Source organism: Heteronotia binoei, chromosome 14, assembly GCF_032191835.1.
Source record: "Heteronotia binoei isolate CCM8104 ecotype False Entrance Well chromosome 14, APGP_CSIRO_Hbin_v1, whole genome shotgun sequence".
Classification (NCBI taxonomy): domain Eukaryota; kingdom Metazoa; phylum Chordata; class Lepidosauria; order Squamata; family Gekkonidae; genus Heteronotia; species Heteronotia binoei.
The window spans coordinates 51,262,035-51,406,213 of NC_083236.1; positions in this window are offsets into that span (position 1 = coordinate 51,262,035).

Below are 144,179 nucleotides of genomic sequence, written 5' to 3' on the forward strand. Positions count from 1 at the left end.
TCCAAACTTAACACAGCCCTTGCATGTGGAGGTTACATTCCAGTTGGTGACCCCCTTTTCCTCCTCCATTACTCCCTCCAATCACCCCTAAGAGTATCACTCAATCTAGTGACCACCAGGATACATTTTATTTGGTTGATGTGCATATGCAGTGAAGAAAAATAAATAGAAGAAGAAGACTTCAGATTTATACCCCACCCTTCTCTCTGAATCAGAGACTCAGAACAGCTTACCATCTCCTATATCTTCTCTCCCGACAACAGACACCCTGTGAGGTGGGTGGGTCTGAGAGAGGTCCCACAGAAGCTGCCCTTTCAAGGACAACTTTGTGAGAGCTATGGCTGACCCAAGACCATTCCAGCAGTTGCAAGTGGAGGAGTGGGGAATCAAACCTGGTTCTCCCAGATAAGAATCTGCATACTTAACCACTACACCAGGGGTGAGGAACCTTTTTTCTGCCAAGGGCCATATGGATATTTATAACACCATTCGCAGGCCGTACAAAATTATCAACTTAAAAAAAACAGTGCTCTGCTGAGGGAGAATGATTCAGGCTAGCAAAATTAATGCAAATAATTGTTTTTCTGTTTGAAGTCATGTGGGGAGAACCTAATCTGGCGCACACACACAGCCTGCCCGCCACCCTATGCAAATGCCTAGGTCCAGGAACTCACCACCAGCAGGAACTTATTAGCATATTAGGGATAATCAAGTGCAAATTGAAAGGTGACAGTAACTTTCCAGGCCCCACAGCAATTCTGGCTGACCAGCCAGGGGGCTCCAGGGAGGCTGCCGCACAGTACATCTGGGCCCTGTGATCCCTGCCTGGCCCTAGGGAAGCTGCTGCACAGTGTGGCTGGGCCCCACAATCCTTGCTGGCCAGCCAGGCCCCAGAGAGGCTGCCACAAGGCTCGGTTCGGCCCAGCAATCCCCGAGGGTCACCAAGTGACCTTGAGGGCCGTATATGGCACTCGGAACCTGCACTACACCAACTGGCTACAACTAATGTATGACAAGGAAGATGTTATTTCCAGGGTCAAATGAGAGCAACAGAAAGGACAGGAGCAGCTACTGGGGAGGGCTGCCCCATGGCCTGCTTTTAGGGGCTTCGCATCCCACCCCAATCCACAGGTTGCAGAACACTGCTGCAGACCACTGATTCCTGTGAGAGCTTCTGGGAGAGCTCTCTCAGCCCCACCCACCTCACAGGGTGTCTGTTGTGGGGGGAAGAAGATATAGGATATTGTAAGCCGCTCTGTAAACTGCTCTGAGCCCCACAGGGTGCTTGTTCTGGGGGAGGAAGATAAAGATGTGACTGCTCTGAGATTCAAAGTGAAGGATGGGATATAAATCCAACTCTTCTTCTTCTTCCTCCTCCTCCTCCTCTTCTTCCTCCTCCTTCTCTTCCTCCTCCTCCTCCTCCTCCTTGTACTGTTTCTGGATGCCCCTGTTCCTAAGAGCAGCATTTTTGGGTACAGAAGACGAGAGAGAAACTCTGTTGGTGGACATTCTCTGAGGGAACCAAGTCAGAATCTCCACAGAGCTACTTTCCTGCACTCAATCATAACCCTCCATCTCAAGCAGCATGGATTCAGGGGACTGGGGGACAATAGCGCCTTCCAAGATTGACCCCTTCCCAGTGAAGATCTCCTTGAGGTAGGGCAATCTGAACCTCAGGACTAGATTTCACTGCCTCCACGCGCACACACACACACACACACACACACACACGGAATAAAAATCTTCATCAGTCCTGCCCTCCCACTCTCCGGTCCCTGCTCATTAGCAGAGCGAATGCACCTGGCAAAAGCTCTTGATGGCAAAATGATTCACCACAGGCAGGGGCGGAATTCTTGCAGGAGCTCCTTTGCATATTAGGCCACACACCCCAATGTAGCCAATCCTCCAAGAGCTTACAAAAAAGAGCCTTGTAAGCTCTTGGAGGATTGGCTACATTTGGGTGTGGGGGGGAGGCGGGGTGGCCTACTATGCAAGGGAGCTCCCACTAGAATTCCACACTTGACCACAGGTAGGGTTGCCAACTCTGGGTTGGGAAATTCCTGGGGGTTTGGAGGTGGAGTCTTGAGAGAACTCTCAGCTGGTTATAATCCCGTAGAGTCCAGTGGAAGAGCAAAAAAGCCCTTTAAAGGGCTAATGGAGGAGGAGATTGGATTTATACCCCACCCATCGCTCAGAGCTTCAGAGCAGCTCACAATCTCCTTTCCCTTCCTCTCCCCACAATAGACACTCTGCGAGGTAGGTGGGGCTGAGAGAACTTTCCTAAGAACTGCTCTTGAGAGAACAACTCTGAGTTGTGACTGACCCGAGGTGACTCCGGCAGGTGTGGGGAATCAAACTTGGTTCTCCCAAATAAGAATCCATGCACTTAACCACTACATCGTCTGGCTCCTTGGAAGACATCAGGAATGTCTAGGACAGCAAAACTGGAATCCCTGGAGATTTCTCTTCTTGGAGGGTGGGGCGATGCTTTATTCCCTCCAAACAGGGAAATCTTTAATTGTCTACGGCTGCTATTTTGAATGATGATGTCGAGGTGCCTTTCTGTTTGGATGCGCTGTTCCGTAGGCATGTAAAACATGACTGACAGGGGTGGAGGGGTGTTGCAACAGGTGGACATTAAATAACTCATTAGCATTTGCACGAGAAAGAAAAATGACGCCTCGGCTATTTAAGATAAAGCGCCTTAATATCCTCACAGAAGCAAAACAGGTGTTAAATTACTCCTGGTTTAGCATCCCATGCTGTGCCGTTAACTGAGTCCATACTTCATTCAGACTTATGAATATTCATAATTGAGAAGAGCGGGGGGGGGGGGGGATACCCGTTGCTTAACCGTTTTCATTTTCATTACTGTTTACCTTTTTTTTTTTTAAAGTCTCCAGTGCATATTTCATGCGCTATTCCGGTAGGTTTGGTGATGGAACGATGTGCGTGTCCTTTTCAGCTGGAGCCCCCCGGCTAGGACCTGCGGGAAACCACGCAAGTTCGACGGATGTCAGGATGTTGGGCCAGATGGCTTGACTTCTGAAACTCTGCAGCAACCCGGGGTGGGGGGAATTTCAGACGGTTTGAAGCCTAAGGCGAGCCAAAGGTCACGATCTGCTGGGAAGAAAGGCCGTGGCAACAAGATCCGAAGGGCCCCCCGAAATGGAACCGATCTCTGGTGCAGCCTCATTCGGAGCACTGTGTACAATTCTGGTCACTACACCTCAAAAAAGGATATTGTGGGGAAAGTGCAGAAAAGGGCAACTGGAATGATGAAAGGTTTGGAACACTTTTCCTATGAAGAAAGGTTAAAACGCTTGGGGCTCTTTAGCTTGGAGAAACGTCGAATTAGGGGTCGCCTGCTTCTTTCCTTTGGCTCAACAGGTTTGAGGGAACACAACGCCAAAGAGCACACATGCTGTGTGTGGGGAGAGGGGGTGCCGGGTGCTGCCCTCTAGGCCAGGTAGTGCCCTAGGCAGCTGCCTACTTGGCCTACTCCCACACACCGGCCATGTCCAGGGCTGATCCAACTTAGCTTCTGAGAAGTGGTGAGATCAGGCTAGCCTGGGCTGTCCAAGCAAGAGATTTCGGAGGTAGTTTGCCACTGCTGGCCTCTGCATAGCAACCCTGGAACTCCTTGGAGGTCTCCCATCCAAGTATTAACCAGGGCTGACCCTGCTTAGCTTTTGAGATCTAACAAGATTGGGCTAGCCGGAGCCATTTAGGCAGATAGACTGGAGGAAGAACAGTCCCTCACCAACCTCATCTATGTAGGATTGCCAACTGAGAGCCGGAGTGTCAAGTCCCCGGCAGTTCAATGATCAGAGAAAGTCCATTGCAAGAATAGCTATTTATTGATACATGACAGGTCAGAGCAAGAGGGTCCTTGTGAAAACTGACTTTGGCGGGCTTCTGCCCCTTATCTATAGACCGTTACAGATTCAAACTCAAGGCGTGAAGCGAGCAGTCCCTCCCCTCATAGTTCTTTCCCAGGCCCCTTGCAGTTGCAAGCATAATGAGGCAGGGACGGCCTTGGCCATCCCTAAGACTAGGCAGAAGGAATGCTTCACTCGTTACACAGAGATAGGAGCGGTGCAAAGCAGAGACAGCGGAAAGTGAAAGTACTCCTGGCTAATGGCAAGAGTTTTCTTGACCCAGAGTGGGCCTGTCTTCCTCGGCCTCACCCCTGAAACCTCCCTCCCCCCATATGCTCTAGCCATTGGGTTGCCAACCTCCAGGTGGCACCTGGAGATCTCCCACTATCGCAATGAATCCCCAACCAATAAAGATCAGCTCCTCTGGCAAAAGTAGCTGCTTTGGAGGTTAGATTCTAGGGCATTGTACCCTGCTGAGGCTTCTTCCATCCCCAAACCCTGCCCCCTCCTAGGCTGCACCCACAGAATCTCCAGGTGTTTCTTATCCCAGAGATGGCAACCTAGCCAGAAACCTTCCAATAGATCCCCCTGAGCTGTTTCTGCCTCCTTGCTCCCCTTCCTTACCCCAAGGGTGCAGCTTACCAGCCATTGACTGCCAAGCAATGCAATGAATCTGATGTGCTGGGCCATCGCCTGCCTCTGCAGAGCAACCCAAGCCTCCCTCCCTCCCTCCCTCCCTTCCTTCCTTCCTTCCTTCCTTCCTTCCTTCCTTCCTTCCTTCCTTCCTTCCTTCCTTCCTTCCTTCCTTCCTTCCTTCCTTCCTTCCTTCCTTCCTTCCTTCCTTCCTTCCTTCCTTCCTTCCTTCCTTCCTCCCTCCCTCCCTCCCTCCCTCCCTCCCTCCCTCCCTTCCTTCCTTCCTTCCTTCCTTCCTTCCTTCCTTCCTTCCTTCCTTCCTTCCTTCCTTCCTTCCCTCTCTCTCATTTATTTAATTAGATTTTTGACCACCCTTTCCCACTATCCTTGACCTATCCTTGAGAAAGCCAGTTTTGGTGTAGTAGTTAAGTGCACAGACTCCAATCTAGGAGAACAAGGTTGATTCTCCACTCCTCCACATGCAGCAAACTGGGTGACCTTGGGTCAATCACAAGTGCTCTCAGAGCTGTTCTCTCAAGAGCAGTTCTCTGAGAGAGCTCTCTCAGCCCTGCCTACCTCACAGGGTGTCTGTTGTGAGGAAGGGAAGGGAAGGGAAGGGAAGGGAAGGGAAGGGAAGGGAAGGGAAGGGAAGGGAAGGGAAGGGAAGGGAAGGGAAGGGAAGGGAAGGGAAGGGAAGGGAAGGGAAAGGAGTTGTAAGCTGCTCTGAGAATCCAAGTGAAGGGTGGGGGTATAAATCCAATCTTCTCTTCCTCCGTGAATCTTTCTTATCCCTCTTTAAAGCTGTTTATTCCTGTAGCCATCACAACATCCTCTGGCAGAGCATTCCACATGTTAATCACTCTCTCTGTGTAGTAGGGAGAGTTCTTTCCAGCCAGGGCTTTTTTTGTAGCAGGAACTCCTTTGCATACAGGGTTGTCAAGTCCAATTCAAGAAATATCTGGGGACTTTGGAGGTGGAGCCAGGAGACTTTGGGGGTGGAGCCATAAGCAAAGTTGTGACAAGCCCAATTGAACTCCAAAGGGAGTTCTGGCCATCACATTTAAAGGAACCGCACACTTTTTAAATGCCTTCCCTACATTAGAAATAATGAAGGATAGGGGCACCTTCTTTCGGGGCTCACAGAATTGAAACCCCTGGTCCAATCATTTTGAAACATGGCAAGCATTTTGAGGAGAGTCATCAGATGTTATGCTGAAAATTCAGTGCCTCTACCTCAAAAAAACAGCCCCTCCAGAGCCCCAGATACCCCCAGATCAATTCCCCATTATACCCTATGAGAATCGACCTCCATAGGGAATAATGAAGTGCCAAGCAGACGTTTCCCTCCCTCCCACCCCCTTTCTGACAACTCTGAAGTGGGGGATTGGCATCTCTACTCACAAGCTGCTGAACTTCCAACTTTTTCAAAGTAACACAGAGCAATCATCCCACGAGGAAGCCTTTCGAAGCCTCTGGAGGTGGAAAGGCACATGGTGACTGAGGGGGCGAGGCTTCCCCCCACCGGCCAGCTGACTGGGAGTGGGAAGAAGCCTGGGAAAGCGGGAGAACCCCCACTGGGACCTGGGGATTGGCAAGCCTATTTGCATATTAGGCCACACACCCCTGATGTAGCCAATCCTCCTAGAGCAGGGGTCTCAAACGTGCGGCCCAGGGGCCAGATCAGGCCCCCAGAGGGTTCCCATCAGGCCCGCAAGCAAGTCTGCTTTCTTCTCCCTCTCTCTTGCTTCCTTCTATGTCACAGCTTGCTTTGCCAGGCTTACTCAATCGGTCAGCAGAGCTACTGAGCCAAGTCTCTTTTTCTTCTATTGGTTGTGGCTTCGCACCCTATTCATCTCCTGGGGGGGGGGGGGGAGGGAAAAAGCCAGAGCTTCCTTCGCCCAGTTCCCTCTATCACATGGGAGAAATACAAAATCTTTAATTGTGTTTGTGTCTTTTATGAAGTTTATATCTCTGCTACCTGGCATTACATTTTATGACAAGGTCTCATTTATGTCAGATCTGGCCCTCATAACACATGAATTCGACATCCCTGTCCTTGAGGTTACAGGGCTCTTCTTTCAGGGCCTACTGTAAGCTCCAGCAGGATTGGCTACATCAGGGGTGTCTGGCCTAATATGCAAAGGAGTTCCTGCTACAAAGCAAGCCCTGCAAGTTCCAACCATGCCTACTTCCCGCAGATGCTGCTTTGGGTTTGCTGGAGCCGTGCGACCTCACTTTATTGTGCAAGGATCCCTTTCCCTGCTCCTCCAACTCTTTCTAGAAGCTGCTCCTGGAATGGGGGGGTGGGGTGGGGGGTGCTGTCAATCTGCAATGGCTGCTTGAAGAACTGATTTGCCTGCACAACGCAAGGTAGAATTATATAAAATAGATTAGGCCCATCCGGGCTTGTTTAACAATGCAGCCATTCCAGTCATTTCCAGACAGATAGCATCTTCCTAACAAGCCTTTGGCACTTCAAACAGCAGGTCGACTCTGAGATAAGCAGCGGGGGACCTCAGAGCATCTCCGGCAACCCGCATTTCCCTCTAGCAGTTGCTATTATTCAGAGAAGTCTCCGTGGCAGAGCTGCTGCCGAAAACCAGCAGGTCCTCGCGTGGAGCAGCCCATAATAAGCCCATTTATTTATTTAATCATCATGACTCGAAGCCCACCTTTCCTCCCAGGAGTTCAGGGTGGCGTTCTATCTCTGATTGTCCCATTATTCCATGCACCATTTGTTGCCACTGGTTTAGGAACATGGGCAGCTGCTTTATGGGAAGTCAGAACTTTGTGCTGTGGAGCTGTGTCCATAGTTGCTTGGATTGGCAGAAGCACGCTAAGGACTTTTTTTGTAGCAGGAACTCCTTTGCGTATTAAGCCACACACCCCGATGTAGCCAATCCTCCTGGAGCTTACAGTAGGCCCTGTAAGAAGAGCCCTGTAAGTTCCAGGAGGACTGGCTATATCAGGGAGGTGTGGCCTAATATGCAAAGGAGTTCCTGCTACAAAAAAAGCCCTGCGCATGCTAAGGTCTCAGGCAGCGAAAGCTCTTCTGTTGGGCCTCATTTAGGATGGCTGGACTGGTCAGGCAGCTGTCCTTCCCTTCACTTAGCAGAGTGCTCTTTCTGAGTTTCAGCGCAGCAGTGTGGCCTAGTCTTAAGGTTGCCAGATCCAATTCAAGAAATATCTGGGGACTTCGGGGGTGGAGCCAGGAGACATTGGGGTGGAGCCAGGAGCAAGGGTGTGACAAGCATAACTGAACTCCAAAGTAAGTTCTGGTCATCACATTTAAAGGGACCACACATCTTTTAAACGCCTTCCCTCAAATGGAAATAATGAAGGTTAGGGGCAGCTTCTTTTAGGGCTCATAGAATAGGGCCCCTTGGTCCAATCTATTTGAAACTTGGAGAGAATTCTGGGAAGAGACACTGAATGCTATGGTGCAAATTTGGTGCCTCTACCTCAAAGAACAGCTCCCCAGAGCCCCAGATACCCAAGGGTCAATTCGCCATGATACCCTATGGGAATCGGTCTCCACAGAGAATAATGCAGTGCCCAGCAGACATTTCCCTCCCCTCCCCTCCCCACGCTCTCTGATGACCCTGAAGCAGGGGGAGGGCCTCCAAACTGGGGGATCTTCTGCCCCCACCTGGGGATTGGAAAAACCAAAGGTTTCCGTGTACCAGCCTCAATAAAGAAACAAACCTTTAGAAAATCATAATGTAATAAAGTAGAAAATTAAGCCTCATATAATATGAAATAAAGCCACATATTAACATTGGAAATTAAGCCACAGATAATGAAACGCAAACCACATCAAACGCATCACAAAGGGAACTTCACATAGTGGGAAAAACCACCTTTCAATACAGTCCGTATAAGTCCAATGAAGGATGTAAATCCAAAATTTCCAGTTCGTTAACAGTAGTAACGAATCTTCCAATGAAATTTCCAAATGCAGTGAAGCATAAGATTTCACGCAGCTATACACAGGAGATATTTAGTGGACGGAATAGTACTCCATTGTCCTCATTTCACAATTGCTTCTTTTCTATGTGAATTTTTCATGTTCAAGACATGGCAAGACTTTACCTGTCGCACTATAATGCTTTGAAGCTTTCTGCAACTCGCTTCACCTTTTTTGCATGGCAAACAGAAACTGGGTTTTAGAGGATCTTGTTTTCTGCGCGAAAAAAGCCAAGCAAGTTGCAGCCCCGGGGCAGATAGTGTGAAATCAAATGGAAACCCTATGGAGGAGAGTGAGAGCGGCATAAGGCTAGTGGGGAATCGGTCACAGTAAAAATCCAGTTGCAAAATGCATTATTTAGTATAGTGTGAATGCACCCAGTGTTTCTCAGTGTTTTCCAAGCCATCCTTTTAACTGAAGCAACTGAGCGGCTGGCTCGATCAAGGGTTACCTACTTCTGATTAGTACATAAACTGCTTCGGGGGTGGAGGCAGAGGCGGGTTTTTGATGGGTCGGAATTTGGGGGGGTATTTTTAAAAATGTGTGTGTGCGCACCTGGAAGTCATGGAGACCAAAGATGACTGACCCATACTGGGGACCTGGAAGATATTCAGGCTAAATAAAGCCTGCCTCCACCTCCCAACTGCTGGTATTCCTAAGAGGCCAGAGTCCGTCCTTCTTAGCTTCTGAGATCTGATGAGATCAGGCTTGCCTGGGCTATCCAGATCAGGGCTGATTGGTCAGGATCAGGGGTGGAATTCTAGCAGGAACTCCTTTGCATATTTGGCCACACACTCCTGATGTAGCCAATCCTCCAAGAGCTTACAGGGCTCTTCTTACAGGGTCTACTGTAAGGGCCTTACAGGGAATACCAGGATCACTACACAAAGGGGGGCAATGGCAAGCCACCTCTGAACACCTCTTGCCTTGAAAACCCTTTGGGGTCAGCATAATTTAGCAGCCGAAAGGAATCTGGCCTGGCAAATCAGATCAAGGAGTCAATGGAAAATATCTCCTGCTGCCCATTCCGAATGTATCTGATTAAACAAAGTACTGGACAGTGACCCGGAGACAAAGATACTGGACAGGCAAGCAAGGCTGAGAATTAGCAATCTTCCCCACCTGCCACAATGATGAGTACCTTACAATTAAAGACAAAAGGACATTTGGCTCCAAACCCCATTACAATAGAGGACCTTAGGACCCCTCTCATCTGCTTGTCCGAGCCGACCACGTTTCTCTCCTTTCTCGCTGTGCAAATAATCCCCCGAAGAAATGACAAGCTCCGGCTCCCCCTAACAGCCCACATAATCTTCCCAGCTGTCATCCCGCTTTGCTGTCGCCGCTTACCCCAGATCTTCCCTTCCCCTGGCCTGACTAATGTTTGGCATCGTTCAGAGGCAATAATTTATGTAAGTCCAACAGCAAATCACACTTCTGTTAAGTTGGCGCGGGTTCAGACCGGCTTTTCCTTTCCTCTCATTGATTTGTCTGTTTAAAGCTGTGTCGGGATTTGGATATTAATATTTTATTGGTATTTCTGAAAGCTTTACAAGAAGTCATAACAACCCACGGAGGCCCTTTCGAATGCGTTACTGTAAAGCATCGTAACGGCATTATCTTCCACCGCAAGGGATAGCGGCCAGCGCTGGCCACAGCATCCTAAATCCACCCTATAGGGTTTGAGTGCTGTAATACATTAGCCATGAGGATCAGTTCTGGGGGCAGGGCTGCTGAAGCACTCAAGTGGCAGGAAACATGTTTTCTTTTCTTTTCTTTTTTGCTTTCTTTTTGTTACCAGAGATGGTCCCAGTTTCCTGGTACATGTCAACCACTGTCTACATTTCTGACCTTTGTGGGTGCCTTATGAACTGTACTGCTCTAAACAGGTCTACTCAAAAATCCTACAAATCATTGAATGTTCACGAGTTCTCGTTTCTCCCTTTCTCACAATATGAGAAGTCGTAGACATTCAATGAAATCGCTGGGCAGTTGGGTTAGAACGGATAAAAGGAAGTACTTCTTCACCCAAAGGGTGATTAACACATGGAATTCACTGCCACAGGAGGTGGTGGCAGCTGCAAGCATAGACAGCTTCAAGAGGGGATTGGATAAACATATGGAGCAGAGGTCCATCAGTGGCTATTAGCCACAGTGTATTGTTGGAACTCTCTGTCTGGGGCAGTGATGCTCTGTGCTAGGGGGGGCAACAGTGGGAGGGCATCTAGTGTCCCAGCCCCACTGATGGACCTCCTGATGGCACCTTGTTTTTGGCCACTGTGTGACACAGAGTGGTGGACTGGATGGTCCATTGACCTGATTCAACATGGCTTCTCTTATGTTCTTATGTTCTACTGAGAGCCAGTTTAGTGTATTGGTTAAGAACAGCAGATTCTAATCAGGAGAACCTAGTTTGATACCCCACTCTTCCTCCACATGCAGCCAACTGGGTGACCTTGGGTCATTCACAGTTTTCTCAGAGCTGTTCTCTCTCAGCCCCACCTACCTTGCAGGGTGTTTGTTGTAGGGATGGAAAGATTGGAAGCCGCTCTGAGACTCCAAATGAAGGGTGGGGTATAAATTCAGCTCCTCTTCTTCTCAGGTATATTCAGTGGGGCTTGCTTTAAAGAAGATGGTCTTTCTGTGTTGCTAACGTTGTTTGTGTGAGCAGTTCAGCTTTTCCTTTTTCAGAGCTCTGCTTCATTCCCCCGGTCTTTGGAAGTCACGCTTCTGATGTGGTGGGAGATTTAGTATGCCAGAAGTGTACATGCTTATTAAATGCTTGCACATGGATACTAAGGCACTAAATAGAAAATAAGGTACATAATAACATAAGAAGAGCCCTGCTGGATCAGACCGGTAGTCCATCTAGTCTAGTAACCTTTATCGCACAGTGGTCAAGCAGTTCCTCTAGAGGGCCAACAATAGGGCACAAAGGCAGATCTTCTCTAACGTTGCCTGTTGTCACTTGGAGGTTTACTGTCCTTAAATGTGAAGGTTTCCTTTCATCACCATGCCTATTAGCCCTTGATAGTTATCCAACGCAGAGTCTTTCTTCAGGCAAGGGGTGACGCATTTCCCTCTAGATTGCTCTATGGCAGATACCATCAGATCCCAAGACAAGAACGGCTATGTCCTTGTAGTCTTAACTGTCTGGACACAATAGAGTACATAATTGTGGAATGTCCTCTGTATGAGTTACCCCATGAAAAACTGCTCTTAACTTGGCTCCATCTCAAAAGGTATCTGGATACTAAGTCGAAATGTCAATTTCTTTTAAATGATTTGGTCCCTGAGATCACTAATGCTGTTGCCAAACTTCTTATAGAAGTTGGTAAAATTCAAAATGTTTAGCTAGCAATGTTCTTTATTATACTTATCTGTATGAAATCCTAGATCTGATTCCCTTGGCTCAATGAAATCCTAGATCTGATTCCCTTGGTTTTATATGATGCCAATTTTCTGAGGAGTTCTTTAAATTTCCAACCGTACTGCTTTTAAATGCACTTAATCTTCCCTAGACCTTATTGCTATGTTATAATGCTTTATTTGCTTTTGACTGTAGATATGCCAATAGAGGTCTTTGAATTGAATTGAATTGAATTGATAGAGCTATCCTCCATGACTGTGTCTAGATCTTGAACTACATTTTTTTCTCCTTTAGAGATATCCTCTTTTGCTTTTACCTTAATGCAAGGCAAACTCTGAGAGAGGAAATGACTTTCAGCAGGTAAAGTAGAGCCTTCAGCAATGTGTAATATTGGAGACAGTAGGCATGTATAATAGGGTATGAGAGCAGGGGTGTTCTATCTATTGCAGAATAAAGGTAACCTGGGAGAAAAAAAGAGGAAATCTCAGAGCAGCTTACAATTTCCTTTCCTTTCCTCTCCCCACAACAGACACCCTGTGAGCAGTGTTCCCTCTAAACTGAGTTAGCGTGAGTTAGCTTACAGATTTTTAGCCTCCAGCTCACATTTTTTGTCTTAGCTCAGGAAGGATGGCCCCAGAGGACACTAATTGATGCAGCAGCTCACAACTTTAATGCCAGTAGCTCACAAAGCAGAGTTATTGCTCACAAGACTCTGCAGCTTAGAGGGAACATTGCCTGTGAGGTAGGTGGGGCTGAGAGAGCTCTGAGAGAACTGCTCTTGAAAGAACAGCTCTGAGAGAACTGTGACTGACTGAAGGTCACTTGGCAGGCACATGTGGAAGAGTGGGGAATCAAACCCAGTCCTCTCAGATTAGAAACCGTGCACTTACCCCAAACAAAAAAGGCAATCTGACTTTCTTCCAGCACCCTCCACCCCAGCAACTATGATTTGTAAGCAATGGAAGCTGTAGGCCTGAAAACACTTTCTCAAGAGCAAGCCTCATAGAATAAATAGAGCTTACTTTCCAGTAGACCTGCTTAAGATTGGTCGCTTAGGGTATTAGAGTATCGACATAATGAATGTATTATACAGTTTACTGTGTGGCATTTAACAGCGATAAATTCATTAATAACTATGAATGTCGATTCACTAGACATGCCGGTAGGCATCCTATTCGCTTGGTGTGCCACTGCCCTGAAGGTCAAAGGTGAAAGTTCAGGCAGGGACAATCTTGCTTGTCCAATTAGAATTGCCAGCTCTATGCTGGAAAGTTCCAGGAGATTTTGGGAGGGGAGCCTGGGAAGGGCAAAGTTTGGGGAGATGAGGAGCCTCAGTGGGTTATAATGCCACAGAGGCCACTCTGCAAAACAGCCGCTTTCTGCAGGTGAACAAATCTCTGTAGCCTGAAGATTCGTTAAAATTCTGGGAAATCTCCAGGCACTACCTGGAGGTTGGTAACCCACAGGGTGGAATTCTAGCAGGAGCTCCTTTGCATATTAAGCCACACCCCCTGATGTAGCCAATCCTCCAAGAGCTTACAAGGCTCTTTTTTGTAAGCTCTTGGGGGATTGGCTACATCAATGGGGTGTAGCCTAATATGCAAAGGAGCTCCTGCTAGAATTCCACCCCGGGGTAACCCTATGTCTAATAAATATGAGCCAATGCATCAGGCTGGGATATTTTGCCCTCCTTGCCCACCCACCCCCAATTCCTGGTTGTATCACATTTCACCTTTGGAAAGTATACAACAATTTTCAAGGAATCCAAGCTTGACACTCGGAGTAATTGACCCAGCAAACTTAATGCTGCCTTTAAAGCTGTGGATGATCCACCCAAAGTTGAATCAGTCTTCTTATTTTGTTGCCTGAGAACGAAAGCAGCAGATGCCAAGACTGGCAGCTGCAGCTGACATTGGATCAGTGTGTGTGTGTGTGTGTGTAAAGCACCATCAAACAACAGTCGATTTACGGTGGCCTCATAGAGTTTTTAAACCAAGAGACATTCAGAAATGGTTTGCCATTGCCTGCCTCTGCCTCCACCTGGACTTCCTTGGTAGTCTCCCATCAAAGATTAACGGGGGCCAACCCTGTTTAGCGTCTGAGATCCAGTGAGATCAGGCTAGCCGGATCAGGTCTGGCAGGTTACACTTAGATCACACTTGCTCTACATTCTGTGGCCCTTATACTTGAAAGTCTATCCTGGCAACACACATGTTCCATTGAAAACCAGTGGGATAACTGAGGGAAAAGTCTTCTTCTTGTTCTTGTTCTTCTCCTCCTCTTCCTCCTCCTTCTTCTCCTTCTCCTCCTTCTTCTTCTCCTTCTTCTCCTCCTCCTTCTCCTACTCCTCCTTCTCTTCCTCCTTCTCCTCCTCTTCCTCCTCCTTCTTCTCCTTCTCCTCCTTCTTCTTCTCCTCCTTCTCCTCCTCCTCCTCCTTCTCCTCCTCCTCCTCCTCCTCTTCGTCTCATCAATTTATTGATCACCCTATTCCAGCTTGTCCCAGGCTCGGGGCAATGTACAAAGGAGGCACAATGCCACAAAACAAATGTACAGAACATTAAAATTCAGTATAAAAAGGCTGATAAAACCTGCAGAAAACCAGATTAAAAGAAGTCTAAGATGTCATCCTGTAAGTTTTTCATCCTAGTTCTGGATCACCTGGCCACTTTCTGGGCAAGGGGAGAGGGAGCACAAAATCAGAAATTATGGGAGGGGAAAAGGCAAGGGTGTGCCAGCCAGTAGAAAACCTTTGCTGACCTCAACCAGAAGCCTGGCAGAACATCTCAGCCTTACAGACCCTGAGCAATCACATAACATGGAAGTCCCATTAAATTATTTATCTATGTGCTGGCAAGCTGCAACTAATTTATGGTAACCCCAGCAAGGGGTTTTCAAGGCAAGTGAGAAGCATACATGGTTGGCCATTGCCTTCCTCTGCAGAGTCTTCCTTGGTGGTCTCCCATCCAATAATTGACCCCAGCAAGGGGCTTTCCAGGCCAGTGAAAAGCAGAGGAGGTTGATTATTTCCTTCCTTTGCAGAGTCTTCCTTGATGGTCTCCTGTTCAAGAATGGACCCCAGCAAGGGGCTTTCAAGGCAAGTGAGAAGCAGTGGTGGTTGGCCATTGCCTTCCTCTGCAGAGTCTTCCTTGGTGATCTCCCATCCAAGAACTGACCCCAGCAAGGGACTTTCAAGGCAAGTGAAAAGCAAAGGTGGCTGGCTCTTGCCTTCCTCTGTAGAGTCTTCCTTGGTGGTCTTCCATCCAAGAACTGATCTAATGGCTACACCATGCCACCTTCCCATCCCCATTAAATTTAATGGGATCTAAATATGACTTTCTCCATAGTGCTCTGCCTTTCTTACCACACAGCCCTCCAAATACATAATGATAAAACACCACAAATACTATCAGGACAAGAGTGCGTGCAATTGTTTCCCTGCCCTCACTTTCATTGCAAAAGCTAGGTTCATTTTCATTTAATTTGTCGTCGATGTCTTGTGTTTGTTTCTGTTTGTTTGTGCTGCAGTGGGAAACACATCTGACTATAACGTCTTTGTTCCCCGTCCAACATGGATGAAGGTTTTTGAGAATATACCCTACATCAAAGGGATCCTCAGTGCCAAATTTCAGGCAGACTGAATAACAGAACCCAGTATGATAAGTAATTAAATGCCTAACAGTCTCAAAGACTAACCCAGACAAAGAAAAAAATTGGGAGACAACTAAGGTTTCCAGATCTGGGTTGGAAAGATTTGGAGTGTGAAACCTGGAGATCTGGGATGTGGAATTTGGAGAGAAGGGTTGCCAAATCTGTGTTGGAAAATACCTGGAGATTTTGGATCCAGGAAAGGGCATGGGCTCCTAGAAGGCCCCCCAGCAACTGGCTGCTGTCTACTTCTCTCTCTCTCTTGCTTCTGCATCACAGTTTGCCTTGGCAGGCTTGCTCTACAGCACAAGAACTACAGAGCAAAGTCTCAATTTTCTCAATTGGCTGAGGCTCCTCCCTTGGGGAGGAAGGGGGGGAGAGCTGGCTTTGTCAGGTTCTCTCAGTCGCACAGCAGAGCTACTGAGCCAAACCTCTCTTCCTTCTATTGGCTGAGGCTCCTCCCCTTCCTGGTTCCCTGGGGAAGAAAGGAAAGAACCAGAGCTTCCTTTGCCCAGTTCCTGGATTCCATGGGAGAAATGCAAAAAAAGCACCTTTAAGACCGAGTGCTAATGTTTTAAGTATATTTTATTTTAAGGGTTTTTTTTTTAAAAAAATCTTTAATTGCGTTTGTCTGTGTCCTTTATAAAGTTTCTATCTCCACTACCTGCCATTACATTTTATGATTCTCATGGCTAGGCCTGACAAGGTCACATTTATGTCAGATCCAGCCCTCGTAACAAATTTATTCAACACCCCTGCATAGAGTCCGCCCTTCAAAGTAGCCATTTTCTCCAAGGGAGCAGATCTCTGCCAGCTGGAGATCAGTGGTAAAAGTGGGACATCTCCAGGCCCACCTAGAGGCTGGCAACCTTAATGGGAAGTGTTGGGTTTGGGAGGAGAAGGACCTCTGCTTAATAGAAAGCCAGGAAGCCCAGCCTCTGAAGCAGTCATTTTCTCCAAGGAAATGGAATTTGATCACCTAGATACCAATTATAATAGTGGAAGATCATTCTCTAGGTGCCACCTAGGGCCGGCAACACTGTTGCTTATATACAATTGAGAAACCCCTTCCTGAGCCACTGATTGGTCAAAAGACTGTGGGATGAAACACCTATCAGCATAGCGAGATTCAAGTCCAGTAGCACCTTAAAGACCAGAAGTCAAACTCTCTTTGTCAGACATGAGTCGAAAGGAGCTTGTATATGACAAAGGACGATACATCCCTTGGAAGCGTATCCCCCCCAAAAAATCTTGCTGGTCTCTAAGGTGCTACTGGACTCAAATCTATCTGTGCAGACTAACATGGTTGCAGACTAACATGGTTACCCTCTGAAACTATTTATCAGCTCAATTCTCTTTCATTGCAAGGACTTTTTGACAATGATGACTGGAAAGCTTCAATGTCAGTTTCATATCTCCTGACCTCATTAAACTCTGAAAACCAGGTTGTGAGGTACCAGTAAAACTGTGAAACAGTGAAACTAATAAGATGTATTTTGTCATTTCCAGTCCCATTTGTTTTTGTCACTCTAATGCATAGGCCTCCAACAGTTAGCTCTTGAGATACCGGTAGATTGCAGAGTAGCTATGCATCCCTTAGAAAGCACAGAAAAAGCCTGTAAAAAATGAAGAAAAAAACCACCCTGTCCTACTTCTTTTGTAAGCTTGTATTTAATAGACTTTTTGTGTGACTGCCGAGCTGATAGCTTCATTTCTGGTGCTCTTCCTAGTCCATGTTCTGTTTTTAAAACAGAACAAAACTTGGTGAGGTATGGAGGAAGAGGGGAAGAGCTCAGAATATTTTTCTCGACTCACAAGTATCTCCCATAAAAGAAATGGTTGTGAATGTCTGCTCTAATGAATGTAATACTTTGAGCTTTTAACATTTTTTTCCCTATTCATTTGAAAACAAATACATATCCCTTTGTAGGACATACATACATGGATATTTATGTGAGTCTCTATGACTTATAACCGGCACATTTTTTTTTTAGCAGGAATACACAGGAACGCAGTTCTCATTGGCTTGGCATCAGGGGGTGTGACCTAATATGCAAATGAGTTCCTGCTGGGCTTCTTCTACCAAAAAAGCCCTGCTGATATGATTTGTCTCTGTTTGGAGTTTATATAGTAACCATGAGCCATGCTAACACCATTTTGTTTCTAAAGCTGCTGCAGTTAACATTAGGCCTGCTCGGGGTGAAATTCTATCAGGAGCTCCTTTGCATATTAGGCCACACACCCCTGATGTAGCTAATCCTCCAAGAGCTTACAAGGCTCTTTTTTGTGAGCTCTTGGACTGGATACATCGGGGATGTGTGGCTTAATATGCAAAGGAGCTCCGGCTAGAATTCCAACCCTGGGCCTACTGACACATAAGAAGGCTGTAGATGGAAACATACTGCGAAAACCAAAGTCATTTTTCTGCAGTAGCCATCCCAGATAGGCTTGCCAATCCCCAGGTCCCAGTGGGGGTTCTTCCACTTTCCCAAGTCCTTCCCACCCCCAGTCAGCTGGCCAGCATGGGGAAGCCCCGCCCACAAAGCCACCATGTGACTTTCCACCTCCGAAGGCTTCAGTCTCTGATTGGGAAGGCTTCCTCTTGGGATGGTGTGTCTGTGTTACTTTGAAGAAGCTGGCAGCAACTTGTGAGTAGAGATGCCAATCCCTTATTTCAGAGTCACCAGAAACGGGTGGGTGGAGGGGTGGGAGGGAAGGAAATGTCTGCTGGGCACTTCATTACTCCCTATGTGGAGATCGATTTTCATAGGGTATAATAGGGAATTGATCTGGAGGTATCAGGGGCTCTGAGGGGCCTGTTTTTTGAGGTAGAGGCACCAAATTTTCAGTATAGCATCTAGTGCCTCTCCCCAAAATACCCCCCCCAAGTTTCAAAATGATTGGATCAGGGGGTCCAATTCTATGAGCCCCAAAAGAAGGTTGCCCCTATCCTTCATTATTCCCTATGGAAGGAAGGCATTTTAAAAGGTGTGCTGTCCCTTTAAATGTGATGGCCAGAACTCCCTTGGAGTTCAATCGTGCTTGTCACAACCTTGCTCCTGGCTCCGCCGCCAATGTCTCCTGGCTCCACCCCCAAAGTCTCCTGGCTCCACCCCCAAAGTCCCCAGATATTTCTTGAATTGGACTTGGCAACCCTAATCCCAGAGGACACTGGAGACCACAGTAACATCTGCTGGCGAAAGCAGAGGGGTAGATAAGCAAACCATAAGAGCTTGAGAAAAACCTAAATAAAGGGTGAGAAACTGCATATGTGACAGTCTTGTCACTATGGAGTCAGAGCTGTAATACGTACGCTTGAAAGGAATTGTTTATTGCATACTGTAAAAGGAAACACCACGATTATTTGGATGAACTGCTTGGCTGTTTTGGCTAGCATTCACTTTCTTCTGAATAAAGCTAGCTCCTGCTACTTTTTTTTTAAAGAAACCTCAAATGTCTTCCTGGACCAGAAGCACACAACAACCCATATTTGAGTCCTGACCGGGATAGCCCAGGCAAGCCTGATCTCATCAGATCTCTGGAAGCTAAGCAGGGTGAACTCTGGCGAATACTTGGATGGGAGATCTTCTTGGAATGCCAGCAGTCAGGAGGTATGGGCAGGCTTTATTCAGCCATCTCTCTGAATATCCTCCAGGCCCCCAGTAGGAATCAGTCACCAGAGGTCACCATGACTTTCAGGTACACATGAACACAAAGGATTATACCTTCAAACAGAATCCCATAATTTCCCAGTTTGGTATAGTGGTTAAGTGTGCAGACTCTTATCTGGGAGAACCAGGTTTGATTCCCCACTCCTCCACTTGCACCTTCTAGCATGGCTTGGGTCAGCCATAGCTCTGGCAGAGGTTGTCCTTGAAAGGGCAGCTGCTGTGAGAGCCCTCTCCAGCCCCACCCACCTCACAGGGTGTCTGTTGTGGGGGAGGGAGATAAAGAAGATTGTGAGCCGCTCTGAGACTCTTTGGAGTGGAGGGCGGGATATAAATCCAATTTCTTCTTCTTCTTCTTCTTCTTCTTCTTCTTCTTCTTCTTCTTCTTCTTCTTCTTCTTCTTCTTCTTCTTCTTCTTCTTCTTCTTCTTCTTCACCCTTCCAAAAGTGCCCCATTATTTTGGCCTCCTCTGCCTCACCCCTCTTCTGACTTAGCTATTTAATTTCTGTGGGATGTATGCGTTGTCCACTGCCCTTTTGATCCTGGCCGTTCTTATAGACTTCTGAGCTATCTGGATTTATTCATTATCATATTATAAAATTGTTTTATCATATTTATTATGTTTTAAAAATGTGAGGGACCCTGAGCCCTGCGTGCAGGGAAGGGTGGGATATAAACTTTAACAATAAATAAATGAATACAGTACTGCTTGAAAGTCCTAAAGAGGTTCCCAATATACATCTTTATTTAAAAAGCCTGTTAGAATATGTCCATTTTTGACGAACTGCCCAAAGACACCAGTGGAAAAGAACAGTGGCAGCACAATATGTAAAATACAAAAATACAAAATATAAAATATTGTGCAAAAACAAACACTCTTGACTGGTGTATACAAAATTCTATTGTCATGAAATGAACAGCCTACAACAGTGGGCATGCATTCATACAGTATAAATAAACAACAAACAAAAGTCTCAAAACAATATTCCAAGGAGGACCCCACACAGTCTCTGAGTTTTCCAAACTGAGTACTAAGACTCAATAATAAAGTTCCACAGGAGTCCCTCCATTGCTTGTTGACTTCTGAAGGAAAAATTCTAGCCTTCACACAAACCCCGGCTTTGATTGCGTTCCGCTGCTCCTGCAGCTTCCTCGTAAGTCAACTGAAACCTCCAGCCAAGTTCTCTCTCAAACACCCATTTTGGTAGTCAAGAGTGTTTGTTTTTGCACAATATTTTGTATTTTTGCAAAGACACCAGTGGAGCAGGTTTTGTGGCTCAGTCATCAGGAGTTCCACCAGGGCTTTTTTTGTAGCAGGAATTCCTTAGCCTATTAGGCCACACACCCCTGATGTATCCAATCCTCCAAAAGCTTACAGGTCTCTTAGTACAGGGCCTACTGTAAGCTCCAGGAGGACTGGCTACATCAGGGATGTGTGGCCTAATATTCAAAGGAGCTCCTGATACAACAAAAAGCCCTGAGTTCCGCTAAGCAAATATTGTAGGACTGTCAGCCTCTAAGTGGTGGGTGGAGATCTCCTGTAATCACAACTGATCTCCAGGCTATGCAGAGGCAGGCAATGACAAATAGGCTTGCCAATCCCCAGGTCCCAGCGGGGGCTCTTCTGCTTTCCCAGACTCCTTCCCGCCCTCAGTCAGCTGGCCGGCGGCGGGGGAAGCCCCACTCCCAGAGGACCATGTGCCTTTCTACCTCTGGAGGCTTCAGTCTGCGATTGAAAGGCTTCCTCTTGGGATGGCATGTCTGTGTTACTTGGAAGAAGTTGGCAGCAACTTGTGAGTAGAGGGGCCAATCCCTCGCTTCAGAGTCGCCAGAAACGGCGGGCGGGAAACGTCTGCTGAGCACTTCATTATTCCCTATGTGGAGATCGATTCTCATAGGGTATAATGGGGAATTGATCTGGAGGTTTTGGGGGCTCTGGGGAAGCTGTATTTTGAGGTAGAGGCACCAAATTTTCAATATCGCATTTAGTGTCTCTCCTCAAAGTACCCCCCAAGTTTCAAAACGATTGGACCAGGAGGTCCAATTCTATGAGCCCCCAAAGAAGGTGCCCCTATCCTTCATTATTTCCTATGGAAGGAAGACATTTAAAAAGGTGTGCTGTCCCTTTAAATGTGATGGCCAGAACTCCCTTGGAGTTCTATTATGCTTGTCACACCCTTGTTCATGGCTCCACCCCCAAAATCTCCTGGCTCTACCCTCAAAGTCCCCAGATATTTCTTGAATTGGACTTGGCAACCCTAATGGCAAACCACATCTGTTCACCTCTTGCCTTGAAAACCCCATGAGGTCACTAGAAGTCAGGCATGACTTGACAGCACTTTTGACCACCACCAGACTGAGGGTTGTCAATCTTGGGGCCTGGGGATATCCTGGAATTAAAACTCATCTCCAGGCAACAGAGATCATGTCCCCTGAAGAAAATGGCTACTTTGGAAAGTGGACTTCATGGTGTTATACCCTTAGGGTTGACAGGTCTAACTCAGAAAATACCTAGGGACTTTGAGGGTGAGGCCAGGAGACTTTCCCATTCCCTAAAATAAATAAAAACACAACAGAGCAGTTCCCCTGAATACAGCCTTCATTTCCTCGTCCCCCAGCAGCTGGATGTACTTCCACTAAATGAAAGTGAACACAACCCCACACACTCACAAAGCAGTCAACATAAAGTTTGCACGCACACACTTTTGTGATCTCACTAGGGCATTTTACTCATGAGAGTTGCTGAATGTAACCATCTGCTGTATTTCCACCAACTTCTTCAGACTAACACAGGAAAGGAAAGATTCTAGTTTACTCTTTACTATGCAAATGACTTCTGAAAGGGATGTAAAACTGGTGGAGGGAATGGGCTTTCTTCCTTTCTCACAGCTTCACAGACTCACTGGGAATAGCCAGGTGGTTCTACTGGCTCCCCCCCCCCCATTTGCTCCTACTGAGATTTAAAGGCACACACACCTTCAAAGTTTCCAAGCTTCTTCTAAGCCTTCCAAAGTGGAAAGGCACATTTTAGCTGTTGGGGTGGGGAAAGAGCTTGCAAAACTAGGGGATATGGCAAGCCTATCTAAGACCCTGCTGAGGTTCCTCCCTCCTAGGGTTGCCAGGTCCAACTCAGGAAATACCAGGAGACTTTGGGGGTGGAGCCAGGAGCAAGGTTGTGACAAGCACAATTGAACTCCAAAGGCAGTTCTGGCTATCATATTTAAAGGGACCGCAAACCTTTTAAATGCCTTCTCTTTATTGGGAATAATGAAGGATGGGGGCACCTTCTTTGGGGGCTCATAGAATTGGACCCCCCTGATCTAATCTTTTTGAAACTTGAGGAGGTTTTTGAGGAGAGACACCAGATGCTATGGGTTGATTCTTCATTATACCCTAGAGGGTTTGATCTCCATAGGGTATAACAGAGTGCCCTGTGGACATTCAAACGCCCCCCCCCCCACTTTCTAATAACTCTAAATCAGGGGAGATCTTCCAGATCAGGGGATCATCTGCCCCCAGCTGGGGGCTGACAGCCCTAGACCCTGCCTTACCATTCCTTTCCCAGTGTCCTCCCCCAAAATCTTTAGGAATTTCCCAACCCAGCACTGGCAAGCTAAGTACCCACCCCCTGCCACGAAACATCCTATTCTGAGCATCAGACCATCATATCTGAAGCAGAGTCCTGGCCTACTAATCTTCCTTGCTGCTATTAGCCATATTGCCCCCCACCCCCATAGTGAATTTTAATTTTAACAAAAGTACATACCAAACAACGAAAAGAGGGGCAAAAAGGATTTGCAGAACTCAATAAAACTCGAAGAACTTCCACGCACAGTCTGGCTAAATAAAAACGACTGGTGTTCATAAAGGCGTGGAGCTTTTAAAGAAATTGCTAATTAAAAATGGAGAGAGAGGGTATGTGAGAGAGCAAGAGAGAGAGAGTAGGAGAGAACGGTTTCAATCTGGCAGAAATAAGTTCTAAACGGGAGCGGAGGGAGCCTTGAATGGCAGGGACATACGCCGAAGAAAAGGTGACAGCAATTAGTTTGTATTCCATCTGGACAACCTGAGAGTGTCAGGGAGGTGATGTCCTTCAATATTAATGGTAAGAAAATATCATCAATGTATGCATACTGTCATGGATCCTGGAGCCCAAGACAGAAAGGCTTTCGAAAACGGTTCTGGGAAGAGTTTGTCCTTTCAACTGCCAACCCAGAATCTATTTCCTGCCTCTCTGTTTCCTTCTGGGCACATGAAGGCAGATTCTTCCATTATTTACGGCTGTGAATTCTGGCTGCCGCAAATCTAGGGTTTGGATTTATGCCGGCATAATTCAGGGCAGAAAATTTGGCTCTCTTTATGCAGAATAATAGGTTTAGGAATGTTTATTGCAGCCGATTGGCCTGCTTGACTGAACATTTATCATTTATTTAAAGTTCCCTGTTTAAAATTGCAAGGTGGGGGAGGGAAAATGGCTCATCATTACAGTTTTTATAAGGAGGAAATGCTTGTAACGACTCCACGCAAAGTCAAAATTGCAGCTGAAAAGTTGGATTTTGAGCATCTCAGAGGCTGGCTAGCCACCCTTCGTAATTATCACAGATGGATGGCATTTTGGAAATTCTTGTCCCTAATCATTCAGAAATGTCCATCTGGATCTTAACAAATGAAATAACTGAATGAAAAAGACATTTTCATTCATATTTGTTATTATATCAAGTCCAGGCCGGAGAAACAGCACTGTTTGGCTATACTGGGGATCTTTCAGTTCTTCTGTCACCAGGGTTCGTAACGTTATATGTGCCATAATATTTAAAAGTTATATGTGCCATAATATTTTTTTAAAAAATATTTAAAATACTTTCATAACGACAACAGAAAGTGCCATCAGGTGGCAGCTGCTATAGTGCCCTGTAAAGTTTTCAGCACAAGATATTTTAGGGCTGCCAATCCTCAGAGAAGCAATTACCAGCCAGAAAATAACACAACTTTTGTCCTAAACAGGAAGGACTACTGCTTCAAATAGCAAGTTATCTTTTCTTTATGTGGCTTAAAACCATGATGTACTAAACTGCAAAGCTAAAGCCTTAGTTGATGAAGGTTTTTGAAACTGAAACCGGTCCCTTGAATTGACTTGATTCTTCTAATTGGTTTATTTACATCACGATGGAAGAAGACGACCTTTGTAGTGACAAAACGTATTTCTAATTGGATAGGGACGTTTCCCTTTAACGGCTTGTTGTTATATTATAAATTGCTAGTATAGTGCTACACAGTTTGCTATTTTTTTCCTTTCCAATCCCCAGTTGGGGGCAGGGGATCTCTGGTTTGGAGGCCCTCCCCCTGCTTCAGGGTCATCAGAAAGTGTGGGGGAGGTAAATGTCTGCTGGGCACTCCATTATTTCCTATGGAGACCAATTCCCATAGAGTATAATGGTGAATTGATCCGCTGGTATCTGGGGCCCTGAGGAAGCTGTTTTTTGAGGCAGAGGCACCAAATCTTCAGCGTAGCATCCAGTGCCTCTTCTCAAACACTTTTCGAGTTGCAAAAATATGTGACTGTGGGTCCAATTCTATGAGCTCAAAATGAAAGTGCCCCTATCCTTCATTATTTCCAATGGAGGGAAAGCGTGAAGAAAAAGCATGTGGTCCCTTTAAATGTGATGGCCAGAACTTTGTTACACCCTAGCTCCTGGCTCCACCCCCAATGTTTCCTGGCTCCAACCCCAACATCCCCAGATATTTCTTGAGTCGGACCTGGCAACCCAAAGATATTTGTGGAGGTGGTTTACTACTGCTGGCTTTCGTGTTGCAACCCTGGTCTTCCTAGGTGGCCTCCCATTCAAGTACTAACCGGGGCTGACCCTGTTGAGTTTCCAAGAGAAGACAAGATCAGGCTAGCCTGGGCCATCCTGAGCCATTGTAACACAGGGTTGCCAAGTCCAGCTCAATAAATATCTGGGGACTTTGGGGGTGGAGCCAGGAGCAAGAGTGTGACAAGGATGATTGAACTCCAACAGGAATTCTGGCCGTCACATTTAAAGGGACCATGGAGGATAGGGTCACCTTCTTTGGGGGCTCATAGAATTGGACCCCCTAGTCCCATGATGGCGAACCTATGACACGCGTGTCACTGGTGACACGCGAGGCAATTTGGCTGACACACCGGAAACCAAGGAGCGTGGCGAGCCGCGAGCCGCGAGTCCTTCGGAGGCTGCTGAGCCCATCTCGGAGGAGCAGCAGCTGCTAAGGTGAAGGCGAGAAGACGCGGCAGCAGCGCAGCGGGCCGCCGCCTCTTTCCCCGGCTCCAGGCCGGGGGTGGGGGTGGGAGGGAAGGTTGGGGGTGGGAGGGAAGGTTGGCTGATGCTGCCAGCGCCTCGCCTTGACCTGGGGGTGGGAGGAGACAGCCTCCTGGCGCAACCCGTCCCCCACCCAAAGCAGAGGCAGCCAAACGCGCCTCCTCCTCCTCGCAACAGGGCCGAGCTTTGCAACCCCCTTTTCCCGCCCTCCCCGGGGCCTGAGGAAATAGGTGGGTACAGCAAGAAAGAAAAAAAAAGAGCATTGCAAAAAAAGAGGCGGGGGGGGGAAGAAGTGCCCTCCTCGGCGGGTCGCGCCTTTGCAATGCCGGGGCTTTGCAAATGCAGGAGCAAGGCAGGCGTGTTTTTTTCCGTTTGTTTGCACGGAGCGGCTGGGGGGGGGAGGCAGAGATGGCATTGCAGCAGTGTGTGTGGGGTGCAATGCCCGAGGGGGCGTCGCTCTTGGGCCTGTTGTGGGGCTGCCCCCCCTCCTCCTCCACCCGGTCCTGGTTTTTTTTTTTGCAACCAACATGATCTTTCTCACTTTGCTCTCTCGCTCTTTCTCATGGCCGCCTGCTGGAGGCGGGGTTTCAGATTTAAAGGACAAGCTGCCCTTTTCAGCTTGGAAGAGGAGGAAGGGGGTGGGCGATGGGGGCTGTGTGTGGGTTGCAAAAGAGCAAGGGGAGAGGAGCATTGGGTCGCCCCCCTTGGCTTTCCTTGGCAAGCGCTGGAGGAGAAAAGGCGGGAAGAAAAAAAGATACACCCTTTCCGGCAGGGTTACCAATCCCCAGGTGGGGGCAGGGGATCCCCCTCTTCCCAAAATACCCCCCCCCCAAGTTTCAAAACGATTGGACCAGGGGGTCCAATTCTATAAGCCCCAAAAGATGGTGCCCCTATCCTTCATTATTTCCTATGGAAGAAAGGCATTTTAAAAGGTGTGCTGTCCCTTTAAATGTGATGGCCAGAACTCCCTTGGAGTTCAATTATGCTTGTCACACCCTTGTTCCTGGCTCCACCCCAATGTCTCCTGGCTCCACCCCCAAAGTCTCCTGGCTCTGCCCCCAAAGCCCCCAGATATTTCTTGAATTGGACTTGGCAACCCTAGTCTGACCTAGGCTGCAAATATCATCAAATTATTGATATTTCTTGAAGTGACACGGTGAAGTGACACGCGACCCGAGGAAGACTACACTTTTTCCCGATTTTTGACACACCAAGCTGAAAAGGTTAGCCATCACTGCCCTAGTCCAATCTTTTTGAAATTTGGGGGCTTTTTTGAGGATGGGCACCGGGTGCTATACTGAATTTCTGGTGCATCTACTGCAAAGAACAACCCCTCTGGAGCCTCAGATACCCACAGATCAATTCTCCATTATACTCTATGGGAATCGGTCTCCAGCAGACATGACTTTTTAAAGGGACGTGAACACACACTCACAACGCAGCCAAAATAAACAGAGTTTGCAAGCCCACACTTTTGTGATCTCACTGGGGCAATTTACTCCCAGGAGTTGTGGAATGCTTTGTTTCAACCAGCTTCTTCAGACAGGAACAGGAAAGGAAAGCAACCTAGGGGGTGGAGTTTTCCTCCATTCCATAGTCAAGTTCTAGCTGTCTCTTTCCTACCATTTTACTACAGAAAGGACTTCTGAAGTGAATGCAAAACAGAAGGACTCTGCTCTCTGCATTTCTCACAGCTTCACACACTGGTGGCTCTGTCGGCTCGCCCTGCCCCCTACTTTCCTGCTGCTGAGATTTAAAGGCACACACACATTCCAAAAGACAAACAGTTGCAAGCATCTTCTAAACCTGCTGAGATTTAAAAGCACATGATGGCTGTTGAGACAGGGTTTTCCCTCACCAGCTGGTGATGGGGAGGAGCCTGCAAGACCAGGGGATTCCTCCTCTGGGACCTGAGGATTGGCAAACCTATTGTCCCTTTCAGTGCTTTCAGTCACACCAAATCTTCCCTTGTCTTCGATTTGACTGATGATTTCCTATGTTTAAAGACTCTTTTTGGGCAGCTGTCCCGTGTTCTGTGATCTGACAACATATTAGGGTTGCCAAGTTTCCTGTGTCCTCTGGTGTGGGACTTTCACACGTGTGCAAGTGATGTCACACACGGCAGCTCTAGGCATTTCCAGGAAAAATCTATGGTTTTCCCGGATGCTGTAGCAATTTGGGAGGGAAAACTCTTATGGTACAATAGGTACTATAGAGTTTTGCCCTCCCAAATTGCTAGAATGCCCAGGAAAACCATAAAGTTTTCCCAGAAATGCCTAGAGCAGCCACGTGCGCCATCGCCAAAGTAATGACATCACCCACACGTGACGTCATTGTGCCAGCGACATCAGAGAGGTTTCTCTCATCGGCCCAAGGGGGGCCAGCGGGTTAGGAATCTCCAGGGTGGGAGAACCCCCACCCAGCCCAGGGGCTTGGCAGCCCTACAACATATACAATATTGCTTAAATCGGCACTGTTAGAGACCAATCCTAAGCAGGTCTACTCACAGATCTTCTTTGCTCTATTCAGCACTAAGAAACTGTTCTTGGGATTGCACTCTTGGAGTTGCCATCTCTGGGTTGAGAAATTCCAGGGGATTCTGGGGGTGAAGCAAGGGGAGGCAGGGTTTGGGAAGGAGAAGGATCTCAGGGGGGTAGAATGCCATGCACTCACCCTCCAAAGCAATCCTTTTCTCCAGGAGACTTGACATCACTTGCTTGGAGAACAGCTATATTTCCAGATCTCCAGGTCCCACCTGGCGATTGGCAACCTTCACTCTGGTGGTGGGTGGAAAGGCCAAGTCACAACTGATTTAATATGACCCTGTGGGGTTTCTAGGCACAAGACGAAAAGAGGTGGGTTTGCCATTGCCTGCCTCTGTGGAGCAACCCTGGCTTTCCTTGGTGGTCTCCCATCCAAGTACTAACCAGGATGATATCGAGCTAACAGCAGAGAGCATTCTCGAGTGTCCTTTAAAATTGCTTACCCAGAGAATGTGCAATTCACCTTGAAGTCGGCTTCACACACACAAAAAGGTGGTAATTTAAGAATATATGGAGAAATAAGCTCAGAGAAATGTCTTATTGTTTGCTTTCAGCACTAAGAAAGTGTTCTTGAGATTGCACTCTTGGAGTTGCCATCTCTGGGTTGAGAAATTCCAGGGGATTCTGGGGGTGAAGCAAGGGGAGGCAGGGTTTGGGAAGGAGAAGGATCTCAGGGGGGTAGAATGCCATGCACTTACCCTCCAAAGCAATCCTTTTCTCCAGGAGACCTGACATCAGGAGAGCCAGTTTGGTGTAGTGGTTAAGTGTGCGGACTCTTATCTGGGAGAACCGGGTTTGATTCCCCACTCCTCCACTTGCACCTGCTAGCATGGCCTTGGGTCAGCCATAGCCCTGGCAGAGGTTGTCCTTGAAAGGGCAGCTGCTGTGAGAGCCCTCTCCAGCCCCACCCACCTCACAGGGTGCCTGTTGTGGGGGAGGAAGGTAAAGGAGATTGTGAGCCGCTCTGAGACTCTTCGGAGTGGAGGGCGGGATATAAATCCAATATCTTCATCTTCATCACTTGCTTGGAGAACAGCTATATTTCCAGATCTCCAGGTCCCACCTGGCGATTGGCAACCTTCACTCTGGTGGTGGGTGGAAAAGCCACGTCACAACTGATGTAACATGACCCTGTGGGGTTTCAAGGCACAAGACGAAAAGAGGTGGGTTTGCCATTGCCTGCCTCTGTGTAGCAACCCTGGCTTTCCTTGGTGGTCTCCCATCCAAGTACTAACCAGGATGACATCGAGCTAACAGCAGAGAGCACTCTCGAGTGTCCTTTAAAATTGCTTACCCAGAGAATGTCCAATGCACCTCGAATTCGGCTTCACAAAAAAAAAAAAGGTGGTAATTTAAGAATATATGGAGAAATAAGCCCAGAGAAATATCTTATTGTTTGCTTTCCCTCAGAATCTCTTCAGTGCTATGCCCAAGTCAAGTCCTTCGGGTTCACCTTGAATTTTGTTTTAGTCTGTGGTAGAAAAGAATCATTCACTGCAGGAAGGAAATACTTTTTTTATATAAGCCGGGGGTGGCGGAGAGGAGATGTGGAGAAGGGAGAAGTGGGACAAAAGGCTCCAAGTTGAAGTCCCACTGAGGACTTTAAGCTAGACCTTCTCTGCAAAACAAATTAAAGTGCACAGAATCTTTTTTTTTTTCAGAGTCCAAAATGAGTTCAAAATGGCGTGGGAGGATAAAACAGCCCCAGCAGCCCATTAGCAACCAATCCACATTAATGACCCAGAGGCAAATTCGAGCTGCCAATGCAACCGCCTGAGGAATTTGCAAACACGCCAGATGCCTTTGCTTGGAAAGTATCTCCCTCAGCTTGACATCTGAAACTTCTGATTGTCATCCAAAGACAGTGTGCTTGACTGCGCTGAGAAAATGGCTCTAGAACTTCAGGGCTGTGTTATGAAAAACATATGGGAGGAGTGTTTTGAGGAAGAATCGCTGGCTTCATTAAAGGAGAGAAGAAATAGGGCTCCCTGACAGAACTCCCACAGAATCAGTCTTTCATTTCTCTTGATGAGATGAGTGGGGCGGGATGTTGTTTATGACATTGTTTTGTTCAGGGCAGTTTAAGAGAAGAAGAAGCGTCAGTTTTTATATCCTGTTTTTCTCTATCTTAAGGAGTCTCAAAGTGGCGTACTTTGAGTAAGTGGCCTTTCCTTTCTCTCCCCACAACAAGCATCTATTACAGCTGCCAGCCTCTAGGTGGGGCTTAGAGATCTCCCCCTTTTACAACTGATCTCCAGCTGGCAGAGATCAGCTCCACTGGTGAAAATGGCTGCTTTGAAAGGTGGACTCTATGGCATTGGACCATGCTGAGGCCCCTTCCCAAACCTGCCCTCTCCTTTATCCACCCCCAAAGTCTCCAGGTATTTTTGAACCCAGACCTGGCAATCCTAACCTTGTGAGGTAGTTGGAACTGAGTAGGGTTGCCAGGTGTGACTCAAGAAATATCTGGGGACTTTGGGGTTGGAGCCAGGAGACTTTGGGGGTGGATCTGAGCCAGGGTGTGACAAGCACGATTGAACTCTGAAGGGAGTTCTGGCAATCACATTTAAATGGACCGCATGCTTTTTAAATGCCCTCCCTCCATTTGGAAATAATGAAGGATGACGCACCTTCTTTTGGGGCTCATAGAATTGGACCCCCTGGTCCAATGTTTTTGAAACTTGGGGGGGGGGGTGTTTTGAGGAGAGGCACCAGATGCTATGCTAAAAATTTGGTGTCCCTATCTAAAAAAAACAGTCCTCCCTAGAGCCCCAGATACCCATGGATCCATTCTTCATTATACCCTCCAGGAATTGGTCACCATAGAGTATAATGGAGTGCACAGCAGACATTTCCCTCACTCCTGCCCGAGGGTCTCCAAATTGGGGGATCCCCTGCCTCCAACTGGAGATTGGCCACCCTGGGGCTGAGAGAGCTCTGACAGAATTGTGGATGGCCCAAGGTCACCCACCAGGCTTCATGTGGAGGATCAAACCCAGTTCTCCAGATTAGAGTCCTTTGCTCTTAACCACTACACCACACCGGCTCTCCATTCTTTCTTTTTGTCCTCACACCAATCCTGTGAGTCAGGCTAGGCTGAGAGAGTGTGACTGCCCCCTGGCCATTCAGAGTGAGTGCCCTAAAGCCATCCAGCCTCATGGCAGAGTGAAAATTTGAACCTAGGTATCTCATATTCAAGCTATCATGCTTTTAAAAACTCATCCACCCCTGCCCCTGTCAATTTAGATCAGCAGGGATGGAATTCTAGCAGGAGCTCCTTTGCATATTAGGCCACGCACTCAGGGAGGTGTGGCCTAATATGCAAAGCAGCTCTTCCTAGAATTCCACCCGTGCAGAGCAGTATACGTGGTTCTCCCCTCCTCCACTTATCCTCTTACCAATCTTGTGAGGTAAGGTAGGCAGAGACAAAATGACTGGTCCAAAGTCACCCAGTGTACTTCAGTGAAAATGGGGATTTGAACCCTGGGTGCCCCAGATCATAGTCCATTGCTTTAACTCCTATACCACACCGGCTCACAGATTTGTTGTATATGGCATGGGCAGCCAAACTGTGGCTCAGGAGCCACATGTAGCTCTTTCACACATATTGTGTGGCTCTCAAAGCCCCCACCATCCTATTGGCCAGCTTGGAGAAGACATTTGTCTCTTCTTTCCCTGTGTAGACAACTATCGGACTACAATAAAGGCAAGGTTCTGGTTTGCATAAAGGAATTAGCTACCTCAGGAGCTCCCCCCCGCTGATAGTCTTTAAGCAGTGGTTGGACAAACACTTGTTGTGGATTGTCGAGGCTGATCCTGCTTTGAAGAGGGGGTTGGACTACATGGCCTGTGTGGACCCTTCCAACTCCGTGATTCTAAATCCATGCATTGCCTAGTTCACATGAGACAGTGATGTGCATGTCATTACCCCAGTATGGGGGTGGTGGGGCTTCACATTTGCCTTCTTGTGGTGGGGAATTACCTGCCCTCAACTCAAATTTTCCACCCCCAAAGAACTGTGGAACTGGAGAAAAAATTGCCTCCCCAGATATTCTAGGAATTTCTCAGTCTTTAAGGTAAAGTTCATAGAGTTTAGGAGACATGGTACCACACAGAAGGGACATTACAATCCTCCCCAAACTCCACACTTTCTGGGCACTGTCCCCCCCAAATCCCTTGGCATTTGAAGAGGCCATACTGGGAAATCTACAGTAAGCACAGCTGGTGGATCCTAGTTCACTTTCACACATGCTAAATAGAGAAGAAGAAGAAGAAGATGATGATGATGATGATGATGATGATATTGGATTTATATCCTGCCCTCCACTCCAAATCTCAGTATCTCAGAACGGCTTACAATCTCCTTTATCTTCCTCCCCACAACCCAGTTCTCCCAGATAAGAGTCCATGCACCTAACCACTACACCAAACTGTCTTTCATTCCACTTTTAGTGCACTTTGCAGCTGTATTTTACTGACTAGAAATGGCAAAACCCACTTGCAAACAGTGTGTTGAAATGGGATTATTTAGCATGAGAAAAAGCGCCTGTTCTGCAGAGTGCTTTGTTTTTAATTGCCAGCAGTTCCACCTTCTGACAAAGCAGCTTCGGCGGCACAAGAAGCAGAGATTTGGTACTTGACCCGCAGAATCCCCCATCTCGAACCTCTCCATGCTTGCTGATTAAGGGATCCAGTGCGTACAACATCCTAACCCCAAGCGGCCACATTGATTCCATTTTGTTGTTGTTTTAAAATCCCAAGAGCTCGAAAGCATCCTTTGGCGTGAGGGCTTTCTTTCCCTCGCTTGAAGCCTCTCCAGGCGCCGCGCGGAGAGCCACCCTTACAAAACTGATAACGCTCGAACAAAACGTGTTTAATAAAATATTATTTGGCATCCGGCGAGGCCCTCAAGATTGCCTCGTTACCGTGTTTACATTAGTACTCAGCAGTTCTAACATGAATGGAAAACCAGCTTGGGCTTCTTAATTGCGATATTAAAGACTTCGGAGTATATTTTCCTGTCACCGTATAGGGACTAACATGTGGCCATAAGCCTCCATTATGGCTGAATATATTCATGACTGTTTAATGATTCATTCGTGCACTAATGAAGCTTTTATATATTTGTAATTATTATGCCGAAGTGGGCTTAAGTATAATTAATGCCTATAGAATCTGTTAAGAGGCGCGAAGGAAAGTGGCTTTTTTCTCTCTTCTTCCCTCCCCCAGTGTTCTAGTGATCCTTCAGGTAATTCTCAGATGGCTGTCTTAATTCAGTCGAAATTTTCATTTTATGAGGTTTTATATGCATGGATGATGATTATTATCATTATTTAGTACTGGGGTTTTTTTCTTCAAGCAGCTCTTGGGTGGTCCTTATGTGATGTACCTTTTGGGCAGTTTAGATGGGCAGATCCAAGGCTTTTTTTGTGGCAGGAACGCCTTTGCATATTAGGCCACACACCCCTGAAGTAGCCAATCCTCCTGGAGCTTACAGGTCTCTTAGTTTGGCGTAGTGGTCTGGTGTCGCCAGTTTGGTGCAGTGGTTAAGTGTGCAGACTCTTATCTAAGAGAACCGGGTTTGATCCCCCACTCCCCTACTTGCACCTGCTGGAATGCCCTTGGGTCAGCCATAGCTTTTATAGGAGTTGTCCTTGAAAGGGTAGCTTCTGTCAGAGCTCTCTCAGCCCCACCCACCTCATGTGTCTGTTGTGGTGGGGGGAAAGTAAAGGAGATTGTGACTGCTCTGAGACTCTGAGATTCAGAGTATAGGGAGACATATAAATCCAGTATCTTCACCAAGGGTGTGTGGCTCAGGGGTGGGATTCTAGCAGGAGTTCCTTTGCCTATTAGGGCACACCCCTCTGATGTAGCCAATCCTCCAAAAGCTTGCAAAAAAGAGCCATGTAAGGATTGGCTACATCAGGGATATGTGGCCTAATAAGTAAAGGAGCTCCTGCTAGAATTCCACCCCTGGTGAGGCCTAGTATGCAAAGGAGTTCCTGCTACAAAAAAAGCCCTGGGCAGATTTGAGGATCCTATACTCATAGTACTGCCTTTCCTCGTATCTGCCCCCTATGGTTGTGAGGTGGGGGATCTCATGTCACCAGGCTCTGCCCTCTGCCTAGGGTTGCCAAATCCAACCCCAGAAATATCTGGGGACTTTGGGGGTGGAACCAGGAGACTTTGGGGGTGGAGCCAGGAGACACTGGGGTGGAGCTAGGGGGGAGGGGGGAAACGGCGCCGGGGAGCGTGGCGAGCTGCCCCGCAGCTGCCGCCTCTGTCCGCTCGCCGTGGCTGCTCCTCTGAGATGGGCTCAGCCTGAGCCCATTGGAGGAGCAGCCATGGTGAGCAGAGTAGAGGCGGCAGCGGCGCGGCGGCCTCTTCTCCGCTCGCTGTGGCTGCTCCTCCGAGATGGGCTCAGCCTGAGCCCATCTTGGAGGAGCAGCCACGGCGAGCAGAGTAGAGGCGGCAGCGGCGCTGCAGCCTCGCCCGCTCCGCCTCTGGGATGGAAGCGGGGGGGGGGGTGGTGGAAGGCGGGCCGGGAGCATGGCGAGCCGCAAGTCTGGGTCCTAGAAGGGCCCGGATTCGCGGCTCGCCATGCTCCTGGCCTGCCTCGCCCTCCCCTGCACTGCTGCCGCCTCTTGGCTGCTCTTCCGAGATGGGCTCAGCTTGGGCCCATCTCGAGGAGAAACTGTGGTGGGCGGGGAGGGGGCGGCAGTGGCGCAGCGCGGCAGCCTCACCGGCTCCAGGATCCGGCGGCTCGGCGCCGTTTCCCCCCTCTCCCCCCGCTTCCATTTTTTGGGGGAGCGGGGGAAGAGGGTGGAAATCCTGGGGCCCCCGCCAGGGCGGGAGGGTTGGGAAGCCTACCTCTGCCACAGATCAGCTGACTAGTGGGGGCGGGAACTTTCCAGGAGCAGGAGAGAGGTCCAGGCAGTGCTGACAATGTGGTGATGCAACTTCTAGCATGCACCAGAAATGACATCATCATGCTGGCAATGCCATTGTGACACTCCAGCATTTGGGCAAAAACTCTATGGTAGGAGCCATTTTACCACAGAGGCTTTTGCTCAAAGGCTAGATTGTTACCGCAACAGCATAGCATGATGAGATCACTTCCAGTACATGGCTGCCACCATGTTGCAGCCAATGTAGCCTGCAGAGTACTTTGTTTTAATTGCCAGCAGTTTCGTCTTCTGACAAAGCAGCTTTGGTAGTGCAAGAAGCAGAGATTTGTTACTTTACCTGCAAAATCCCACAGAATCCTGCTCCTGGTAAGTCCCTTCCTCCATCTCTTGCCAGTGGCCAGGAGGGACCTGACAATCTTAATGCCCCATTTGGTAAATTTTAGGGCCCACCTGATATTTTCTCGGTTGTCAGGTCAGCCATCTTGGGGGGAGCAGGTCCTCATCCTGTGGAATAGCCAGGGCTTCTTTTGTAGCAGGAACTCCTTTGCATATTAGGCCACACCTCCACAATTTAGCCAATCCTCCAAGAGCTTACAGGGCTCTTAGTACAGGGCCTATTGTAAGCTCTAGGAGGATTGGCTACATCAGGGGTGTGTGGCCTAATATGCAAAGGAGTTCCTGCTACAAAAGAGCCCTGAGAATAGCCTTCTGTGTTGGGAAGGGCAGCCACCTTGTTGATATTTGCAATATAAAACAGAACTGTCCAGGGGGGGGGGAGTTGCAGTGGATGACAAATATCTCCTATGGTTGCACATAATCTTATACAACCTGCAAACCTATTTCTACAGATGGCTCTATCTGCCCCCCCCCCCCATGCAAGGAACACTCCAGACCACAATCCTGAGCAACTCATCATTTGTCTTCCTCCATTTTCTTCCTCTCAGCACTCAAAGGAAACCATACCTGGTATGTGATATTATTTGATTGTTGAACATATGTGAGCATATGGAGGAGCCTTATACCAAATGGAATTATTGGTGCGTTTAGCTCAGTATTGTCTGCTTTGATGGGCAACAGGCCTTCAGGTGTTCAGGCAGAAAGCTGAGGGGCCATCGCTCTGCAGTTGAACACACATTCTGTCCTTGGCAGCTCCAGCTAAAAAGAATTTTAAGCAACAGGTGCTGAGCATATGCTGGACTGGACTGTTAGTCCATCTTATCCAGTATTGCACATTCTGACAGTTCCTCAAGCAGAAAAAAGTCATGTCCAACACCTGCTGCCAAAATCCTTGAGGAGGGGCCGTGGTTCCCTAGTAGAATACCTTCTTTGCATGAAGAAAGTCCCAGGTTTAATCCTTAGCGCAGGGGCATCCAACTCATTTGTTATAAGTGCTGGATCTGACATAAATGAGACCTCGTCAGGCCGGGCCATATGCATGATGAAATGTAATGCCAGGTAGCAGAGATATAAAGTTGATGAAGGACACAGACAAACACGATTTAAAAAAAAAAACGTAAAATAAAACATGCTTAAAAGATTGGCACCCTTGCAATATTTTACTTCTGATAACTGACACCTCTTGTTCTGAATTATTGCATCAAAATCTAGCGACGATGTCCGTGCTGTAGCAATCTTGAGTATGCTGTCCAGGTGTATATCTGTAAGTTGCAAACCTACTTTTGATTTATTGGCATTCATTACAGAAATCTCATGGCCAATGCTTTGAGCATAAGAACCAGGGGGAAACATAAAATGGCTGGGCATTGTGAGCTTTTATACATAAGTAGCTTCATTTGCTGGTCAGTCAATGGAGAAAACAAAGGCTTTGCTCTGAAGCTCCTGTGTGATTGAGCAAGCCTGAAAAAGCAAGCGGTGATACAGAAGGAAGCAAGAGAGAGAGAGAAAGAAGCAGATGACAGTGAGTTGCCCACGGGCCTGATAGAAGCCCTCTAGGAGCCTGTTCCATCCCTGGGCCGCATTTTTGACACCACTGCCCTCGTGTCTTCAGATAAAACAATTGCCCAAGGTTCTGGAGAGTCCCTGACTTTCAACTCAAACAGTAGTGACTTGGATAGATCAAGGCAGCTTCATTTGTTCCTGTTAGGGTTACCATCTTCCAGGTGGGTCATGGCGTTCCCTTGGAATTACAACTCATCTCCAGTCTACTTAGATACGTTTGCCTGGAAGAACTGGCAGTCTTGGAAGTTGGAGTCTATGGCATCACATAAGAACATAAGAGAAGCCATGTTGGATCAGGCCAATGACCCATCCAGTCCAACACTCTGTGTCACACAGTGGCCAAAAAACCCCAAGTGCCATCAGGAGGTCCACCAGTGGGGCCAAAGCTTTGAGCATAAGAACCAGGGGGAAACATAAAATGGCTGGGCATTGTGAGCTTTTATACATAAGTTGCTTCATGTGCTGGTCAGCCAATGGAGAAAACAGAGGTTTTGCTCTGTAGCTCCTGTGTGATTGAGCAAGCCTGAAAAAGCAAGTGGTGATACAGAAGGAAGCAAGAGAGAGAGAAAAAAGCAGATGACAGTGAGTTCCCTGCGGGCCTGATAGGAGCCCTAGAATCCCATACACATAGGACTGCCTCTCCTCATATCACATCCCCCCTAAGCTTTCCCCCTTTCACCAGGAATTTCCCAAGCCAGAATCAGCAACTCTATATATGTTCCTTTAACTGGAGATACCAAGACTGAATCTGCCACACATGCATTCTGCGACTGAATCACAACCCCTTTTGCATAAGCAAATGTATGAAACTGCCTTAAATCATCGATCCATCAAGCTCAGTATTGTCTCCTCTGTTGGAATAATCTCTCCAGGATCTCAGGCAAAAAAGCTCTCTCCTAACATCTCTTCTCTGAGATCCTTTTGCAGGAATGGCTAGGAACTGACCTCCAGCAAGAAAAGCATGGATATTCTGTCACCTCTTCACATTCGATGTATACTGAAAAAGATCAAAACAATGCAGAGATGCCAGCCAGTTTACCAGGGCCAGATCTAGGGAGGAGCAGAGGGGGCGCTTGCCCTGGGCGTTGCTGGAGAGGGGGACGCCAAATTGGGTATGGAGTCCATTTTATTCTATGGACTCATAAAATAGAATGGGCCCATAAGGGGGCGTCATTCTTTAATTTTGCCTCCCCCTCAAAAACACGGAGATTCCGTCCTGCAGTTTACTTTTTGAATGTACAGCATGGCTTTCCATGTGCATCCAGTGTGCCCAGTTTTGAGCACAGGCAGATACTCATTTCTAGGAACCAGGGCTTGAATTCAGCAGGAGCTCACAGGAGCAGAGCTCCTGAATTTCCAGCCAAGGTCTGCATGCAGTGGGGAGTTCTCTCCCTGCTGCACACAGATCCCAGGGCATATGCAAATGAGATATGCTACTGCGCTCCTGCACCTTTTTTTTCCTACAAAACAACCCCTGGTAGGAGCTCTTCTACACACAAGGATGCGTTTGCCATGGTGGATAGAATAATGAGCTTCAGGGTGTCTCTTAATCGATTCTGGTAAGTCATAAGTGGTCCACTGATGATACTCTTTAAGATCTTTGTTTATTCAATACGCAGAGCGCTTTGAAAGACTCTGACATGTCTTTTTTTTCCCCCACAGTAATAAAAGCTACTTGAAGCCTAATTTATGAAAAATCAAATAGAGCAACAATTTTTTTTTTTTAAAAAAAATCTAGTTATCACAGCTGATTAAAAAGAGTGTGGGTAATTTATTGCTATCCAACAGTGGCGTTGATTGCTGGGTAAGCGGGCACAAAATATATAGCAGATAGTGTCATTTAGGAGAACCGATTAGGACAGGCTGAAACAACAAAGACTTTTGCCAAAAACTTAGGGCTTGAAGAAACTACAGACATCTGGGAGGTACAAAGCTTAGGTTCTGGAACCAATGGATTGGACCTATGACCTACAGGTGCAAGACACTCATAGGAATGGATTTATCCCTGTCCTCCCCAGCAACCCCTGAGGAACCTTGAGATACCAGTTCTTATCAGTCTGTTACCTCTGCTATCAGTTTCCTGCCACTTTCCATGGGAAGCTTTAAGCCATTTAAACCCCTGCTTTCCGCTCCCTGAGAAAAGTAGTGGGGAGCAGAAAGCAGGGGTTTAAATAGGCTTCCCAATCCCCAGGTCCCAGCGGGGGATCCCCCGGTTTTACAGGCTTCCCCCCTCCCCCAGCCAGCTGGCCGGCGGGGAAAGCCCCACCCCCACAGCCATTATGCACCTCCATGAACAATTCCCATAGGGAATGATGGGGAATTGATCTGCAGGTATCGGGGGCTCTGGGGGGGCTGTTTTTTGAGGTAGAGGCGCCAAATTTTCAGTATAGCATCTAGTGCCTCTCCCCAAAGTACCCCCCCAAGTTTCAAAAGGATTGGACCAGGGGGGTCCAATTCTACAAGCCCCAAAAGAAGGTGCCCCTATCTTTCATTATTTCCTATGGAAGGAAGGCATTTAAAAAGGTGTGCTGTCCCTTTAAATGTGATGGCCAGAACTCCCTTTGGAGTTCAATTCTGCTTGCCACACCCTTGCTCCTGGCTCCGCCCCCAATGTCTCCTGGCTCCACCCCCCAAAGTCTCCTGGATCCACCCCCAAAGTCTCCAGATATTTCTTGAATTGGACTTGGCAACCCTAGGTATAAATGACTTTGAGCCATTTAATCCCCTGATTTCTGCTCCCCATGAAAAACAGTGCAGCCTTTTTACAAACAGCCATGAACTGCCTTAAAATATATGGAAGTTTGCGGTGGCTCCTCAGTAACCATGAACCAGCCAAAATTCATCATGAACTTTTGTTCATGACTTAGTTCTTGCCCATCCCCAGAAATCCCCTGCCTCTTTCTTTTCCTTTTCAGAGGAAATGCAGCAGAGAATGCTTGGCATTTGGCCCAGTAAAAGGAAGGAATGATTTTGCCAGATTCCCTCTTTCACCCAGCCCTGGGGGTCATGGCATTTTTGCCCACAGCCTTCAGAAATAGCTTGTTATGAATCTTAAGGGGCTTCTGGGAGAAGGAGAAGGTAAGGGATGTTTTGCACCCCGAGCACTTTTCACTTGCTATTGATATGGTTGAACCTTATGTAACCAGAGGTGTGTTCTAGAATTTATTGTGAAAAAACAACCTAATTGGTTTGAAGGACATTTATTGCACCCCAACAAGCTTGATTCACCCCCCCCTGCCCCTCCCCACAGTAGTTGGATTTGCACAAAATGCTCTTTAGGAATTTTGCTATTTTTATCAACAGCTATTTGATATCCTTTGATATTGTTCAGATGTTTCACCTAAGGACATTTTGATCTGTCCTTTCTTATTGTTGTGCTGTATTTCTACCTCCAGTAACAGAGCACTACATATTTGGTGCTGCAAATGAGAAGACCCCATTTGACCAGAGGAGCAGTTTCAGAAGCTCTGCTGTTTCGGGCCATGGAGAGTAAGAACCAGAGGCAGGGCATCATTCTTTATTGTATGTAAAGTGCAATCATATCACGGCCAACTTAAGGTGACCCCATAGAGCAGGGGTGTCAAACTCATTTGTTTTGAGGGCCGGATCTTACATAAATGAGACCTTGTCAGGCCAGGCCATGTGTGTCATAAAATGGAATGCCATTAACAGACAAACTTAACAGACAAACACAATTTAAAAAAAAAAAAAAAAAAACCTTAACAACATGTTTAAAACATTAGCACTTGTTGGTCTTAAAGGTGCTTTAAAGGAGAGCCAGTTTGGTGTAGTGGTTAAGTGTGCAGACTCTTATCTGGGAGAACCGGGTTTGATTCCCCACTCCTCCACTTGCACCTGCTAGCATGGCCTTGGGTCAGCCATAGCTCTGGCAGAGGTTGTCCTTGAAAGGGCAGCTGCTGTGCAAGCCCTCTCCAGCCCCACCCACCTCACAGGGTGTCTGTTGTGGGGGAGGAAGGTAAAGGTGATTGTGAGCCACTCTGAGACTCTTTGGAGTGGAGCGTGGGATATAAATCCAATGTCTTCTTCTTTCTTTGTATCTCTCCTGTGCAATCCAGGCTCTTTCAATTGCACAGCAGAGCTACTGAGCCAACCCTCTCTTCCTTCTATTGGCTGAGCTTCCTCCCCCTCCTGGTCCCCTGGGGAAGGAAGGAAAGAGCCAGAGCTTCCTTTGAAGCAAGCTATCCCTCCCCCACTTCCTCCTTAAGGCCTCATCCAATGGAGAAAATAGAAGTTTTGCTCTGTAGCTCCTGTGTAATTGAGCAAGCCTGGCAAAGCAAGCTGTGAGGCAGAAGGAAGCAAGAGAGAGGGAGAAGGAAGCAGACAACAGCCAGTTGCTTGAGGGCCTGATAGGAGCCATTTGGGGGCCCCAGGGTACATGTTTGACTCCCCTGCCATAAGGTTTTCAAGGCAATAAATTAACAGATGTGGTTTGCCATTGCCTGCCTCCACCCAGTGACCCTGGACTTCTCCAGTGGTCTCCCATCCTAGCACTAACAAGGGCTAACCCTACTTAGCTTCTGACATCTGATGCTATCAGGCTAGCCTGGGCCATTCAGGTCAGGCGCTCATGTAGGGAGTGAGCATATTTATGGGTGGTGGTGGTGGAAAGTGTCTTCAAGTCACAGCTCACTTATGGTTCCCATTCATGGGGTTGTCAAGGGAAGAAGAAGAAGGAGGAGGATGATGAGGACAGCTCTGCGAGAACTATGGCTGACCCAAGGCCATTCCAGCAGCTGCAAGTGGAGGAGTGGGGAATCAAACCCAGTTCTCCCAGATAAGAGTCCGCACACTTAACCACTACACCAAACTGGATGATTCTGAATTTCTCATCCTGGCATTTCCCCAACATTGTGCATCATTTTGCGTCAACATCATCTGAATATTCGAGTATCAATTACTCTGTATCAATTAGATATGAATGCTGTACGGGATGCATCAATACAAAGGACTCTACAAAAGCAACAGTACAAAGCAGATACCTCAGGCAACACTATAAACAAATATGAAAAGAAAAATGTGGAACATTAGCCCATATCTACTCTCTTTGAAATTCAATGGCGTTCCTCTTGAGGGATGCACTAGCTGGCCACATTGCATCTGAATTTTACACAAATGAGCGGAGGAAAGACTGGTAGTTTTATTCTTTTTTTATTTTTAATGACAGGGTTTTTTTAAAAAAAAGTCAAGATAAGAGTGTTAGCACATTAATAAAAGGCTTGCTTTTGTCAAAATCTATTCAGTGGGGAGAAAGAGAGGGTTAGAAGACACCTTTGTTGTGTTGTGATACTTCAGGGCCAAAGAAAAACCGCAAGGAACGAAGCTTAAGAGATTCTTTTGTAGTTAATATGAAAGGCAGCATCTGTTGGAGGGGAAAAAAAAAAATTCCTTCGCAGGACAGCAGGGGAAACGCCTTTTGACAATTCTAATCAAGGAGAGCTGTATTAGTATTCAAGATGGCATGATGATAAATTATGTGAATAATTTGGGTCCACTGCGAAGACTTGGATAGTATCTGCCTAAAACACATCAGTATCCATGCAGACTTAATTACCAACTAAAGGACAGATACCAGAAAAAAAACCCCACATTTTTTCCCCTGCTGTTTCTTTTACAGGCTGCAAAAAAGAAAAAAAATACAAATTCATGTAAATCAGAGCAGATATTAGAGTAACAAAAGAAAAGCTACATGTTTCCATTGCTCTTCAGTCAGCTGGGGGGGGGTGACTTTTGACTCTACATATCTTCATAAAAGAGGAAATGAGCAAAATGTAGCAATCTTTGCACCAAGTATAAAATAATTTCAGTACCAATACTATTTGGAGAATATTTCATAAAAGCATGCGATACAGACCGATTTCCCGCTAGCCTTACGACGCTCTCAAGCTCCTCTTCTCTGCTGAGCTTCTGTCGGATTTCACACTGTCTGCCCCGGGGCTGCAACTAGCTTTGTCTTTTCCATGCGACAAACAGAAACTGGTTTTTGGAGGATCTTGTTTGCTGCGGGAAAGAGGCAGAGCTAGTTGCAGCCCCAGGGCAGATAGTGTGAAATCTGACGGAAGCTCCGCAGAGAAGAGGAGAGTGAGAGCGGCATAAGGCTAGTGGGAAATTGGTCATAGTCTTTCCAAGACTCTCCTAAATCAAGACTTAGGTCCTCACCAGAGCTTCTTTTGTAGCAGGAACTCCTTTGCATGTTTGGCCACACACCCCTGATGTAGTGAATCCTCTTGGAGCTTGCAGTAGGCCCTGTAAGAAGAACCCTGTAAGCTCCTGGAGGAACAGCTACATCAGGGGTGTGCGGCCTAATATGCAAAGGAGTTCCTGCTGCAAAAAAGCCCTGGTCCACACCATATACCTCCCAAACTTTTTTTTTTTTTAAAAAAGCTGCCTACGACAAAAAGGGAGCAATCCTAAGCAGGTCTACTCAGAAGTAAGTTCAATGTTATTCAGTGGGGGTTACTCTCAGGAAAGTGTTCTAAGACTGCAACCTAAGAATGTTTTCTGAATTCTCCCAGTCATCCCACAGCATTTGGCATTCTAATTGATTGGATTTGAAATTTCAGGTTACTGTTTTCCAAGCAGAAATCATGGGATTGAGGAATTCTCTATGGGTTGGCTTTATATCTCCAAATTTTGTATGTAGCAATGTGCATGCACAGCTTGCCACAACTTTCTGTTCATCTAGTACCAATGTGCATATGTACATTGAAGAGAAAAATCATGACAAAAAGGTAGGGCTTTTTTTGTAGCAGGACCTCCTTTGCATATTAGGCCACACACCCCTGATATAGCCAATCCTCTAAGAGCTTACAGTAGGCGCTGTAAAAAGAGCCTTGTAAGCTCTCGGAGGATTGGCTACATCAGAGGGGTGTGGCCTAATATGCAAAGGAGGTCCTGCTACAAAAAAAGCCCTGCAAAAAAGGTATTTGGATAAGATTGAGATTCTTTAAGTGTGGTGTTTTACCAACATGTTGGGAACTTGTGCGTCAATAGATCACCACTGAAAATATTTTTTTAGTGTAGCGTTTTACCAGTGTGTTGAGACACTTTGTGCATCAATGGATCACCAATGGGGGGGAAAATATTTTAATTTGGTGTTCTTATGTTCTTGTAGTGATTAAAACGTGAAATTCACCGTTAGGGGATGTAGTGATGGCCACAGGAATAAACGAATCTAAAAGATAGATTCATGGAGATTCTATTAGTAGATCATATGACATTATCCCCCACTGAGGTCCCTTGGCAGGCTCCACCCTCAAATCTCCAGGAATTTCTCAACCCAGAGTTGGCAACTCTAGAGTCACCAGATGCTTAATACATCCTGCTGTCTTAAAAAGGTAAAGGTAGTCCCCTGTGCAAGCACCAGTCGTTTCCGACTCTGGAGTGACATCACATTATGACATTTTCACGGCAGACGTTTTACGGGGTGGTTTGCCATTGCCTTCCCTAGTCATCTACCCTTCCCCCTCAGCAAGCTGGGTACTCATTTTACTGACCTCGGAAGGATAGAAGGCTGTGTCAACCTTGAACCAGCTACCTGAACCCAGCTTCCGCCGAGATGGAACTCAAAGGTACTGCAGCTTTACCACTCTGTGCCACGGGGCTAGTACTGTCTTAGGAAGATAAAAATGGGGGGGGGGGGTCTGATTTGGGGTCCTCTAGATGGTGTTTCACAGCTAATACCAGTCTGGCCACCAGCTTCCTCCCAGAGTTCAGCCTCTACTTCAGCATTATGCATCGTGAATAGATTGCACAGCTCTTGCATTTTAGTATTCTCCGACAGTGCTAGGTTCTTGGAGCAGAAATTTATCTTGCAAGCTTTCAGCCATGAAGGTAAACTTAAGTACACCTTTTATAACGGCCGGCATCTGTGAATGAATTTTTCTCAAGGCAGACGGCAGCACTTCACATCTTGTTTCCTCAGCGGTGGATCATTCAAGTGACCATCCTGTCAAGCTAAAGATAGATAGGGCATTAGGAGGTTCATGGTGGGCAGGTCAGGACTGCTGTCCCGAAAGACTTAAGACTGAACCCCCCTTTTTTTTAAAAAAAAAGAATATGTTTAGAATTTGCAATCTGAAATGTGTTTTTTTTTCCCTGGAGGCAACCATTGCAAAACAAACGAGTCTGCCACTATTAATGTCAAGTGTTTTATTAAGAGAGAAGCCAATGCTAATTTTCTTCAGAGATACCTGAAAAGACTCAAGAAATGCCAGGATGTCATGTCCTCAGTGAAGGCAGTCGCACTGTGACAAGCAGATAAATAGAATTTGCCAGGCATGTGTTGCTGCTGAACAAAAGGCACTCTGCATATATTTAGAGTAGGGTTGCTATGTCCCCCCTGACCACCAGTGGTGTGGTGGCCAGAGGGGTAGGGTGGCCCGATCTAGTTTAATAGTAAAGAGTCCCGTAGCACTATGTATTGGACTTTATACATGGCAGGAAACTTTCACGGGTGTTGTGTCTTGAAATACGATCCCGGAATTCACAACACAGCGCGTGTGCGCACGCGCTGAGGTGACCAGTGGGAGACTGGATGTAAGGGCAGAAACCCACTTCACCTATGAAAATCTGTAGCGGGAAGTTTAACTGGCCAGGATTGGACCTGGCCAGGTAGAGGGTTGTTCCGGGAGATGTATATAATCGGGGACCCGACCCCGCCATCTTCCCTTTGTGATGTACTTGCCAATAAAGCATGTTGCCTTCTACAAGTCTCGTAACTCAGTACATTACAATGGGCTACCATGGGAACGCTAGCAATGCAATATTTCTGTCTGAGATCTGACTCTTTTAAAGAAACCAATCAGCAGTCAGGGCACGAAACGTGACTGCCGTGATTTGGTATGGGAAGTTGCGGAGTGGTCAGGGCTGGCGCGTGGGGTTCTGCCGCCTGAGGCAGAACCCCAATGCACATCCACCCCCCTCCCATGAAGGAAAATTTTCACACACATGCTTTGTGCCTGCAGGGTATTTTAACATCATCCTGAGGTGATGTCATCATGTCAGTGACTAAAGTGCCCTTGTTTCTCAACGCTGAGAGGCGGGGGAATCCTTCCAACCCTCAGCCCCAAGAAAAAACAAGCGGCACTTTCAGGCTTTGGTGTTCTCCAAGTTCAGAGAACGCTGAAGCATGAAAGTGCCCTTGTTTCTCGGTGCTGAGGGGAGGGGAATCCTTCCGACCCTCAGCACTGAGAAACAACAAGTGGCACTTTCAGGCTTCAGCGTTCTTCAAGTTTGGAGAACGCTGAAGCTTGAAAGCACTGTTAGAGTCTCAGGGACAGCGGGGAGGGGGTGCCTGCCCTGTGACCGTGTTGGAAGCTGGTGCCCTAGGCAATTGCCTAGGTTGGCTACTCCCATACGTCAGCCCTGGGGGTTGTCCTTTTTGCACACATATAAGCGGGAGCCCCACCATGTTATCTTAGACTGAAGTTACCAATAAAGCCAGTTCTGTGTGAACTCCAAATGCATCGAACCCAGTATTCAACAAGCACCTTTAAGGCTGGGGCCAGACCAGCAGCTTCACGTGTATCGGAGGCATCTCAAATTGGGCCAGCTCAAACTGGAGTGGCTGAATCCTGATCAGATGCTACCACACAAATCGCCCGTTCCCCGCACCGAAGGCACTTTGGTGCAGTCAGATGGTTGCTGCACATCGTCTTCTTGGTGTGGTTTGGGTTTCTTTTTTTCATACATTTTATTGGTCATGCACACATGTGCTTATGTGCTCTGGGCATTTAAAAAAAAAAATACTGGCAAAAGCCTAGAGTGGATTGGTGGGTTCACACCACCTATCCACCTCACTTGTGCATCCCTGCATTCATATGCCAGAAAGGTGGATGGCCTTTGCTACTAAAATTTGCTACCACATAGAAAGTGGTAGCTTTTTGAGCCACGGCTAAGACACCGACGGATGGGGTGAGTACGGAAGCAGGGTAAGAGGCAGATGTGTATGCTTGGATTTGAGTTTTTGATCTGTCTGCAAGCCATCCCTGTGTCAGCTTAAAGTGCTGGTCTGGACCCAGTCTAAGAGTAACAAATTTTATCATAGCATAAGCGTTCAAGAAACACAGCTCTTTGTGTCAGGTGCAGCAACAGACTAACATGGCTAACTCCTCTGGATCTCAGATCTAGTTTGGGAAACCTCTAGAGATTTGGGGATGGAGCTTGGGGAGGACAGAAACCTCGGTGGTATACAATGCCATAGGGTCCACTCTCCAAAACATCCCTTTTCTCCAGGGGAACTGGTAGTCTGAAGCAATGTTCCCTCTAAGCTGCAGAGTCTTGTGAGCAAAAAATCTACTTTGTGAGCTACTGGCATTAAAGTTGTGTGCTACTGGCATTAACGTTGTGAGCTACGGCATAAATTATTGTGTTCTGGGGTCATCCTTCCTGAGTCAGTCTGGTGTAGTGGTTAAGTGTGCGGACTCTTATCTGGGAGAACTGGGTTTGATTCCCCACTCCTCCACTTGCACCTGCTGGAATGGCCTTGGGTCAGCCATAGCTCTCGCAGGAGTTGTCCTTGAAAGGACAGCTGCTGTGAGAGTCCTCTCAGTCCCACCCACCTCACAGGGTGTCTGTTGTGGAGGAGGAAGATAATGGAGATTGTGAGCTGCTCTGAGACTCTGAGATTCAAAGTGGAGGGTGGGATATAAATCCAATATCGTCTTCTAAGACAAAAATGTGTGAGCTGGAGGCTAAAAATCTGTGAGCTAGCTCATGCTAACTCAGCTTAGAGGAAACACTGGTCTGAAGATGAGCTGTAATTCTGGGGGATCCCCAGGTCCTACCTGGAGGCTGGCATTGCTAGTTTAAACAGATCATTTGTACACTTTTCAGTGTATGTTTTGAAACCTGCAGATGTCTGATTCAAATTAAGGTCTGTCTCAAGAGCCTTTTTCGGTTCTGTATTTTGAGTCAAAACTGGAATGGATTTGAATTTTTCATCCTTGCTATTTTGACTATGGAATCTTCATTTCTGTTTCACTTTTTCCTTGCACCAATCAAGCCCATGGTTTTTCATTAAGTCACCTTGAAAAATATTGGCAGGGCTAAGAATTCTATGTAATTGGCCTTTGGTATGACCTTGAGAAAAACGATAGAACTTGTTAGTTTAACTATACAAGTGTCTATTCCAAAATAATATCAGTCTCTTGTTTTATATTTAGTGACAACAGTGAGGATGGTTATTGCCAAAATTTGGAAATCCAAATTAAGACCACAAAAAAATGGTGAAATGAAGTAAAAGAAATGTATACGTTATTAAAATTAACTATTGTGAAAATCTCAAGATATAGTGGGGGGATACAAACAGGGATGAGCACAAACCGGAACAATGTAGTTCATGGTTTGTGACCTGTGGTTCATGGCCAAGAGGTTTGTTCACGAACCAAACAGGTTCACGATATGTGGCCCTGCAAACCCTGCAGTAAGTTGGCTCAGAGTCCCTTCAAACCCCTGCTTTCTGATCTATCCGCAAACCACTGCAAACTGCTTTAAAAGTTCACAGAAGTTCTTGAATCATATGAACATATGAAGCTGCCTTATATTGGATCAGATCCTCAGTCCATCAAAGTCAGCATTGTCTACTCAGACTGGCAGTGGCTCTCCAGGGTCTCAAGCTGAGGTTTTTCATGCCTATTTGCCTGGACCCTTTTTAGTTGGAGATGCCGGGGATTGAACCTGGGACCTTCTGCTTACCAAGCAGATGCTCTACCACTGAGCCACCGTCCCTCCCCAACTTTGGTTCATGAACCACAATTGAACAAATTTGAGATGAATTGTGCTTTGTGGTCCAGTTCATGCGTAAGAATTCAGAATTCTTTTATATTGAGAAGTGAAGCAGGTTCTTAAATTACAGTAATTAGGTAGAGAGTATTAAATTACCATAGCTAGTTGTAAATTAAGATCTATAGAGACTGAGATGTTTTAAGTTGTATTTTTAAGTATCCATGATTCGGATTATTCTGATTCTGATTATTCTCTATAATGAGAATGTGTATGTAAATATGTGTATATTTTTATAATTTGATTTTATTGCCTAAGTAAATAAAAAATAAACATGTAGGGAGAAATGAGTTTGAGAGAGCACAAAATGGAGCAGAAAAGAAACACCCCAAAACAGATGAAGCAGGTTCTCTAGAAAACCTGTATCAAAATGTTACAAAAAGGACCCTGAACGACAAATGTGAAAATAGCATATACACTCCATCAATCAAAAATGATGCATAAAAAATAACATATTAATAATAGACAATTGCATATTGATATAAACATGTCAAACACACATAAATATACAAGAACTGTACAGAAAATATAATGTTCCCTGAGCTTGATATTTGTTTTAAATTCCCTGAATTTGTTTTTAAATTCTTCGTCAGAAAATAAAGAATCCTGGATTCCATTTTCCCAGAATGATAAAACAGGAAAGACAGAGAAACTGGAACTCATTTCTAGCAAAATGGAATGTTCATTTGGTCAGAGAAAGTAGGACTGGGGCTTATGGAATCACACCAGGAACACACATGTGAAATTGCCTTCTACTTCGTCAGACCATTGGTCAATCTGTTTCTAACCACCAGCACTTTTTTTTTGTAGCAGGAATTCCTTTGCATATTAGGCCATACACCCCTGATGTAGCCAATCTTCCTGTAGCTTAGAGTTGGCCCTATAATAAGAGCCCTGTAAGCTCCTGGAGGATTGGCTACATCAGGAATGTGTGGCCTAATATGCAAAGGAGTTCCTGCTACAAAAAAAGCCCTGCTAGCCACAGTCAATGAAGAAGATGATGATGATATTGGATGTAAATCCTGCCCTCCACTCTGAATCTCAATCTCAGAGCGGCTCACAATCTCCTTTGTCTTCCTCCCCCACAATAGACACCCTGTGAGATAGGTGGGGCTGAGAGGGCTCTCACAGCAGCTGCCCTTCCAAGGACAACCTCTGCCAGAGCTATGGCTGACCCAAGGCCATTCCAGCAGCTGCAAGTGGAAGAGTGGGGAAACCCGGTTCTCCCAGATAAGTGTTCACACAGTTAACCACTATACCAAAATGGCCAAATACTAACAACTGGAACGACTGGAAGGACACCATGGAAAACCTTCATGGATCAAGTCAAAGGTCCATTTAATCCTGTAGTAGCCAGCCAGGTGCTGCTGTGAAGCCCAGGAAAAAGAAAATGTCTTCATCCATTGTTTGTGTTCTGGATCTGATATTCATAGGCGCACACTGTGTCACTTCTGAGTAACACTAGATGTAAAGTTAAATACTAACAGTACTGTCCATTTGAAGCAGAGAAACTACAAATCTGCAGAACTTTACCGAGTTGGATGACTGTAGCTGGGGGAAGCCCAGGAAATTGTTCCATAAAATGAAAGCCTAGCGAAGAAAGTGGAAAATGGCACCTGCCATTTTTTTCCTTCTGCCACATCCATCAAGACTTTGCTGAGCAGAAAGAGATGTGTATGTACAACTGATGGATGACTTAATGGGGGGGAACATGGCCCATTCATTCCTGGGATCAGGGAACAGTTGGTAATGAGACTATCCGTCACCTAAGCCATGCTGCTAAAGTAAACATATCCCTCATGTCTTTGATAAACCCGATGATTCCCAGACATCCCCAGATGATAAAGCTCAAAGAAAACCTTCATATGGAAGTCAGACACAGATACTTTGGCCAAATTGGTATCGATCATACAAGCATATGGGCTACAGTGCTCCACAAGCATGTGGAATGCAGTACGGCTGTCATCTAGAGCAGGGGTGGTCAACGGTAGCTCTCCAGATGTTTTTTGCCTACAATTCCCATCAACCCCAGCCATTGGCTGTTCTGGCTGGGGCTGATGGGAGTTGTAGGCAAAAAACATCGGGAGAGCTACCATTGGCCACCCCTGATCTAGAGGATGGTGTGGAATTGTGGGACCAGAACCAATGGATTGAAATTAAATCAGAAGAGTTTCCAGCTCAATATTAGGAAGAACTCCCTGACTATTAGAGCAGTTCCTTAGTGGAACAGGCTTCCTCAGGAGGTGGTGGGCTCTCCTTCCTTGGAGGTTTTTAAACAGAGGCTAGATGGCCATCTGACAGCAATGAAGATCCTGTGAATTTAGGGGGAGGTATTTGTGAGTTTCCTGAATTGTGTGGTGGGTTGGACTAAATGACCCTGGAGATCCCTTCCAGCTCTGTGACTCTATGATTCTAAGTATATATTTGGTGACCAGCCCAACCCAGTGCAGTGTTCCACTAACTGTATATTTGAGGACCAGCTGAACCCAGCCTCATAGGATGCACCTCCCCATTGGGTACATACTTGAACAAATTCAGCCTAAGAAACCCATCAATCCCATATGAACCTTCTGTCCTCAGAGGCCTTTCTTCACAAGTCCACATCTTGGGGCAAACAAGAAATAAGGCCTTGCCAACAGCAGCACCTGGACTATGGAATTCCCTCCCTCCTTCATTGTATGTTTCCTACCTGGGTATTAATATCACAGGGAGAGGCCCACCTGACTGTCTCACCAATCCAAGAAGATCATTTGGTGGGGACATGAGACAGGGCCTTTTCAGTGGCAGCCTCATGATTATGGAACAACATCCCCAGAGAGATGGGCTTGGCCCCTTCACTTTCAGCCTTTAGGTTCCATTTAGGAGCACTTTTGATTAATATAATAGCATTTGGCGGCGGCGGTGGGAGGGGGGGGGGTTAAATGGTTTTTATATGTCTTTTACTAATATTTTAAGCAGCCTTGGGCTCCATATGAAGGAAAGGTAGTTAATAAATGTTTCAAATAAATAAATTAAAATAAGTATTCTGATGCCAGGTCAAAGTTTTGCTTTTCAGAAGTATCTTTGAAATCCCAGATACCTTTATCCAAATTTCTAACTATTGTTCTGCTTATCTGACTGGTTATTTCTGTGGATTTTGATTATTTATGCAGAAATGAATACTGACACTTTTAACTTTTTGTAGCTTTTTATCTTTGGGTTTCATGGTTATTACTGATTATTTGCCATGGCCCAGTTTGTTAGGCATCATGGAGTGCCTCAGTGGTAGAGCATCGGCTTGGCATACATAAGGTCTCAGGTTCAACCCCCGGCATCTCCATATGAAAGGAACAGGCAGTAGGTGATGTGTAAAATCTCTCGCTGAGACTTTGGAAAGCTGCTGCCAGCCTGAGTAGACAATACTGACCTTGATGGACCAAAGGCCTGATTCAGTCTAAGACAGCTATGTGTGAGAATTCCAGGGCTTTTTTTGTAGCAGGAACTCCTTTGCATATTAGGCCACACCCCTCTTATGTAGCCAATCCTCCAAGAACTTACAGGGCTCTCAGTACAGGGCCTGCTGTAAGCTCCAGGAGGATTGGCTACATCGGGGGTGCGGCCTAATATGCAAGAATTCCTGCTACAAAAAAGCCCTGGAGAGTTCCATTCAGAGGAGGGTCCGTGGCTCAGCGATACAACATCTGCTTGGCATGCAGAAGGTCCCAGGTTCAGTCCCTGGTACCTCCAGTTGAAAGGAGCAGATAATAGGTGATGTGCAAGACCTCTGTTTGGAGAGCTGTTGCCAGTCTGAGTAGACAATACTGACCTTGGGGGCTGACTCAGTATTAGTCAGCTTCATGATTGCCTGTGGATTCTTTCCAGAAAAAGGCAGGTTATTAATATTTTACAATGCCGTGAGATGGTTCCAAGTTCTTAACTTCCTTTGAGTTCTGGTTATGTGCACTTTTGGCCATCCTGGGCTCATTTTGCATACAAACCCAATGACTGTTTATTATCGTTTCATCACTTAGGAATGTGCAGCAAGATATATTCTCCCGCGCCTACGTTTTGTTTTTTTTTACAACATTTTAATTTAGCTATAGTTAGTGTTTAGACACATGCATATTAGCTTCAACTTTTTGACCCCATTTGCATTTAAAAATTGTGGTGCTTCACTTTTGGTTCCCCAGATGTCTTCTCTCTTAATTAATCCTTGCAACCTCCTCTACAGTTGTAAAATAAATTCTATTATCGCCATTCAAAGTTGGGAGAAGAATTTGTAATTGATCTCAACTGCATATTCAGATTCATCTTATTATGAACTGTAATTAACATCCCCGCCAAACTTCATTTGATGCCCCCCCCCACACTAAATTCTCAACTTAAGTAGGTAATTTAATTGCTCAACAATGTATGGATCGATATCATTACAAGATAAAAAATGATGACACGATAATGGATTTCTGCTATTGATTTCCCCATCAAATCTGTCATCTGCTTTTATGCATTCTTTAAAAATTAAATGTTAGATAAATTTTTGCCATAAAGGTTTCGCCAAAGGCATGCGATTGGAGACAGAGGCTTCTCGGGTGGAGTGCATGACTTCTAGGCAACCTTGAAGCACAATAACAACATAAGAACATAAGAGAAGCCATGTTGGATCAAGCAAATGGCCCATCCAGTCCAACACTCTGTGTCATACAATGGCCAAAAAAACCAAGTGCCATCAAGAGGTCCACCAGTGGGGCTAGAAGCCCTTCCACTACGCCCCCCAAGCATAAGAATACAGAGCATCACTGCCCCAGACACAGAGTTCCAACAATAAACTGTGGCTAATAGCCACTGATGGACCTCTGCTCCATATGCTTATCCATTCCCATAAATGATTCCTTCCATTCCCATAACGATTCCTTCCATTTTGGAAATGAAGCAATCTCCATGGTTGTCCTAATGGAGTGATTCCTTCAATACCAAGGAGCTCTAACAGGGCGATCCTAAACGCCCATTGACTTCAGTGGGAATAAAAGGGTGTAACTCTTCTTGGAATTGCACAGGAAATCAGGTATTGTTCTCCTTGATCCCTTCAACTGAATTCCAGTAAGACAAGTGAGTTATGTAGCAAATCCAGAGGAAGAAGAGATTGGATTTATACCCTGCCCTTCACTCAGAGTCTCAAAGAGGCTTACAATCTCCTTCCCTTCCTCTCCTCACAACAGACACCTTGTCAGGTAGGTGGGCCTGAGAATGCTCTTGAGAGAACAGCTCTGAGAGAACTGAGATTGACCCAAGATCACACCAGCAGCTGCATGCAGAGGAGTGGGGAATCAAATCTGGTCCTCCATATTAGAGTCGATGCTCTTAACCACTACACCAAACTCTCATTTTAAACGGCGACTGAGGGGTGACATGATAGAGGTTTACAAGATTATGCATGGGATAGAGAAGACAGAGAAAGAAGTACTTTTCTCCCTTTCTCACAATACAAGAACTCGTGGACATTCAATGAAATGCTGAGCAGTCGGGTTAGAACTGATAAAAGGAAGTGCTTTTAAAAAGGATCTTTTTGGCCTTGGGCCCAACCTGGTGGAATCAGCTCCCTGTGGAGATCCGGGCCCTACCTGGTTTGTTGGCCTTTTGTAGGGCCTGTAAAATGGAGCTGTTCCGCCAGGCTTTCGGATGAGGTGGCGGGTGTCTATCCATTAGATCGGTTGGCCTCCCCTACTGTAGTATCCTACTGTGCTGATCTGCTGTACTGTCCTGCTATACCATCTTATTATACCATCTTGCTGGACCATCCAGTCGTGCTGTTACAGAATATTGTAATTGTAATGGTAATTGGTTTTTATTGTAATGTTATTGTGATTTTATTATGATGTACTCCACCCTGTGCTCCCGTGGGGGAATGGGCAGAATAATAATAATGATGATAATGATGATGATGATATACTACAAGAACATTTACTACAAGAAAACACAACCATTGAAAACACACAGAAAACCATATCTTGCACATTTCCCAGTGCTTATCCAGTTTATCCAATTTAGCCCAAGCCCATACTGTTGATGTAAATCCTTCTAATGTTCTAGTTCCTTGCAGGGCAACTAGTCAATATGTTTCTTATTATCCTTGCAGGCTGCACCAATACTGTCAGATATGAGGTTACAAATATTTTTTATAAATATAAAAACTGGAAGTGGCTGGTCAACGAGATTACAAAGTTACATGAGCTCTCCTTAAAGACAAATAGACTTCCAAAAGCTTCCAAAGCTCTTACTTACAGATGTGGATAGGGTTGCCAGGTCTGACCCAGGAAATAACCTTTCTGAGAGTTCCACCTACTCCTTCCCACCTTGCCCATTGAATAGCAGGAGCAGCCGCATAACAATCCCTGGATGAGCTCCACCACCTATTTTTCTACAAAACAACCCCTGGGAATAATGGAGGATAGCACCTTATTTAGGGACTCATATAAATGGACCCCACCCCCCCGGTCAGATCTTTTTGAAACTTGGGGAGTTTTTTGGAAGAGAGGCACTAGATGCCATGCTGAAAACTTGGCGCTTGTACCACAAAAAACAGCCCTCTGAGAGCCCCAGATACTCACAGATCAATTTTCTATTATATTCTATGGGAACTGGTCTCCATAGGGTATAATGGAGTGCCCAGCAGCTATTCAACCCTCCTCCCCCCCCACTTTCTGATAACCCTGAAGGAGGGGAAGGGCCTCCAAATGAGGACATCCCCTTCCCTCTAGATGTGGAACCAGAGGTCTCAATTAAGGTCCCCCTTTTTGCTTTAGTGGCAAAGAAAATTCGGGCCATGCTAGCATCAGCATAGGTTGGTTGCTTATGGGAGTCGTTCCTTTCCCTTATGAAGGTTGGTTGCTTATGCGAGTTGTTCCTTTCTCTTATGAAACAAGTTTTAAAATGTAATGTTTTATAGTATTTTAACTTAGTATTTAACTCAGTACTGTATTTCATTGTATATGAATTTTTTAAAAAGTGTTAACCTTTTATAATGGCCGTTGGCCGCATGCAATAAAATTGAACTGCATGACTGTTCATCCTGTTTTGCAACTGGGGAGCTAAATTTGGGAGAGACCGAGAGGCCAAAGATCACTGAACCCACGTCTTCAAGACAGGGCTTTTTTTGAAGCAAGAACTCCTTTGCATATTAGGCCACACACCCTCGATGTAGCCAATCCTCCAAAAGCTTACAGGGCTCTTAGTACAGGTCCTACTGTAAGCTCCAGGAGGATTGGCTACATCAGGGCGGGGGGGGGGGGATGTCCTAATATGCAAAGAAGGTCCTGCTACAAAAAAAAAAGCCCTACTCCAAGACGTGGGGTGCATGAGCTGTCAGACTGAAAGGAGAAGCCCTAGTTGGTGAAGTTCTCTTAACTTTCCACTTCATGGAGAAACTTTTGACTTCTGCTTCCTGCGCACAGGAATCTCAAGGTGTATAGGAGGGCTAAAACCAGGAGAATCACATCTTTATGTACAGCTGCTTTGCTGCAGGGCCTATTAAAATATAATTAGAATTTTAAGTAATTTATTGCACTGGGGTGGGAAACCTACAGAGTTCGCTTGAGAAGAGACAAGAATAATTAAGGACTCCGATAAGCATCTAAGCAACCTGGTTTCTGTTAATTTAAACCCATGGTAGGTCATTCTTACATCCTGTTCTTTTCTGCCTTTTAATTTTTTTTAAAGAGTAAGAGCCTACAGAAACAGCTAATCTCCATGGTGCAGGGAAACATGATTAAGGCTGCTCCGGTTGAGAAGTTGTTTTCAGAAGTCTTCACTGCTGCACGTTTACGGGAAGGAAAACATTTGCAATCCATGGCGTGCGAGGTGGGAGCCTGTACCCACTAACTGGCCTCTTGCCCTCAATTTAAAAGTATTTCCTTCAGATCTGTTATAGCGCCTTGGCTCAAATACATATCAAGTCAACCATTAGACACTGGAATGACTCATTTCAAGGAGGAGGAGGTTTAGCAAGAAATGGGCATGTGCCATTGCTTTAAAAACATGCCATGGAAACAGAAAGGATGGGTCCATGTTCACTATCAAATCCTTTAATGATGATGATGATAATGATGATATTGGATTTATATCCCGCCCTCCACTTCAAAGAGTCTCAGAGCGGCTCACAATCTCCTTTACCTTCCTCCCCCACAACAGACACCCTGTGAAGTAGATGAAGATATTGGATTTATATCCCGCCCTCCACTCCAAAGAGTCTCAGAGCGGCTCACAATCTCCTTTACCTTCCTCCCCCACAACAGACACCCTGTGAGGTGGGTGGGGCTGGAGAGGGCTCTCACAGCAGCTGCCCTTTCAAGGACAACCTCTGCCAGAGCTATGGCTGACCCAAGGCCATGCTAGCAGGTGCAAGTGGAGGAGTGGGGAATGAAACCCGGTTCTCCCAGATAAGAGTCTGCACACTTAACCACTACACCAAACTGGCTCTCCTTTGCAGATATGAGAGCATTGTGATCCCAAATCATTCTCTAAGCCAGGGGAGTCAAACTTATTTGTTATGAGGGTCGGATCTAATACAAATGTGACCTTGTCGGGCCGGTCCATGTGTGTCATAAAATCAGTGGCGGACTGGGTCTAAAAATATTGGTTTCCAGGAGACATAGGGAACTCACCCGCAGCTATCAGGCTATCATTTCATTTTTGTAAGAAATAGATCATAGAATCACAGAATCATAGAGTTGGAAGGAGCCTCTAGGGTCATCTAGTCCAACCCCCTGCACAATGCCGGAAACTCACAAACACCTCCCCCTAAATTCACAGGATCTTCATTGCTGTCAGATGATCTAGCCTCCGTTTAAAAACCTCCAAGGAAGGAGAGCCCACCACCTCCCAAGGAAGCCTGTTCCACTGAGGAATCGTTCTAACGGTCAGGAAGTTCTTCCTAATGTTGAGCTGGAAACTCTTGATTTAATTTCAACCCATTGGTTCTGGTCCTACCATCCGGGGCCACAGAAAACAATTCCTCACCATCCTCTTTATGACAGCCCTTCAAGTACTTGAAGATGGTGATGATATCACCTCTCAGCCCCCTCCTCTCCAGGCTAAACATCCCCAGCTCCTTCAATCTTTCCTCATAGGACTTGTTCTCCAGACCCCTCACCATCTTCGTTGCCCTCCTTTGGACCCGTTCCAGCTTGCCTATAACCTTCTTAAAATGTGGTGCCCAAAACTGAACACAATACTCCAGATAAGGTCTTACCAGAGCAGAGTAAAGCGATACCATCACATCACTTGATCTGGACACTATACAGATTATGTGATGTGATGGTATCGCTTTACTCTGCTCTGGTAAGACCTCATCTGGTAAGACCTCTGGTATGACCTCTGCATCACACTGTTGACTCATGTTCAGCATATGATCCACTAAGACCCCTAGATCCTTTTCGCACATACTACTGCTAAGGCAAGTCTTCCCCATTCTATAACCATGCATTGGATTTTTCCTACCTAAATGCAGAACTTTACATTTATCTCTGTTAAAATTCATTGTATTGATTTTAGCCCAGTTTTCCAGCTTGTCAAGGTCATCCTGTATCCTGTTTCTGTCTTCTTCTGTGTTTGCAACCTCTCCCAATTTAGTATCATCTGCAAATTGAATAAGCATTCCCTCTATTCCTTCATCCAAATCATTGATAAAGATGTTGAACAAAACAGATCCCAGGACAGATCCCTGAGGCACTCTACTTGTCACTCCTCACCAAGAGGATGAGGAACCATTCACAAGCACTCTTTGGGTGTGATCAGTCAACCAGTTACAGATCCACCTAATGGTAACAGGATCCAAGCCACATTTTACCAACTTGTCAACAAGGATAGTATGTGGAACCTTATCAGAAGCCTTACTGAAATCAAGATAAACGATGTCTACAGCATTCCCCTGATCCCACAAGGTAGTCACTTTCTCAAAAAAAAAAAAGAGAGAGATCAGGTTAGTCTGATATGACTTGTTCTTGAGAAAACCATGCTGGCTCTTAGAAATCACATCCAGTTGGTTTTATATATAAAAAAGTTTTAATAACATTTAAATTGTAAAAAAAAAAAAAGAAATCATATCCATCCTTTCTAAATGTTCCAGGACCGACTGCTTGATGATTTGTTCTAAAACTTTTCCAGGTATAGACGTCAAGCTGACAAATCCTCTTTCCCCCCCTTCTTGAAGATGGGGACAACATTCGCCCACCTCCAATCTTCCGGCACCTCTCCTGTTCTCCAAGAATTTTCAAAAATAATAGCCGGAGGCTCAGAAATTACATCCGCAAGCTCTTTTAGAACCCTTGGATGCAATTCATCTGGCCCTGAGAACTTAGTTTCATTTAAAGAAACTAGGTGTTTATGTTCTACCCCTACGCTGATCCTAGGTTCATACCCTCCTTATATGTTCTGTTTTTGCCATGTTGAGCACTGTTTCCCTCAGAAGAGAAGACTGAGGAAAAGTAGGAATTGAGCAGTTCTGCCCTCTCTTCATTACCTGTTACAATTTCACTTTCCTGCCCTCGCAGTGGGCCTACAATGTCCTTGCTCTTTTTCTTACTCTGAACGTTAGAAAAGAACCCTTTTTTGTTGTTTTTAGCATCTTTGGTCAGCCTAAGCTCATACTGAGCTTTAGCTTTCCTAACTTTTTCTCTACAAGCACTGGTGATTTGTTTATATTCATCCATGGTTATAAGGCCCTCCTTCCAGTTCCTAAAGGAGTCTTTTTTTATTTCTCAAGTCTTTAGAGAGCTGTTTATGGAGCCACTTTGGCTTCTTTAGGCTTTTTTCATTTTTTCTTCTCATAGGAATCGTCTGTGATTGCACTTTCAGTATTTCGCTTTTAAGAAACTCTCATCCCTCCTGAACCCCCTTCCTCCTAAGTATTTCTGACCATGAGATTTTACCCAGCATAGTTCTAAGTTTATCAAAGTTTGCCTTTCTGAAGTCCAACCTATAAGTCTGATTACGTATAGCTTTTCCCTTCCCCAAGACTGTAAATTCCAAAATCACATGGTCACTACTGCCCATGGTGCCCACTATTTCCACTTCTTTGATCATTAAGATTTTTTAAAAAATATATGTAAGTGGGAAAAAGGTGCAATTAAAACTTTTGCTATATATATATATATATATATATATATTGGTAATTACAATGTACATATATTGTACATATTACTGGCAGTATACAGTAGATACTAAATGTAAATGCAGATTGCATTTTCTCCAGGGAAGCTGATCTCTGCCAGGTGGAGATCAGTTGTAAAAATGGAAGATCCCCAGGCCCCACCTGGAGGCTGGCAACCCTAAATGCAACATAAATTTTAGTTGCATTACAGTAATAATATTGGGACTTCTATTATATTTTCAAGCTACTAAAAGTTCATTAACATTTTAAACATATTGTCTAATGTTTAAGGGGTCCACAGGGCCCACAGGTTCCAAGGGGTCCACAGGGCCCACTTGCCATTGGGTAAGCTGACACCCTGGCCAGTCTGCCACTGCATAATATGTAATGCCAGGTAGTGGAGATATAAGAACATAAGAGAAGCCATGTTGGATCAGGCCAATGGCCCATCCAGTCCAACACTCTGTGTCACACAGTGGCCAATACACACACACACACACACACACACACATATATATATATATATATACACACACACTGTGGCTAATAGCCACTGATGGACCTCTGCTCCATATTTTTATCCAATTCCCTCTTAAAGCTGGTTATGCTTGTAGCCACCACCACCTCCTTTGGCAGTGAATTCCACATGTTAATCACCCTTTGGGTGAAGAAGTACTTCCTTTTATCCGTTTTAACCTGACTGCTCAGCAATTTCATCGAATGCCCACGAGTTCTTGTATTGTGAGAAAGGGAGAAAAGTACTTCTTTCTCTACTTTCTCCATCTCATGCATAATCTTGTAAACCTCTATCATGTCACCCTGCAGTCAACGTTTCTCCAAGCTAAAGAGCCCCAAGTGTTTTAACCTTTCCTCATAGGGAAAGTGTTCCAAACTTTTAAGCCTTCTAGTTGCCCTTTTCTGCACTTTTCCCATTATATCCTTTTTTTCAAATGCTATATCCTTTTTGAGGTGCGGTGACCAGAACTGTACATAGTATTCCAAATGAGACCGCACCATCACTTTATACAGGGGCATTATGACACTGGCTGATTTGTTTTCAGTTCTCTTCCTAATAATTCCCAGCATGGTGTTGGCCTTTTTTATTGCAATCACACACTGTCTTGACAACTATATAAAAGATTAGCACTCTTTTATATAAACTTTATAAAGGACACAAACACACATACATAAAAGATTAGCACTCTTGCAATATTTTATTTATCAATCTCTGACAACTGACACCTCTAGCTCTGAATCATTGCATCAAAATCTGGAGAAAATGTCTGTGCTGTAGCAATCTTTTAAAAAAAGCTTTTTAAAGATTTTATTGATTAACTATATTGACAATACAGAATAGATATATGAAGAAGCATTTTAGCAACCTCCAATAGAAATTACTGAGCATAAAAGCACAATAAATCCTGTATAATATGGCTAGAAAATTCAACATAATGATATTATCAAGAGTAAAAGACTACTTTGTGTAACCAAAATAATACACAAAATATTTTTCAAAAACTGATTCTGAGGTACTGTCTGACCGCACCCCGTATCTGATGATGATAAGAAATATGAAAGAAGAAAGAAAGTGAAATAAGAATAACATAAAATCATTTAAAAGTAAGTAAGATATAAATAGAATTAATAATAAGCTATTCAAAGATTCAGAGAGAAAGAATTTGTCTCTAAGGAGTTGCCTGGTAGGATATCATGAGCTGAAATATACTCCATAAATGGGAACCTGTAGCAATCTTGAGTATGCTACCTTTCTGCCTAATTTCCCAATCCTTTCCAATTCTCAAGACATCAACTGTTGCTCAGGCTGTGAATGAGGGAGACGTGTTTGTGAGAAGACAGCCTGCAAGTAGAAAAAAGTTCATTCAAAGAATGCAAAGGAGGCCAACTTGTCAGTGCCATGTGACTACATGACATGGTCTATCCAGTTCAGAACCATCTATGTTGACTGGCTATAGTTCTCCATGATGTTAGGTTTAGGTTTAAGTTTGCTGGACTTATATCCTGCCCTCCCTGCTGAAGCAAGCCCAGAGCAGCTCACAACCCACAAAATCACAATACATATAAATTAACACATGATTACATCATATTTAAAATTACAATTAAAACATTAAAACAGGTGCTAATATCATTTGGTGTTATTTCATTTCCGATGGTGTACAGTATTTATTAATCAGTTGAAGGCTAGCCAGAATAGTGTCGTCTTACAGGCCTTGAGGAACTGGGCAAGGTCCCACAAGGCTCTAACTTCCTCCAGCAGCTGGTTCCACCAATAGGGGGCAGCAATCGAGAAGGCCCTCTCTCTGATAGATGTCAATCTTGCCTCCTTCAGCCCAGGGATCACTAATAGATTTTGCGTTCTGGATCTAAGCACCCCATGGGGAACATGTGGGGAGAGACGGTCCCTAAGTGCTGAGAGTGCTGAAACGGTGCTGAAAGAGCTGCATTGTCTGCCTATTGTGTATCGAATCCACTTCAAAGTGTTGGTATTGACCTTTAAAGCCCTATATGGCCAAGGACCTGTCTAAGGGACTGCCTTTCCCCATATATACCCCAGAGAGCACTGCGTTCAGGAAGCCAAGATCTGTTATCCATCCCTGGACCAAGGGAGGCCAGATAATGCTCTACACGGGCGAGGGCTTTCTCTGTGGCAGCCCCTAACTTATGGAACGCACTTCCAGAGGTCATGAGAGCCCTGCGAGATCTCTCCCAATTCCTCAGGGCTTGTAAAACCGATTTTTTCTGGCAGGCCTACAGTAACTAATGCGTGAGGAGCTGCCACGAGTATGTCATTGAATACTACCATCCATCTATAAGACACCTAATAGAGCAATACAGAGAATTAAGAACTGTAATGAAGCTGGACCGCCTATGTAAGAAATTTTATAGCACCATTTTAAAGTTTTAAATTATAAATTGTTTATATGGGTTTTGATTTTATAATCATAAGGTATTGTTATCGTGGTATTATGACTGTGACCCTCCCAGAGTCCATATGGAGTGGGAAGCATAAAGTAAATAAGTTTAAAGTAAATAAAATAAATAAGGTAAACAGGTCTTCAGCCATATAGGGCTTTAAACGTAATAACCAGCACCTTGCAGAGAATCCGGTATACTATTGGCAACTAGTGCAGCTCCCGCAGTAGAGAAAGACCTTTCCCAAGATGCTTGTTACTTGAACTCCTTTAATTAGAGATGGCGGAGACGGAACCTGGGACCTTCTGTGTGCAACGCTGATGCTCCTGCATCATGATCATTAAAATGTGGAATTCGCTGCCAGAGGATGTAGTGATGGCCACAAGCACAGACAGCTTGAAAAGGGGATTAGACACAGTCATGAAGGATAAGTCTCTCAGTGGCTACGAGCCATGGCGACGAAAGGAAACCTCTATCTTTGGCAGTAAACCCCTTAATTACCAATGCCAGGAGGCACCATCAGGGGAAAGCTTTAGCTTCTATGCCCTGCTGTTGGCCCTCCAGAGGAATGGGTTGGCCACTGTGTGAGACAGGATGCTGACCTAGATGGACCACCGGTGTGATCCAGCAGGGCTCTTCTAACGTTCTTATCATCATAAAGGTTCCTGGTGTTTTTTAATAGTTAAGATAATTTTTACTTCACAGATGTAACTTATCAAAGCCATGTAGCACTCTGCAAACTCTGTAAATCTCTCATCTGTGTAACAATTAGTTACCTTGAACATTAACACCGAAAAGCTGACCATTCTTAACATAATACTTTTTCCATGCTATGCAAAAGTATTTCACTTAATGGAACACAGGACTCCCATTGGGGTGGTAAATAAAGACTTGTTATAGTGTGTCTTCACCAGAAAATGAAACTCCTTGGTTTGGTACAGACGGGCAGCTTTGGGTGCACCAGAGGTGTCCCAAACTGTACCTCCCCAAACTGGAGCATACGAGGAGTGACCAGATGCTCCTGTGCAAGGCGCTTGTATCTCGAATGAGGGGCACTTCAGCGCAGATGGCTGTTGCACACTATACCCTAAGCAGTGGTGGAATTCTAGCAGGAGCTCCTTTGCATATTAGGCCACACACCTCTGTTTTTAGCCAATCCTTCAAGAGTTTACAAGGCTTTTTTTTTTGTAAGCTCTTGGAGGATTGGCTACATAGGGTGTGTGGCCTAATATGCAAAAAAGCTCCTGCTGGAATTCCACCCCTGCCCCTTCTAGCCCCACTGGTGGACCTCCTGATGGCACCTGCGGTTTTTGGCCACTGTGTGACACAGAGTGTTGGACTGACTGGGTCATTGGCCTGATCCAACATGGCTTCTCTTATGTTCTTATGTTCTGTGGTTTTAGTGGTCATACACTCACGCCCTATGTGCCTAGAGCAGTTTAAAAAGAAGAAGAAGAAGAATACTGTTGAGCAATGTTCCCTCTAAGCTGCAGTGTCTTGTGAGCAAAAATTCAACTTTGTGAGCTACTGGTATTAAAGTTGTGAACTACTGGCATTCATAAATCAGCGCGCTCTGGGGCCGTTTTTTCTGAGCTAAGACAAAAATGTGTCAGTTGGAGGCTTAAAATCTGTGAGCTCGTTCACGCTAACTCATCATAGAGGGAACACTGCTGGGGAGCACTTACCCACCAATCACACCACCAATCAGCCTTGCTTCCACTCTCTGGCATTCAGACGCCCAGAAAGGCAGATGGCGTGCAGTAAAAGAATTCGCTACCACTTTGGAAGTGGTAGCTTTCTGAGCCACCTCAGAGCCGCCGGAGAATGGGGGTGAGTATGGGAGCCAGACAGAAGGCAGATGTGCACACTTGGACTTGATTTTTTAATCCATCCATAAGACCTCCCTGTGCCAGTTTAAACTGCCAGTCCAGACCCAGCCCTTCAGTAGTAGAGTTGTCAGATCCTTTCTGACAACCAGCAGGGGATTAGGGATACACTTGAAGTTGGGAAACTCCTAGAGATTTGGGGATGGAGCCCGGGAAGGACATCAGCCTCAGTGGGGTTCAGTGCCTTAGAGTCAGGGCGGCCCTGCCACTGGGCAAACTAGGCAATTCCCTAGGGTGCTGGCCTTCTGGGGGCACTAAATTGGGTGCGTCACTTGATGATGTTATCAGTGAGGGGCGGGGGGAGGGTGCCAGAAGTTAGCCTTGCCTAGGGTGCCAGACAGTCTCGGGCCAGCCCTGCTTGAAGTCTACCCTCCAAAGCACCCATTTTCTCCAGGGGAACTGATCTCTGTAGTCTGGAGTTTAACTGTAATTCCAGGGGATACCCAGGTCCCACATGGAGGCTAGTAACCCGAGAGTTCCACAGAAACTGTTGCACTGGCTTCTCTATGAAATCACTAGGCTTTATTTGCAGTTGTTGAAACACAGTATCTTGAAAAATCCTCAGAGGGAGAGTGCAGTAGAACCTTTTAAAGTCCATAATACAGACCTTCGTTTATAGTATCAAAAAGGAAGGCCACCCTGCAACAAGCCCTTGTATTTCAAATAAATCTTCCTTCAAGGAAACCATTTGAAGTTCCTATCACAGTCTGAGTTCTGAGGCTGTGATTGAGAAGACAAACAAGACTCGGTGTACTTTCCCACTTGGGCTATTACCAGATCGTAAGAGAGAAAAATGGAGCTGCGTTGACCACACATCAACCCGGCTTGGGACTGAAAAGATGGGAGAAAAGAAATACAATTCAAGAAATGTACACAAGGCTGTGGAAATATGCCAAGAATGGGCCGTAGAATGCGAGAGCCAGTTTGGTGTAGTGGTTAAGTGTGCGGACTCTTATCAGGGAGAAACGGACTTGATTCCCCACTCCACTTGCAGCTGATGATGTGACTTTGAGTCAGTCACAAGTTCTTGCAGAGCTGTTCCTCTCAAGAGCAGTTTCTGTTAGAGCTCTCTCAGCTCCACTTACCTCACAGGTTGTTGGTTGTGGGGAAGGGAAGGGAAAGGAGATTGTAAGCCGCTCTGAGACTCCTTCGGATAGTGAAGGGCAGGGTATAAATCCAATCTCTTTTCTCTTCCACCAGGATTGTACACAGACGTGTAAAAGTACATAAGCATACCGAACACATCTCTCTCGGCTTGGCTTCGCGAACGAAGATTTAAGAAGGGTGCAATAGTCCATGTTTGCTGCAGGCTCGCTGGTGGCTGACAAGACCAATGTGGGACAGGCAGGTCCGGCCACAGCGGCTGCAGGGAAAAGTCTGATTTAGGGTTGGTCCTGTAGCAGTGCGATTCTTCCTCAATCTCCTTTTGTCCTCAAGACCAGCTATGCGTGTGTTCTCAAAGGAAGAGACAGCCTGGTGGATGGTGTGCCTCCATGCTTTGCGATCTGAGGCTAGGTCAGACCACTGGTGATGGTTGATGTGACAGGTGCTAAGGGATTTCTTCAAGGAGTCCTTGTACCTCTTCTTTGGTGCCCCTCTATTTCGATGGCCGGTGGAGAGTTCGCCATACAGGGCAATCTTGGGAAGGCGGTGGTTTTCCATCCTAGAAATATGCCCTGCCCAGCGCAGCTGCGTCTTCAACAGCAGTGCCTCGATGCTGGTAACCTCTGCCCGCTTGAGGACTTCAGTGTTGGTGTTGGTCACAAAGTCACTCCAGTGGATGTTGAGGATGGTGCGAACACATAGTATCCCTGTAGTAAAGGCAGCTCAAAATTCAAGTCCAGGAACTATTTGGATAAACTCATACTGAGCCTCAAAGACTACGGAATGACACATACTGAGCATTGAACTTTGTTACCTTGACAAATAAAGGACTAAAACCCCCTATATTTTAAAGGTAATAATTTATTTATTTTATTTTATTTTATTTATATCCTGTCCTCCCTGACGAAGCAGGCTCAGGGCGGCTTACAGCATAAAATAATGGGAATTCATAGAAGGTAATCCATGGGAAACAAGACAGAATGCTCCATCCACGGATGCACCATTTCCCATGCAAATGGGTGCAGGCTACCTTTATCCTTCAGACCCAGGGATGCCAATCTCCAGGTGGAACCAGGGAGTCCTCTGAATTACAGCTCAATTCCAGACTACAGAGATCAATTCCCCTGGAGAAAACAAACGCTTTTGGACATTGTACCCCACTGAGACCCTTATCCTCCCCAGGCTCCATCCCTCCTAATCTCCAAGAGTTTCCCAACCTAGATCTGGCAACCCTATCCCACCCACCCCCTTCCAGGAGCAGGGGGCACATGGGAACCCTATTCAGACCCCAGCTGATGGAGGGGAGGGGACAGCTTGCCTGAAAAGTCTTGGTGGATGAATTCTTCCATTCACATGCCTCTTCCCCAATAAAACATTGAAGGAAATGGACAGTCCTGCCTTGATCTGTTTTAGGGACTATCAGTTCTGGATTGAGAAGTTCCTGGAAAATTTAGGGGTGGAGCCTGTGGAAGATGGACTTTGGAGAAGGGAGGGGCTTCAGTAGGAAATAATATCATGAAGTTCGCCACCCACAGAGGCCATTTTCTCTGGGGAAACTGACCTTTGCAGTCTGGAGATCAGTTGTAATTCCTCCAGGACCCACCTGTAGGTTGGTAGTGTGGTAAAAAGGTGTGATAGATATGGTAATCTGTAACAATGGAATGCCCCAGTAAATACTGGAGATGATCGCAATATTTTTTTACCTCAGAGGTTTCAACCACACTTCGCTTTTGCTTTTGTGAACAGAACTGCTGATTCTTTACTTTCTTGTCACTTTCCTTTGTCACATTTCCACACACCAGTTTTGTTCCCCTCATAAAATATGTGCATTTTTCAAGATGATTTTGGTGTCTGTATTCTAAGTCATTATTGTACCTTATATACACATAAGTGGCATATATTGTACATACAAACACTATATAAATGGAATGTAAAAAGCCATACAACATATGCACACAATGCAAACAGATCTACGAAAGAAGCACAAAACGGAGAACCAAAACCAAGGATGATATTTAAAAAATGAAATAAGGGGGGGGGGGGAGTAATTTCTTTTACGCTGTAAACATATGATGCTGCCATTGTTCCACCTGAGAACCTGTGGTGTAGTGGTTAAGAGCAGTGGACTCTAATCTGGAGAACCAGGTTTGAGTCCCTGCTCCTCCAGATAAAGCCTGATGGGTGACCTTAGGCTAGTCACAAGTTCTCTCAGCATTCTCTCAGCCCCACCTATCTCCAGGGCTTTTTTGCAGAAAAAGCCCAACAGGAACTCATTTGCATATTAGGCCACACACCCCAATGCCACCATAGTTTTACACAGGGCTTTTTGTAGAAAAAGCCCAGCAGGAATTCATTTGCATGTTAGGCCATACCCCCTGACACCAAGCTAGCTGGAACTGCATTCCTGTGCATTCCTGCTCAAAAAAAGCCCTACCTATCTCACAAGGTACCTGTTGTGGAGAGAGGAAGGGAAGGCAATTGTAAGCCTCTTCTTCTTCTTCTCCTCCTCCTTCTCCTCCTGTAGCTGGCAGCAGCTATCTGAGCTCTCAGGCACTTTCCAATACTGGTTACCCAAAACACTGAGCCTGCTTCGGTGGGGAGAGCGGGATATAAGTTATTATTATTATTATTTAACTGGAGATGTCAAGGAGCAAAGTTGGGACCTTCCATGTGCAAACATGTTCTTAACTTCTAAACCTTGATTCCATCGGCCCTTCTAAATCTTTCACACTCAGTTGCTCACATATGCCATTATTCAGTGCTATCATGTGCAGTGTTCCCTTTAAGCTGAGTTAGTGTGAGCTAGCTCACAGACGTTTAGCCTCCAGCTCACACATTTCTGTCTTAGCTCAGGAAGGATGACCCCACAGCACCCTAATTGATGCAGTAGCTCACAACTTTAATGCCAGTAGCTCACAAGGTAGAATTTTTACTCTGAAGACTCTGCAGTTTAGAGGAAACACTGTTCATGTGGTACTTTTTTCCTTTGAGGGAAAAAGATGAAAAAAACTGACAACACAGTCCAGTTTAAATATATGAATATTCAGTATTCTTAGCATTAAAAATAATATTATTATCTAGACCAGTCAACCCCACCATCCTTAAGGGTAAATAATGTTAATTAAAGAGCAAATGAATGTAAACAAAGCACCTAAAGGGAGAGGGGGGGGAACCCTAATAATTTGAACTTCACTGAAAATAATTACCTGCAAGGTGTGCTTTATTTTCCTCAATTTGCAAGGTTGTCTGGCCAGTGTTGTTTATCAATCCAATTAGGCCTAAAGCTACCTGAAGAAAATCTGTAGGGGAAAAAAAAAAAAAACTTTGAACAGGGAATCAAATTCATGTCTGGAACATAATTTTTAACAAGAATCTCAAACGTTTAAATTAAAACCAACTTTTTGTGTCAAATTCCCTGGAGCTCAGAAGTTCCACCTCTCTTCTTGAAAAACAAATAAACAGACACTCATATAAACAGGAATGAGAATGAAGCCACTAACTCAGTTCATTTAGGATCTGACAGTTTTGATATTTCTGTCTCTCCCGCAGAGTGAAGTAAGTAAATACAAAGGGAATTCTGGATCAAAGCCAATTAGATTCATGAGTTGAGGGGAAAAATCCTATTCAGGCCCAGAAGGTGACCAGTATGATCCACACTACCTACTGTGTGTGTGTGTGGGGGGGGGGGGTGTTTCCTGTGTCTGGGGAAAGAGGCCAGAGCTGCCTTATATAGCTACCTCTAGCTTGCTCCTTTTTTGTTAGGGTTGCCAGCCTCCAGGTGGGGCCTGGAGATCTCCTGCTTTTACAACTGATCTCTAGCTGGCAGAGATCCACTCCTCTGGAGAAAATGGCTGCTTTGGAGGGTGGACTCTATGGCATTGTACCCTGCTGAGGCCCTTCCCCTTCCCAAACCCCGACCTCTCCCGGATCAACCCCCAAAGTCTCCAGGTATTTTCCAACACAGACCTGGGCAACCCTGCAATTTGCTACTTCAAATATAGCCTCATATAGGATTATCCTTTGCATGGACCTCTCAAAATCCATCCCCAGATGTTTAGGAGGAGAGGTCAAGAGTGGCTTTGGAGACATGATCTAGATCAGTTGTCCCCAACCTTTTTGGCACCAGGGACCGGTTTTCTGGAAGATAATTTTTCAGCGGACTGGGGGGGGGCAATGATTTTGGGATGAAAAGAACATAAGAGAAGCCATGTTGGATCAGGCCAACGGCCCATCCAGTCCAACACTCTGTATCACACAGCGGCCAATAATTTTATATATATATATATATAAATATATATAAATATATATATACACACACACACACACACACTGAGGCTAATAGCCACTGATGAACCTCTGCTCCATATTTTTATCTAACCCCCTCTTGAAGCTGTCTATGCTTGTAGCCGCCACCATCTCCTGTGGCAGTGAATTCCACGTTAATCACCCTTTGGGTGAAGAAGTACCTCCTTTTATCCATTCTAACCCGACTGCTCAGCAATTTCATTGAATGCCCATGAGTTCTTGTATTGTGAGAAAGGGAGAAAAGTACTTCTTTCTCTACCTTCTCCATCCCATGCATAATCTTGTAAACCTCTATCATGTCACCCCGCAGTCGACATTTCTCCAAGCTAAAGAGCCCAAGTGTTTTAACCTTTCTTCATAGGGAAAGTGTTCCAAGCCTGTAATCATTCTAGTTGCCCTTTTCTGCACTTTTTCCAATGCTATAATATCCTTTTTGAGGTGCGGTGACCAGAATTGCACACAGCATTCCAAATGAGACCGCACCATCGATTTATACAGGGGCATTATGATACTGGCTGATTTGTTTTCAATTCCCTTCCTAATAATGGCTAGAACAAATTTTATTAGGTGGAGTGGGTGAAGGAACAGAATACGTTTATGTTGTTGCTGATTTGAGATAAGTGACCCGGACTTTGGAAGATCTTTGGTAAGTGATGTCGGGTCAGGGGACTCCAGTGCTCCTGGGGAGGGGAAAGTACAGCGGTGGGAGCAGGCAAAGTTTGAACGGAAGGAGTCTGAGACACAAGAGGGCTCGTTCCCCTTCCAGCCTGTGTCCCATCCCAAGGATAGCAGGTAGGAGGGCCAAGTGGAAATACTCGCCTCCATCCCTGGTTATGTGCAATGCCAGGTCTATAAATAATAAAACCTCAGTCCTACACGAATTTTTTATTAGGCAGGACATGGACCTGGCTTGCGTGACGGAGACCTGGGTGCGGGATAGGGAGACAGTCGTTCTCTCTCAAGTAGCCCCGCCTGGGTTCTCCATCCTTCACCAGGCCCGGACTAGGTGGCGGGGGGGGGAGGAGTGGCTTTTTTCATACAGGAGGATTGCTTCTTCAGGATACTTCCGCCGCCAGAGATCAAGGGCTTGGAGTGTGTGGGCTTGGTGTGAGACGTTGGGGAAAGTTTGGCAATCTGGCTGGTGTACCGTCCGCCTAACGCACCGGCCAGTGCCTTACCGTCTCTGATGGAGGCTGTAGCAGGCTGGGCATTGGTGCACCCTCGATGTCCATGCCAAGGACGTGGCTTACACTCGTGCGACGGACCTAGTGCTTTCCATGGCAGCACTGGGACTTACCCAATATATAACAGCATCCACGCACCAGGCTGGGCACACACTAGACCTGATCTTTGCGGCAGGAGTAGTAGTGGATCAGATATCTGCCGAGGCAGTGCCATGGTCTGACCACCAGGCCTTGAAGGCTCGTGTGGACATGCCACCCCTATCCCGTTTAGGCGGTGAGCAGGTTTTAGCTCGCCCGCATAGCCAGATGGACCCGTTGCGGCTTCAAATGGCCATGCGGGATCCCTGGCCCTCTGGCGACTCGTTGGATGAGCTAGTGGAGATCTGGAATGACCAGCTCTCCACGGCCATTGACGAAATCGCTCCCCGATGTCCTCTTCATCCTCGATCACGATCTGCTCCGTGGTATACCCCGGAGTTGCGATCAATGAAACGACGATTAAGACGACTAGAGAGACAATGGTGCCACACTCGTGACAAAGCTACGAGAACATCATATAGGTCATTTATGCGGACCTATGAGATGGCAGTTCAGGCCACAAAGAAGGCCCACTTTGCATCCAGAATTGCATCTGCGACCTTGCGCCCAGCACAACTGTTTAGTATAATTCGGTCATTAACAAATTTGCCGCAGGGCAAACAAAATATTAGAGAATTGGAAATAGGCTGTGAGGCTTTTGCGAGTTTTTTCGCAGATTAGTTCTCGTTGCTCCGACGCTATAATTGATGCAGTAGAAGAACTTGGGGCACCAAGTGCGTCTTCTGGTCCAATTCTGGATTCTTTCAATCCACTCAGTCTGGAGGAAGTCAACAGGATCCTTGTAGCTGCATGCCCTACGACTTGTAGGATGGACCTGTGCCCGTCCTGGCTTATAAAAGCGAGCCAGATGTGGATGTGTGAACCACTACAAGGTATTGTCAACAGGTCCCTGGTAGAAGGGATCTTTCCCACACCTCTTAAAGAGGCAGTGGTCCGTCCTCTCTTAAAAAACCATCAGCAGACCCGGCCGTATTGGCGAACTATCGGCCGGTGTCAAACCTTCCCTTTTTGGGTAAGGTTATAGAGCGGGCGGTGGCAATTCAGCTACAGGGATTCCTGGAGGACACTTTCACACTGGATCCATTTCAGTCCGGCTTTCGGCCAGGTCACGGGACGGAGGCGCTTCTGGTCGCTGTCATAGATGACCTCATGCGACATCTGGATCGGGGCGGCTCAGTGGTGCTGTTGTTATTAGATCTGTCAGCCGCTTTTGATACTGTTGACCATCAGCTACTGACTAGCCGCCTTGCCGATGTGGGCATCCAGGGATCTGCCTTACAGTGGCTGACCTCTTTTCTCCAAGATCGGGGACAAAGGGTGGTGATAGGGGAGGAAGCATCCCAGAGGCACACTCTTAGCTGTGGGGTGCCACAGGGAGCGGTCCTATCCCCGATGCTATTTAATATCTACATGTGCCCCCTTGCCCAGATTGTCAGGAGATATGCACTGGGTTGTCATCAATATGCGGATGACACCCAGCTCTATCTATTGATGGGCAGCCAGTCCGACTGTACCCCGGAAAATCTAGACCTGGCTCTACCAGCCGTGGCATCTTGGCTCAGACTGAGTCAGCTGAAACTGAATCCGACGAAGACGGAGGTTCTCTATCTGAGTCGGGGTGGTCCAAGGGGAGAGATCCATCTGCTGACTCTTGACGAGGTGCCACTAATACCGGCCTCTAAGGTCAAGAGCTTAGGCATGCTCCTTGAGTCTTCCCTTACAATGGTGGCCCAGGTAGCAGCCACTGCTAGATCTGCCTTTTTTCATCTTCAGCGGGTGCAGCAGCTGGCTCCTTTCCTGGAGCACAACGATTTAGCGATGGTAATCCATGCTATGGTCACCTCAAGAATAGATCACTAATGCTCTCTACATGGGGCTTCCCTTGATGCTAACCCAGAGACTACAGCTAGTGCAGAATGCTGCGGCACGGCTGTTAATGAGGCTGCCACGTTGGGAGCACATTCAGCCAGTGCTGAAAGAGCTGCACTGGCTATCTGTTGTGTTCCGAGTTCACTTCAAGGTGTTGGTATTGACCTTTAAAGCCCTTTATGGTCAGGGACCTGCCTATCTACGGGACCGCCTTTCTCCATATATCCCCCAGAGAGCACTGCGTTCAGGGGCAAAAAACTTACTGTCTGCCCCCGGACCAAAAGAAGCCAGGTTATGTGTGACAAGATCTAGGGCTTTTTCGGTGGCAGCACCAGAACTTTGGAACACCCTTCCGGAGGCCATAAGGGCCCTGCGGGATCTGTCTGCCTTCCGCAGGGCCTGTAAGACCGAATTGTTTAAGCAGGCCTTCGATGCTTAACTGAAAGAGGGCTGCCGCCGGACATCATATAGAATGCTGGTGATCGCTGTTCGAAAATTCAATGCTGCCTATATTGTACTGATGCAGCACCACAGAATTGGTTTTAAAAATCGAAAATGTAAATTATGGTTTTATATGTTTTATTGGTTTAATTGTATTGACATGATGTTGTGAGCCGCCCTGAGTCCGCTTGCGGAGAGGGCGGGATATAAGTCAAACGTAATAAATAAATAAATAATAATACCCAGCATGGCATTGGCCTTTTTTATTGCAATCGCACACTGTCTTGACATTTTCAGTGAGTTATCTACCACGACCCCAAGATCTCTCTCTTGGTCAGTCTCTGCCAGTTCACACCCCATCAACTTGTATTTGTAGCTGGGATTCTTGACCCCAATGTGCATTACTTTGCACTTGGCCACATTGAACCTCATCTGCCACGTTGACGCCCACTCACCCAGCCTCAACAGATCCCTTTGGAGTTCCTCACAATCCTCTCTGGTTCTTACCACCCTGAACAATTTAGTGTCATCCACAAACTTGGCCACTTCACTGCTTACTCTCAACTCCAAATTATTTATGAACAAGTTAAAGAGCATGGGACCCAGTACTGAGCCCTGCGGCATTCCACTGCTTACCGTCCTTCACTGTGAAGACTGCCCATTTATACTCACTCTCTGCTTCCTATTAATTAGCCAGTTTTTGATCCACAAGAGGACCTGTCCTTTTATTCCATGACTCTCGAGCTTATTAAGGAGCCTTTGATGAGGAACTTTATCAAAAGCTTTCTGGAAGTCAAGGTAAACAATATCTATCGGGTCTCCTTTGTCCACATGTTTGTTCACCCCCTCAAAAAAATGTAACAGGTTAGTGAGGCAAGATCTTCCCTTACAGAACCCATGCTGAGTCTTCCTCAATAACTCATGTTCATCAATGTACCAACTCATTCTGTCCTTGATAATGGTTTCTACCAACTTTCCCGGTATTGAAGTCAGACTGACTGGCCTGTAGTTACCCGGATCTCCTCTGGAACCCTTTTTAAAGATGGGGGTGACATTTGCTACCTTCCAGTCCTCAGGAATGGAGGCAGATGTCAATGAAAGATTATATATTTTTGTCAGAAGATCCACAAGTTCAACTTTGAGTTCTTTCAGAACTCTTGGATGTATGCCATCCGGACCTGGTGACTTATTGGTTATATGATACAATTGTTATTGTTATATGATATGTTATTTTTATATGATACAATTATTGGTTATATGATACAATTGTGCACTTTATTTTGGTGTGGTGGTTAAGTGTGTAGGCTCTTATCTGGGAGAACTGGGTTTGATTCCCCACTCCTCCACTTGCAGTTGCTGGAATGGCCTTGGGTTAGTCATAGCTCTCGCAGAGTTGTCCAGCTTCTGGAAGAGCCCTCTCAGCCCCACTCCCCTCACAGGGTGTCTGTTGCGGGTGAGGAGGATAAAGGAGATCATGAGCGACTCTGAGATTCGGAGTAGAGAGCAGGATATAAATCAAATGTCGTCATCTTATTATTATTATTAGTACTACATTGTAATATATAATGAAATAATTATACAACTCACGGCCCAGTTGCTAGCAGGCCACGGACCAGTACTGGTCCATGGACCAGGGGTTGAAGACCCCTGATCTAGATGGACCTTTTGACCTGAACCACCAAAGTAATGATGCTTAGGTTCTTAGGTCAAGAGCTCAAATGGACCACCATATTTTGTCCGCAAAGGAAGGCTACTGGGTGTTCTAGCAGTCCTCGGTAGGCAGAGACTTAAGCCCTCCTGAGAAATCTGATTAAAATTTTATTCACCCAGATCTCAAAACTGGAGGCTGCATCAAATCCTCACCCGTTTCAAGCTTCATTACAAAAGTAAGGGACCTTTTAGGGTCGAGGAGCACAATGGTTCACAACTACTTAGAAGTTTTAGTAAGTTTTATGTCTGTTCTAAGCCATTGCTTCCTGAGCAGCTGCTGCCCCTGCCCCAGCTTTCCCTATGTCATTCTAGCTAATCAGTTAATGTGATGATGTAATCAGGAAGCTAGCTCATCATTTGATTGTGTGCTGATATCACTTAGGGCAAGCAAAAGTTACTGAGAGGTCACTCTTTCCTGGGCTGGTTATGGGGGTATTACAAGTGAGGTTAAAGAAGTCCTATTGAGAGCAGTGCTTCTGGAATCAATTTAATCCACTTTCACAGCAATTGCCGAAAGATTCCTGAAAGCGTGCCAGTTGCCACTGATGACAGTGTTTGTGAATATTGCTCCTTCCTTTCATTCTGTCCTCCTCATTCAGGCACATGATCATCTCAAAAGATGTGCATTATACATAACACCCATATATTGGCTCCAAACACTGATGCTGGTGCAGCCTTGTTCAACGTTGCACTGTAGTATGGAACTTTTAGTATTTAAACTGTGCAAGGTCTGGCTCATTCTTGCGGACGTGTATTAGGTTGGCTTATTTATTTAGAAAATGTGTATCCTACCTCCCTATAGACCTACTTTTTGACTGAATTCAGAGTGCAATATGGGCTGTCAGGAATGCAGACACGCAGTTCTGGTTGGCTTGGCATCAGGGGATGTGGCCTAATATGCAGATGAGTTCTTGTTGGGCTTTTTCTTTTAAAAGCCCTATGTGTAACAATGGTGACATCATGGGGTGTGGCCTAATATGCAAATGAGTTCGTGCTGGGGATTTTCTACAACCCCCTCCCAGACTTTGTAGTATTCAAATGGTATAAATATGTTGCCCATGCGGTTTGAAGTTGGATTACAGATTGTTATACATGTCCCACAATCCTAAGAAAAAAATGCAGAATGTTTCCTTAAGCAATGTGTAAATTAGTTGTTATAAACAGTAAATCCACTTACGATCAATGTTCCCTCTAGGCAGCAGAGTCTTGTGAGCAAAAATTCTACTTTGTGAACTACTGGCATTAAAGTTGAGAGCTACTCCATAAATTATTGTGCTCTGGAGTCATCCTTCCTGAGCTGGAGGCTAAAAATCTGTGAGCTAGCTCACGCTAACTCAGCTTAGAGGGAGCACTGCTTACGACCTTTGTAAACTGTGATTCTGTCCTCTGGATCCGTAGAATAAGCAATACACATATATACCCAAACACGTTAATACACTCATATTTCAGATCTCCAATTATGATTAATAAGAGGTGATTATTTTGCTCCTTTCACTAAAAAAAGATTTAATTTAGATTAACAGGAAGAAAAGGAAGTTAATTCTTTTTTGCGGGAGTTAATTTTTTTTTTCATCTCACACCTGTGACAATTAAAGGGGGATGGGGGAGAACGATTCATTTTCACTAAGCGCTATCCAAGATAGATTTCCCCAGTAATGAATTTGAAAGGTAGGCAAGGCATAAGATAAATTGAATTCTAAAGACTCAAAAGAGAGAGCTAGTTAAGTATGCATTACCACAAAAAAAAAGTTACAGACAAATTATACAGCATTTTCTTTCAATGTCTCTTTTACAAGTAAGATGTTCATTAATGCAACGATGACACTGGAGGGATATTCAACCCACTTATGTATACATTTGCCCCAAATTCCCCAAGGTTCCCATATACCTGCAGGCCAAATATGCTCCCTTTTTGTTAAGGTGATATTTAAAAAAAAACAGTGAGTCATGATAAGGAGGAAAGGAATACAGGACAGTGCCTGTATCAGTCATATGTAAGCCCGCTCAAAGAGGGATTCAATCAAGATCTACTTCCCCCAAGGACCTCAGAGCCTCCTCCCAGATAATTTGAACCAAACTAATGGCCTCGGTTTCAAAAACCAGGGCTTTTTTTTTTTAGCAGGAATGCACAGGAACACAGTTCTGGCTGGCTTGGTGCCAGGGGGTGTGGCCTGATATGCAAATGAGTTTCTGCTGGGCTTTTCCTACGAAAAAAGTCCTATGTGAAACAATGGTAATGTCAGAAGGTGTGGCCTAACATGCAAATGAGTTCCTGCTGGGCTTTTTCTACCAAAAAAGCCCTGTCAAAACCAATAAGCAATGGGCCGATTCCAGGAATTTCCTTCATCTCTCAATGACTGGACAGGAAGATTCATGCCCTTTTTCAATCAGGACAAGTACTTGGCCCCATCTGACTTTTGAATCTCCCCACGGGAACGCTTAGAAACCCTCCATGAGAACGAAGGAACCTCTGTTCTACCACATAGGCAAAGGATTTCTTTTCAGGCTAGCCCATTTTTGAAAGATTGCAGTTTTACGATTCCCACATTCCACTGCCAACCCTCCTCCTCCTCTTCTCAGGCAAAAAGGTATAAAAATTTAGCCCTCAGCCCCAATTGTTGCAACTGCTTTGGACTTAATCTGTTGCCCCAGCCTAGCGGTTGGCTCTTCATCTCTTCGATCTGGAATCTCTGCTCCATACACCCGCCTCTGGGTCTCCTTCTCCTCAGTTTCAGCTTCATTGCTGCTGAGGACAACCCCGCTTCTTTCTCTCCAGAAGCAAGCTCATTTCTCATTTCATTCTCTCCATGTCTTTCATGAGTTTATTATTCTCGTAGGTTGGCAGTTTCCTAGGGAAAAGCTTTGTGTTTTTTTACCATATTCAGGGCCAGCCCTGCCACTAGGCAAACTAGGCAATTGCCTAGGGCACTGGCCTTTTGGGGCACCGAATTGGCTGCCCCCATGTGACACGGTGATGTTATCAGTGTGTGTGTGGGAGGTAGGGTTGCCAAGTCCAATTCAAGAAATATCTGGGGATTTTGGAGGTGGAGCCAGGAGACATTGGGGGTGGAGCCAGGAGACATTAGGGGTGGAGCCAGGATCAAGGCTGTGACAAGCATAATTGAACTCCAAAGGGAGTTCTGGCCATCACATTTAAAGGGACGGCACACCTTTTCAATTCCTTCCTTCCATAGGAAATCATGAAGGATAGGGGCACCTTCTTTTGGGGCTTATAGAACTGGACCCCCTCGTCCAATCTTTTTGAAACTTGGGGGGTATTTTGGAAAGAGGCACTAGATGCTATACTGAAAATTTGGTGCCTCTACCCCAAAAAACAGCCCCCTCAGAGCCCCAGATACCCGCAGATCAATTCTCCATGATTTTCTATGGGAATAAATCTCCATAGGAATAATAGAGTTCCCAGCAGACATTTCCCTCCCCTCCCCACATTTCACAGACGTTCTCTGTACGTCTTGTCAGGTAAAGAAGGAGTACAAAGGAGATGATCCCAGGTGCAGAAGCAGCAAGAGGAGTGATGCCTATATTGGCTTTCTTCTCCTTCTAATAGAACCATTTCCTGTCCTCGTTCTTTGAGAACTGAAGGCCAAAGAGGGAATATTCTCTTTCAGATGCACCCCCAGTTGCCACTTCAACATAGTAAGTCTTTTCAAGAGTTGATAGATCTTCAGAAAGATTAAGGCTTGTCATTCAGTGCTTTCCATTTAGATTTCTGGGGAAACAAAATGGTATTTAATTTTTTTCCCCCTTTCGCATTAAGGATGTTCCAGCTATGGTTGTGATCTTGGAATGGAAGAGGTACAAGAATAGGCAATCCACTTTGAATTCGCCATGGGGAGAGATGTAAGAATAATGAATTGTATAGCAAAAGAAGTAACAAAGGGAAAACCATATCTGCTCGACGGAGAACTGTTGAATCTTACTGACGGATTTGGCAGCCGATTTACATAGAAACCGATGCAACTCCGTGTATCCCAGATAATAAGCCTTATAGTTCAAAAGAGCACGAATGACAAGGAAGGATTTAAACTTCAGAGGCGAAGACACAATATTAGATCTTAGACAAAACATGCTAATGACAGTATAAATATCAAGTAGCAGGGCCTTATTAGAAAACATTTTGCAGAAACAAGGGGGGGGGGATGATCTCTGAGAGTCCTACAAGAGGCACTTAAGGTGGTTTTCCAAAAAAAGATAAGAAATCAAAGGAAAGGAGAAGGAGGTATAAATAAGCACACAATGCTTAATTGACTGGCCATTTGGACTTTGTGAGAAATGGTGCTGTTCAAAATAACGGAGGGGGAAACTATAATCTGGTCCACATTTAGAAGAAGAAGATATTGGATTTATATCCCGCCCTCCACTCCAAAGAGTCTCAGAGCAGCTCACAATCTCCTTTACCTTCCTCCCCCACAACAGACACCCTGTGAGGTGGGTGGGGCTGAGAGGGCTCTCACAGCAGCTGCCCTTTCAAGGACAACCTCTGCCAGAGCTATGACTGACCCAAGGCCATTCCAGCAGGTGCAAGTGGAGGAGCGGGGAATTAAACCCGGTTCTCCCAGATAAGAGTCCACACACTTAACCGCTACACCAAATTGGCTCTCCCCTAATTTACCCCCCTAAGGCTTTACCATATCTGTAAATATCGAGGGCTGGGAAGTGAAATTTCAGAGATTATCCACAAGGCAGGGAGGACAAAAATGTGATGGGAAAGGAACTGTCTGGGCGTCTCAGTCTATTGACCATAAAAGAAAACAAGAACGTCTAACTGCATCGATGAAATTGAATGAAAACGAAATTGATTGGCAGTAGACTGAGGACAGACAAAAGAAAATGCTGCTCCTCGCAAGGCGCAATTAATGTATGGGATTTAACTGCCTTGGGGCATAGCAACAGACACAGGTGATTTTAGAAAGGAATTCACAGAGGATGTGCCTTTTCTCCATGATACCTAAGGAGAGAGTCCTTGTTCAGAGAAGGTATTTTACATGATTGATAGGTCTTGCCACTATCCCATGGGCTCAGAATGACTGGCAGTGGCTTTTCATTAAAAAGAAGTTCTGTCCCCAAAGAGCTTACAATCCAAATACTTTATAATACTTTATAATGGTTGAATATACAATAAATCTAGGGATGTGAACTCAGTCCCAGGTATTGCGGGGAAGACACCTCTGAAGTGCTTCTCAAGAGGTAGATGGCTCTTCTCTCTCAGATCCTGTATGGTACCTCTCTCATCTCCAGCAGCAACGTGAATTGATTATTAAACCCACTGATAAAGATGCTGAAGCGTAAGATGGGTTTGATAGGGACTAGGGCTCAGTCCCAGGTGTGGTAGGGATGGTGTGAAGCTCTGCCCAACTAGACCTTTGCTCTGGGACAGGAGTCACCTGTCAGACCTTCTCCTGGGGCATGCCAAGTGCTTTTAGAAAGTGGGTGGGACTAAGAACCCAGCAAGGTTTCTGATTGGCCATTGGAAATTTGGCTGTGCAGATTTTTAAAAATATTGATTTGGCAGCAGCTGCCGCAGCAGCACAAGGATCTTCCTAGTGTGACTGAAAGTAAGCTGTAGCAGCCGCTTTATGGTTGGTTCTGCCTCCTGAGCAGCCATTTTGTCAGTCATTTTGTGGTTGCATTCACCACACTGTGTCAGAATTCCAAATGTGCCTGTGTTGGACTGTCCAGGTTTAATGCCTAATTGAATGCGAGTACCTTTGAGTGACAGGCTGTTCAAATGGAATTATGTTGAGCAAGTTAGTTATGGAATGACAGCTGGAGAGTGACAGTTGAAGAAGAAACAGTTAAGCACTGACTGTGGATTAGGAATGGCTAAGAGAGTGAGTGGAACAAGGAGGATCCTCATTCAAGCAAAAAAATAAAAGGAAATAACTTCTACTAAAGAAAAGTGATCCCTGCCCAGTTAAGAAGGGAAATAGCTTTTAGAAAAGTAGAGTGATCCCTGTTCAGTGTATAAAGAAGGATTTGGAGAACTTAGTTATATATTCTTGCCTTCTAAACTTTACATGTTGGTGAAATTCAGAAACCTATGCTTAAGTGTTTAAGCCAAATCTGAAAAGAAAGCCTCTCTCTTCCAAAGTTTTAAAAACCTCATTGACTAGCAGAAACAGTAACTTGTTGGCAACAAATTATCTGATGTTTGTGTGACTACCTCTGTGCGTGTGTGTGTGTGAGAGAGAGAGATACTGGGACAGCCTTAGACAAATAGATAAGCTCGTAATAAAATGTGAGGAAGGGAAGAGAGCGAGATTGCTATAGTGCCACAGGCTCAAAATGGCTGAAGACCTCTGTTCCAGGATATTCCTCTGAACAAGACTTTGCAGAGACACCTGGCTGGCCACTGTGAGAAATAAGATACTGGACTAGATACTAGGGATGGGCACAAAGCAGCTGATGAACTGAAGTTTATCATGAATTTTGGCTGGTTCATGGTTCACAAAGTGATGTCTGCGAACTGAAGAACCATCATGAACTCCCATGAATTTCGTGGTGGTTTTTTGTGCACAAAAAACAGCTGTTTGGTTTAAATGGCTCAGAGCCCTTTAAACCATTGCTTTCTTTTCCCCACAAAAAGCCACAGGAGCAGAAAGCAAAGGGTTCCCAGCTGCTCAGAGCCATTTAAAACACTACTTTAGGCTGCCCATGAAAAAGCCACAGGCAGCAAAAGGTGGGGTTTTCTATACAGCTGAGCAATGGGGATCACCACTTAGATGATTATTTTAAACGGCTCTGTGCCATTTAAACCCTGCTTTCATCCACAAAAAGCAATGAGAAGCAGAAAGCAGGGGTTTAAATCTTAAATGGCTCAAGAACAGATACAAATCATATCAGTTTGTGGTTCAGTTCATGGTTCAGCCACAAACCACAAACTGAACAGCAAATGGGGAGGGGCAGTGGCTCAGTGGTAGAACATCTGCTTTGTTAGCAGAAGGTCCCAGGTTCAATCCCCAGCACCTTCAACTAAAAAGGGTCCAGGCAAGTAGGCAGGAAAAACCTCAGCTTGAGACCCTGGAGAGCTACTGCCAGTCTGAGTAGACAATACTGACTTTGATGGACCGAGGGTCTGATTCAATATAAGGCAGCTTCGTATGTTCATATGTATGTTCACATTTTCAAAAATAAAGTTCATGCACATTCTTATTAGATACTTCTTTGGCTTAATCTAGCAGTTTATGTGTGGGCCTAGGCTATTTACAGTCCAAGGAATTTAACAATCTAAAGAACTTCATCAACAAATAAATATCTGAATCAATGTGATTTAAGTTTCACACAATAAGATAAACCAACAACTCTCTCTACAGATTATTGAACCAGAATATTCAGTCACATTGTACATTTGAATCTGAAAAATAGATGCTTCCCAGCCACTACTGCAAAAGCAACCGGGAGTCTCATTCCAGCCCACTCCCTTTGAGAAAGATGTTTGTGTTCCCCATGAATTGAAGAAAACGGGCTTTTTGCAACTGTGAAGCATCTTTGGCTTCTCCTATAAAGCTGTATTTCCAAAAAGTAATTTAGGTCTTAATGTTTTCTAGTTAATTCAGAGCATGCAGTTAATAGCTGCTAAGCTGAAAAAAACAATCTGCTCTATCCAATTCAAGAATCAAACTCAAAGATAGGTTTCCATTAACGACGCTTCAGATTTGCAGTAATAGCTTCAGAACGTTCACATGAACTTTGACTCCGGTGAGTTTGGTTGGTTTGATGTTTTTAACAAAGTTGGACATTGATTAATTTGACTCTTTAATGAATCTGAAACCCACATCAATTAATCTGGTAAACGATACTGTCAACCTCCGTGTCAGATGCTGCATTTGAGAGAAAGCATCAGTAAATTGTCTTTTGGTGTTCGAAGACCTCTTCATCCATTCCTGGGTGGGATCCTGCAGGGTGTTTCATTCCGGTGACAAAATCGTTATGGTTTATGATGAGAAGCATTTTATACAAACTTACATGAAGCTACCTTCTACTGAATTAGATCATTGGTCCATCAAGATCAATGTTGCTTCAGGGTTACAGCAGTCCTTTAGGGTCTCAGGTAGAGGTCTTACTCATCTCCTACTGGTGACTAACCCAAAGCAAGAGGGGAAATTTTAAAGTTCATTGAACATGCCTTGGTACTAGGAGCATGAACCCATTAACACTCTCCTTGGATTTGTTACCCACGATCAGGGGTCATTTTGTAGAAAAATAGGTGGCGGAGCTCATTAGTATAACTCATTAGTATATTCTGCCCCCCCCCCCAGCCAAAAGCAACCTGATGCAAGAAAGGAGAGCCCCGGGTGAGCGAGGCCTGCTTGGGCTGGCTAGAGATCCAGCCAGCCCAAGTAGGCCTAGCTTGCCTTGGGCTCTCCTGGGCCAGCAAGCCACCTGCCACCCAAAATCACATAAGAAGTGGAGAAAGGGTGGTGTGGGCTTCTCTAGGGGTTGATGAGGGCTACTGAGGGTGTGGCAAAGCCCCTGGTGGGTGGCTGGCTGGCTGCTCTCGTAATCCAGGGATTGTTATTCAGCTGCACCTTACTATTCCATAGACCAGGTAGGTGGGGAGGAAGAGGGGGAACCCTCAGAAAGTTTCAGGAGCTGTGCTCCTGTGAGCTCCTGCTGAATCTGAGGCCTGATTACACTAAACACAATACTCTAGGTGAGGTCTAACCAGAACAGAGTAATGTGATACTATCACTTTGTGTGATCTGGATGCTATACTTTTGAAGCAGAAAGCATTAAATGGGATCACAATGTGAATAGCATAACTATGACGTATGGGTTACTATACTTTTTAAAAATAAACTACTTATGACATGCACAAATATTGTTTACACAGAGAATTAACAATAACAACCATAAAATAATATTATATAACCATTTTCAACAGAGTTCATTCTTGTGTAACTAGTTGTAAACTCGTTTCATGTTACAACTTTGGGTTGCCAAGTCCAATTCAAGATATATCTGGGGACTTTGGGGGTGGAGCCAGGAGACTTTGAGGGTGGAGCCAGGAGACATTGAGGGTGGAGCCAGGAGCAAGGGTGTGACAAGCATAATTGAACTCCAAAGGGAGTTCTGGCCATCACTTTTCAAAGGACCACACACCTTTTTAAATGCATTCCTTCCATAGGAAATAATGAAAGATAAGGGCACCTTCTTTTGGGGCTCATAGAATTGGCCCCCCTGGCCCAATCTTTCTGAAACTTGGGGGGTACTTTGGGGAGAGGCGGTGGATGGTATACTGAAAAGTTGGTGCCTCTAACTCAAAAAGCAGCTCATCCAGAGCCCCAGATACCCGAGGATCAATTCTCCATTATTTCCTATGGGAATAAGTCTCCATAGGGAACAATGAAGTGCCCAGCAGACATTTCCCTCCCCCTCCCCCTCCCCCCACCTTCTGATGACCCTGAAGTGGGGGGAGGGCCTCCAAACCGGGGGTCACTGCTCCCACCTGGGGACTGGCAACTCTAACACACACTTACTTGCTCTGAAACAAAAGCAAAACAAACGGAAGGGCTCTGCTTTGACGAAACCAACTGTAAAACTGGGGTATCCCCTGCTGAGACCTCGGGATTGGGAAGCCTATTATCAGAAGTCTTAATATCTTCATCTTGTTGGGGTGTGCTAAGGAGCAAGCCAGAATCTTTTAATGAAACCTTCTGTTTCATTGCTGGCTAAACATTCTCTACAGGTACAAACTCTGAGACTTCATGAAGGGATCACTTTAAAGATACAGATAACAATACACTCATAAGGGTTGTTATTGAACTGATGCAGCACATATATTTGGGTTGAACTAGAACTTTTCCTCCAAATTATTAAAGGTCACTGTTATTGGGAACATATACTCTTGAGACACCCATCATTGCAATTCACTTCTATGTAAGGAGCAGGGCTTTTTTTGTAGCAGGAACTCCTTTGCATATTAGGCCACACACCCCTGATGCAGCCAATCCTCCAAGAGCTTGCAGGGCTCTTAGTACAGGGCCTCCTGTAAGCTCCAGGAAGACTGACTACATTGTGGGGGGTGCGTGTGGCCTAATATATAAAGGATATCCTGCTACCAAAAAAAAAAAAAAAAAAAAAAACCGGTAAGGAACAAGCTGATCATTTTTCATTAGCAGGTTCCAACCCTTCTATTCCAGTGGTTCCCAACCTTTTTGGCACCAGGGACCGGTTTTTTGGAAGACAATTCTTCCATGGACTGATGGGGGGTATGCTGGGGGTTTTGCAACCCCAGGCTGCCCACCTCACCCTGTCCCTGCTCCCCATGGGGGTCTTTAAATTAGGGGTAGGCAAAGGTTGCTGCTGCAATACCCCTTCCACCCACCTGGGATCCGAGCAGATGAAAGAGGCGGTGTTTCGGAGCTAGGCCGCTCTGCCTCTTTAGTCCGCCCAGGTTCCAGGCGGGCGAAATGCGTGGTGAGGTTGCTCTGTTTCTTTTGTGGAAAGGGTTGGCGGGGCTGCTCTGCCTCACTCTGCAACCCAGTTGCTAACAGGCCATGGACCGGGTCTGGTCAATGGACTAGGGGTTGAGGACTCCTATTCAATAGCTGATACGTTCTCCAAAGCTACAACTACTGAGTCCTCATGATAGGCTTCCCAAACCTCCCGCTCTGGCGGGAGACTTCTGGGTTCCCAGCTTCATCTCCCGCTCTCCAAAAATTGGGAAGCGGGGGGTGGAGGGGGGGAGAACATACCTGTAGGCTTCATGCTGTTAGCTCCTGAGCAGTTTGTAAAATGCCTGCTCCTTTAACGCTGGGCAGGAAGGAGGAAACAGGAAGGGCTTCGCTTAGGAGAACGGCCCCTCCCTTTCTTTGCTTTAGTTTTCACAGCAGGCAGAGGGAAGAAGACCCGGTAAGTATTTGTGTGTGAGAGAGAGGGAGGGGGGATTCCCTGGTATGGAGGCCCTTCCCCCCCTTTAGAAAGCGTGGGGGGGGGGAGGGAAATGTCTACTAGGCACTCTATTATTCCCTATGGAGAACAATTCCCATAGGGAATAATAGGGAATTGATCTGTGGGTATTGGGGGCTCTGGGGGGGCAATTTTTTGAGGTAGAGGCACCAGATTTTTAGTATAGCATCTAGTGCCTCTCCCCAAAATACCCCCCAAGTTTCAAAACGATTGGACCAGAGGGTCCAATTATATGAGCCCCAAAAGACAGTGCCCCTATCCTTAATTATTTCCTATGGAAGAAAGGCATTTAAAAAGGTGAGCTGTCCCTTTAAATGTGATGGCCAGAACTCCCTTGGAGTTCAATTATGCTTGTCACATCCTTGTTCCTGGCTCCACCCCCAATGTCTCCTGGCCCCACCCCAAAGTCTCCTGGCTCCGCCCCCAAAGTCCCCAGATTTTTCTTTAATTGGACTTGGCAACCCTACCTCATGAAGGAAAATATTTGTATAATTTTGATATAAAGAGCACGACATTCTTCATTTTTAAGCAGGAACAAAGCCTTTTCTTCTATGGCTGGCAAAAGAGCTGGCTCTAAAGATCCATACTAACAGCTAGTTCTTCTTAAGAGAATGTTCCTCATAATTTCAAGCTGCTGGTTGTACACTTTCGTTTCCTGCTTAAAAACAGTCCTGCTTAAAAATGAAGAACAATGCAGTACACCATGATGGACTGCAATCCAGTTAACATAAAAATAATGTTGAATAGCAGATGACAGCTGCAGAACAGCGACCAGGTTGTTGGGGAGATAGTTAGGGTGGCCAGCCTCCAGGCGGGGCCTTGAAATGTCCGTATTTTATAATTGATTTCCTCATGACCAAGATCAGTTCCCCTGGAGAAAATGGCTGTTTTAGAGGGTGGTCTCTAAGGCACGGGTGTCAAACATGCAGTTGGGGGGGGCCAAAGCAGGCCTCCAGAGGGTTCCTATCAGGCCCCCGAGCCACTGGCTGTCATCTGCTTTCTTCTCCCTATATCTTATGTCCTTCTGCGTCACAGTTTGCTTTGTAAGGCTTGCTCAGTTACTACAGAGCAAAACCTCTATTTTCTCTATTGGCTGAGGCTCCTCCCTTGGGGAGGAAGGGGGGGGAGGCAGAGCTTGTTTCCCAGGCTCACTCAATCGCACAGCAGAGCTACTGAGCCAAGCCTCTCTTCCTTCTATTGGCTGAGGTTCTCCCACTCTCATCCCCTCGGGAAGGAAGGAAAGAGCCACAGCTTTCTTTGCCCAGTTCCTTGGATCCCATGGGAGAAATACAAAGAAAACACCTTTAAGACCAACAAGTGCTAACATTCTAACTATGGTTTAAGTTTTTAAAAAATTAATAGTGTTTATTTGTGTCCTTTATAAGGATTATATCTTTGCTACCTAATCTTAAATAGGTACACACATGGCCCGGCCCAACATGGCTTGGCCCAACCCGACAGGGCCCGGACCAACAAGGTCTCATTTAAGTCAGATCCATCCCTCATAACAAATGAGTTCGACACCCCTGATCTAAGGCATTATACCCTGCTGAGGTCCCTTTCCTCCTTAAATCCCACCCTCTCTAGGCTCCACCCCCCCAAAATACCCAGGTATTTCCTAACCTAGAGCTGGCAACCGTACCTGGAATAGGCCCAGATTCGAAACTCCACTAGGCCATTATAATGCTGGATGACCTTGAACCAGGGACATCCTCAGACTAACCTATTGAAGGAAAGACAATATATATATATAAAAGCAGCAGTTGTATTCATCTGGTGGCAAGCTAATCATCCCGAATTTGCTTTGAGTTTCCTGTTTGCTTTCTGGCAGAGTTTGGCAATCTCGCTGCAGTTTATTTCTCTGTTTCTGGGTGCTAAATTCCCTTCAGCCATGTTAATAAATATAGTGTTCTTAACACTGCAGATTAATGTCACACCTTCATGAAGCAGAACGTGTTAGTTTGCTAAAGCAATTGGTGTATGTACGTGTTTGAGAGAGATGGATATATAAATAATCTTGCACACAAAGGCAGAAAGACGCAAGTGTTTGAAGCTTTGACAGCTGATCGTTGCTGAGATGTCTGGAAGGCTCTGGAGACCCAAGAGAAGTTTTTCATTTGGCAGCTGGTCAGAAAGGCGAAGCAAGAGGCAGAGAGGAAAGCAGTAGATTCGATTTAGGTATAGCGGGTCTTGGAGACCCAAAAGACAGATTCTGGCTTGCTACAACTGGACTTTTTCTTTTTTCACAAAAAATGAGCCTCTACCTAATATACTCTAATTTCAGTGTTCATGTTGAAGGAAATCGATATGAGAAAGCCATACAGATTACTGTGGGGAAAAAAAATAACTGATGAACATACCGTTTCACTTCTCCACGTTTTTTAGTGTGCTTTTTTTCTCTGCCCTGTTCAGTCGCATAGATTCTACCAAGTAGGGAGCCCCAAACGAAGAAATGTGAGGGGAGAAACCATTTGGAAATCATTATTTCAAAAATTAAGCTCACCCTCACCTGTGAGCTCTTAGAGACATGTGACTGGTTTATTCCAGTTGTTTTTCATCAGTTTTCAACATTCTATTTTTTTTTTTGTTTTGAGAATACTGAATTCTCCTAAGGATTTCTGTTAATTCAGGCATGTTGAGAAGCTGGTAAAAAGTGCTGTCAACATTCAGACGTTCAGATTTTGAGTCAAACTTACTTTATTCACAACTGCTGTTTTCTGAACATCTCATATTGATTGCCTCAGCGATGCTTTCGCTCACAATTCATAATCAACAGTCTCTTAAGTAGTTTAGACTGCCAGGGAAGGCCTCTCCACATGGATCAAGACAACTGAGGAGATCACTTTTTTTAGACATTGAGTATTTTTTCCCTCTGAAGGTTGTTTTGAATGAACGCATGAGGAAGAGGGACAGTAATGGCTAAATATTCATGGTTAGCTACACAAAATACTCTTGGCTACAGTGGAAAGGTAAGCCAAGCAAATTCTCTTCTCTTCCAACACCCACCCCAGTAAAGTGGGATTGAAATGTGTCTTTTTTCTAATTGTTTAAAAAAATATGTAGCAAAAAATGAAGGTTGAGGATGGACAAAAGCTGTGTGGAAATATACACAGGCAGAACATTTTCAATCCAATTTCAAATTCCCCCCAAAACAAGGGAACCTGCCCCCCTCACACCAATAGAGGATTCTTGACAGAGCCAGTTTGGTGTAGTGGTGAAGTGTGCGGACTCTTATCTGGGAGAACCGGGTTTGATTCCCCACTCCTCCACTTGCAGCTGCTGGAATGGCCTTGCGCGTGTTGTGGGGGAAGAAGATAAAGGAGACTGTAAGCCGCTCTGAGACTCTGATTCAGAGAGAAGGGTGGGGTGTAAATTGACGGCCTTCTTTTTCTTCGTTGGTCTTCTTATAATTTGAGATCAGGTTGTAGCTCAGACAGAGGGTTGATTAAATGTCTCTGGCCAATTTACAAAGTCATAAATATTCTTTTTAATTTATTAAAGCAAACCAACCATGAAAGGAAATACAGAATATGAAGATATAGAAAATACGTAACCATCCCATTCCCCTTTACAACCAGGGACATAGACATCATTTAACAGCATAGGACAATTAAGGTATTAATTCAGTCTATTCTATTTCCAGTTCTGCTTTCTGCCCAATCCCTGCCCATAGTAGGTCTTAATCTGAGTGCCTCTCTGCTTTTCTGGTCTGATGTCAAATTCACAAGGTTGTAGATATCTTACATTTTCAACAACCAGTTTTGTAATTTAGGAGCAGTTTTTTTTGTGTGTGTATTTCCATTGCTTTGAAAAGACCAACCTGGCAGCAGCAATCATGTGTAAGGTATCCATTAGCAGGTCACTAGGGATCTAGGTCATATTTTTCTGCCTGACTGGGGAGTCCCCCAAGTATGTGAATGCCCGTCTGATATCTATGGGTGGCACCGTTGTGCTGCTTTCATGATTGGTACAAGCCTTCTCAGTTGTTATCGTAATGATTGATTGTATTGATTGACAGTATGGTTTTTTTTCTCTTTTTCTTCCTCTTCTTTTCACCCTTCCATTGTTTAGATGTTTTGTTTTGGGTTGCTGTGAATTTTGCAATGAATATGTTCACCAGTCGAACTTCGACTGAAACCATCAGCCGTGAGCTGATCTGTTTGGTTCTTACATTTGGTCTGTTCGGTTCTTTTCGGTTCCTGCCAAACAGGTTGGCATCAGGCATTTCTACAACTGTGCACATGTAAGAAAGGAAAGGTCCCCTGTGCAAGCACCAGTCGTTTCCGACTCTGGGGTGACATTGCTTTCACAACGTTTTCACGGCAGACTTTTTACGGGGTGGTTTTGCCATTGCCTTCCCCAGTCTTTTACACTTTCCCTCCAGCAAGCTGGGTACTCATTTTACCGACCTCAGAAGGATGGAAGGTTGAGTCAACCTTGGGCCAGCTACCTGAATCAGCTTTCGCTGGGATCGAACTCAGGTCATGAGCAGAGAGTTCAGATCACAGTACTGCAGTACTGCTGCTTTACCACTCTGCACCACGGGGCCGCTACACATGTAAACAAGCTGCTAATCCAAAAAGATCAGCAGCCATTAATTTTGCTAAGGACTACTTAGATGAACGCCAAATGGCAGAAGAGCATCAAATGTGGTGTTTTTTTAATGCAATGCTTGATTGTGATTGATGTATGCAATTTGTGACTCATTTAACTGTCAATTTAACCAATTGCCTGTCGATTGGAACAGAGGTTCAGCAAGGAAGTGGGGGGGGGGGGTTAGAACTCAATCAGGCTCTGTGAGTTAGTGCTTGTGCAAAAAGTCAATTGCACTGTCTTGCATTATTAGGAAAGAATAGGGCAGGAATATGTCTTGCTTAACTTAAGAGCCACATAGAATACATGCCAGATGTTTGAGAGCCACAAGACATGAACGTCAGAAGTTGGAGAGCCATAAATAAATGGGAGAGGTGGAAAGAAAGCAACTTTAACTTTAAATGCATTCTCCGAGCTGCCAGCTGGCTTGGCTTGGAGACGTGATTTAAAAACAGGAATGCCTTCTCTGAGCCAGCTGACAGGATGATGGAGGCTTCTAGAACCACATAATATGTGTGAAAGAGCCACAGTTCGGCTGCCCCTGGAATAGGGTAAATCAAGCTTCTAAAGATCCACAAAACCCTTCTGTTTTTAATTTTAATCTATCCTTGCAGAGGAATCCCTTTAGTTCCCAAAACGTATCTGGAAGTTATGTGTGTAAAATTGTAGCTTTTTCATTTTGGCAATTCATACAAACAGAATATCCAGCATAATCACAGATTGCCATAAGAAAGAAAGAGATTATGCTTTTGGTCTATCATACTCTGATTTTCAAGAAATGGTGGGATAGACCTCTTGTATCTCTGGTGACCAACATCAAGATAATTCATACCATAGTGATCTTCATTACTATGTGTGGGTGTGAAAACTGGACAGTGGAGAAAGCTATCAAGAAGAAAGTTGATAAACTTTGAAATGTAGTGTTGGAGAAGAGTTTTGTAGATACCATGGGCCACCAAAAAGACAAATAAGGGGGTCCAAGATCAAATCAAGCCTGAACTCTCCCTAGAAGTTCAAATGACAGAAGGATGATGATGATGATGATGATGATGATGATGATGATGATATTGGATTTATAACCTGCCTTATATTCTGAATCTCATAGTCTCAGAGTGGTCACAATCTCCTTTACCTCCCCCCCCCCCAACAGAACCCCGTGAGATAGGTGGAGCTGAGAGTACTCTTACAGCAGCTGCCTTTTCAAGGACAACTCCTACTAGAGCTATGGCTGACCCAAGGCCATTCCAGCAAATGCAAGTGAAGGAGTGGAAAATCAAACCCAGTTCTCCCTGATAAGAGAAGTTCCAGGAAAAGGCAATAACCATAGGAAATGTTGAAGGTAGCAGGAAAAGAGGAAGGCCTAAGACGAGTTGGATTGACTCAATCAATTTCAGTTTGCAGGACCTGAGCAAGGCTGTTAAGGACAGAATGTTTTGGTGGTCATTAATTCATAGGGTCGCCATAGGTCTGCCCATACACATTACAGTATGCTTTGGAATGTGTGGCCCCTCATGTACCATTCAGTGCAAAAGAGAAAATATCCACTGCAGCAACAAAGAAATTGTTTGACTTTCGCTTCATTGAAGACATCGCTATGAAGAAGCTGCTTCTCTCAAGATGGTTCAGGGTAAGTATAGTTAAACTTTTAGGACAAACCATTGGACCATATCATTAAAACAATTTTTGTTACCTTACACCTGGTTTTCTTGGCAAGGGGTCACATTAGCCCAACAAATAAAAACTGTCCCTAATATATTCCAGATTTCTCTCTGCACAAAATATGTTTTCTCTCACAAAGTCTGCTTTCAGGCAAAATTCTGTTTTGTAGCCTGATAGTTCAATACACTTTAGGAGAAAGCACTTTTATCTCTCCTGGCTTTATTTTGGCGAATGGCCCAGATGCAGACTCAAGCCTTGTGGGCAATCCAGCATAGAAAAAAGTAGCAGAACCGAAAGAAATCTGCTCAGCAGAAATCATTACTGTAACCAATGCAAATGAAATCTCTTTAAGACTCCGATTATAATTGGGGGTATCAGAAAGAAGAGATGAAGATTACCCACTCTATTGAATGGGATAATAATCTTGGCAGGAGACTGAAAACTTTTATGATGTGATTCAAAAACCCTTTCTGTAATCCCCCCTTATCTGGCATTATCATCATTATGAATTTGCACATGCAGATATTTGACTGGTAGATGGTATTCTGCAATTCAAGATCTAAGCAAGATCTTGAGAAGTGCAGATGTCGCTTAACAGGATTCTTGCTTTTTCAAGCAAAACTGTCTTTTGAAGCTGGGCTGGTGTCATTTGCTATATGCCCAGAATCTCCAGGTGTCTCTTGAGACTTTTAGACACTGCTCCAGGGGCTCCAATGACAACTGGCATGATGGTCACTTTTAGGGTGGCCAGACCGTCCCGGTCTCCCGGGACTTTCCCGGTTCTGGCCACCAATTCCCGGCTCCCGGGCTGCCTATACCGGGACCATTACAAAGTCCCGGTATAGCCAGCGGGGAGCCGGCGGGCCGCGCGCGCGGGCCGGGAAGGCGGGGAGTGAGGCAGCCAGCATCCCTGCGCGTGCGCACAGCGGTGTGCGCACGCGCAGGGACGCTGGCTGCCTCACTCGCTGCCTTCCCCGCCCGCGCGCGGGGTCCGGAGAGGCCGGCGCTGGTCCCTGGAGGCCTCCAGAGGCCAGCGCCGGCAGCATGGAGAGGCCGGCGCTGGTCCCTGGAGGCCTCCAGAGGCCAGCGGAGGCATCGTGGAGAGGCCGGCGCTGGTCCCTGGAGGCCTCCAGAGGCCAGCGGAGGCTTCGTGGAGAGGCTCCGCTGGTCCCTGGAGGCCTCCAGAGGCCAGCGGAGGCATCGTGGAGAGGCCTCCGCTGGTCCCTGGAGGCCTCCAGAGACCAGCGGAGGCATCGTGGAGAGGCCTGCGCTGGTCCCTGGAGGCCTCCAGAGACCAGCAGAGGCAGCGTGGAGAGGCCAGCGCTGGTCCCTGGAGGCCTCCAGAGACCAGCGCCAGCCTCTCCGGCCTCCACAGCCGCCGCCAGCCCCGCCAGCAGCCCGGAGGAGAGGCCGCCACCCGCCCTGGATCCAGGTAAGCCAAAAGGGGGGGGGGCGGCTGGCGGGGGGGGGCGGCTGGCCTTCCTTCCTTCTTTCCTTCCCTCCCTCCCTCCTTCCTCCCTCCCTCCTTCCTTTCTTCCTTCCTTCCCTCCCTCCTCCCTTCCTTCCTTTCTTCCTTCCCTCCCTCCTCCCTTCCTTCCCTCCCTCCCTCCCTCCTCCCTTCCTTCCTTCCTTCCTTCCTTCCTTCCCTCCCTCCTCCCTCCCTTCCTTCCCTCCTTCCCTCCTTCCTTCCTTCCTTCCTTCCTTCCTTCCTTCCTTCCTTCCTTCCTTCCTTCCTTCCTTCCTTCCTTCCCTCCCTCCTTCCCTCCCTCCTCCCTTCCTTCCTTCCTTCCTTCCCTCCCTTCCTTCCTTCCTTCCTTCCTTCCCTCCCTCCCTCCCTCATAGAGTGTTTCGAGCCCGTCCCTGTGGCATCGGTCCCATCATTGTGGGGCCCAGGGGGCCGGCGCAGCGGCACGCTGAAGCAGCCTGTCGGTCACTTCCGGGTTCCTGTCCTGCATCTCGACCTGTGACAGGCTGCTTCGGCATGCTGCTGCGCCGGCCCCCTGGGTCCCACAACGATGGGACCAATGCCACAGGGACGGGCTCGAAACACTCTATAACCCCTCAAAAGAACAGCAGTCTAGCTCGCTTCCCCCGAGCCCTGCCGCCATAAGCCTCAAGGGGGCTCATTTTGCGGCATCTCCTGGCGGGAGGGTGGCACCCGCACGGGACACATATCAAATGAAAGAGGGGGCGCAGGGCTATCAGAAACAGCCGGCGGAGGGAGTCGCGAGACCACTCCACTGGGGGATCCACACCCTGAAAGTGATGAAGGTGGCGCAGATAGAGCCAACAGAGCAAACAGGACAAAATAAATAGGCTGCATTATGCAGCACAGTTGAGAAAGTGCCTTATCCCATATACTGATGAAGTATATACAGGATTTGAGAACAAAATTGTTTCCGGCGGTGATATTTGGGGGATTTTTGGGGACGTCACAGGAAGTGCTGTGAAGTCACTTCCTGTTTCCGGCAGTGGCATTTGGGGGAAATGATGTCATTTGGGGGAAGTGATGTCACAGGAAGTGATGTCACTTCCCGTTTCCGGCAGGTGACGCGGGGAAATGATGTCACAGGAAGTGGTGTCACTTCCTGTTTCCGGCGGTGGCATGACGTCACCGGAAGTGACGTCACCGGAAGTGACGTCACTTCCTGTTTCCGGTGAAGCGCGCGCGCACCCCTACCTTCCACCACCCCCCCCCCCAAGGTGTCCCTGGCTGGCCTTCAGACATTATGGTCACCCTAGTCACTTTCTTCTCCCACAGGTGCTCTAACTCTGTTAGTAGGTCTTGGTATTCATGGTCTTCTCTTGTTCTTTCTTTTGTATTCTGCTGTCTCCTGGGATTGCAGTGTCAATGATCCAACTCTTATTTTTCATTTTTCCAACAATTTTTGTTGTTATTCTAAACACCACCAAATATTTGCACTATTTATATCATCAAATATATATCTTTGGCCTCCAGATGGGGAAGATACCAGCACAATTTCAGAATTCGGAATGATTTTCAAGACATTACAGAGGAAAGCATGCAGGGAGAAAGAAAGGAGATTTCAAAATACCATTCAATCAGCTAGGACCACTTGAACCATGACACTAACTAAGGGCACAAAGCATCTAAAGTCAAGCACTTTTTCCATTCCCTTGATTTTAATGGGAATTGTTTAAGTGTTTAACTTAAATGTTTAAGTGTTTAACTTAACTCTCCCATTGAAATCAATGGGGCATTTTAAAAAAAACTAGAAAAAGTGCTTTCACCAGGCCATACCGTAAATGTTAGTGCATTTTGTTACGTTACAGAGTTACAAAATATTTCCCCACCACCATCACCACCACTCAGGATTTGAACTCAAGTGAGAAATTCGGGCTTCTACTATCCAAAGGAAGGCAAAACAAATGTCAAAGAATAGCATTTCCCCCCCCCACCCCCATGCTGCTATTCACTATTCACTGGCAGGAACTCCTTTGCATATTAGGCCACACGTGTCTGATGCAGCCAGTCTTCCAAGAGCTTACAGTAGACCCTGTTATATGAGCCTTGTAAGCTCTTGGAGGATTGGCTACATAATAAGAATTGGCTAGATAAGAGATTGGCTACATAATATGCAAAGGAGTTCCTGAGACAAAAAAAGCCCTGGACACCACATCTAAAGGAACAGGTGCTCCAATCTGCCTGCCACACTGGTGCATGGGAGTTTTTCTGTTTCCTTTTCAAGCAGAGGTTCCAGAGTTCACCCCAAAGTCTTCTCCACATGTTGGTAGTAGGGTTGCCAAGTCCAATTCAAGAAATATCTGGGGACTTTGGGTGTGGAGCCAGGAGACTTTGGGTGTGGAGCCAGGAGACTTTGGGTGTGGAGCCAGGAGACTTTGGGGGTGGAGCCAGGAGACATTAGGGGTGGAGCCAAGATCAAGGCTGTGACAAGCATAATTGAACTCCAAAGGGAGTTTTGGCCATCACATTTAAAGGGACGGCACACCTTTTCAATTCCTTCCTTCCATAGGAAATAATGAAGGATAGGGGCACCTTATTTTGGGGCTCATAGAATTGGACCCCCTGGTCCAATCATTTTGAAACTTGGGGGAGGGGGTATTTTGGGGAGAGGTACTAGATGCTATACTGAAAATTTGGTGCCTCTACCCCCAAAAAACAGCCCCCTCAGAGCCCCAGATACCCGCGGATCAATTCTCCATGATTTTCTATGGGAATAAATCTCCATAGGGAATAACAGAGTTCCAAGCAGACATTTTCCTCCCCTCCCCCTGCTTTCTGAGGACCCTGAAGCGGGGGGAGGGCCTCCAAACCGGGGGATCCCCTGCCCCCACCTGGGGATTGGCAACCCTATTGCCAAGATCAATTCAAGAAATACCTAGGGACTTTGGGGGTGGAGCCAGGAGACTGTGGGGGTGGAGCCAGGAGACTGTGGGGGTGGAACCAGGAGACATTGAGGGTGGAGCCAGGAGCAAGGTTGTGACAAGCATAATTGAACTCCAAAGGGAGTTCTGGCCATCACACTTAAAGGGACCACACTCCTTTTAAATGTCTTCCCTCAATTGGAAATAATGAAGGATAAGGGCACCTTCTTTGGGGGCTCATAGAATTGGACCCCCTGGTCCAATCTTATTGAAATTTGGAGGGTATTTTGGGGAGAGGCACTGGACGCTATGCTGAAAATTTGGTGCCTCTACATAAAAACAGCCCCCCCAAAGCCCCAGATACCTGCAGATCAATTATCTATTATATCCTATAGGAATCAGTCTCCATAACGAATAATGGAGTTCCTAGCAGACATTTCCCTCCCCCCTCCCACACACACACTTTCTGATTGCCTGGAAGCGGGGAGAGGGCCTCCAAACTGGGGATCCCCTGCCCCCAACTGGGGATTGGCAACCCTAGTTGGTAGTCTTTCAGATCAAAACTCAGTAAACCTCGAGGGGAAACTATTGGAAGGAAACTGCCCCAGGAAGCTCTATCTCTTTGTGTGTGAGAAGAATCAGGGTCCAGCAGGCAAATATAGAATCATAGAGTTGGAAGAGACCTCCAGGGCCATCTAGTCCAACCCCCTGCACAATGCAGGAAACTCACAAATACCTCCCCCTAAATTCACAGGATCTTCATTGCTGTCAGATGGCCATCTAGCCTCTGTTTAAAAACCTCCAAGGAAGGAGAGCCCACCACCTCCCGAGAAAACCTGTTCCACTGAGGAATCACTCTAATGGTCAGGAAGTTCTTCCTAATGTTGAGCCAGAAACTCTTCTGATTTCATTTCAACCCATTGGTTCTGGTCCTACCTTCTGGGGCCACAGAAAACAATTCTACACCATCTTCTATATGTCCCTTTTCCTGTTTGTCTTTTCCCATATATTGACATTGTAAGCAGTTTTAGTTCATCAATTCCCTGCAGCCACTGTGGCCGGACCTGCCTGTCCCGCATTGGTCTTGTCAGCCACCAGTGAGCCTGCAGCAGACGTGGACTATTGCACCCTTCTTAAATCTTCGTTCGCGAAGCCAAGCCGAGAGAGAGAGATAGATAGGGTTGCCAAGTCCAATTCAAGAAATATCTGGGGACTTTGGGGGTGGAGCCAGGAGACACTGGGGGCGGAGCCAGGAGCAAGGGTGTGACAAGCATGATTGAACTCCAAGGGAGTTCTGGCCATCACACTTAAAGGGAAGCACACCTTTTAGAATGCCTTCCTTCCATAGAAAATAATGAAGGATAGGGGCACCTTCTTTTGGGGCTCATAGAATTGGACCCCCTGGTCCAATCTTTTTGAAACTTGGGAGGTATTTTGGGGAGAGGCACTAGATGCTATACTGAAAATCTGGCGCCTCTACCTAAAAAAAACAGCCCCCCCCCAGAGCCCCTGACACCCGCGGATCAATTCCCCATCATTCCCTATGGGAATCGTTCCTGGAGGTGCATAATGGCTATGGGGATGGAGCTTCCCCCGCCGGCCAGCTGGCTGGGGGAGGGGGGAAGCCTGTAAAACCAGGGGATCCCCCGCTGGGACCTGGGTATTGGGAAGCCTAGGTATAGATGAGTAGAGTGATGGCGGCTGAGAGGGAATTACAGCCCTGGAAGAGTGCCCTGCCCCCCCCAGCCCCCCCAGCCCACCTCAGATCTGTCCCTAAATCTATCTCACCCTGCCCACCCAGAGGAGAAGATAAGTTGGATTTATACCCCATCCTTCACTCAGAGCCTCAGAGCGGCCTACAATCTCCTTCCCTTCCTCTCCCCACAACAGACACCCTGTGAGGTAGGTGGGGCTGAGAAAGCTCTGACTGAGAACGGTGACTGGCCGAAGGTCACCCAGCTGGCTCCATGTGGAGGAGTGGGGAACTGAACCTGGTTCTCCAGATTAGAATCCACCACTCTAACCACTACACTAAACTGGATAGAGGAAGGGAAAGTCTCCCCTTGCCTCTTGAGGCTCAGTGGGCCATGCCCCACATGAGGGGAGGCCATTGGTCCACCAGAAAAAGTCCCAGTGGCCATGATGGCCAATCTAACACTGATGAGGGGTTTATATATAGGCTTTTTTTGTAGTAGGAACTCCTTTGCATATTAGGCCCCACACCCCTGATGTAGCCAATCCTCCAAGAGCTTACAGTAGGCTCTGTAATAAGAACTCTGTAAGCTCTTGGAAAATTGGCTACATCAGGAGGTGTGGCCTAATATGCAAAGAAGTTCCTGCTACACCCCCTCCATGTATATATTAATGTATACACACACATATATTTGCGCTTTTTCTAATAGTTTCTTATGCAGCATTTCTACTCACAATGTGTCAAATGTATAATGCATAATGCTGATTCAGTGATGCACAAATATTGAAAATGGCATTCCTTTTACAGAGCAAAAAAAAAAAAAAAGGTGATGAAGCAAAATAAAGGGTTTTGATTTGCTCAAGGCAGAAGGCAACAGATGAACAGGAGGGATTTAAACCAAACTAGCCACCTTGCAAAATTCTGTTACATCCCTACCAAATATGCACAGTGATTAGAATTTCATTGCAGAGTGGGAATGTTGTTTTGCCAAGAATTCTAAAATGTGAGAGTTTTTAAAGCTCCGAGGAACTTGACGAGGGACTCCTTTAGTGTCACTGCACAGTCTTCCTTTGCCCTTCTTTGGTTTGCAAATTTATTTTGCAGGTGCTTGAGGACAGGGTTCCTTTTTACAAAAGCAGTTTGTCTCCAAAAACACCTTGGAGCCTTGATACATACACACTACAAATGAGAGCTCATGCAGAGATTCCTCTATTGTGCAGGAGATAAGTGTTCCGTCACTCATTCTGGGAGTCTGACATGAGTCAAACTTGCTGGCGGAATCACATTTGGAAAGGTTGAGACAAGCTCACGTGTTCCGCACCCCCTGCAGTGAGAAACCTTCCTCATCAATGTACGTCTACAAATTGGGTCCTTAAGAAGAAAACATGCAAGGCAAGCAATTAATAAACGTTTTCTCAGCCTCTTTCATCCAAACATACCCCCCATTTAAAATAAATGCTTTTGTTTTGCCAGCCATGGCACCATACACTATTCAATTACTGCTTATCTGTTTGGTATCTGCCTGCCCTCCCTCCCTCCCTCCCTCCCTCCCTCCCTTCCTTCCTTCCTTCCTTCCTTCCTTCCTTCCTTCCTTCCTTCCTTCCTTCCTTCCTTCCTTCCTTCCTTCCTTCCTTCCTTCCTTCCTTCCTTCCTTCCTTCCTAAAATAACACAAGTTAACCTGCTTCATAAAAACAGTGGGTTATTTCCAAATCCGGGGATTAGATCCAGAGATCCCCTTCGGCTTCTAGAAGAAATTTAGTGGGTGAGCATCTTCCATGGGTGGAAGGCCATTGGTCCACCAGAAAAAGTCCCAGTGGCCATAATGGTCAATCTCAGCCTGATGAGTAGTTTATATAGTATATAGTAGTGTCCAGGGCTTTTTTTGTAGCAGAAACTCCTTTGCATATTAGGCACTCCCCCCTGATGTAGCCAATCCTCCTGGAGCTTACAGTAGGCCCTGTACCAAGAGCCCTGTAAGCTCTTGGAGAATTGGCTACATCAGGGGTGTGTGACCTAATATGCAAAGGAGTTCCTGCTACAAAAAAAAGTCCTGGTAGTGTCAGATCACTGCAAGGGTATTAGCCATCCCCAGAGACTCTGCTCTTGTGGTACAGCTGTAATTGAAAATTTACCTAATTTTGTATTTAGTTATTATTTGTATTCAGCTATAAGAGCTAAATATATACCGGGCCGGCTCACCAACTAGGCAAACTAGGCGGTTGCGTAGGGTGCTGAGAGTCAGTGGGTGATGAATTGGACTCCCCCTCCCCAGTACCCAAGACAACCGGCTAGTTTGCCTCTAACTCCCCCCCACACTGCTGCTGTGGCGACCGCCAGCCTCCTCGGGTCCACCACCATGCTCCACTCGCCCCCCACTGCCGCTGTGCTCTGCTCACTCGCCCCGCTCACCATGACTACAGTGGCTTCTAACAGCACGTGCCTGTGCATTTGGTTAAATGCACAGGCACGGACTGCAAGAAGCCTGTAGGACTGTTTTAGTTGCGGCAAATGGGGGGCAGACGAGTGAGCGGAGTGTGGTGGTGAGGGTGTGAGCAGAGTGTGGTGGCGGCAGTGGACCGGAGGAGGCTGGCGACGGCCACAGCAGTGGCAGCGGGGGGGAGAGGAGTGCGGAGGGGGGCGAGTGGAGAACAGTGGTGGGCTAGAGGAGGCTCGCAGTGACAGGGGGCAAGAAGAGCACGCCCCAGGGGTTGCTGGTGGGGGGTGCCTGCCGAAGATGCTATTTGCCCACGAGCCGGCACTGAATATATATTACCTTTATTGAGCAGGTTCCCTCACTGTTCATATGATTTTCACCTGTTGTATCATTTGGCTGGTAATGTTAGGCATAGAATCATAGAATCACAGAGTTGGAAGGGACCTCTAAGGTCATCTAGTCCAACCCCCTGCACAATGCAGGAAACTCACAAACACCTCCCCCTAAATTCACAGGATCTTCATTGCTGTCAGATGGCCATCTAGCCTCTGTTTAAAAACCTCCAAGGAAGAAGAGCCCACCACCTCTCGAGAAAACCACTGAGGAATCGCTCTAACGGTCAGGAAATTCTTCCTAATGTTGAGCCGGAAACACTTTTGGTTTAATTTCAACTCATTGATTTAATTTCAACAATCCCACACCATCCTCTATATGACAGTTTTTAGAAACTATAATTGGCTCATCTTCAGCTTTTACAATTGGTTAATTTATCCCCACCAGGCTTCGAGGAGTCATAGAATCATAGAATCGTAAATCAAATTTTATTATTTTTGCAATATATTGAAAAGTATACTTCTAACATAACCCAAATATAATCCGCCAATATATTACAAATTTTCCTCCCCCCACAACCTCTAATTCATGACATCCGCCGGTACTTAAAATATATAAAAAACATTCTAAAGGTAAGATTCATAATTATAGAATCTTCACTAAAAATTACCATTATTTTAACTCCAAGATAGTTATTATGCTTTATCCTCTACTTAATTCTCAATTATCTAATTTGCATATTAAATCATATATCAATAATCACAGTTCTTCTCTTCTCTTTAAGAGTTCAATTATTGTTGTCAAAGACCACTAAATGGCTCCTCACTTTCCATTGTTTCTCTACATAGTTTTGAAACTTTTCCCAGTCTTCTTTGAATTTCTCCAAATTACAGTCTTTCAAGATTCTAGTAAGTTTGTCCATTTCACTCCAGTTTAGTACTTTTAAGACCCAGTCCCATTTTTCTAGTATTTTATCTTGCTTCCACATTTGCGCATACAGTGTACTTGCAGCTGAAAGCAAATACCAAAACAATGTCCTGTCTTGCTTCGGAAAGCTTTCCATTTGTAATCCCACCAGAAAGACATCCAGTGCGCTCTTAATATTATATCCCAGGATTTTCGAAATCTCTTGTTGAATCATAAGCCAAAATTGTTTTGCCTTTTCGCAAGTCCACCACATATGGTAGAAAGAACCTTCATGTTTTTTGCATTTCCAACACCTATCTGAAGCTTGATTGTTCATTTTTGCTAATTTTTTAGGTGTCATATACCACTTATACAGCATTTTAAAACAATTCTCTTTTATATTATAGCACGTCGATATTCTCATAGAGTTCTTCCATAGGTGTTCCCACGTCTCCATTTGTATTTCCTTGTTAAAGTTTATTGCCCATTTAATCATTTGAGGTTTTACCACCTCCTCTTCTGTAGACCATTTCAGTAACAGCTTATAAGTCCTTGAAATCAGTTTTTCATTTTCACCCAACAGCATTTTTTCCATTTCTGTTTGTTCATGTCTTATACCTGTATTCCTAATATCATTCTCTACCAAGCTTTTAATTTGTTGCAGTTGAAACCAATTAAATTTATCTTGTAATCCTTCAGCCGATTTCAGTTCTACTTTGCTTCAGTTCTACTTTGCCTCTTAGCAGTTAGAAAAATGATACACATTTTTCCTCCTGTGAACTTGAAGACAACTTTATAACTTCTGTTGGCACTATCCAAAGTGGTTTTCTGTCATCACCATATTTACTGTATTTTTTCTAAGTATTCAACAAGTTTCTCCTTATATAATGGTGTGAGAAAAATCCATCCATCTTCTCCTTCCCATAATACATATAAGCATGCCTACCAAAAACATTTCCATGGCCTTCTAGTGGCAATAATTTTCTATTAAGTTAAGTTATCCATTCCTTAATCCATACCAAACAAACTGCATCATGGTATAACCTTAAATCAGGTAGTTGGAAGCCACCATAGAACCATAGAGTTGGAAGGGACCTCTAGGGTCATCTAGTCCAACCCCCTGCACAATGCAGGAAACTCACAAACACCTCCCCCTAAAGTCACAGGATCTTCATTGCTGTCAGATGGCTATCTAGCCTCTATTTAAAAACCTCCAAGGAAGGAGAGCCCACCACCTCCCAAGAAAGCTACTGAGGAATCGCTCTAACAGTCAGGAAGTTCTTCCTAATGTTGAGCCGGAAACACTTCTGATTTAATTTCAACCCATTGGTTCTGGTCCTACCTTCCGGGGCCACAGAAAACAATTCCACACCATCCTTTATATGACAGCCCTTCAAGTACTTGCAGATGGTGATCCTATCACCTCTCAGCCGCCTCCTCTCCAGGCTAAACATCCCCAGCTCCTTCATCCTTTCCTCATAGGACTTGGTCTCCAGACCCCTCACCATTTTCGTCACCCTCCTCTGGACCCGTTCCAGCTTGTCTATATCCTTCTTAAAATGTGGTGCCCAAAACTAAACACAATACTCCGGATGAGGTCTTACCAGAGCAGAGTAAAGCGATACCATCACATCACGTGATCTGGACACTATACTTCTGTTGATACAGCCCCAGATTGCATTTGCCTTTTTAGCCATCGAATCACACTGTTGACTCATGTTCAGCGTATGATCCACTAAGACCCCTAGATCCTTTTCACACATACTACTGCTAAGACAAGTCTCCCCCATTCTATAACTATGCGTTGGATTTTTCCTACCTAAATGCAGAACTTTACATTTATCCCTGTTAAAATTCATTGTATTAGTTTTAGCCCAGTTTTCCAGCCTGTCAAGGTCATCCTGTATCCAGTTTCTGTCTTCTTCTGTGTTTGCAACCCCTCCCAATTTAGTATCATCTGCAAATTTAATAAGCATCCCGTCTATTCCTTCATCCAAATCATTGATAAAGATGTCAAACAAAACAGATCCCAGGACAGATCCCTGAGGCACTCCACTTGTCACTCCTCTTCAAGAGGATGAGGAACCATTCACAAGCACTCTTTGGGTACAATCAGTCAACCAGTTACAGATCCACCTAACGGTAAAAGGATCCATACCACATTTTACCAACTTGTCAACAAGGATAGTATGTGGAACCTTATCAGAATCCTTACTGAAATCAAGATAAATTACGTCTACAGCATTCCCCTGATCCCCCAAGGTAGTCACTTTCTCAAGAAAAAGAGATCAGGTCAGTCTGATATGACTTGTTCTTGAGAAAACCATGCTGGCTCTTAGAAATCACATCCAGTTGGTTTTATATATACAAATGTTTTAATAAAATTTAAATTGTAAAAAAAAAAAAAAGAAATCACATCCATTCTTTCTAAATGTTCCAGGACCGACTGCTTGATGATTTGGTCTAAAACTTTTCCAGGTATAGACGTCAAGCTGACAAATCCTCTTTCCCCCCTAATGGTAACAGGATCCAAGCCACATTTTACCAACATTTTGTCAACAAGGATAGTATGTGGGACCTTATCAAAAGCTTTACTGAAATCAAGATAAACGATGTCTACAGCATTCCTCCAATCCAGCAAGGTAGTCACTTTATCAAAAAAAGAGATCAGGTTAGTCTGACATGACTTGTACTTAAGAAAACCATGCTGGCTCTTAGTAATCACATCCATTTTTTCTAAATGTTCCAGGACCGACTGCTTGATGATTTGTTCTAAAACTTTTCCAGGTATAGACAGCAAGCTGATGAATCCTCTTTTTTCCCCTTCTTGAAGATGGGGACAACATTCGCCCACCTTCAATCTTCTGGCACCGCTCCTCTTCTCCAAGAATTTTCAAAAATAATAGCCGGAGGCTCAGAAATTACATCCGCAAGCTCTTTTAGAACCCTTGGATGCAATTAATTTGGCCCTGAGGACTTAGTTTCATTTAAAGAAACTAGGTGTTTATGTTTTACCCCTATGCTGATCCTAGGTTCATGCCCTCCTTATATGTTCTGTTTTTACCATGTTGAGCACTGTTCCTTGGAAGAGAAGACTGAGGAAAAGTAGGAATTGAGCAGTTCCACCCTCTCTTCATTACCTGCTACAGTTTCACTTTCCTGCCCTGCAATGGACCTACCATGTCCTTGCTCTTTTTCTTACTCTGAAGGGGTACAGTGAAAATAATTAGAAAAGAATCCTTTTTTGTTGTTTTTAGCATCTTTGGCCAGCCTAAGCTCATACTGAGCTTTAGTTAACTTTTTCTCTACAAGCACTGGTGATTTGTTTATATTCAGCCTTGGTTATAAGACCCTCCTTTCAATTCCTAAAGGAGTCTTTTTTATTTCTCAAGTCTTTAGATAGCTGTTTATGGAGCCACTTCGGCTTCTTTAGGCTTTTTCCATTTTTTCTACTCATAGGAATCGTCTGTGATTGTGCTTTCAGTATTTCGCTTTTAAGAAACTCCCACCCCTCCTGAACCCCCTTCCTCCTAAGTATTTCTGACCATGAGATTTTACCCAGCATAGTTCTAATTTTATCAAAATTTGCCTTTCTGAAGTCCAACCTATAAGTCTGACTACATATAGCTTTCCCCTTCCCTAAGACTGTGAATTCCAAAATCACATGGACACTACTGCCCAGGGTGCCCACTATTTCCACTTCTTCAGTCAATTCTTCCTTGTTGGTGAGAATCAAATCCAAGATAGCAGATCTCCTTGTTTCCTTCTTCACTTTCTAGAAAAGGAAGTTGTCAGCAAGACAAGTCAGGAATCTATTTGACTTTTCATTTTTAGCAGTGTTGGACTTCCAACAGATGTCTGGGTAATTGAAATCTCTCGTGATCACTGTATCCCTTCACTTTGTCACTTTGTCTATTGTAAAGTTTATATTTTGTCCCCTATGGGACTGTTGTTTTATTAGTTTTGCCAAAGTGCTTTGGGATATGTAGGCACTCTGATTTTGAAACAGGAACAGGCATAGAAAAGTGATTTTGGATTAAGTTTCATCAAGGTTGGGTTTTTTTGTAAAAAAAGCCCAGCAGGAGATCATTTGCATGTTAGGCCACACCCCCTTATGCCAGAACTGTGTTCCTGTGCATTCCTGCTCAAAAAAAGCCCTGAATTTCATACTTTGGATCCAAGCCACTGTGGTTAGATCTACCCTATTCAAGGTCAATTTACCCTGTTTGGATAAAGAACATAAAGGATTTTAAGCAAGCTTTAATATAAGTAACCAGGGCTTTGGGGGTAGGAAAGGCCCAGCAGGAACTCATTTGCATATTAAACCACACCCACTGATGGCAAGCCAGCCGGAACTGTGTTCATGTGCGTTTCTGCTCAAAAAAAGCCCTATAACTAACAAAATATCTCATGATATAAGTTAAACTAACACTAAATTTCATCCACCATGAATTCCAAGGCAAATGTTGATATGTTGGAAATTTGAGGAGAGTCAAAGCAAGCTTTATGAGACAAGCAACATGCATTGGGGTGGGGGGGAGGGAGAAATCACACATTCTTACTGATGAGGATAGGTAGTATAAACCATATTCCGAGGTCTGCTGGGGGAAAGCTGAGGAAGATGAAAAAGAAATGAGAATTTTAGACAGACAGACAGACAAACAGATAGAGATAAGTAGAATAATGTAGTCTATGAAGAAAAGTCAACATATTGTAGTAGATAAAAGCCTTGGGACATCTGTGTTCAGATCCCTACTCTGCCATGGAGGCTTGCTGGGTGACCCTTGGTTCATTACAACCTCTCAGCCTAGCCTACCTCACAGTGTTGTGAGGATAAAGGGGAGGAGTGCAAACAGTTTGACAAGGTGCTTCAGAGAGGGCTTGTGGATCAGTAGAAGAGCATCTGCTTTGCATGCAGAAGGTTCCAGTTTCAGTTCTCAGCATCTCCAGTTTAAAAGGACCCCATCATTCTGCCCTCTGTTTTACCTTAACAACAATCTTATAAGGTAGGTTAGGGAGGGAGGACGGAGAGGGAGAGAGAGAGAAGAAGAGGAGGAGGAGGTTGGAGTCCTTCACTTGGAGTCTCAGAGCATCTTACAATCTCCTTTCCTTTCCCTTCCCCTCCCCACAACAGACACCCTGTGAGGTAGGTGGGCTGAGAGAGCTCTTTTGAGAACTGCTCTTGAGAAAGCAGCTCGTTCAAGAACTGTGACAGGCCCAAGGTCACCCAGCTGGCTGCATGTGGAAGAGGAGTGGGTAATAAAACCTAGTTCTCTCAGATTAGAGTCCACCACTCTATTTATTTATTTATTTACATCTGTACCCCGCCCTCCCCTGACGGGCTCAGGGCGGCTTAACCACAACGCCAGACTTAACCACGACACCAGACTGTCTCTCCCTACTGAGTGTGAGAGGAATTATGATAATGAACAGAAATAAATTATGATTACAAACAAGAAGATTATAAACAAAAAGAAGTGACTCCAAGGAGCACTAACTTTGGTCCTTCACCCTCCCTAACCCCCTGATAGCTTATATCACCACTTTCCATTTCTCCTAATCTGTCATTCCCCCTTTTGTTTCTTATAAGCACTGTTTGTTTGTCTGCTTAATGTCGACTGTAAAATGAAAACCCTCCGTAAAAGGTTACCACAATACAGAAGGTAGTCAAGGTGAACAAAACAGACGCAGCGCGTTCTCCTCACGTCCTCACTGCTCTGCACGGCTCTCAAGGCCTGAGAGGCTGCAGTGCTGAATAGCCTGGCGGATCATTTTCAACTTCCTCACTCACCGTCCTGTTTTATTTATTTCCTGCTCATTGCTCCTTTTTGTGCTGTTGTGGGGTGGGGGGGGGGGGAAGAGAGCTAGAGGCTATAAATCTATTTAATCTAAAGAGACTAAGGCAGTATTTGTCATTAAGCACGTCAAAGGCGGTAAAGGAGAATTCCCTCAATAAGCTTAATGCTCCAATGCGAGCGAGCCCAGCGAATGGCACCGAAGCAGAAGGGAAAGCGAAATGCGTCAAGCAAATTGCTTTGTTTTATCAGTCCGAGTTGTTGTTTTTCAGGGTTTTTTTTGTTTTGCTGAGGACTGTCTGAAAAGAGACAATGATAAACCCCATAGGTGAACCAGTATTTATAATTTGGGAAGCTATACATAGTGCAATGTAATGCATTACCTGGTAGTTGAGGGTTATGTGGGAAAATGCAGAGGGCTTTATCATACAGTTTTTAAACACACACCCCATGAATCTGTAATACAGCAAGCCATTCTTGACACTACTGCAGTGGTGAGGTGCAGGAGTGGAATTCTAGCAGGAGCTCCTTTGCATATTAGGCCACACACCCCCTGATGTATCCAATCCTCCAAGACCTTACAAAAAGGAGCCTTGTAAGCTCTTGGAGAATTGGCTACATAAGGGGTGTGTGGCCTAATATGCAAAGGAGCTCCTGCTAGAATTCCACCCTTGGTGAGGCGTCCCAACCCAAGTAATTAAGACTGGATGAATGTTGCTTGATACGTTCCATACTTGCTCTATTGTTTTGTTTGTTTGTTTTATTGGATTTATATCTCTCCTTCCCCACCAAAGCAGGCTCAGGGTGGTTTAAAAACATTTACATTAAATCATTAAACAGTTTAAAACAATTTGGTGCTAGTTTCGATACAGATTTGAGATGGCGTTCAGTGATCTTAAGCACCCATTGGATCTAGTGGGAGGGTCTGTGGCTCAGTGGTAGAGCTTCTACTTGGGAAGCAGAAGGTCCCAGGTTCAATCCCCGACATCTCCAACTAAAAAGGGTCCAGGCAAATAGGCATGAAAAACCTCAGCTTGAGACCCTGGAGAGCCGCTGCCAGTCTGAGTAGACAATACTGACTTTGATGGACCAAGGGTCTCATTCAGTAGAAGGCAGCTTCATATGTTTGTATGTTCATAGTGTCTCGGTGGTGGCGGTCAGCATTTCAGTTAAATGCCAACTGAAACAGTGTCGTTTTATAAGCTAGGCATTTAACATGTAAATATAGTTTTGTGAGCTCAAGGATCCATTTGTAAATCTCATTTGCATGTGTGCACATTCATTCCATGTTCCAATACAAAGGTGTTTTTTTTTTTTCTCAACCTGTTGAAATAAAGTGAATTCAGCCAACTCTGAATCAACCAAGAACATTTTATTGCAAGAAGAAACAGTCACAGAGGAACACAGGCAAAACTGCAACTATATGCAATCTGGCCATAGTTAACCATGCTCCCCTAGCAGGCAACAGTTACTCCTATTGGCTCACTTCAGAATCCTTCATTTGCATCTCTGTTATATGCCTAGCATCCTAATTGGCCAGTTCTTTCAGGATCCTGGTTTGCAAGGAATGCTTTTCTCAAGCTCAGGCAACGAGAACCCAATGATACCTGGGACAATAATAGGGTTTTATCCCAATGGCCTTCAATGGATGGGTCAGGACTCATGCAAGTGGGGTCCATAGAGAAGAGGAGGAGGAGATTGTATTTCTATCCTTCCCTTCATTACCCAAAGGAGTCTCATAGCATCTTACAATCTCCTTTCCCTTCCCCTCCCCACAACAGACAGCCTGTGTGAAGTAGGTGGAGCTGAGAGAGCTCTAACAGAAACTGCTTTTGAAAGGAATAGCTCTGTGAGAACTTGTGACTGACTCAAGGTCACATCAGTAGGAGCATGTGGAAGAGTGGGGAATCAAACCCGGTTCTCCCAGATAAGAGTCTGCACACTTAACCACTACACCAAACTGGCTCTCATTCTACATGACCTACATTCTAGGTTAGGAGTCCTCAGAGTGGTGCCTGTGACCTGACACCTTTCTTGGCACCCACCAAGTGTTTCTAGAAAGTGGGTGTGGTGAGCTGGAGCTCTACCCCAACCAGGGCTGCCAGCCTCCAGGTCCCAGGAAGGGATCCACCAGTTTCAGGGACTTCTCCCCGCTGTGGACCAGCTGACCAGTGGGGGGAAACCCCTCCCCTAAACAGGGACATCACTGTGCAATGTCCCCAATGTGATAATGTCACCCAGAAGTGACATCATCATGTCAGGGACTCTCTGGTTTTGGGGCAAACTCTATGGTTTAAGCCCAAGTTAGCCATAGAGTGAATCCACAACTTCACCTGCAGTATGACAATCCCAGAATACCCTAGGCTGGGCACTTCTAGGACCCACTTGATAAAATGTAGATAAATCATTGCATTCTCCACTACACTGACTTCTTCATTTTCTTGCTGCAAGTTTTAAAAACTAACTTATAAAGGTACACTGAAAGGTTTATAATTGCTTAGATAACTAGGTTGACATAGTCTGTGGGTATCCTTAAAATGGCAATGAATTCTGCTCTCTTTGGAATTATGCTAATCTACAAATGGGTTTTCTACCATATTTATATTCAAGATTTTACTATGATCAGTCAATCTAATTTGCATCTCAGGCCTTCCAAAATCTAATCCTATGGTGTGTGTGTGTTTCTAACTTCCGAAACCTAATTCTGTGATTTCAAAACTTTAATTCCCCTTTTCTTTCCAGTGCTTGATTTAGTAACTTTGACTTAACTGTGAGAAAACAACTGAACAACTTGCTCTCTTTGAACAGTTAGTTATAGATTATTAATCTCTACCCCGTTAGTTTTTTTTTTAAAACCCTGAATGCCAAGCTCCTTTCTTAACTTTTTTAGGATGGATTAAGAACATAAGAGAAGCCATGTTGGATCAGACCAATGGCCCATCCAGTTCAACACTCTGTGTCACACAGTGGCCATAAAAATCAGCTGCCATCAGGAGGTCCATCAGTGGGGCCAGGACGCTAGAAGCCCTTCCACTGATGACCCCCAAGCATCAAGAATACAGAACATCACTGCCCTAGACAGCAAGTTCCATCGATAGTGCTGTGGCTAATAGCCAATGATGTACTTCTGTTCCATATGTTTATCCAATCCCCTCTTGAAGCGGTCTATGTTAGTAGCTGCCACCACTTCCTGTGGCAGTGAATTCCATGTGTTACTCACCCTTTGGGTGAAGAAGTACTTCCTTTAGGATTGCCAGGTCCTAGCTTTCTTCTGGCAGTTGGGGACTGATGAGCCTTTCTGAAAGTTAGGCAAAGCTTTATAGTTTAAGCCCAATGATGGGTGGCCAGTCTGACTGTACCCTGGAAAATCTAGACCTGGCATTACAAGCCGTGGCCTCCTGGCTCAGACTGAGTCGGCTGAAATTGAATCCGACGAAGACGGAGGTTCTCTACCTGGGTCGGGGCGGTCCGGGGAGAGAGATCCAGCTGCCGGCCCTTGACGGGGTGCCACTAATACCGGTCCCCAAGGTCAAGAGCTTAGGCGTGCTCCTTGAGTCCTCCCTTACAATGGAGGCTCAGGTGGCAGCCACTGTTAGATCTGCCTTTTTCCATCTTCGGCAAGCATGGCAGCTGGCCCCTTACCTGGACCGCAGCGACCTAGCGACGGTAATCCATGCTACGGTCACCTCAAGAATAGATCACTGTAATGCTCTCTACATGGGGCTACCCCTGACGCTAACCCGGAGACTACAACTAGTGCAGAACGCTGCGGCACGGCTGTTAATGGGGCTACCACGACGGGGGCACATTCAGCCAGTGCTGAGAGAGCTGCACTGGTTGCCTGTTGTGTTCCGAGTTCGCTTCAAGGTGTTGGTATTAACCTTTAAAGCCCTTTATGGCCAGGGACCTGCCTATCTACGGGACCGCCTTTCCCCATATATCCCCCAGAGAGCACTGCGATCAGGGACAAAAAATCTGCTGTCTGCCCCTGGCCCTAAAGAAGCCAGGCTATGCGCAACAAGATCTAGGGCCTTCTCGGTGGCGGCACCAGAACTCTGGAACACCCTCCCAGAAGCTATAAGGGCCCTGCGGGATCTGTCGGCGTTCCGCAGGGCCTGTAAGACCGAACTGTTTAGACAGGCATTTCTGGTTGACTGAAAATGGGCTGCCACCGGACATCCTACAGAAGCTGGTGGTCATAGTCAAAACCCAATGCCGCCAGACTGGATCGAGATAGCGTAATAGTTTTAAACTGATAAATGTATTATGGTTTTATATGTTTTATGGAATTGATTGTTTTTATGATACTGTAAGCCGCCCTGAGTCCGCTTGCGGAGAGGGCGGGATATAAATGCAAAGTAATAAATAAATAAATAAATTTTACCATAGTTTCCCCCAAAACGAGAGTGTTGCTGTGCAGTGTTGGCAGTGTGATGATCTCACTTCCAGGTGATGTCATCATGCCATGTTTCAGAGCATTTGCAGTGGGTGGGTGGAGAGGAGGCTCTTCCACTGAGCCACAGCCCAAATCCAAGGCACAGTTCTGCTTAGGCAATGGTTTGGTAGCTGCATGTCTAAATTCTGGAAACCACCAACCGTCCACCACCAGGATGTTTTCTTTTCATGTTGGGGCTCTCCTTCTGTGGAGGTTTTTAAACAGACTAGATGGTCATCTGACAGCAATGAAGATCCTGTGAATGTCAGGGGAGGTATTTGTGAGTTTCCTGCATTGTGCAGGGGGTTGGACTAGATGACCCTGGAGGTCCCTTCCAACTCTATGATTCTATGATTCTATGACATGGCTGTACCTCCTCAGAACTGGGAACCTGGGACACCTCTGTGCTGGTTCCAGTCTGTGATGTTGTGCTAAATAACCACAAAACAAAAGCAGATCATTGAAACTAAAAGCGCAGACCTGTAATTTAAAACTGCTTGAGGGCAGTGATTATTTCCCACCTAACAATTTGCTGCATGACGTTCTTTCCAAAAATACAAGCCGCCAGTCTACCACAGTTTTTTATTCCCCTGACCAACCTCACCAAATTAGCTCAGCACACTTATTTAGGCCTTAATTCTCATCCTGATAAAATTCAGGTAGGCCAGTAACTAATGGCAGTAGGCTGACAGTGGGTGATCCCCTACCCTGGCCCTCAATCCCACAACCTTGATAAATTGCAGAGAGGGGGAAAGGAGGGGAAATGGAATTCTTGGTGATGTTCTAGCAATTTCCCCAAGTCTTTATAGTATTTCAACAGAGATGAGGGAAAATTCCTAAACTGCCATTCAGAGAAGAAGAAGAAGAAATTGGATTTATATCCCACCCTCCACTCCGAAGAGTCTCAGAGCGGCTCACAATCTCCTTTACCTTCCTCCCCCACAACAGACACCCTGTGAGGTGGGTGGGGCTGGAGAGGGCTCTCACAGCAGCTGCCCTTTCAAGGACAACCTCTGCCAGAGCTATGGCTGACCCAAGGCCCTGCTAGCAGGTGCAAGTGGAGGAGTGGGGAATCAAACCCGGTTCTCCCAGATAAGAGTCCACACACTTAACCACTACACCAAACTGGCTCTCCATCACATCTCTGGAAACTTGACTCTCCTCAGGCACCAACCCCCAAAACTCCCAGCATTTCCCAGAGCAGGGCTGGGAACCCTAAATGGTGGTGCCAGTTTGGTGTAGTGGTTAAGTGTGCGGACTCTTATCTGAGAGAACCGGGTTTGATTCCCCACTCCTCCACTTGCACCTGCTAGCATGGCCTTGGGTCAGCCATAGCTCTCGCAGGAGTTGTCCTTGATAGGGCAGCTGCTGTGAGAGCCCTCTCAGTCCCACCCACCTCACAGGGTGTCTGTTGTGGAGGAAGAAGATATAGGAGATTGTAAGCCGCTTTGAGTCTCTGATTCAGAGAGAAGGGTGGGGTATAAATCTGCAGTCTTTTTCTTCTTCATGTGGCATACCACAGAGCTATGCTGGGTGCTAAGTATGTAGAGAGATGTAGTGTGGGAAATTCTTACTGGGAATGTATATGGGTATTTATATGGTTATATTTTTCTGATTAGTGCTGGGTTAATCCAGAGATTATGTCAAAATGAAAGGAAGGGGGAGAAATCACTATATTATAGCTGTAGTGAAATGGTTAGTAAAGAGTTTAACTGGGACCTGATTATGGGCTAGAGGAAAACTCCACCCCCTGGACTGTTCTCATTTCTTGCTTTCATTTTCTGAGTTAGTCTGAAGTTGGTTACAATAAACTGTTGTGTTACTGTAAGTAACTCACGTGAGTACCAAGTTTTATTTATTTACCACAGTGAGATCACAAAATTGGCAGCCAAGGTACAAAGTGTGGCCTCATATGGAAAGAGTGAGTAATTTAATCTAGACGAGGATTGGCAGCAATATATTGAAAGACTGGGCCACTATTTTCTCACTAATGAGATCAGAGATGCCACTGAAAACAGAAAGCAATATGTCTCACTGTCTGTGGCAGCAAAATCTATGCCCTCTTGTGAGACCTAGTGCATCCTGAGAAGCCTGTAGAACAAAAGTTTAACAGATTTGCAAAAGGTTTTGAGTGATCATTACACTCCAAAACCTGCTGTCATTGTGGAACATTTTTAATCCTATAATTGAATAAGGAAAGAAGGAGACTCTATATTAGACTACATAGCAGAGCTCAAACAACGTACTAAGTACTAAATGCTAAATGTTTTGGAGGATATTTTAAGAGGTAGATCTGTGTGTGGAGTGTGGGATGAGAAAATCCATAGGCAATTATTGTCAGAAGGGAACCTGATTTGGACCAGAACTGTAGAACTGGCAACAGCCATGGAGGCAGCAATGAAAAAAGTTAAGAATTTACACCTAGACAACAAGGACATTCAGGTGAACCTTTTAAATAAAATACAAAAACAGAAGCAAACAACTCCAGCCTTAGAGAGATGTTTCAGATGTGATAGGACTGCCAATCTCCAGTTGGGTACTTTACAATGAGTAGTCACACAAGGTCAGTACCCACAAAACAGTCACTGTGACTATAATTACTATGAAATATGAAGACATTCATGCAAATTTATTACAATATTATTAAAATCTATAACCTCAAGCAGTATGATGAGTTCCAAATATACAAACCCCACTTTTAGAAAACTCCCAGTAGTGGGTACACTAATAGTGAGTTAGAAAACACTAATAATGAGTTAGAAAACTCTAATAGTGAGTTAGAAAACTCTCCAGTTGGAGGCAGAGGATCCCTTGGTTTGGAGGCCATCCCCCCACTTCAGGATTATCAGAAAGCGGGGCGGGGGGGAAATGGAGACTGGTTCCTATAGGGTATAATGGGGAATCAATCCATGGGAATCTGGGGTTCTGAGGGGGCCTGTTTTTTAGGTAGATGCACCAGATTTTCAGCATAGCATCTGGTGCCTCTCCTCAAGAAACCTCCCAGGTTTCAAAAAGTTTGGATCAGGGGGTCCAATTCTATGAACCCCCAAAGAAGGTGCCACCATCTATTATTTCCAATAAGAGGAAGGCATTTAAAAGGAATGTGATAGTTAGAACTCCCTTCGGAGTTCAATTGTGCTTGTCCCAACCTTGCTCCTGACTCCACCCCTAAAGTCTCCTGGCTCCACCCCCAAAGTCCCTAGATGTTTCCTGAGTTGGACCTGGCAACCCTATGTGTCCATGTGAAGGAAGTCACCTTGGCCTTGGTTTGTCAACATAGAGGACCCCAGTGCCATAAAAGTTTAAAAGTGGGACATCGAGCCAGAAAATGTGGAGGCAGTTCCCAAAGAGTGAAACGTGGCCCAGGGAGACACACATACTCCTAAAGACAAAGGAAAGAAGCTGGAAACTTGCTATTTGGAAGAGGCAGAAAAGGAAGAAAACCTTGTCCACACAATGTAATCTATAAAGACCCAAAGAGTAGAACCTGTAAGGCAGGGATGTTCCTCCGCACTTTTAGTTGAGGGCAACAGTTTATTATCTTTAGGGTTTGTAGAATCTTTCGGGCTCAAGTGCCGTGTTCTACTGGAGAAAGTTTTCCTTCCAGACGTTTCGTTCTCAGCTGCGGAGAACATCCTCAGTGGCGTTGCAGCCGGAGCAGGCGCTCAGACCTTCTTGGCTGCTGTGCATTGAGTGGGGCCAGGGCTGCTGGAGAGCTGCTATTTCTAGGCTGGAGGGGGTGTGATAAAGGGCAATTGGTTTGTGGATGTGCCCATGGTTTGGTGGGGCTTCCTGGAAGGGTAGTGATAAGGAAACTGGCTGTTGAATGTGACCATTGTTCTGTGTTAATTGCTGGGAAGGATGGGAGGGGTTTGAAGATAAGGAAGATGGTTGTTGACTGTGCTGATTGTTCTGTGGAATTTGCTGGTTGTTCTGAGACTTTCTGCAATTTATAGTCTGTAGGGTGTTTTGCAGAGCTGGGTACCAAGATTGGTGGATGAAAATGCCTTCTTCCTTTCTGTTAAAATTGTGCTGGTGTTTGTAAATCTCAATAGCTTCAAGAAGGAGACCACGTCATCCACTTTGAAAGAACTGAAGTCCTTTCTACGGTCTCACATTATCATACCCGCCTGAACAGAGAAGCTATTGAGATTTACAAACACCAGCACAATTTTAACAGAAAGGAAGAAGGCATTTTCATCCACCAATCTTGGTACCCAGCTCTGCAAAACACCCTACAGACTATAAATTGAGCAGCCAAGAAGTTCTGAGCGCCTGCTCCGGCTGCAACGCCACTGAGGATGTTCTCCGCAGCTGAGAACGAAACGTCTGGAAGGAAAACTTTCTCCAGTAGAACACGGCACTTGATCCCGAAAGATTCTACAAACCCTAATGATGTTACCAGCCGTGAAAACCTGAAATCATAGTTTATTATCTGGTTGGCACCAATACTCCCTCTAAACTGTGGAGTCTTATGAGCAAAAAAATTTGCTTTGTGAGCTGCTGGCATTAAAGTTGTGAGCTACTGCATCAATTAGTTTGCTCTGGGGCCATTTTTTCCTGAGCTGAGACAAAAAAGTGTGAGCCAGAGGCTAAAAAACTGTGAGCTAGCTCACACTTACTCAGTTTAGAGGGAACACTGGTCGGCACCTAATTTCCTATCTCCCAGATGTTTTGCAAGTCCCCCCCTCCCCCCCCCCCAAGCAGGATGCCTCGTAGTCCAGGATAGAGAAAGAAACAGCCTAAAGGGTGCCAAATTTTATAATATTAACTAAGTTTTATGCTATTTTATGTTGTTATGCTGTATATTATTCTATGATTATTTATGTTGCAAATTGCGCAGAGCCTGGCAGGAGCTGGGATACGCAATTAATTAAATAAAAATATTCAGGGCTTTTTTTGTAGCAGGAACTCCATTGCATATTAGGCCACCCCTGATGTAGCCAATCCTCCAAGAGCTTACAGGGCTCTTAGTACAGGGCCTTAGTAAGCTCCAGGAGGATTGGCTGCATGAGGCGTGTGTGGCCTAATATACAAAGGAGTTCCTGCTACAAAAAAGGCCCTGATAATATCAATAATAATAATCCTATACAGTCACTGTGGAACTGAATAATGAACCTGTACACATGGCGATAATACAGGAGCTTCAGAGATCATGATTAATGAAAAAGTTATCAACAGAATAAAGTAGGGCTCAAAGCCCTAGAAAATGCAAAAGTAAAATTGCAGACATACATTGGAGAAAATATTCCTGTAGTAGGGTCAATGTGGATCCCTGTAAATTATAAAGGGCAACAGTAAAATTTACAAGCCATAGTAATAAAGGGTGATAGACTCAATTTACTGAGAAGGAACTGGCTGAGAGAACTGAGATTAGACTGGGAAGAAATATGTAAACTGGACCTGAAGTGAAGGATAGAAGTACAGAAAGTCCTAAGCACTCATCCTACAGTGTTCCAAGGACTTGGGACTTTAAAGCAAAGATATATATATATCCAGGCCTCAGATTCAGTGGGAGCTCACAGGAGCACAGCTCCTGAACCTTTCTGAGAGTTCCACCTCCTCCTTTTGAGAGTTCTACCTCCTTGTCCATTGAATAGCAGGTGCAGCTGCATAACAATCCCTGGATGAGCTCCACCACCTATTTTTCTACAAAATGACCTCTGTATATATCCTTTCACTTCCAAAGTGGTAGCAAATTTCCGAGCCGCATGACAGTCGCCTCTTTAGCATCTGGACACAGAAGCACACAAGTGAGGTGCCTTGGCGCTGTGAAACCCCCAAGCTGCTTCCAGCTTTTTTAAAAAAAAAACACATAGCCACCAAAGTGCTTGAGTGCGTGAGCGCTAAAATAAATTGAGGAAAAGCCCCAAACTGAGTGACAGCGATGGTGCACAACAACCGTCTGACTGCACCAAAGCACCTCCCATACAAGATAGGGCCACCCCATGCGGGAGTGTGTGGATGGGCTTCAGCCACTCCATTTCAAGTCAATTTGGGATGCCTCCAGCAGTGGCCAAACTTTGGCTTGGGAGCTATATGTGGGTCTTTCACACATACTTTGTGGCTCTCGAAGATCCCACAACCCATTCCCCAGCTTGGAGAAGGCATTTGTCTCTTTAAATCACTTCTCCAAGCTAAGCCAGCCAGCAGCTTGGAGAATGCATATAAAGTTTAAGTTGCTTTCTTTCCACCTCTCACCCCCTCACCCCATCTACCTACCTACCTTCCTTCCTCCCTCCCTCCCCCCCTCTTTCAAACATCTGATGTTCATATCTTGCGGCTCTCAAACTTCTGATGTTTATTTGATGTGGCTCTTACATTAAGCATGCTTGGCCACCCGTGGTCTATACCAAGACTTTTAGCACCTTCCAACCTATCTGGATCCCAGGTAGGATTCAAGCACAGACAGAGATCCAGTTTGGTGTAGTGGTTAAGTGTGTGGACTCTTATCTGGGAGAACCGGGTTTGATTCCCCACTCCTCCACTTGCACCTGCTGGCATGGCCTTGGGTCAGCCATAGCTCTGGCAGAGGTTGACCTTGAAAGGGCAGCTGCTGTGAGAGCCCTCTCCAGCCCCACCCACCTCACAGGGTGTCTGTTGTGGGGGAGGAAGGTAAAGGAGATTGTGAGCCGCTCTGAGACTCTTTGGAGTGGAGGGTGGGATATAAATCCAATATCTTCTTCTTCTTTTGAGGCTGGTTTACCGTATGGCTGAGTCATCAGGCAACATCAAAACCTCATCTCCAGGAGAACTGATGTGCAAGTGTCTGTGGAAGTGGAAGAGGACTGCCCAGAGTCTCTGTGGCATTTCAGAGACAGAATCCCGCTGTAATTTGATGCCCCCTGTCAGGTCACCAATTAGGGAAGATTCTGAAGCAACTGACCTTTCCAGACCCAGAGATAATGAGATAGTGGAAGCACACTGCTATTCAGTGAGAGCCAGAAGATCTCCTGGTTATTTGAAAGACTATACTTGGGTGATTACTAAAGAAGAAGAAAAAACTTAAAGGGAGAGGAGAGGGATATAGTAAAATAGATAAAGAGTTAACTGAGACATGATTATGGGTTGGAGGAAAGCATCACCCCCTGGACTTTTCTCTTTTCTTGCTTTCAGTTTCTGTGTTCGTCTGAAGTGAAGAAGATGATGATATTGGATTTATATCCTGCCCTCCACTCCAAATTTTAGAGTCTCAGAGCGGCTCACAATCTCCTTTATCTTCCTCCCCCACAACAGACACCCTGTGAGGCGAGTGGGGCTGAGAGGGCTCTCACAGCAGCTGCCGCTTCAAGGACAACCTCTGCTAGAGCTATGGCTGACCCAAGGCCATTCCAGCAGGTGCAAGTGGAGGCGTGGGGAATCAAACCCAGTTCTCCCAGAAAAGAGTCTGTGCACTTAACCACTATTCCAAACTGGCTCTCGACCTCCCAGTTTTGGCCACTGTGTGACATGGAGTGTTGAACTGGATGAGCCATTGGCCTAATCCAGTATGGCTTCTGTTATGTTTTTGTGTTCAGTGGTGGTCCATCTAGTTCAGCATCCTGTTTCACAAAGCCAGTTTGGTATAGTTGTAATAAAGCAGTTGTGTTGCATCATGTGAGATTTATTTAATAACCACAGTGAGATCACAAAAATAGCATTGGAAAAGGTGCAGGAAAAGGCAAGTAAAATGATTAAGAGGATAGAACACCTTCCCTATGCAGAAAGGTTAAAGAGGTTAGAGTTTTTTAGCTTGGAAAAATGATGATTCAGAGGTGACATGATAGAGGTTTACAAAATTATGCAAGGGTTAGAGAAGGTAGAGAAAGAAGTACTTTCCCCCCTTTCTCACAATACAAGAACTCGTGGGCACCCAATTAAAGTAATGAGCGGTTGGCTTAGAATAGATAAAAGGAAGTCCTTCTTCACCCAATGAATAATTAACATGCGGAATTCACTGCCGCAGGAAGTGGTGGCGGCTGCAAGCACAGACAGCTTCAAGAGGAGATTGTATCAACATACGGAACAGAGATCCATCAGGGATTATTTGCCACAAGGTATAGATGGAGCACTATGTTTGGGGCAATGATGCTCTGTATTCCTGGTGTTTGGGGAGCAACAGTAGGAGAGCTTCTAGAGTTCTGGCCCCACTGGTGGACCTCCTAGTGTCGCCTGGGTTTTGGCCACCGTGTGACACAGTGTTGGACTGGATGAGCCATTGGCCTGATCCAACATGACTTCTCTTATGTTTTTATGTTCAGTGGTCCATCTAGTTCAGCATCCTGTTTCACAAAGTGTTGAATCAGTTGCCCTGAAGGGCCAACAATTAACAGGGTACATGGGCCAGGGATAGGGTTCCCATCCTCCCACTGGGCGCGGGGGCCTCCAACTAACCACCATGGAACTGGCTGGTGGGGGAGCCTGGCATGATGATGTTACCTGAAAGTGATATTGTTGCTCTGGGTATGTCATGGGGGGGGGGGATGCTCTAACATTTGGAAAACAACTCTATGATAATCATAGAGTTTTTTCCCCAAAGTGCTAGAGCATCCCCCTGCAACATGCCTGATGTGATAACATCACTTACGGGTGATGTCGTCGCTCTGTGCACACAAAATGCACACAAAGAAGATCCCCCACCGGGGACTAGGTAAGACCTGGCAACTCTAGCCAGGAACTCCAGTTGGTGTTGCTGCCTACCACTGAAGTTAATTGCCTATGAACATGGAGATCCCCTGTAGTCATCATGGCTAGTTAGGGTTCTCAACCTCCAGGACAACCCTGGGTTTCTCCCAGAATTACAACTCATCTGCACTCTTCAGAGATCAGAGAACTTGCTGCTTTGGAGGTGAGCTGTATGGTGTTATGTCTTGCAGAGGTCCCTTCCCTTCTCCTCCCCAAATTCTGTCCTTCTCCAGGCTCTGCTTCCAAATCTTGAGAAATCCCCTGGTCTAGAAGCTGTTGATGGACCTTTCCTCCATGACAACATCTAATCCACTTTGAAAGCCATTGATGCTTGTGACCATTGCTACATCCTCTGGTAGCAAATTCCAGGATTTAATTATATTTTGTGTAAAGAAATGTGTCCTTTTGACAAACCTATATGTCTTGTCCATCAACTTCATCAGAGGCCCTTGCGTCCAACTATTATGAGGGGAGGAAAAGAAAATGTTCTCATTTTCTCCACTTTGTGCATGATTCTATTAACCTCGATGCCCCCTTCCCCTTACTGCTCATTTTGAATTGCACACAATCAGTGAAAGGGGCTATGACTCACTGGAAGAGCCTCTTATTTGCTCATAAGAATGTCCCAGGTTCAATCCCCAGAATCCCCAGGTAAAAGAGCCAGGTAGTAGAAGATGTGGAGACTCTGGAGAGCTACTGCCAGTCAGAGATGGCAACGCTAACCTTAATGGACCAATGGTCTGATTCAGTATAGGGCAGCTTTTTGTGTGTTCTTCCTGTGTGTTCATTCTCATATTGCAGCATAGGGGGTACTTGACTCGAGAAATATTGCAAGCAGGGGAGATTTGATTTTCAGTCATTTCTGAAGATTTCAGCACTGCTAACTGAACTTTTGGTGGTGGAAAATGCTGTCAAGTCACAGCTGATTTATGTTAACCCCAGGGCTGCTTTTGAGCAGGAACACACAGGAACGCAGTTCCGGCTGGCCTGGTGTCAGGGCTGTTTGCCGTCCTGAGTCTGCTTGCGGAGTGGGTGGCATATAAATCTAAGGCAAATAAATAAATAGAGGGGGTGTGGCCTAATATGCAAATGAGTTCCTGATGGGCCTTTTCTACACAAAAAGCCCTGGGTAACCCTGTGGGGTTTTCAAGGCAAGAGATGTTCAGAGTTGGTCTCGCCATTGCCTTTCTTCACATCATGACCTTGGTATTCCTTGGTGGCAGGGCTCTTTTTGTAGCAGGAACTCCTTTGCATGTTAGGCCACACCCCCTGATGTAGCCAATCCTCTTGGAGCTTACAGGGCTCATTGTACAGGGCCTACTGTAAGCTCCAGAAGGATTGGCTACATCTGGGGTGTGTGGCCTAATATGCAAAGGAGTACCTGCTACAAAAAAAAAGCCACGCTTGGAGGTCTCCCATCCAAATACTACCCAGGGATGACACTGCTTTGCTTCCGATATCTGATGACATCAGGCTAGCCTGAGCCTTCCACGTCAGTGCAACCGAACTTTTGTTCCACAGTAAACTCGGCATGAGAAAATGGTGGGCAGAGGGCTTGGTAGAGCAGCAGGGCAGGATACAGAGGCACGATCTCCCTTTTAGCCCCCAACAACCTTATTTTTGACACACACACACAAAGTCATCTTCACCATATACATTTCCATATCATTGCCACGCTTAAGGCTCCCCAGTGACTTCTTGGCTGAGCTGAAATGTGAGCGGCATGCATTTTATGCGCGCTGTCCATCCCAAATGGGGAAGAGAAAGAAGGTGGAAACGGAAAGCAAAGATGCTTTTATTTCTTTGAACCAGTCCATCAGTAAGTCAGAGCGGAAGGCTGGCTCGGCACCATTTTATACGGCCATAAAAGGGGATTACTTTTGTTGGCGTCCTGTTCCTAGGCTGGAGTTTGCTCCTCGCTGCCCTCGCGGAAAGTATAGTGCTTGTTTTTTAGAGGTGGCAGCAATTCATCTTGGCGCCGGGAGTTTCAAAAATGGAGCCTGGGCCGGTTCGTCCCCCACCAGGCTAATAAAGAGATTATGATACACTCTTTGAAACACTTAACATGAGACGAGCTTTCAAAAACATCATTGAAAAAGCTCCCTGAGATTTGATCTGGAATGATACATTGGGGAGGGGGAGAAGGAGAGATTTAATGGCGGGTCTGACATGCACTATTTTATCTTTACAGCTTGACTTTCGGAGTTCCTGGACGGCCTGTTATTGGCAAGCACAGTCTCCCACTCCCGTGCATGAGCACATTAAGAGCAGTAGAGGGGAGTGGAAATTGTAGGAGCAACGAGGAGGAAACGTGGTCTGTTTGTGTTACTCAGCCCTGACCTTCTCAGGAGTGTTGTGTGGTTTCCAAGGTCACTGTGATCCAGGGAAAGCGAGACAGTGGCTCTTCGCCACTGGATTCTAACTTTATTCTGTTGCTTCAGACCAGTACGGCTGCCCACCTGGATCCATCTTCATGGAAAACAGTAATCAAGGTTAGCAGTCATGTTACTCAGTTGTGCAGTAGTGTGTACAAAAAGGATCTTGGGGTCTTAGTGGACCGTACACTGAACATGGGTCAGCAGTGTGCTGTGGTAGGGATGGTGGGGACGGGAGGGATGGTGGCTCAGTGGTAGAGCATCTGCTTGGTAAGCAGAAGGTCCCAGGTTCAATCCCCGGCATCTCCAACTGAAAAGGGTCCAGGCAAATAGGCATGAAAAACCTCAGTTTGAGACCCCCAGAGAGCCGCTGCCAGTCTGAGTAGACAATACTGACTTTGATGGACCGAGGTTCTGATTCAGTATAAGGCAGCTTCGTGTGTTCATGTGTGTGTGTGTGGTAGCTAAAAAAGCAAATGCAATTTTGGGATGTATCAACAGAAGTATAGTGTCCAGATCACATGAAGTGATGGCATCACTTTACTCTTGTTAGACCTCACCTAGAGTATTGTGGTTAGTTTTGGGCACCATAATTTAAGAAGGATATAGACAAGCTGGAATGCATCCAAGGTGGATGGTGAAGGGTCTGGAGACTAAGTCCTACGAGGAAAGGCTGAAGGAGCTGGGTATGTTTAGCTTGGAGAGGAAATGACTGAGAGGTGATATGATCACCGTCTTCAAGTACTTGAAGGGCTGTCATATAGAAGAAGAAGAAGAAGAAGAAGAAGAAGAAGAAGAAGAAGAAGAAGAAGAAGAAGAAGAAGAAGAAGAAGAAGAAGAAGAAGAAGAAGAAGAAGAAGAAGAAGAAGAAGAAGATATTGGATTTATATCCCGCCCTCCACTCTAAAGAGTCTCAGAGCGGCTCACAATCTCCTTTACCTTCCTCCCCCACAACAGACACCCTGTGAGGTGGGTGGGGCTGGAGAGGACTCTCACAGCAGCTGCCCTTTCAAGGACAACCTCTGCCAGAGCTATGGCTGACCCAAGGCCATGCTAGCAGGTGCAAGTGGAGGAGTGGGGAATCAAACCCGGTTCTTCCAGATAAGAGTCCGCACACTTAACCACTACACCAAACTGGCTCTCCGGATATAAAGGATAGTGCAGAGTTGTTTTCTGTAACAAGAGCCCTGTAAGCTCTTGGAGGATTGGCTACATCAGGGGTGTGTGGCCTGATAGGCAAAGGAGTTCCTGCTTCAAAAAAAGGCCCTGGATACTCCCATGTGGACAAGGCAATTTAGTGGTGAACGAGTCCTATAGTGCAATATCCAATGATATGTGGATGAAGCCTAGGTGGGCACAGGTAGGTGGATAGGTCAGGTGGATGCAGCTTGAAAGATTGACCAATGGTTATTATTATTATTATTGTTATTATTATTATTTTTAAAAAATCCAGACATTTTTCCATTCTAAAAGTAAGTTTTCCTTTGGAAAACGGAAGCTGTCACATGCCAAATGAACCATTTTTTATAATTGGGGGGGGGGGGGATCAGCAATCCAGATGTGGCAGGGCACCTATTTGCCTCACTCTCTCTATGGTCCTGCCTGCATTTGCCCGCCTAACTTGGCAATGGCTGCTTTCAGAGCCCCTGGATAATTACGGAGCATTTGGCCACTTGACATCTTTTTAATATGGTGACCAGAGACTGCGTTTACCAAGATCCAACTTATAATACTTCTCCAATTGGGAGGGAAAAAAAGGAAAAACATTTTAGTTGCAGTAAATATTGCTGGAAAGTTTTGAACAATGCCAAAGCTGTTGCGAAAACAGTTTTAGTGTTACCATCTGCCACAACAAAATAATCTATCACCAGCAGAGAAAGACTTAAATGCACTGCTGTCAGGTTCCCCGTTTCAGCAGAGGAGGAAACAAAGCTCCTCTCCAGAATCCAGTATATTTAAAAAAAAAAAAAGACAACTGCATGATGAGTGAGCAACCCAAAACTTTCAGTGACCTCCACTTTATGCGATGCCATAAATAACAACAAGCAATAATGTCTTCCATGATTAATTAAAACTACAGGAAGCAAGATGAAGGGACGCCACCATGATATGGTCTGCTAAATGGACGGATGGCTCAGAAACACAATTACTTTTTTTTATATAAATAAATTATTTCGGAAAGTGAGAGGAAAAGATAGATCACTGGAGACATTTTACATCATTAGCAGAAGTTAATTATTGAAGGACATTTTTATCCTAGAGCGAAACCTCTCTTAAGTTGCGTATTTGGTGAGTAATTTTAAAACACTCATTGTAAGAAGTTCTAAGGGTAACTGGAGGATGAAATAGATGCTTGGATTCTCTCCACGAAGGCATCCCTATTGTATGCAGTAAAAAAAGTGGGAGAAGAAAAAGGCATAATTGACCAGGAAATACCAAAGCCGGTATTTGAAACGAAAAGAAAATCCAGTTAAATGACTACAAATGAAGTAACATCCAATGGACTGTGGATTTAACCCCAGTAGGGGTGGAATTCTAGCAGGAGCTCCTTTGCATAATAGGCCACACACCCCTGATGTAGCCAATAACCCAAGAGCTTACAAAAAAGAGCGTTGTAAGTGCTTGGAGGACTGGCTACATCAGGGGTGTGTGGCCTAATACGCAAAGGAGCTCCTGCTAGAATTCCACCCCTGAACCTCAGCCATCTTCTGTCTGGATGTCCTAGGCAAGCCAAATCTCATCAGGCAATGGAAAACCACCTCTCCTCATCTCTTGCCCTGAAAATCCTACAAAGTTGCCATAAGTTGGCTACTACAAAATGACTACTACTTGATGGCACTTTCGGTTTTAAACAATTTATTGGTAGCATATGGTTACAAAGCTTTTCTATTTCTTAATTTTTTTTTCTTTTTTCACATTAACCCATATGACATTTCCATCCCCCCTCCCTCCAATGTTGACTTCCCCGAGGTTATAAGTTCAAATCCATACTAAAGGCACTTCTGACTGCTCAAAGTTCCATATATATATTCTTACAACTAAAAAATTGTCCAATATTTCTTTACTTTCCAAGTTTTCTCCATATATCCTTTAAATTTTCTCCACTCCCTTTTGAATATCTCTAGATCATAGTCTCTTAGTGTTCTGGTTAATTTGTCCATTTCACACCACGATAAAACTTTCATGGTCCATTCCCATTTCTCTGGTATTTTTTCTTGCTTCCAAAGCTGCGCGTACAAAGTCCTAGCAGCTGATAACAGGTACCAAATTAAAGTCCTGTCTTCTTTTGGGTATTTTTCTAATTGTAATCCAAGTAAAAACGTCTCTGCAATTTTCTTAAAATCATAGCCCAAAATTTTGGTGATTTCTTGTTGTATCATCTTCCAGAATTCTTTCGCTTTTTCACATGTCCACCACATATGGAAGAAAGAACCTTCATGTTTTTTACATTTCCAACATCTATCCGACATTTTCTTACTTATCTTAGCCAATTTTTTCGGAGTCATATACCACCTATACATCATTTTAAAACAGTTCTCCTTAATGCTTTGACAAGTTGATATCTTCATTGAGTTCTTCCAGAGGTGCTCCCATGTTTCCATTTGTATTTCTCTATTCACATTAATTGCCCATTTGACCATTTGAGACTTTACTACTTCTTACTTGATGGCACTTTCCACCATAACTTTAAGTTCTGGGATCAATTTATCACATTAGGACAGCATCTGCAATTCTTCATCTTGCTATTTAGATTCCTGGCCTGGCTAGCCTATCTCATCAGATCCCGAAAACTAAGCAGAGTTGGCCTTGGTTAGTACTTGTATCATGGGAGATGGCTTTTTTTTGTAGCAGGAACTCCTTTGCATATTAGGCTACACACTCCTGATGTAGCCAATCCTCCAAAAGTTTACAGTAGGCCCTATACTAAGAGCTGTTTAAGCTCTTGGAGGATTGGCTATATCGGGGGGGGGGGTGGCCTAATATACAAAGGAGTTCCTGCTACAAAATAGCCCTGGAGACTACCAAGAAAATCCAAGTTGCTACACAGGGTTGCATTGCATATTACAGGGCTCTTAGTACAAGGCTGACTGTAAGCTCCAGGAGGATTGGCTATGCAGGCAATGACAAAACCACCTCTGGACATCTTTTGTCTTGAAAACCCTATGGCAGGGGTGGCCAATGGTAGCTCTCCAGATGTTTTTTTGGCCTACAACTCCCATCAGCACCAGCCATCAGCCATGCTGGCTGGGGCTGATGGGAGTTGTAGGCAAAAAAACATCTGGAGAGCTACCATTGGCCACCCCCGCCCTATGGGGTTGGCATGAATAATCTACAACTTGGTGACAATTTCCACCACCAAAGATCTCTGGACCCTCAAGCATGCTCATGTGGTGCAGCTGTTGATACATCAGAAGATGTTGGCTTCTGCAGATCTTACTCCCTGGCACTTCCACAGGAGAGTCATTCTATAGAATTCCAGAGACCGGCTGAAGCCAACTGTCAGTGACTCTTGGCGGAAGATAACCTTAAATGCCACATTGAATAGACACAGAGCTTTGTAGAATGCGAAGTGTCTACGGCAAAACCATCCAAAGCAATATTTCATGCTTGACATTTATGTCGTTGGCAGAATAAAAATATTTATGTATGGCTATTTCATGCTATTTACATGTTCCACTTCCTTTGCCCGCTTGCTCAATATTTATATACAAGCCCTTCATTAATTAACACTTCAGTAACTCAGGATATTTTGAATCACCGCCATTTTTCAGCCAAAGGCAAAGCAGTCCTCTCTCGAAGTTCATTAACATTCCCCGTGGTTATGCAGTCATTAAGTTGGGGGATCTCATTATGGAGCCATTAGGATAACATAAAACTGGTTTCAGTGTAGCACATTTGTTAATTATAAAGTAATCTAAACCAATCCAAAAGGAGAATCTATTTGATTTACTCTAATTGTTTATAGGCACAATAAATCCCCCCAGTTCTCTTCTTTTGGAATGGAATCCAAATGGAAGGGAGACCAAAGGATTGTGTTTCATGCCGCATATCAGGTTTCCTTTTGTTTACCAGCAAGAAAATGAAATGTTCAGAGGAATTGTTTTCCCCCAGACAATAGCAAATGCCCACTGGGGGAAAAAAAGAAATGTCTGATATCTGAAAAGCTTAAAACCACTCGAAGCAATTAACTAATAGCTAGAAGGTACTTCAGCTTGATGGACAGGGAGTTCCCAAAATAGCAGAAATATTGCCACACAGGTAAAAATATGCCTAAGTGCAATCTGGGGCCAGATAGTATTAGACTTGAAAGTAGGTTTGCCAGGTCTGTGTTGGAAAATATCTGGAGACATCGGGGGTGGAGCCAGGAGGGGCCTCAGCATGGTACTAGGGCTTTTCTTTTGTAGCAGGAACTCCTTTGCATGTTAGGCCATACCCCAGTGATGCAGCCAATTCTCCAACAGCTTACAGGGCCAACTGTAAGCTCCAGGAGGATTGGCTATGTCAGTGGGATGTGGCCTAATATGCAAAGGTGTTCCTGCTACCAAAAAACCAAACAAACCCTGCATGGTACGATGCCATAGAGCCCACCCTTCAAGGCAGCCATTTTCTCCAGGGAAGCTGATCTCTGCCAGCTGGAGATCAGTTGTAAAAGCAGATCTCCAGGCCCCACCAGGAGGCTGGCAAACCTGCTTGAGAGAAACATGTGATTATCACTGGCTTTATGAAGCATAGTATCTGCACATGAGGCAATGCAGGATGGAAAGCAAAATAAGGCCCAGCCAAAACTTAGGTCTAATGTGGGACATTTGGCCTGGACCTCAAGTTCAAAGAGGGCCTCAGTAGGGCTGCTTGACAGATGTCCACTGAGGACAGGAGATTTCCTGCCCCCCACAGCTGTTGCCCATGGGCACTCCAGAAAATGGGGGTCATCTAGGGTTGCCAAGTCCAATTCAAGAAATATCTGGGGACTTTGGGGGTGGAGCCAGGAGACTTTGGGGGTGGAGCCAGGAGACTTTGGGGGTGGAGCCAAGATCAAGGGTGTGACAAGCATAATTGAACTCCAAGGGAGTTCTGGCCATCACATTTAAAGGGACAGCACACCTTTTCAATTCCTTTCTTCCATAGGAAATAATGAAGGATAGGGGCACCTTTTTGGGGGCTCATAGAATTGGACCCTCTGGTCCAATCTTTTTGAAACTTGGGGGGTATTTTAGGGTGAGGCACTAGATGCTATACTGAAAGCTTGGTGCTTCTACCTCCCAAAACAGCCCCCCCAGAGCCCCAGATACCCGCGGATCAATTCTCCGTGATTTTCTATGGGAATAAATCTCCATAGGGAATAATAGAGTTCCCAGCAGACATTTCCCTCCCCTCCCCCCGCTTTCTGACGACCCTGAAGCGGGGGGAGGGCCTCCAATCCGGGGGATCCCCTGCCCCCACCTGGGGATTGGCAACCCTAGGGTCATCCAGGGCTTAAAAAAAAAAACCAGGAACACATAGGAATACAGTTTCAGCTGGCTTGGCATCAGGGGCTGTGGCCTGATATTCAAATGAGTTCCTGCTGGGCTTTTTCTACAAAAAAAGCCCTGTGAGAAACATTGGTGATATCAGGGGGTGTGGCCTAATATGCAAATGAATCCTTGCTGGGCTTTTTCTACAAAAAGTCCTATGTGAACATTCTTGATGTCAGGGGTGTAGCCTAATATGCAAATAAGCTCCTGCTGAACTTTTTCTACCCAAAAAGCCCTGGGGTCATCCAAGAAGTAGGGCAGTCTGACTCAGACTCTAGAAACTTAGAGCTGGAAGGGACTTCATCTAGTCTAACTCCCTGCACAATGCAGGCAATTCACAGCTGCCTCTTTCTCACTCCCTCAGTGACCCATGCTCCGTGCCCAGAGGAAGGCAACCCCACCCCCATAACTCCAGGATTCCTGGCCAATCTGGCCTGGAGGACAATTCTTTCCTGACCCCAAAGTGGCGATCGGCATTGCTTTGGGCATTTAAGAAATGACCATGAGAACTGAGTAAGGCCTCATCCCTTCCAGTCCTCCTCTTAATTTGCCTAGACTCACAGAATCAGCAATCCGTTGGTTTTTTTTTTCCTGGTAGCCAGCTGGAACCTGAGGAAATCTATTTGAGCTTGGCAAGAGGAATGGCTTTTGTGACTGGCACAACGGCTGCCAACCTCCAGGTGGCGCGGATGAACACAACCGCTGAAATAGAGGAGCACAATGAGTCCCCAAATATTATATAAACATTTGACATACTTTGTAATCTATGACATAAGAGCCCCGTGGTGCAAAGTGGTAAAGCTGCAGTACTGCAGTCGGAGCCCTCTGCTCACGACCTGAGTTCGATCCCAGCGGAAGCTGGTTCAGGTAGCCGGCTCCAGGTTGACTCAGCCTTCCAGCCTTCCAAGGTCGGTAAAATGAGTACCCAGCTTGCTGGGGGGAAAGTGTAGATGACTGGGGAAGGCAGTGGCAAACCACCCCATAAAAAGTCTGCCATGAAAACATTGTGAAAGCAACGTCACCCCAGAGTCGCAAACGACTGGTGCTTGCACAAGGGAGTACCTTTACCTTTTAATCTATAACATATAGTAGCAATACTATATGTAGTAATAGAACACAGTCCCACGAGAAATCCTCTTCTTGAAAAGAGTTCCAGTCCCTTCTCTCTTATTCTCCATGTTGAAGTTTTTAGCATCCACTCTTTCTTGCTCCCACGGTGAACTTTTTCATGCAATCCAACAGTCCATAAGAACCAATAATATTCATTCAACAAGTAAGCCACTTCCACAAGTACAGATGAAGACTGAAATCTACAGCAAACAAATGTACATGCCTTTCGGTAACAGGTGGTTTTAGTACAACTTTCTCAGCATTTTATAGTGACTTGAATCCTTATTTGGAGCCACAGCAATAAATTTTACATGGATCTGCCTTTTGACCAGTTTCTCACTAGACCTTTAATCCTGGTTTAGCCCTGTCCCCAAGCTGACATTCTATACCAAAATCATAGAGTTGGTTTCTCTGATTCTTGCTATCTGTCTCGCTCTCTGTTTCTTCTTTCCAGTCCAGGTGGCTCCCGGAGACCTTCCAGTATTAACAGCTGATCTCCAGATAATCAAGATCAGTTCCCCTGCAGAAAGTGGCTACTTTGGAGGGTGAACTCTATAGCCTTATATCCTTCTGAGGCCCCTCCCCTCCTCAAACTCCACCCTGCTCAGGTCCCATCCTCCAAAATCTCCAGGTATTTCCCAACCCAGAGCTGGTAACCCTAACCTGCACAGAAACATGGGAGGACACAGTTTTAACCTAGGTATTTGAAAGACAGATTAAGATCCAGGGCTGAGATGCAGGTTCATAATGGTCTGGCACTTGCTGAGACCCATGGCCACCAGAACTGAAGCTGGCTAAGTGAATCCAGCAGGTTGCACATGGCCAGAATGTGTGTAATAGCAGTACACTCTAGAATCCAAATGTAGACTCTGAACCCTTTGTAAACCAGTTCTGTATGCGTGAGAAGTCAGGCTGAAAGAGGGTGAAATGAAATGTTATGGATTGTAGAGCCACCTTATACAAGAAGCAAGGAATAAGGACCCCAGTGGTCAAACTAGCTCTCCCACCTGCCCCTTTTACTCGGTCTTGATGTTTCACCGTGATTCAGACATACCCAGGGCTTTTTTTGTAGCAGGAACTCCTTTGCATATTAGGCCACACACCTCTGATGTAACCAATCCCCCAAGAGCTTACAAGGCTCTTAGTGCAGGGTCTGCTGTAAGCTCCAGGAGGATTGGCTGCATCAGGGGTGTGTGGTCTAATATGCAACGCATTTCCTGCTACAAAAAAAATTCCTAGATATACCACATAAATGATGGCTTATAATGTGAGGCTTGCCGTTTTTGGATTAACTTGAACATTATAATTTAATTTCCCCCTAAGTTTATGCAAAAATACTGTTAACTTCCTCTTAGGGTTGCCAAGTCCAATTCAAGAAATATCTGGGGACTTTGGGGGTGGAGCCAGGAGACTTTGGGGGTGGACCAGGAGACATTGGGGCGGAGCCAGGAACAAGAGTGTGACAAGCATAACTGAACTCCAAGAGAGTTCTGGCCATCACATTTAAAGGGACAGCACACCTTTTTAAATGTCTTCCTTCCATAGGAAATAATGAAGGATAAGGGCACCTTCTTTTGGGGCTCATAGAATTGGACCCCCTGGTCCAATCGTTTTGAAATTTGGGGGATACTTTGGGGAGAGGCACTAGATACCATATTGAAAATTTGGTGCCTCTACCTCAAAAAACAGCTCCCCCAGAGCCCCCGAAACCTCCAGATCAATTCCCCATTATACCCTATGAGAAGACGTTTCCCTCTCCACCCCCCCACCCCCGTTTCTGGGAAATCTGATGCAGGGGACAGAACTCACTCACCTCCGGAGGTGCAAAGGCACATGGTCCTTTGGGGGCGTGGCTGGGCTCCCCTCCCTTCACCGGCCAGCTGACTGGGGACGGGAAGCAGCCTGAGAAAACGGAAGAGCTCTGGCTGCCGTTCTCCTCCCTCCCCTCCCCCCGCTTTCCCTTTTATGGCCAGCGGGGGGAGGAGGCTTCAAATCTGGAGTCTCCAGGCCTAGCGGGGGATTTGGGAACCCTACTTCCTCTGCTAGCTTGAGTATCCTTGCATCTGCTTTGTTAAGAGAAATTCTCTTAATTCTTCAGAAGAAGAAGACCATAGATTTATACCCTGCCCTTCTATCTAAATCCGAGTCTCAGAACAGTTTACAATCTTCCTTTATCTTCTTCACCCACAACAGACACCCTATGAGCAATGTTCCCTCTAAGCTGCAGAGTCTTGCGAGCAAAAATTCTACTTTGTGAGCTACTGGCATTAAAGTTGTGAGCTACTGCATAAATTAGTGTGCTCTGGGGCCATCCCTCCTGAGCTAAGACAAAAAATGTGTGAGGCTAAAAATCTATGAGCTAACTCACAGCAACTCAGCTTAGAGGGAACACTGCATATGAGGACAACTCTGCAAGAGCTACCGCTGACCCCAGGCCATTCCAGCAGCTGCAAGTGGAGGAGTGGGGAATCAAACCCAGGTCTCCCAGATAAGAGTCCGCACACAACCACTACACCAAACTGGCTCTCTTACTCAGTTTCTCCCTGAAATCTAACAAATCCTTCCCTCTAGGAATTTGAAGTCTGTTCTAATCAATTTCATTGCCATGCAAGTTTGACGCGTGAAAGGGCAGGAAGGAAGTTTTTGCGAAATGCCAGGATTTCACTCTGGAGATGTTCAGAGACAGACAGACCGATTTTCCACTAGCCTTATTCTTCTATCACTCTCCTCTTCTCCACGGGGCTTTCGTCGGATCTCACACTATCTGCTCCAGGGCTGCAACTCGCTCCGCCTCTTTTGCGCAGCAAGTAAGATCCTCTAAAAACCAGTTTGTTTGCTGCACAAAAAAGGCGAAGCTAGTTGCAGCCCCAGGGCAGATAATGTGAAATCCGAGGGAAGCCCCGTGGAGAAGAGGAGCGTGAGTGCAGCATAAGGCTAGTGGGAAATACACACAATGTCTTCCCAAACCTTCCTGTCTTCCTGTTAGAGCACCACCCTGTGGTCTGTATTGTAACACAGAATCAGTGCAGGGGCTGAAATTACAAAAGAGTGCATTGATTTCTCAACATGGAGAAAACAAAGAGAAACCCCTCTCCCCCTCCAACCCCCCCCCCCCTGCACACCTTCATTCAAAGGAGAAAAGAGAGAATAAGAGGAGTCAATGGCTAATGTTAAAAAGTGAATTTCAGACAAAGAAATCCCCCTCTCCTAACAACTATCTTGCATCCGGCAGCTACAGTTTGTTGCTTTCTGGTAGCTGATGAAGTTCACCTTAGGTATCCTTCCCCTCCCAGGAATTTGAGAAGCTGATTGTGTTCCCTTTAGAGACTCAGAAGAAATCCAAATCCCCTTTTGTTCATCGATCAGCGGTGATTTAAGCAGGAACAAGAAGAAACCAAGGCCCAGTTTAATATCTTTGTAGGAGACAAAAGGTCACTGTTTTAATTATATTCCTCATTGTTTCTCATAATTAACTGCATTTGTTAATATTGCCAAAGCCTACATTGTTTAATGTAACTAATTAAGCAAATGATTTGTAAGGCACAAACTTAGGGCCTATCCATCTTCAGCTTTTTTAAAAATGCTACTTAACTCTCTCCTGCCTCTCGTTTGCCCTGGAGGGATGGTGGAAAAGGTCTCTTCAGGCAGGAGAGTGGCAGGAAAATAAATTATTTAGGGTGGAAGAATGGGGATCCTGTTGGTAAACTCTGCCCCAACCTACAGAAGTTCATCTGAATGCATGCAGTGAGATGGAATATGTCCTCAAGCCAGTCCCAAGAGTTCTTAGCACCCTAGGCATGCTCTGACTTTGACGACCCCCAAATCTGAGACAGAAGGCTGAAAAATCTTCCCACTGAACCAAAAGTTGGTGCTTCTGGGCCGTATCAAAGAACATTTTTTGCAGGACCTATCAGGGCTGGATTAAGCATTATGCTAAGGATGTTCTAGTAATCTGGTATTAGCTACAAACCAAAGGACCAATAAAAAAAGATTATATGATTTAAGAGGCCAAACCATACATTGCTTCAAAAAAGAACCATCCTTTTTTTTTTTCTGTGCATGGGGCAAAATCAATGGGATCTGAACCGCATTCCACGCCTTGTGGCAGATTGCACACTCTTGTACACAGGGCTTTTTTGTAGCATGGACCCCTTTGCTTATTTGGCCACACCCCCTTGATGTAGCCAATCCTCCTGGAGCTTACAGTAGGCCCTGTATGGAGAACCCTGTAAGCTCTTGGAGGATTGGCTACACTAGGTGTGTGGCCTAATATGCAAAGGAGCTTCTGCTACAAAATGAGCCCTGCTGCATCTCTTAGCAATTGCATTGTGTTGTTCCCAGAAGGAAATCCAGTGGCAAATGTTTTCTATAGCTTGGAGATAGTACAAGAGTCAAGGATGTGTGGTGGCTACCTGAAACCTCTCCTGCTTATGAGAAATGGCCTCCTGGTGATGAATACGTGTCACTTCCTTTTGTCCCCTAGTTGTTGGCTGTCCCAGTTTCCGGAGCCTTTTGGTGGTACCCTTTTCTCTGGTAACCTGTCAGAAGGTCAAGAAATGGCTCAGGCTTCCCAGTGCCAACGGCAGGAAATTAGTAGGCAGTCCGTAGCTCATCTTAACATTTTGTCAGACATCCAGAGAAGAAATGAATCTGGGAGAGCATAATTAGAATGTGGCCCATGATAATATCGGGCCAATCAAGCAATAAATGACTTTATGAAGAATGGTCTGTTGGAGTGGGCTTGTCTGAAACTGAGCAATGTCATTTATTTTAAGGAGTTTTTTTGTTTTTTTGAAAAAGATCAGGAGAGGAGTGCAGTAGAAATGGTAATTCCATGAGGAGGAATGGCAGGAGGCTGAAATCTTCTCTCTATGCCTCAAGACGGAGCAAATATCCCTGTTCCTCTTTCTTTGTGTCTGTCTACATTTTTGTCAGTGGGTTTTGGTTCTTCGCTCTTTTGCGATGCATAAGAATCCATGCTGTACCCATGCACTTTACAGATGCATTTGTATCATGTGTGCATCTTGTAGGGTTTAGGATGCAGTTATTTATATATTTACATATGTCGTTTGTATGCATAATGTACAATTCTGATTTACCGATGCAGAAAGAACGTTGGAAAACCCCTGCATTTTAGGGGAACCATTTTGCTGCCGACAGCACAAAAATAATAACAGTAATTAAAAAAAAATCACAGGTTTGATTTGGACGAGGAAGATGCTGAACTGGAAACCAAATCTGCGGGGATTAGATGTGGCCAATGATCCCTACTTCCGCCTTTCTGAGGATCACAAGGTCAAATACTTATTGTGCTAAAGCCAACAATGCTTTCTAGACCTGGTTCTTTTCTTTGGAGGAGCCGCTCGCTGCCTTCACCTCTGCGCCTTCTGATTGCAGACGCTGTATGCAAGACAACGTTGAGCGAAATCATTAAAGCTGTAAGACCGGTCAGAGAAGGCTGGCAAACCTATCATTTCGCATTGCTGCTGATGAACCATTTAATCAAGCTCAGCAAACGATCCCCACTCCCTCTACATTCCCAGGGCTGGTTATAGCCAACAAAGAAACCAGGAGGGGGATCATGTTAGACAACAGCAGGCCTTGAATTCAGCAGGCGCTCAAAGGAGCAAGCTCCTGAACCTTTCTGATGGCATCCCTCCTCTTCCCCACCTACCTTGTCCACTGAATAGTAGGTACAGCTGCATAACAATCCCTGGATTAGGAGAATGGGCAGCCAGTCAGCCACCAGGAGCTATGCCACACCCCCAGCAGCCCTCATTAACCCCTGGAGAAGCCCATGCCACCCTTTCTCCAATTCTTATGTGATTTTGGGTGGTGGGTGACTTGCTGGCCTTTTGATTGGTGAGCGAGGCCTGCTTGGGCTGACTGGATCTCTAGCCAGCTCAAGTAGGCCTCACTCACTTGGGGCTCTCCTTTCTTGCGTCTGGTTGCTTTTGCAACCTCCCCCGATGTCGCTGGTGCAATGACATCACTCGCAGTGACGTCATCACACCGGCAACATTGTGCAGCAGCCACTCTAGGAGCTTCTGGGGAAACTCTATGCTTTTCCTGGATGCTCTAGCAATTTGGGAGGGAAAACTCTATGGTACCTATTGTACCATAGATGCTGTACCGGAGGTTGCAGGGGACTTGGCAACCCTCAGCGAAAGGGGAACATTACAGCACGGTCTAAAGATGAGAGCCTCCAATCTCCTACCTGGGGATCCTCCATAATCTTTTCTGGATATAAACTTCTGAGTGCATGCACACTTCTTCAGATGCACTGAAACAGAAGTTGCCAACCATTATCGGACCTGGCACCCTAGCAGTGGGAGGTGGGGAATGGACTGTATTTGCTGCCCAAGGAGAGCCAGTTTGGTGTAGTGGTTAAGTGTGCGGACTCTTATCTGGGAGAACCGGGTTTGATTCCCACTCCTCCACTTGCAGCTGCTAGCATGGCCTTGGGTCAGCCATAGCTCCGGCAGAGGTTGTCTTTGAAAGGGCAGCTGCTGTTACCTTTAATCACTCCGTGAATGTCCTTGTGCTATGATGGCAGCTGCTGCTAAAGCAATGTGAATCCAAATTTCACTAGCCAATCAGTACTCTTGCTCCATAAAAGGCCCACCTGGCCTTGCCTACTTTCTAAAAACATTTGGTGAGAACCAGTAAACATGTCAGTGGGCAACATGTTGGGGCCCCTGTCCTAGAGCTACCCAGAAATGTCAAGGGTAGCTCTAACATTTGCCAGAAACCAGGCCTTTTTGTTTGTTTGTTTGTTTGTTTAAGCAGGAACACACAGGAACACAGTTCCAGCTGATTTGGTGTCAGGGGCGTGTGCCCTAATATGCAAATGCGTTCCTATGTGAAACAATGGTGACATCAGGGGTGTGGCCTAATATGCAAATGAGTTCTTATGTGAAACAATGGTGACATCAGGGGGTGTGCCCTAATATGCAAATGAGTTCCTATGTGAAACAATGGTGACATCAGGGGTGTGCCATAATATGCAAATGAGTTCCAGCTGGTTTTTTTCTACCAAAAAAGCCCTGAACTATGGTAATCTTCTAGTAAGCAGCCAGGGCCTTATTTCTCTTTTTTGAATGTTTCTTTTTAACCCTTTAATAAGGTTAAAAAAATCTTGAATAGTGTTACACTGAATTCCAATCTTGCCCTCTTAAGAGATCTTCTTACAGTCAATCCACATTTTGACCAAGCCTGGCCTCCTATGAATTCTCTCCTTACCCGCTTCTTTATGTATCAATTGTCTTCCCCAGTGAGTAACATAAGTGGAATGTATTTGATTTTAAAGTTGTGCACCTAGACACGACTAAGCCTTGTTTAATGCTTCCCCAAACATTCCTTTGCCTTTCCCCTTCGACTTGACAATTAAATCACTTACCTACTTACTTAAGCTCAATTAGTGTCCTTAACCATCACATTATCTTTAATATGGAATAATTGCCTTTTTACCAAAGCAAACAGGCCATCTCAAGCTCGTTAATATCTGTTTTAGTTGGAGGAAGGTGCTGAAATGTCAATAACTTGACGGCGTCCCCCCCCCCTTCCCACAGGTAAATAGGAAAGCTTTTTAGAAAAGGGCTTAATAATGTATTACTCTGTCTCAAGGGTGCAATTATGCCATCAGATGTGGCACCACGGCGGATCTGTGACTCTCCCTCCCTTGTGTTTACACAAGTGAGACGTTTAAATTATCTGGTTCTTGTAAATGGTGAGAGAAATTAGCATAGCGGAGGAGGGAAAAGCCTTAGAAAGTTGAGAGCCACATAACGAAGTTTGGGGAAGGTGGAGAGTAATCTTAGTGGCTCATAGACACAGGGCTTTTTTGTAGCAGGAACTCCTTTGCATATTAGGCCACACCTCCTGATGTAACCAAACCTCCTGAATCTTACAGTAGGCCCTGTACGAAGAGCCCTGTAAGCTCTTGGAGGATTGGCTACATCAGGTGTGTGTGGCGTAATATGCAAAAGAGTTCCTGCTACAAAAAAAGCCCTGCATAGACATGTCTTGGTTAGTATTTATTATTTTATTTACAGCCCACCCTTCTCCCTTGAAGGTGTGGTACATTTATTGTATATATGTAACAGAACAGTCTGCTCCCCCCTAATATCTGTGTGATTTAGTTTGATCCTATTGGGTGGAGCTCCTGTTTTAGTTCCAGTTTTATATATTAGCTATAGTTGTTGGTCATGGGAGTTATCCCCTTGCAAACAAACAGTTCATAGTTCAAGCCAGTTTGTCTCTTTTGCGAATGGGCCCCCTAGGAACCCTCAGTGAAAGGTAGGGCTGCCAAGTTCCACGGCTGGGTGGGGATTTCCCCACCCCAGAGGTCCCCAACTCGCCAGTCCGCACTGAGCTGGTGGGGGGGATTCTCCCCCAATGTCACCGGCATGATGACGTCACTTGCAGTGACGTCATCATGCTGGCGACGTTGTGCACCGGCCTCTCTAGGAACTTCCAGGAAACTCTATTGTTTTTCTGGATGCTCTAGCAATTTGGGAGGGAAAACTCTATGGTACCTATTGTATTGTAGAGGCTGCAGAGGATAACCCTCAGAGATAGGAGGACATTACAGCAAGGACTAGAGATGAGAACCTCCAAGGTGTACCTCGGGATCCTCCAGAATTAAGCCAATCTCCAGATTACAGCGATCATTTCCACTGGAGAAAATGGATACTTTGGAGGGTGGACTTTGTGGCATTGAAGCCCATGAGGTCCCTATCCTCCTGAGGATCCACCTCTAAATCTCTAGGAGTTTTCCAATCTAGAGCTGGCAGCCCCACCTCCACCCCTTCCCAGTGGCCAGAGGTGAAATCTAGGAAATCCTAGACGGGACCCAACTCAGTTGACATAATTCTTGTCTCCTTTATTTTATCCTCACAACAGCACTCTCTGGCTGAGAGTGTAGACTGGCCTAAGGCCACCTCAAATGCTTCTGTGGCAGAGTGGGGATTCAAACCTTGGTCTCCCAGATCATAGGACAACACTTGAACCACTATATCATAGCCAAAGTACTGCTTGGTCTGTGCACTGGCACTCCTTGCCCTTTAGACTGCAGGATGAAGGAGGAGTAGGAGGTGGTGGTTTTTATACCCCACTTTTCTCTACCTTAAGGAGTTGCAAAGTGCCTTACAATCTCCTTCCCTCCCCCTCCGCACATCAGGTACCTTTCACACATGCTAAAAATGAAATGGGTTCCTCAAAGTCATAAATCCAAAAGTGTCACCTTTGGTCACTCCCAGTTTTTTTCTGGAAATGATGTCATGGGCTTTGCAACATCAAGACAATGGTCCCTGCCCCCTAAACTCTGCCTGTGGGTTGCCGGTGCCATACTCAGTCACCCTGTTGTGGCTTCTTGGTGCCTTGGTAAGTCCCCTCCTTCCTACTGAGTTTTCCAGGTGCCTGCCTCCATTTTGGCTTGCTTCTCTTCTGCATCTTTCCTCCCAGTCTCCTTGTAATGGGCAGTTCAGCTGAGATTCTGTCCTGTAAATATCTCTGCAATTGGGAGCACTGCTTTTCCTAAAGTTCTCAATTTTAGGTAGGGGGCTGGCTTACGTTAGGGCTGTCAAACCCCTGGTCCAGGCAGGGATTCCCCCATCCAGGAGGTTTCCAACCCACCGGCCCACATCAGGCCGGAGGGGAGAACCTCCCCCAACATCCCCGGCATGATGACATCACCCAGAAGTGATGTCATCACTACAGCGACATCACACAATGGCTACTCTAGGCGTTTCCAGGAAAACTCTATGGTTTTCCCGGATGCTCTAGCCATTTGGGAGGGGAAAACTCTACGGTACAAACTCTTTGAGTTTCCCCAGAAATGCCTAGAGTGGCCGCAGCACGACATCACCAGCATGATGACGTCACTTCCGGGTGACGTCATCGCACCGCGAGCACAAAGCACATGCAAAGAAAGTCCCCTGCCAGAGGCTGCGAGGGACTTGCCAACCCTAGCCTACATGCATTCATTCCTAGATAGGAGTGGGGCCTGTGCTTTAGTGTATTTATGAGCATTGATTTCAACGCACATAATGCCGCACACGCATGTGTTAAAAATATGCACTCACCGATCTCCTGTTGAAATAGAAAACAGGCAGCTCAATCCTTTGGGGAAGCTCTTTAAGCAACCTGATGCTCTAATAAATACGTGCTATGGTCACAAACATCGTAAATCCTTGTGGAACATCACAAGTCTTTCCAAACAGTTATAGACATAGGCTTCAAACTCATGGAGGATATAAAATTCAGTTTTGCACTCTCACATCCATAAGGAATTTCTGAAGCAGGGCAACATTCTTTGCAAATGACTGATTGACCTTCATTTTCCGACTTTCCATCACAGGAGCAATTTTAAACCTTTCGCACATTTCTCTCCCCTCTCCCCCCCGGTGGCATATTTTTTTCCTCTCCAGAAGAATAATTACCTGATACGATTTTTTTTTTTTTAAAAAAAGATGAAAATCTGTTAGCATTCATACCTAGAGATGATAACAACAATGTTTAGGTTGTTACAGCAACAACAAAGGGGGGAATATACAATCTAAGCAACAAATAAGCCATATGTGCCATTCTGAGAAAGAATGGAACTTAGTTTCTCAAAGTCATTAAGATGGCACCCTAGCGTGCTTAGGTATTTGAAAGCATATGGTAGGCTTTCATTTAAATACTACATCTTCTATGTTCTGTCAGGTTATGTCTAATTTGAAGATTATAACTGGATGGTGTGTTTGTGTGACTGTGCACTTGGGTAAGAATTTAATCACTTTCCCGTGCTGTGCTTGGAAGGGAAAGGTCTTCTGGCAGCAGTGATGCGACGCAAACATTTTAAATGGTTATGATCATTACACATGATCGGCCTCTCTGCCCTGTTGTTGGCCATCCAGAGGAACTGGTTGGGAAGAAGAAGAAGAAGAGGAGGAGGAGGAGGAGGAGAAGACAGTGATGATGATTTATACTCCACCCTTCACTCAGAGTCCTAGAGCGGTTGACAATCTCCTTCCTTTCCTCTCCCCACAACAGACACCATCTGAGGTAGGTGGGGCTGAGAGAAATCTCCGAGAATTGCTCTTGAGCAAAACAACTCTGAAAGAACAGTGACTGACCCGAGGTCACCTAGTTGACTGCACGTGGAGGAACAGAGGAATCAAATCCAGTTCTTCAGATCAGAGTCTCCTTGACCACTAGTCTGATCCAACAGGGCTCTTCTTATGTTCAAAGAGTCACATGTGGCTTCCATGCCACTGAACGCTTCTGAAGGCCACAAGATGGTGGTTCATTTCATCCCACTAAGTTACAGTGTTAAATTTCCACTCTGACATTTTAGCTTTAATAGGTCTGAGCGGGCCTGCCAGTGGTACTGAAAAGTACAGTCAGTTTGCAGTCAATTTACAGTGACTCAGTAGGGGTTTCAAGGCAAGGGATGAACAGAGATGGGTTGCCATTGTCTGTTTCCAGAGTGACTCTTTATTTTTTATTTTTTTATTTTATTCTATTTTTAGTCTGCCCTTCCCGTAGAACAGGCTCAGGGTGGGTTACATCATAAAAACAGTCAACAGTAAAAACAGTAAAAGACCAATTTAAAATATATAAAATATAAAAGTACAAAGACTAAGATGGCAGATTCTGCCTCACAGAATGGACCTATTGTCCAGTCTTATAGCACTGATGGAATGAAGGAGGGAGGCCAATAACAAACGACGCCCACTGCCTCAGCTGAAAGCCTGGCGAAAGAGCTCTGTTTTTCAGGCCCTGCGGAATTGAAGCAGATCCCGCAGGGCCCGGATCTCCAGTGGGAGCTCATTCCACCAGGCAGGGGCCAGGAGCCGTTGGATGAGCTGGTGGAAGACGGCCATAGTTGTCTTTCTGAAGCCATTGATGTGGTCGCTCCCTGGCGCCCCCTCTGCCCCCGTACCAACTTGGCTTCTTGGTATTCCCTGGAGCTGAGGCGGATGAAACAGGAGCTGAGACAATGAGAGAGAGTGCCGCGGAAGGCTTGAGATGAAGCTACAAGAACATCTTATAGATTGTTTATAAAGACCTATGAGATGGTGACGATCAGCAAAGAAGGAGTTCTATGCTGCCTCCATGGCTTCTGCAAAATCGTGCCCAGCTCAATTATTTAGACTAATGTGGTCCTTAACATCTTTGTCTCAGGGCATGCCAAACGCTAGGGAAATGGATATAGGCTGCATTACTCTCACGGATTATTTTGCGGATAAAGTCTTGTCGCTCCGCCGCAACCCCCCAGCCATAATTGATACAATAATGGAACTGGAAGCCCCTTGCCCATCTTCAGGTCCAGTTTTGGACCATTTCAGCCTGCTCTCCTAGGATGAAGTTGATAAGACCCTGGCTGCTGTGAAACCAACCACTTGCCCCCTTGATCCTTGTCCGTCATGGCTGGTTAAAGCCTGCAGTGATGGCATATGAACTCCCCTGAGGTAGATCATCAACTTGTCCCTCTCAACAGGGGCATTTAAGGAGGCAGTGGTCCTTTCTCTCCTGAAGAAACCATCTCTGGACCCTACGGTCCTAGCAAACTTCCACCCAGTTTCAAATTTGCCATTCCTGGGCAAGGTAGTGGAGAGGGCAGTGGCAATGCAACTTCAGGCTTTCTTGGAGGACGCTGTTGTCCTGGATCCCTTCCAGTTCGGCTTCCGCCCTGCCCATGTTGGTCGCCTTGGTGGATGATCTCCGGAGGCATCTGGATCAAGGCTGTTCAGCGCTGCTGAGCCTTCTTGATCTGTGAAAAGGGAACACAGACATTCTTCTCACAGAGTCAAGAGACTGGGCACTATGAAGAGCACTTTATTATTGGACATCTGAGCTGCTGTTTGGAGTATGTGTTACAAACGAATCCCCCTTAATAGACCCACCCTTTCTCTGCTATGTGTTACCGCTTCTGTTTTTGAGTTTACGACTAATTAATTGTATGCAGGTTAATTACTGTGGGGTTTGATTTGATTAATTGATTAGAATTGTCTTAATTTTTTTCTTCTATTGATCAACTGGCTAATGTTAGTGTAGGGTGGGGAGGGATTTTTAGT